The 142,630-nt window shown below is 40.8% G+C and overlaps 7 protein-coding genes and 1 long non-coding RNA gene across 24 annotated transcripts; 3 read left to right on the forward strand and 5 right to left on the reverse strand.

Annotated features, from left to right (window-relative positions):
* Window positions 1-4,005: 4,005 nt before the first annotated feature.
* On the forward strand, window positions 4,006-17,366 carry NUDT13 (nudix hydrolase 13). 5 transcript variants are annotated; one of them, XR_013346666.1, is made up of 9 exons: window positions 4,006-4,038; window positions 6,771-6,878; window positions 7,849-7,988; window positions 8,915-9,022; window positions 9,472-9,578; window positions 10,561-10,686; window positions 10,961-11,072; window positions 11,869-12,350; window positions 12,808-12,880. XR_013346666.1 is itself a non-coding variant. In XM_077822137.1 (9 exons), exons 2-9 carry the CDS (start codon window positions 6,793-6,795, stop codon window positions 13,000-13,002), a joined length of 1,029 nt encoding a protein of 342 aa, XP_077678263.1. In that variant the 5' UTR covers window positions 4,006-4,038; window positions 6,771-6,792; the 3' UTR covers window positions 13,003-17,366. The 5 variants fall into 5 exon arrangements, 4 of the variants coding, with proteins under 4 accessions (XP_077678263.1, XP_077678264.1, XP_077678265.1 ...); XM_077822137.1 differs by having other exon boundaries at window positions 11,869-12,023; window positions 12,808-17,366; XM_077822138.1 differs by having other exon boundaries at window positions 11,869-12,023; window positions 12,238-12,872.
* A 564-nt stretch (window positions 17,367-17,930) lies between these two features.
* On the reverse strand, window positions 17,931-33,797 carry ECD (ecdysoneless cell cycle regulator). The gene is made up of 14 exons (XM_077822128.1): window positions 33,613-33,797; window positions 32,664-32,890; window positions 31,418-31,535; window positions 29,866-29,953; window positions 27,995-28,173; window positions 27,003-27,195; window positions 25,131-25,259; window positions 23,743-23,868; window positions 22,413-22,498; window positions 22,215-22,321; window positions 21,587-21,770; window positions 19,477-19,544; window positions 19,178-19,395; window positions 17,931-18,501 (listed from the first exon to the last, which is right to left on the reverse strand). The coding sequence occupies exons 1-14, from the start codon at window positions 33,702-33,704 to the stop codon at window positions 18,259-18,261; spliced, it is 2,058 nt and encodes a 685-aa protein (XP_077678254.1). The 5' UTR covers window positions 33,705-33,797; the 3' UTR covers window positions 17,931-18,258.
* On the forward strand, window positions 33,669-56,258 carry FAM149B1 (family with sequence similarity 149 member B1). Of its 7 annotated transcripts, XM_077822134.1 has the most exons (15): window positions 33,669-33,806; window positions 36,544-36,648; window positions 38,034-38,166; window positions 39,269-39,411; window positions 40,147-40,266; window positions 40,884-41,054; window positions 43,411-43,604; window positions 44,593-44,726; window positions 45,374-45,427; window positions 45,956-46,068; window positions 47,134-47,358; window positions 49,790-49,916; window positions 50,332-50,457; window positions 51,661-51,742; window positions 54,898-56,258. In XM_077822134.1, exons 1-15 carry the CDS (start codon window positions 33,751-33,753, stop codon window positions 54,972-54,974), a joined length of 1,860 nt encoding a protein of 619 aa, XP_077678260.1. In that variant the 5' UTR covers window positions 33,669-33,750; the 3' UTR covers window positions 54,975-56,258. The 7 variants fall into 7 exon arrangements, with proteins under 7 accessions (XP_077678260.1, XP_077678255.1, XP_077678262.1 ...); XM_077822129.1 differs by having other exon boundaries at window positions 51,661-56,258; XM_077822136.1 differs by lacking the exon at window positions 45,374-45,427.
* LOC144267814 (uncharacterized) lies at window positions 49,911-56,867 on the reverse strand. The gene is made up of 3 exons (XR_013346667.1): window positions 56,801-56,867; window positions 51,649-51,828; window positions 49,911-50,649 (listed from the first exon to the last, which is right to left on the reverse strand). It is a non-coding gene; the product is annotated as an uncharacterized LOC144267814 (long non-coding RNA).
* Window positions 56,868-58,774: 1,907 nt separating this feature from the next.
* DNAJC9 (DnaJ heat shock protein family (Hsp40) member C9) lies at window positions 58,775-70,276 on the reverse strand. 4 transcript variants are annotated; one of them, XR_013346668.1, is made up of 6 exons: window positions 69,159-70,276; window positions 68,812-68,952; window positions 63,012-63,266; window positions 61,833-61,919; window positions 60,325-60,565; window positions 59,327-59,458 (listed from the first exon to the last, which is right to left on the reverse strand). XR_013346668.1 is itself a non-coding variant. In XM_077822145.1 (5 exons), exons 1-5 carry the CDS (start codon window positions 69,336-69,338, stop codon window positions 59,339-59,341), a joined length of 783 nt encoding a protein of 260 aa, XP_077678271.1. In that variant the 5' UTR covers window positions 69,339-70,276; the 3' UTR covers window positions 58,775-59,338. The 4 variants fall into 4 exon arrangements, 2 of the variants coding, with proteins under 2 accessions (XP_077678271.1, XP_077678272.1); XR_013346669.1 differs by having other exon boundaries at window positions 59,354-59,458; window positions 60,370-60,565; XM_077822145.1 differs by lacking the exon at window positions 60,325-60,565 and having other exon boundaries at window positions 58,775-59,458.
* A 150-nt stretch (window positions 70,277-70,426) lies between these two features.
* Window positions 70,427-90,608, reverse strand: TFAM (transcription factor A, mitochondrial). Of its 3 annotated transcripts, none has more exons than XM_077822143.1 (8): window positions 90,467-90,608; window positions 89,747-89,880; window positions 86,721-86,791; window positions 80,184-80,333; window positions 77,281-77,376; window positions 74,933-74,989; window positions 70,916-71,187; window positions 70,427-70,548 (listed from the first exon to the last, which is right to left on the reverse strand). In XM_077822143.1, the coding sequence occupies exons 1-7, from the start codon at window positions 90,526-90,528 to the stop codon at window positions 70,921-70,923; spliced, it is 837 nt and encodes a 278-aa protein (XP_077678269.1). In that variant the 5' UTR covers window positions 90,529-90,608; the 3' UTR covers window positions 70,427-70,548; window positions 70,916-70,920. The 3 variants fall into 3 exon arrangements, with proteins under 3 accessions (XP_077678269.1, XP_077678268.1, XP_077678270.1); XM_077822144.1 differs by lacking the exons at window positions 70,427-70,548; window positions 70,916-71,187 and adding exons at window positions 71,194-73,400; window positions 73,603-73,661; XM_077822142.1 differs by lacking the exon at window positions 70,427-70,548 and having other exon boundaries at window positions 70,897-71,187.
* Window positions 90,609-93,751: 3,143 nt separating this feature from the next.
* UBE2D1 (ubiquitin conjugating enzyme E2 D1) lies at window positions 93,752-121,059 on the reverse strand. 2 transcript variants are annotated; one of them, XM_077822148.1, is made up of 7 exons: window positions 120,872-121,059; window positions 110,623-110,686; window positions 110,493-110,524; window positions 104,978-105,055; window positions 104,373-104,478; window positions 100,958-101,051; window positions 93,752-96,820 (listed from the first exon to the last, which is right to left on the reverse strand). In XM_077822148.1, exons 1-7 carry the CDS (start codon window positions 120,893-120,895, stop codon window positions 96,775-96,777), a joined length of 444 nt encoding a protein of 147 aa, XP_077678274.1. In that variant the 5' UTR covers window positions 120,896-121,059; the 3' UTR covers window positions 93,752-96,774. The 2 variants fall into 2 exon arrangements, with proteins under 2 accessions (XP_077678274.1, XP_077678275.1); XM_077822149.1 differs by lacking the exons at window positions 110,493-110,524; window positions 110,623-110,686; window positions 120,872-121,059 and adding an exon at window positions 105,594-107,301.
* A 9,050-nt stretch (window positions 121,060-130,109) lies between these two features.
* Window positions 130,110-142,296, forward strand: CISD1 (CDGSH iron sulfur domain 1). Its single transcript, XM_077821602.1, has 3 exons — window positions 130,110-130,196; window positions 134,173-134,378; window positions 141,950-142,296. The coding sequence occupies exons 1-3, from the start codon at window positions 130,166-130,168 to the stop codon at window positions 142,037-142,039; spliced, it is 327 nt and encodes a 108-aa protein (XP_077677728.1). The 5' UTR covers window positions 130,110-130,165; the 3' UTR covers window positions 142,040-142,296.
* Window positions 142,297-142,630: the final 334 nt, after the last annotated feature.

Raw genomic sequence — 142,630 nt, forward strand, 5'->3', positions numbered from 1 at the left:
GAGACTTGTGTGGTCAGAACCAGAAGACAAGCAGGGCTAGAACAAGGCAAGCACAATTGTAACTACTAGCATAAACATCAAATACCCAGCAAATTGCTGCTGCTGCTGGGCTTAAGAACATGCCTGCTGGTTCCCCTCAGCCCATCAGGCAGGTTGGTCAATCAGGTGGTTCTGCTGTAGCTTACCTGGGCTCATTAGTTTGCCAGGAGACTCAGCTGGCTAGTCCCATGCTCAGCTGCAGGTCTTTATTCCTGACAGGATGAATAATAAAAAAGCAATTTAATCAGGGACACTGGCTTCTCGGTCTCCCGCCCACCAGGTGGGTGCTCTAACCACCAGGTTACAGAGTAATTCTCACTTTCTCTTGCTCAGCCCAATGACTATTTAAGTATTTATGCACAGTGAAACAGTCAGTGGGTTAGAAAGAAAGAGCAAGAGAATGATCCTATAGTCTGGTGGTGAGGGTACCTACGTAGGAGATTCAGTGCTCCTGCTCCAATTACTCTTTCAGTATTTATCCACAGTGGAACAGCTTCAACAAAAGAGATTGAAGGAGCCCTCCACATCAGAACATCCCATAATTCAGTAGTTAGCACATCCTCATGAAAGTTCAAATCCTTTCTCCCCATCAGGCAGGGGGACAGACAATAGGGGAATTGAACTTGGGTTTGCTATATCCCAGGTGAGTGCTCAATTCATTAGACTAACAATTACAAGCTAGCTGATGGCACCACCACTACTTCCTCATCCAGCTGGTTTGTGTGAGCCAAAGCAGTACCTAATTCTTTCCTGCAAGGAGGGGCATGCACCCCAATAATTAGGGGGGGCCCAGAACTTCTCTGGCCCTGGGGCTGCAGAGGCAGGGAAGATTGAGCTCTTGCCCAGGGCCAGGGCTGGGAGGGAAGATTGAGCTTGGGTTGGGCCAGGGCAGGGTGGAGGGAGGGAAAATTGAGCTCCTCCAGGGGCTGGGAGGGGCAGCAAGCTTCTGAGGCTTCTCCCCGTCCCCCAGAGGGGTTAAATTTAAATTCCTGCACACACCCCTGCCTGTAAGAAACTACTTAGGCACTTAACCCATCTCCTGTAATCAGGTGGCTTCCCATTTATGAATTGCTAAATAGAAATAGGCATGTCTCTGCAGCCAGGATTTAGGCACCTATCTCCAAGAGAGGTGTGGGGCTTAGACCACATCAGTATGTCCCTTTGGCTTGTTTAGGCAGCTCCCTGCCTACCGTGCTGGTTTTTATAGATTGCATTCTAAGGTGCCTACACTGCCCCAATTCATTGCATAGGAACCTAGGTGCCTAAATCAGGTTTTGTGGCTTGCAGTATTGTTCCTGTAATTTTCTAGGCACCTAAAAGTCAGGTGCTGAGCCTGTGATCCAGCACCAAGGTATTCTCAGAGGAAAGCCTAAACCTCTGGAGCTCACTTCCTCTGGAGGCCTGCCAAAGCTCAGATATATCAAGCTTCAGAAATCTGTGTGAAATTTATTTATTTAGACAAGCCTTTACTTAGCTGATGGGATTACCACTGGCACATGGAATGAGGAATTTAATGTAATACATAGGTTAGGCAGGCCATTCATCAGATTTGACACTGGACAGTCCTCTTTTTGGGGTGGTTTGTCCTCCATCAGGTTTTGAAATAAAATTGGACATGGATATGTCTGGTATTGGATGGGGGATGTCATTTTGAAGAGTGTGCCATTCTGCGGGCATTACCTTGCACACACCATGTGTGTGAGGTCACATTGGCATGGCGGGTCATGCTGACAGGGCAAGCCCAGGCCACTCCCTGAAGTACTGGAATGTCTGGTGTTCTAGGAATGCATGAGTAGCCTAATGTAGGTGCAGCCCCTCAGCTGCATTCTGCGTAGCTGCATTGATGGAGCTATGTATAACAGTTTATACCAACTGAGGATCTGCCCCATAACATTTACATGTAATAAAGCATCCACATGCCAAAGCGATTGGCACCACGTATCATCTTTAATGAATTATATGATGAGAATGGCTGCATGATTTTGAAAACCAGCTACCTGGCTATTGTGGTGCAGAAAATAATTTTCCAGGCTATGCAATGCTGCAAATTTCATATATCGGTGCAGATTAGGGTGACCAGATGTCCTGATTTTATTGGGACAGTCCTGATATTTGGAGCTTTTTTTTTACATAAACTCCCCACCCCCGTCCTGATTTTTCACAGTTGCTATCTGGTCACCCTAGTGCAGACATGGTAAAAAAAATATATATATATTAACAGCAGGATAGGCATTTTCCATAAAGATTATACTTCAATCCTTTATCTTGTTAAGAAAAGATTTGTTTGTTTTGTTTTCTAAATTAATCCAGTTAGCCTAGTGGATTAATATGTTGAGGGTTTGCTCTATTTCAGAAAGCACACAAGTAACAACAGTCAAACATAATTAAATGTAACATAATTGTACATCACTCTAGTAACAAGTGTGCTGTTTTCCCTAAGTATCTCATTTGTTGTTTTTATGACCTATGCTCTCTAATTAAATGTCTGGAATTCCTTATTATAGTATCTTAATTCATGACAAAATAAATAAGTGTCTGTCAATATTCTTTTCACTGAATGCATCTGATGAAGTGAGCTGTAGCTCACAAAAGCTTATGCTCAAATAAATTTGTTAGTCTCTAAGGTGCCGCAAGTACGCCTTTTCTTTTTGCGAATACAGACTGACACGGCTGCTACTCTGAAACCTGTCAATATTCTTTGTAAATCACATTTATTGTTATACAGTTATAAAGATACTCTTCATGCTAAATGGAGATCTCAGCCCAGAACTGATGTTTTTCACCACTGGAGAAGAATCACTTTTCTGGTTCAATTATAAATGCAGGAAAAAGATTGTCTCTTTAATTATATTGACATCTCACTTGACAAAGTTCACTTTCTAATCACAGTTGTGTGCTTGCAATTTCAAACATAGTCTTGAGTGCTTTGAAACTATACAGATCTGTCAATCTCCTTTCCTCCCTCCCCCGCACAAAGAGAGAAGGGGCATGAGGTAATATCTTTTATTGGACCAATTTCTTTTGGTAAGAGAGACAAGTTTTCCAGCTTCTTCAGGTCCAGGAAATGTACTCAGAGTGTCACAGCTAAATACAAGGTGGAACAGATTGTTTAGCAGAAGTAATTAAACACATATTTCAAGGGATCACTTCCCCTTGAAAGGTCCCTTGAAATATGTGTTAGCTGTGACACCCTGAATACATTTCCCAGACCTGAAGTGGAGCTCTGTGGAGCCTCCAAAGCTTGTCTGTCTCACCAGCAGAAGTTCGACAAAAGACATTACCTCACCCACCTTGTCGCTCTAATATTCTGGGACCAACACAGTTACACCAACACTGCAAACCACATGAGCTGTAGCTCACCGAAAGCTTATGCTCAAATAAATTTGTTAGTCTCTAAGGTGCCACAAGTACTCCTTTTCTTTTTGCGGACACTGACTAACACGGGCTACTACTCTGAAACCTGTCACATGCATATTGATATTTACACATTTGTCTTTATTAAGGGCATAGGGAGGATTCAGATCCTTAAGCTTACTCATTAAAATAGTTTCCCCACATTTCAGACATAAAAAAAGAGAAAGCTTGCAAAAAATACTACTAGGTTCTATAAAAATAGATCAAAACACAGCACTAGCATCGCTGTTGCCTGTTACATGTTTATTTTGGAGGAATCTAGCGAGTTGGTTCTCTGATTTAATGAACTGTTAGTAGAAAATCAATAATTCACTACAAGAAAGCACCACTAATGCAAAGAGTTAAGAAAAATAAGAGCAAATGTACAGTGACCTGTCAAACACAGCCTCCACAGTGCGAGGGGCTTCTGAAGCAGTCTTTGTGGAACTACACTTCCCAGAGCTCCCTGTGGGGAAAGGCATTCTGAAAAATGTGGAGCCGATTCATAGACACGCTGTATTTCCTTTAACATCCTGTGGGTCAGCGTGTGGCTTTTACGAAGCACTTCCGGCTCTCCGAGGTAGCATTCCTTCTGCACTGACTACAGTAAGTTCCAGAAATGGGTGGACTTTCATTGACTGACACCCACCTACTCAGGGTGCACGCAACATAGACAGGATTGACAGGGTGGCAGCTCTGAATGTGCATGAGAGCGCCTGAATTCATTATTGCGAAATACAAACCGTGCTTCTTGGGGCGCCAAGGAATTAAGGAGTTAAAGGCTTCTCATCTCCCGATTTTGCATGTTATTATTATAAGAAGGAGTTTTTGCCCTCTGCAGGCAGATTCTGAACCCTCTCCCAGCTGCCCGTTCTAGAGCAAAGTACAGAGTTTTCTGTTAACTCCTACACTGATCTGCCCTTAAACTTTATGCTGTGTTTGGGATTTTCACAGACTAGATCAAAGGTGGGCAAACTATGGCAGTATCCCGCCTGGCCCTTGAGCTCCCGGCTGGAGAGGCTAGCCCCGGGCTCCTCCTTTGCTGTCCCCCCTGCCCCGCAGCCTCAGCTCGCTGTGCCGCCAGAGCTCTGGGCGGCGGGGCTGCGAGAGCCGCCGGCCTGTCCCGGTGCTCTGGGCTGCGCAGCAGTGTGGCTGGCTCCCGCCGGGCGGCGCAGCTGCCAGTCCTGGTGCTCTGAGCGGCATGGTAAAGGGGGGGGGGGGGTTGGATAAGGCGCAGGGAGTCTCGGGGGGCAGTCAGGGGACAAGGAGCAGGGGGCAGTTGGATGGGGCGGAGGGTCCGGGGGAGGTGGTCAAGTAACGGGGAGCAGGGGGGGTTGGATAGGCGTGGGAGTCCCGGGAGGCCTGTCAAGGGGTGGGGGTGTGGATAGGGGTTGGGGCAGTCAGGAGACAGGGCGCGGGGGGAGTTGGATAGGGGGTGAGGTCCCGGAGGCGCGGTTAGGGGACAAGAAGGGGGGGGGGTTGGATGGGTCGGGGGCCGTGAGGGGGGCAGTCAGGGGGCAGGAAGTGGAAGGGAGCAGATAGGCGGTGGGGGCCAGGCTGTTTGGGGAGGCACAGCCTTCCCCACCCCTCCCGCCATATTGTTTCGGAACCCTGATGTGGCCCTCATGCCAAAAAGTTTGCCCACCCCTTGACTAGACTATCAAAATGTTCCATTTCATAGAATCCTGCAAGTAATGATACCATGTACAGAGCTCACAGTGCTTCCAAATTAATTTTGTTAAAATAAGGGGAATTATTTTCCATTTAAAAAAACTTCGTTAGTACTGAAAAAAAGTTCTTATATTAGGGCTGGAAGGAAGGTCCTTAAAAAGGATGGCCAAAATTCAACCTTGCTGTGACTCCACTGAAGTCAGTGAAGGTATCCCAGGGATGAAAATTGCCTGGTACTTTGATGAACATACATCTGGTGGTAGAATCAGGAGGAGACAGTGCTGCTCCATAGCATCCAAACCAGGAAAAGGAATAAAACAGAAATGCCTTGCTGGTTGCCAGGATCTATCCAAATTTTTTCCCAACTCTCAGTCTACAATCAGTTCATCCAGTATTACACCAGGGGAAAAAAAAGAATCCCAACTGATCTGGGAGTAGTAGGGATGGAGAAACAAAGATCAAAGACTGGTTCCTGCTAAAGCCACATAATTTTTAACCTGACACCTCAGATCCCATTCAAATCTGATCATTGAGACAATTAAGCTCTTTCAGTAATTTCATGTCATAATCATGTATGCAGTTTTGCAATATTTTTATAAGTTCCCATTTCTGTGGATAAAGTGTCAGGAACAGAGTACTTTCCATAATGGCTAGTGTAGAATTGCATGGAGTACCCACAGAATCTTCTTTTCCTTTGATTAAATTTCTCCATCTGTAAAATGAGGCTGGAGTACTGGAACAATTTTTATAGTGGGGGTGCTGAGAGCCATTGAACCGAACTATAAACTCCTTATATAGTGGAAACCACTTCCAGCCAGGGGATGGCAGCACCCCTAGTTCCAGCACCTATGAATGAGGCTAGTAGTACTTAATTTCCTTTGTAAAATGCTTTGAGATCTATGGTTAGGAAGTGCTGTATAAGAGCCAAATATTAATAATTAATTAAGAATTACTGTTCATCAGTTCATCAGAAAAGATACTATAGATAACATTGCCTTCTGGGTAGTTGTCTTCCTGACATTTTGGAGTTGAGGGCAAAGTAGATTATGTATTTGCCTCAGCTAAAAGCGTTGCAGGTTTCTTTGGTACAAAATCATCAACTTCCTGGAGAGACTGATGCAGCTGCAACTGCTGTCTTCTTTCTAACTTGGAGAGTTCTCTTCTGCACCTGATGTTTTGTCTTTAATTCTTCACTATCATTATTGCATTTCCAGTAGATTTTCTGGTTGTTGTATTCGGATGTTCAGTTTGATGAGCTGGAATAGCTTTCTTTAGAAAACAGACAACATAGTAATTAACTTTATTATCCTTAATCACAGAGACACACATGTTAGGACAGCACAATTTAATCTTTGTTTACAGCAATTTCTACAAGACCTTCTTGACGGACACAAACAATAAATATATATATAAATATATAAAAACTGAGCTATGTTGGAACTTCCTTTGAAAAGTGTATAAAACTGAGTTCGGATAATGAGGTTCCTGGGGAGTGGACGAAGCCCAAGGCCAAATTGAATAATATTTTAGCAAGTGTGCCCTCAACATCCTATGGGCTCTGTAGAAGAGAGATATATTTCTTTCTACATTGGGACATTGTCCCTTTTTAAACAGAACCCATTCATGGAAATTCATTACACTGCATGCTGTGCTTTTGTTTTGGTCAGAGGCAGCTTCTCTCAGGTTCTGATGAGAGCTATGATTTATCAAGGTGTATACAGAAGAACTTCCTCTCTGTGGTGCAGGTTACATTCTACCTATGTTAGAAAAATGCGGTAAGTTCTTATCTTATTTGCGTTACAGAGCAGGAAGACTAGAAGTTGGTGCTCATGTATCCAATGTTCCATATGTGTCCTTGTTAAAATTCTGCATCTGGGGCTAATCCTATAGTCCAGTGATTACACAGTGCACTTCACAGCCCTGACTACACAACAGGTGTCGAAAGGCCCAGCTCCCTTCCAATAGTGCTGAAAACTGCTGAAGTCAGGTAAACTGAAGTCAATCCCTATTGTTGGAAAGCATGCTAGCAGTGAGGTTTCTCAAATATTCCTTGAACTTGATCAACAGCTCAACAACAGTTTTCAGTACCACTTCAAACAGTTTGAGCATAGCAATTTCTGTTACCCGTTATCAACTATGATTCATTTCCCTAGTGTAGATGCAGTCCAACATGGAGTGCCTTTTTTCAAGATTTGAGCTTCATCTTTACTTCCTGAATCAGCAGGACAGGGAGAGTCTCATATTGCTTAATGATCCAGTCATCCAAATTAGGAGCTGTGTTTACTGACTTAAGAGTAGACATACCCAGCCTTCCTTGTTTGTAAAGACAGTCAAACATCACTTAGAGCCTTCAAAAGTGGGGAAATACAATACAAATGACGAGTAGGATCCTCAGGGCTCCAAGCACCTTTGTGAGGTAGAAAGACATCTATTCTATTTCTTCACAGAAATTATTGTGTATATAAAATAGAGGACATATGTTTGGGGCTGGGTTATAGTGTGTTTGAAAATAGTGTCCAACATTCAAGGCTTCTTGTGAGGTGAGTGCATGATTGTTTTGCCTTCACCTGTACAGTCACTACCCACCAACAACTAGCATCTTGCTCTGCAAAGCTTTGGAAATATCTGGAATATGAAAGATACTATACCATGTATTCTGTTCCATTTCTCTGTTCATAATGAGTGTATCATTCCTGATCTAGGCTTGGTCTTGAAATGATCTTCCTGATTCTTTCACAACTGCAGATACTTGTTTGAGCTAAAGGAAGATGATGGCATTTGTAGGAAAGCCCAGAACTCAGGAACATTCTACCTCTTTCACAATCTCTCTCCATTCCTTAAGAAAGTTGGGAGCAAATACTTGGCACCACAGATAAGTGTAGCAGGTAAGCTGATGGTCAGTAGTAAACATCTTCATAGATTTACCAGCCAAAATGATGTACACCCAAGTTTCTTCCACTAACCAGATTTTAGTTGATACAATGTATGTTGTAAAGATCTCAGAGCTTTGTCCTTTTATCTCAGACTGATCATGATGAAGAATCAGGAAATCTATTAAGCCATATGGGAGTATGTTCTCCACTTTATGTTCAGGGTATTATTTATTAACATCAAATAACTGTGTTTAGGATTACCATCTAAAGCCCTGGCACATGGACATGAACTAATTCTTTGTAAGTATAAATGGTATCTACACAGGTCTAATCCATTTACTAATATTTATTTAGAGACAATATTTTTAATCTGGTTTAAATATGTGTGGCCATTTCCTTTGAAGCCATTTCCTTTGTAAGTGAGATATAAAGTTGACAAGGAAGGTGGAGGGTATTTGGTATAACCTGGGAAGGTTTCTCTGTGGGAAATACAATACATTCTGAGACACAAATAATTGTAGGGGAGAGGCACATTGTAGGTCCCCGAGCACTAGACTGTATGCTCTTCTTGCTCTACACAATCATGGTCCAAAAGCTGGTGAATAAACTGGATTCTCAATTTCCACCTGACTCCTTTCATTCTAGAACCACCACATACCTTCCCCACATGTGAGCTTTGTCTTGAGGCTTTTCCCTTGGATGGGAAGGTGTAATGGGTTACTACTCTCCGCACTTCAGGGGATAGTTGTCAACAGCACCGTGAGTCAGCTATTTCAAGGTGTTTGCCCAGTCTCACACCTTTTCCACAAGACATAGGAAATCCCTTCTGTGATGTGGCCTAGTTCCATTGGCCTGGGCTGTAGGAGTCTTAAATATTAAGCTGTTGTTTTTTAGTGTAAGTTTATCACAGCTTTCTCCTCCCTTTTCCTCTCATTTAGAAATGAAAAGCATGCTGGGGAAGTTCAAACAGAATGAACAGATGATAGAGGACTCAGTGCTGATTGGCTGTTCAGATGAATGCATGGCATACTTTGCCCTGGATCTAGGTTAGAATTACGCCTCCATCTATGTCTCAGCCATTGGCTGCTATATTTGTTCACTTAAATCTGCAAGTAAAGGAAGCCCAGGCACACTGATGGAGATGCTGTTTAGGCAGCGCGCTTAGTCCTTGATGGTTGAGAAGTTGCTTCTGAAGGAAGTCCTCACTCATCCTTGATGGGAAGTACTGTGACTTCATGGGAGCCACTTTATGGAATTTTTATATAATGGTATTACTTCTTTCTTTGTTTTTAGTAAAGTTGGTATGTTTGTAGTTCCCAACTTTTGGGGACTGTATTATGGTTGATGTAATGTCATTTCCATACTAACATGATTCTGTCATCAGCAGCTCTATGGAAATGTTCAGAGATTTTATACTCTTAATAGGAACAAAGAGGGGTGTGGGGTAGGGGTGGTAACTGAAATTTCTGATTCCCACAGATATATTCAATTCCAGGATCCTTGGAGAAATCTGTCATTGAATCTGAATTGAAGGGGTCATTTACTGAGTTACGGAAGGCTTTCTTTCAACTAGATGGGAAAGATGCACCCTTGTTGTCCTCGGTATGATATAGGATATTTCACGTATAGAAATTGTGATTGCTTGCACCAGATCTCCCGCTTGCAATCATTAGTTTATTATTTTATATATATTGTGGCAGTACCTAGGAGCCCCACCAGTTTGTGAGACATTGTGCCAGACACTGTACAAACACATATTAAATGGCAGCCTCTGTCTGAAAGACAAGATGTAACAGGTGGATGAAACAGAGAAGTGAGTGGCTGGGGAAAGAGGACAGAATAACAGTAACAATATGCTGATTTAACATGGACTAACTCTCTGCCCACTTTGTAAATGTAACAAACCAGTCAGTAACAATAGTCACAGTAATCACAACTTGTCACCTGCCTCACCACTATCAGAGGGCAGTTTTCTGTATGCATCCCAGCAGAAGTTAATGCAAAGAAGGGGTTTGAAGGAGGAAAAAGTGGTTTTCTCATTGTGTTGTTCTCCTTTTAAAACTGCTCCTTTTTGAGCAATTACTCTGCAGATACCCTAATTTATTTTTGGAAGCCCCGTCAAAAAGCAGGTGTGCTAAAATCAGGACCATTAGCCCATAAATAGAAATAGCTCATCATTCCCCTTTTTGAAAGAGTTGTGGTACATGTGCTATACAGCAAGAAACAGATCTGGTCTCGGCATTACTTCGAGGCATGGTTCAATTCCAGTTATTGTTACTATTCAATCCCAAAACACAGCAACTTCTTTTTCTTCTTCTCTCCTAGACATGCTGAAAGGGATGGGAATTTAAATTCAAAATGAGGAGCTTGAAACATTGTGTGGCTACAGCCACTTTTCAAAGCAGCTCCTTAATTTCATGTGCACTTTCAGGGCTGCCTGACCTGATGAACTGTGATTTGATCCACAAGGATGCATGACTGGAAAAGGATGGCAAAGTATCGCTCAGGGAGAATGGCATGACTGCATTGAATGAGCCCTATGTTCTGATGTTAACTGACGGTATTTATGTTTTGGTGTTTATAGGCTCAGGCCCTTCTTCGTTGGCATGACACCCATCAGTACTGTAGCAAAACTGGGCAGCCTACCCAGAAGAACCTAGCTGGCAGCAAGCGTGTTTGCCGTACCAATGGAATAATTTATTACCCACAGGTTAGCATCTGAATGGTGGGACAACTGACACATGATCACAGCAGTGACTAGCCAAAGTTGTTGGACTTAATAAGAGGGAATTTGTGAAACTCAAGAGCAAGAGCTTGCTATTTAGTTGTGTACTTTTTCTTTATTATTTGTCCAATGTCCCCTGAAATCTTCTAGAAAAAGCAATAGCAATAGTCTGTGTTCTCACTTACTCGAGTTTTCATGTAACAATCAGCTTGTCTGAACTCTGATTCCTAGTTGCTTTGCTGTTTGGTATGTTGTCTAGATGTCCCCAGTGGTTATCACTTTGGTGTCTGATGGGAGCCGGTGCCTTCTTGCCCGACAGGCGTCATTCCCAAAGGGGATGTACAGTGCTCTGGCAGGTTTCTGTGATGTGGGTAAGGAAGCTTCTGACAGACTGTTTTGCACTCAAATGCATAACACTGTGTTTGATAACAGGATTGTGTGCTGCATGGTGGGAGACTTCAGTCTGGGAACCAGTCACAGACCTGTAGCTCCCCCCGTTCAGTGGAGCTCATGCCCAGAGGTGATGTTCTGGAAAAAGGGGAGGGATGTTACTAGAGCAGCTTTGCTCATCCAGCTGAAGTGTGAAATTGCTTGTGTTTATCTGAAAAAGAAAAGGCGCTGTAATGGGTAAAATCATGGGATTCAACAACAGGGCACTGTCTGTGCTCATATCCACGTATGAGATCTTTGAGTTAAATCCAAGAACTCTCCTTCTAACATCTTTTTTCTGGGCTAGTGGAGAGTGGGTGTGTTGGGGAACTTACAAGAAAAAGTGTGGTGCTTTTAGTGAGTGAGAGAGAAAGTGGCTTTAAAAATGAAAGAAGGTCAGAGTAGCTTATTCTTTCTGTCATATACCTATATGGCCCCCACCACCTTACTATTTGAATGTCTTTGGTGCCTAGGAGAGGTATCCAAAAAGCAAATTTGAAGGGGACTAAAGATAGTTGATGGATTTGTTATTGTGGCCTGATGCTAAAGTGATTTCAGAATGACTCATCTTACAGAGACTTATACTACTTGGGAAGTCAAACATAAAATTCCTAAGAATTCCTAAAATCCCACCCATTTTTATGTGGCACAAGGGATACTTTCCTATTCTGGGGAAAACCTGCCAGCATTATCTTACCTGATGGGGAGGCTGTCCCTGACTAACTTGAGTGTTTCCAGGTGAGACTCTGGAGGAGACAGTCCGACGGGAGGTGGCAGAAGAGGTGGGATTGGAGGTGGAGTCTCTGTGGTATTCTGCTTCTCAGCACTGGCCCTTTCCCAACAGCTCCCTAATGATAGCTTGTCATGCCATGGTGCAGCCACAACAGACCAAGGTGAGCAGCCCCCAAGATTTTATTACCTTTCTTGCTTGGTGAATCTCCTTTCCCAGTCCACGTAACTGCTGCATTGTCAAATCCTTTTAAATGCAACTTTCAATGAGTTCTACTGAAGTGAGTGTGGGATCCTTTTAAAAGCTTGAAAATACTCCTTTTCTGTTTCAAAAACACGGTGTATTTTGTGCTGCAATGTGTATGAACCAACATCCAGATCCAAACACCGCTGTACTCTAGATCCACCCTCTGCAGATGAGGCAAGCTCTGATTTGATTTCCTATTGCTAAAGTTCCTTGTTCATCCACCAGCACCACTATTACAAGCAAGGTAATGGAATAGTGTGTACTGGCTAATTGTTACATCAAAGGAAACCAAAGCCCACAAAATATTAGCGGGCAATAGATTCTGTTAGTGGCAATTTTTTAATTTATTGGCAACTAGTGGTCAATGCATTGTCTCATAATAGATATTTAAAGTATAAAAGCTGTCATTGTTTTGGAAGCCTGCTTCGTGGCTGAGTAGTTCAGTCTCCATTTCCATTGAGGCCTTAGCCCCTTTGTGGAGACTGCCACCCCAGGAACAGGTATGATGCGAAGACCTAGTGCTAGCCAAATACTACTAATTCATTTCACATAAGCCACTGAGCAGCCTCACAGAATACATTGGAACCCAGAGTTCATTAGCCTTTTTTGCCAGAAAGTCCTGTAGATACAGGAATTATGAAGTCCTAGGTTGCTGCTTTTAAAGCCATTTAAGTCCTTTGTACATTTTGAATCCTTTCCAGATCAGCGTGAACAAACTGGAGTTGGAAGCAGCCGGCTGGTTCAGCCTGGAGGAGATAATGGAAGCATTCGGACGGGAGCCTAAGCCTTTGAAACAGGAGGATGGCAGCTTTTCACTTTGTCTGCCACCCAAGTGGGCCATAGCCCACCAACTGATTCAGGAGTGGATTAAGCTGCAGGCTTCCACCCCTGCTTAGGCACAGTCTATCAAGCCTTTATTTTAGCAGGAAAAACAAGTGAGGACAAGTTCTCACAGTGGTGACCCAGCCAGAATGGCTCATAAACTATCTTATATTCAGGTACACCTGGGGCACAGACGCATATTTGGATAAGCCCCAGCAACTCTGATACACAAAGAGTCATCAATTAGACACAATACCATAAGTTCCAGTAAATCTAAAAAAACCCCAAAAGCCCAAACCAGCGTGTCATCAAACCAGCTACAAGCCTGCATGATAGACATCAGAATGGTCAAGCCCTACCACGTTTTTCCTCGAGTCCTCTTGGAATAAAGGATTCCACTCATTTTCCTCTGTTTTACCCCTTAGACATCTCTGATGTCACACAATAGAGCCTCACTCTTGTTGACAGAGGACTAGGTAGGATTCCATTTAGGGCCTGTCAGTGTTGGTCCTAGTGCTGCTCTTGCATTTTTTGATGAAGTGTGGGAATAGTGGGAGTGCAAATTTCATTAAGTTCCCTCCTTCCATTGCTCCCCTGCCCCATCAAGTCTCCCATTATGCTCATCTTCATACAAAAATACCCTTGATTTCCTTTGCTGCTACATTTGTTCATATTGGACTTAGCCAGCAAAAAGTATTACAAGGCCCTCCCTCAGTGCCGAGCACATTGCCTCTACAGCGTTTCATCCCCAGGGAGCAAGATTTGATGATAAACAGCAGAGGAACAAAACCTGCATAAAGCTTTAACTTGCTTGATATTCTGGAAGAGCCTCCATGACTCAAGGGTAATAGAAATCATTGAGAGCCTTAGGAACTACATTTCCGTCTCAGTTCACGGGGTATCACTCTTAACTCCATGCATTGCTTAACTACGGAGCATTTCTGTGGAGCAGAGAGTCCAGTCACAAGGTTCACGGGTTTGGCTAGATACGTGCTCCCCTTGTACTGGTGGAATAGCAGGTTATCACCCTCTGGGAGACCCACTGAAGCATAGCCTTGGGCAGGCAGAGACTAATAGCCTAATAATGGAGTTACCTGGATTTCTGATTTGCTGGTAATTAAACTGGAAGAATTCAGGGTGGCTTCACCTTCTGCTTACTTGGTTGAGTTCTTGGGAAAATGCACAGATGCCCACAGTTCCAAGGCTATTAGTATGGACATCTGGAGGGAGAAGTGCATTTTTAATTCTCACCAATTGATCCTGCTCCTGGCCAAACACTGCTAGCTACACATTTTCTATAGTCACGCATTGTTGTGTTGTAACAGTCTGGCATCCAGCTTTTTTTAAAATGTAATTTACTATAGCTCTGCTGGTTTGTTCTCCATTCTTCCCCTGCATGTGTGGTGTCTGGGTTCCCTCTTCCTGGCTCTTACTCTCACCATCCTTTCTTTCCCTTGCTGGAATACAGGGGAATTAGGAATGAGGTAGAGAATGGGTGTAGATCAGTCTTGTCTTCTTATTTCCATTTTCTATTGTTTTCTAGCCTGCCTCTGGAACCTGTTTTTCTCATGTGCACAGAACTCTACTTCGGTGCATCAACTTCTTGATGCCTCCTCCAGCACCTCTCTCTCTCTCCCCCGCGCGCCCCCCCCCCCCCATCCACTCAAACCATGACTACTGATTACGGAGAGGCAGAGGAAAGTGTGAGTAGCTCAGGGCAGCCCTAGGCAACGACAAGAAGAAAAGGAGTGGCTCAGACAGATGAGATGAGAAACTCATAATTGCAGTGTAGTCCACATGTCAAAACTCAAAAGGAAAAACATGTTTTGGTATGTCAAAGAAATGTGGAAGTATTTTGCAACTTCTGCAGCCTGTTGGGATTTATTTTTAGGACAAAACAGGGTGTGTACCTCTTCGCAATCTTTCTCCAAGTTTTATAAATATACAATATATATTTACCATGTATGTTTGTCATTAAGCCCTAGAATGGTCTGCTAGAGACATATGCCTATCTTAAGAGGCCTCACACCCAGTGTACTCTAAAAGTACTGAGAATGCATCTGTGTTGTGCTCTGTTCAGCTTTTACAATACTTCCAAATGAATTTTAATTAGAAGAGCATAAACACACAAAGTCCATTTTTCAAAGTCACTAAAGAATGTTTACATTTACACAAATGCCACAGCAATTTTTAGCTTCCCACAGCTCTACACCTTGCTGCCTCTCAGCCTTTTCAACTTTTGTCTCTTCTACTCTGCTGCCAAGGACTATTGAGTGGGACTTCATTTGGGTGCTGGGTGACCACCAAACACAGCAAGCTAAAAATCAGCACTGCTTCCTCCACCCTTCTGACAAAGGTGAGGGGGGAAGCTGCTACCCTGCCCCATCTCCATAGTGTTTGATGCTAAAGTTGCTCTGTGCTCCCAAGAGTTCAGGATGCTCCTCTCTAGTCAGCTGGCCTTTCAGCTCCAGTTGGGATTCCTGTAGTACAGGCCTCCCCCTCTGAAATCTTGACTTCAGCCACATATTTATCACTCTGAAGGCATTTGACTACCTGGATTTTTTTGCTCTCTGCCAGCCCAAAGCCCAAAGAAAAAAAAAAAAGCTTTCTTGATTTTCAAAAAGGGAGACTCGGGCAAGCCCCACTCCAGCCACAGAGGATTCACACTTGATCTAAAAGTACTGATGATGCAGTGTGACTTGAGAGAAACTGCATGCACAGACAAGTAGATAAAGCCTTAAGAAAGAGAGGCTCATTTTCCCTTCCATTGCTGCAAGAGATCCCACATTTGTTCTCAGTGAGTTAGGTGGTAATTTAATTTCCTAATAGCTGAATCACTTAATTATTATCCAAGATTAGACACCTTCATAGGAATTAGAATACTGTAGGCTGGTTATGATCCTGCTAGAGTGTGTGCTGCATCAAGAGGAATGAAGATACATTTATCTTCCTGCCTAAAATAGCAAGCTTGCAGCTAATTAATCCATTCATGCTAGGCTCTGTCCCAGGCTTCAGGCCACAAGTAGAAAAAAGTTAAATTGTCAGAAGTTCTACATAAACGCTTCCGCAACAGAAGCGGATACTCACCTGAACCAGGGAATTTTATCACATACAAATGCAGGTCTAGTAAAACTAGATTAGGTTTTGCTGGAAACTTTGACAGCAAAAGTTAAGAAACACTGTTCCTACTCCCTTGATTACCATACTGGGATACCATCAGACTTCACTCACTATAAAAACCCTATTATAATTAAAAGCAAAAATGTTTTAGTACATTCTTCAAAACAGTCAAAAAGGCAAGACGGCAATGTTTATTATAGCATGTAACTGTTTTTATATGCTGAATTCTAATGTGGGTATTTGTACAACACCCTGAGATAAGTTGATAAATATAAATGGTTGGAATAAATAAAATTCTTAATAATAGGGATTTAACTAAGACAGATATAATCAAGACAAAAATCAGCAGTAGGAGAGTAGAAGAAATTGCTGCTGTTTTGCTGTTTTACGCATTAATAATTTAGGATATTTTTCACCTTGTACCTATACAGATGGTCAAATTCTGGCACTTGCAGTATCTTATCAGAGATCCATAAAACTTTACAAATGTGAGCAAACTATTCATTTTACAAATGGGGAAACAGACACAGGCCAAGGTGTCTCAGCAAGGTTGTGGCAGAGCCTCAGCCAGTGACTTCCCTGGAAGTACGACAATTTAAACCGTTTAAAGATTTCCCTTCCTAACTTTCAACTCACTTGGTCTGGAAACTGGACAGTGTTTCCTCCCTTATAAAAGATCTAATAAGCCTCCTACTGGTGGTGACTGGAATACTGGTGTGACATTCAACATCAGCAGTACAAGAAACTAGTTGCTAATTTCTTTAGCGTCAAGAAAATGGCAGAATTTTTGTACAAAAATTTTTAAATAAAAATCTAGTTGCAATTTCAAGTGACTAAACCTATGTTCCGATTTTCAGATGTATTTAAGAACAGTACTTAGAAAATCATTTTTGCCTTCACTTGCCTGCTAGGACCAGTATTGAGGCTTCTGCTTCCTTGAGAGTTTGACCGTACTAATCTCCAAAGCAAAATATGGAGCTTTTCCTACACTTAAGGTGCCTGATGTTAATAGGTAAGGAAACTGCACAGAAATCTGAATCAGTCTTGGCAAGTAAGTGAAGGAGGAACCTTTTATATATTTATTTGAAATATTAACTAGAGGAATAAGACAGTCTTCATATGGATAACTTAAATGGTTTGCTAGATAGCTTTAACTGATGTAATTTTAAGTTTTTCAATTCAGTACAGAAATGAAATGTTGAGTATCTTCCAATTAAACTTTTATTAAAGCAAGACAGACTTGTTTAGATTGGGCCCACATACAGATACTGTTGGCACAAAATCATTTTTCAGTCCCTTGAGGTAGTGGGTAGTTCAAACAAAAGCCAAGTTTGGTCATGAGCTTTCTTTCAAATACAGTGATGTTGAGAAATGCTTTTTATTCTGAGGATTTGCAATACTGCCCTGAGAAAAATAAGTGCAACTTCAAAGGAAAAAAAAGTTACAGCAACCAAGTTGTACTTTTCTAGATCTTTATTTAAATAAATTAGAAAAATGCTTATAGAAAAATATATTAAAATACCCAGGCTGATAAATCTACAATTCTCCATTATTTGAAGAAATCTACATAGTTTTCACTACTACTCATCAAAACTGCTTACACTGAAGCTTTTGCATTTTAGAAACTGTGGGTGGGTGGGTGCTTGTTGGGTAGACGGATGTTTGTGGATATCAACAGCAAAAAGACGACGACAGAAGAGGGTACTACTGCTGGTGTGTGATCTCTTTTATATCCTTCTTGACACAGCAGCATTTCAAGAGGGTCTGCATCTCATCCATATTTTAGCCACTAAAACAAAACATTTATTAATGGCTACAAGGGCCAAAAAAAAAATTGTGAGTGGCAAAGAAAAAGCAAGCAAGACTTGGAGTCTTCCCAGAGTGACAGTATCACTTAGATTATGATCTTTATATTGGATATACAGCTTTATAATAGACATAGGAGATTTTCATTCAAATCAGAACCACCTTCACAATTTTTCTAAAATATATTAGCACAAGAGAAAACTCTGCTTTATTCCCAAGGTAACTTTTTGCATTTAAGAGATCAGACAGACTTTATCAGTTAAGTATTTTGCACACACATCTAAAGCCATGTAAAATGTATTGAAGTGTTTAGTACTGAAACCGTTCATAGTGTCTGCTATATCACTGCTACTCTGCAGGATGAGAGTAGAAGCACAAACTGTCCTCTGAACTAGGATAACAGATTAATCTGTTGCTGTGCTGCTAATACATCTACGGTCTGAATTTTCAGGTAAATGCACCCCCATACTCTGTAGGATGTTAGAGGCAGGTCCTGCAAGTCCAGCTTGAGCACTATATGATTCCAGCAGGTTAGTCACTAGGTTCAGGTCTACATCTACAGGTGTCAAATCAGCATCTCCTGCATCAGAATCATCTTCTAAGGCACAGTCAGCATCTCGAGACAGAGGTTCTTTAGCAGAACTAGCCTGTAGCACATACAGAGAGTAAATTTTGAAAACAAATATTTGATTACATGTAGGTTCTTTATGACAATCGCTGGTGGTATATGAAAAGCAACCATAGTGGGAGAAGCTCCTGACTAAGACAGCAGGGAAGGCACAGACTGATCTATGAAACTACCAGAATTACTCTTCACAATCAAGCAGTGGAGGAAAAAAACCCACCACAAGTGAGTTAAGCAGATACTTTAGAAGCCAAGTTAAAGTCCAGTATGTACTACCCAATCATGGAGGATAGGAGTTCATGAACCAAACAATCACACTATCAGAATCATCATGCAGAAGAAGTCACAAGAGAAGGATATGGAAAATTACTGGCCCTGCCTGGGGTTTCACCTGGAAGTCATCTAGGACTTCAATAGCTCCAAGAGATCATGAGACAGCTGCTTGTAGTACTAGTAAAATGCAGAAATGAAGCCAGGACTTGAAGGTACTGTGGAAGTCAAAAGTTTAGTTTTTTATATACGGAATCAGTCTCGTGGTATAGCTACAGCACACATTGTTTGCACATAGGATCTTTCTTTGGAAAGAGCACATGCTCAGAGATCAGGAACATCAGCCATGTATGCTTAGATTATTATTCTACTCCCTACCTCCTCTTTCATGGAAGGAGATAAATTACAAAACCCAAAAACATACATACCACTTTCCTTGGGGTGACGAAGCTTTTACCAACATTGGTGTGTGTCAGTTCACAGTCCATCTCATCCATGTATGATCTGAGACTTCCCATCATTTTATTTGGCGATGCCTTTTCCTCTTGACCATGGGCTTCAGAATCCAAGTCTTCATCGCTGTCCAAGAACTCAAACTGCTCCTCCTCATCCAGATCATCTGAGTCCAGCTCTTCTGAGTCAGCGCCTATAAACAAATCAAGTCAATGCAATGTATATGGATGGCCAGGAACAAGAGTAGAATGTTAATAAAGAAACTAGATCTCACCTAAAATTCTGTCTAAAGCATTTGTAAAAGAGTCAACATCAAAGGTGACACAGGCCTCAGCAGGTGACCTGAAATTTAAGAACAATTACTCCATAAATCCATTCTCTTGTACATCTGGTGTGGTATACTTGGGCAAGAACATTTGGCATCAACCTTGGCAGGCAGAATTAGGAGTGAAAAGTTTGGGGTGTTGGCCTGGTGATCTACTGGCAGTACAATACACTGCTTCTCTGCACGTGTCAGACATCTGCATACGTGATCAAAATCAAGTTCTTACACTTTAAAGTGGGTAAAAATAAGGGGAGTGGGAACTGATAAGGCTCTGAATTTGTTCATAGGTAGGATTATGCTTCTAGTCTCAATATTAATGTAGCTATTAAAAAAATTCACAATAGTCCACTCAAAATAGCCAACTCTCAAGCTCTTAAAAGTAAGGACTTGCTAGACCAGGAGTGGGCAAACTTTTTGGCCTGAGGGCCACCCTGGGTTTCCAAAATTGTATGGAGGGCTGGTTAGGGACGGCTGTGCCTCCCCAAACAGCCAGGCATGGCCCGGCCACCGCCCCCTATCCGACCCCCCCGTTCCCTGTCCCCTGACCGCCCCCTGCCCCACCCACCCCTCCCTCTCCCCTGACCGCCTCCAGACCCCCTGCCCCTGACTGCCCCCTGTCGCCCCATCCAATCCCCCCTCTCCTTCCTGACTGCCCCCCTGGGACCCATGCCCCCATTCAACCCCCGTTCCCTGCCCTCTGACCGCCCCAACCCCTATCCACACCCCCACCCCCTGATCGCCACCCCAAACCTCCCCGATCCCTGCCTCCTTACTGCGCTGCCTGGAGCACCGGTGGCTGGTGGCGCTACAGCCATGCTGCCCAGAGCGCCATGACAGTCAGCCGTGCCGCCTGGCTGGAGCCAGCCACACCACCGCACAGCACAGAGCACTAGGTCTGGCCGCAGCTCTGCAGCTGCGCTGCCCAGCAAGAGCTCACAGCCCCGCTGCCCAGAGCACTGCACCAGTGGTGCAGTGAGCTGAGGCTGCGGGGAAGGGAGAACAGCAGGGGAGGGGCTGGGGGTTAGCCTTCCAGGCCAGGAGCTCAGGGGCCAGGCAGGAGGGTCCCGCAGGCCACATCTAGCCTGCGGGCCGTAGTTTGCCCACCTCTGTACTAGACATTCTCAACACCCATAATGCTGAAACAGAACCACCACTATGCATCCGATGAAGTTCACTGTAGCTCACGAAAGCTTATGCTCAAATAAATTGGTTAGTCTCTAAGGTGCCACAAGTCCTCCTTTTCTTTTTGCGAATACAGACTAATACCGCTGTTACTTGAGAACTACCACTGCAACTTACACTTACTTGTAAGTAAGAGGTGGCTGTTAATGTTTACAGTGAATATCTTGCTCAGTGTAACAAGAAACTTAGCAGATGTGTTACTGTCAAATAAGCAAGTGAGAAAATACTGAAACACCAACAGTGAGGATTTTTTTCACTCTTTGGGCTGTGTTTTGGAATGGGAAGCACTTCCTCATTTTTGTTATATATAAGAAAGCAGGTGTTACACACTGCTGTTCTGCACTGCTTAGTTGGAATGTTTGCCTTTATGAATTCTAAGGTATTATACTAATGCACTGTCTTCATCTTAAGAGGTCTGGCGCTCCCAACATAGCCATAAGTTATAAATTTGCCTACGTGCAGCCTGATTAGAGACATTTTTAGTAATCCTCTGTAGTCAGAAAAGTTCACAATACACAAGAAAACAACCATCCTCAGATGTATACAATCCAAAGAGCCCCAATGTTGTTCAGATACTATGGTGACGGGCATGAGGAACCTAAATTAAGAAAAATGGATTCAAACAAAAAAACGAAGTAAGAGTTTTGGAAAATAAGACAGCTTTCAGATATTTTTACTGGTACCAGCTCAACATGTTATAAAAGTGTATATAAACTAAGAATGTAATTCTGCTTCAGGATTCTAGTGACTTTAACAAATCACTCAAGCTTAACTATGCTGGTTTGAAAAGCTGAATCCTAACCAGAATTGCAGCATTACTAATAGGGTTGCAACATAAAAAGCAATGCACTACATACACCATTATTTAAACAAATACCATGGAGTTTCTGCTCCTTCATGTGTTGAGACTTTAGATATAAAAGCCTTCATGCTTTCAGTAACCTCTGCCAAATCATACTTCTGATCTTCCTCATTTGAGGGAGGAATGGACTCATTTCTATCTGACGCCTCACTCAGGATCTGATCCAGATCATCCGGAGAGATCTCCAACCAACCATCATCTGAAATAACAGAAAGGGAACATATTTGTCAACCTACAAGATCAAATTGGGAATGCTGTAACTTTAAAATGGAGGAAATATTGATCAGCAAGATAAATGTTAACACAATGCCTACTTATTGTAAATCCTGAATACTTTATATGGAAATACTGAAATGTTTGATAATGAGAAAAACTATGAAGGGATTGAAAAGGTTACTTGACAAATACTTCTGACACCATTTTATCACACTGGACCAACAGACCAGCTCATATTTGGTGGCTTACGCAAAACAAACTGGTTGTTCTAACTAGTAGAGAGTTTTCCACTAGGCAAGATCACAAAAAAGCTTGTGGCAGTCTCAGCACAAAGGCTGAAATTGAATATACATGGAGACTGAACTTCTGTAGCCACTTGTCATATAAAGAGAAGTGCCTAATTTCCTACGACACCACCTTCACTCACCATCCTCAGGAGGAAGACTAGCAGCTTCTTTTTCAAGTTCATCCAAATTAAAGGACAACGTCTGTAGCAAGGTCAAGATTTCTTCACCTGGACTCATAGCAACAGCGCTAAAAGAAAAAATCCCCCACATCTGTAAAATCCCATGAAATCTAATTGAACATACATACATTAACAATATCAGTTTACAGTAACTCTTACCTTTTAGGCTTGATAACAGACTGCTGGAAGTAATTCTCTGCCATATGCAGCTGGTCCAGGTACTTAGCAGATCCTTCGAGTTCTCCCTATTTAAAACAGGTCAACACTAGTGTATGAAATCCTCCCTCAACTTCCCTTTCATAGCAGTGCCCAGAGGAACTACCACTAATAGTGAAATGGGGGTGAATATCACAATGCAGTTTCCTTGCTTAGTTATTGGTAGGGCCCTACCAAATTCATGGCCATGAAAAATGCGTTACGGACTGTGAAATCTGGTCTCCCTTCATGAAATCTTATCTTTTGTGTGCTTTTACCCTATATTGTACAGATTTCACAGGGGAGATCAGCGTTTCTCAAACTGTGGGGTCCTGACCAAAAGGGAGTTTCGGGGGTGGGGGGTGTCACAAGGTTATTTTAGGGGGGTGGCAGTATTGCTACCCTTACTTCTGTGCTGCCTTCAGAGCTGGGGGGCTGGAGAGTGGCGGCTGTAAGCAGGCACCCAGCTCTGAAGGCAGTTCGCCTGCACTGCTGCTGGCGAAGTAAGGGTGGCAATGCCATACCATGCCCCCCTTACTGCTGTGCTGCTGCCTCCAGAACTGGGTGGCCGGAGAGTGGCGGCTGCTGAGTGAGGGCCCAGCTCTGTAGGCAGCAGTGCAGAAGGACAGCAATACCATAGCATGCCATTCTTACTTCTGCACTGCTACTAGTGGCTGCTCTGCCTTCAGAGCTGGGCTCCCTAGCCAGCAGCCGCTGCTCTCCAGCTGCTCAGCTCCGAAGGCAGCACTGCCACCAGCAGCAGAGCAGAAATCAGGGTAGCAGTGTCACAACCCCCATACAATAACCTTGTGACCTCCCCCCACAAACTCCTTTATGGGTCAGGACCCCTACAATTACAACACCATGAAATTTCAGATGTAAATAGCTGAAATCATGAAATTAATTATTTTTAAAATTCTATGATGGTGAAATTGACCAAAATGGGCTGTGAGTTTGGTAGGGCCCTAGTTATTGGTTTGCATACATTGGCTCTTTAGGAAAAATCCAACTAAGTGCAGCCTAGAGTAAATAAGAGCAATTAAGCAGTGACCATAACAATGGTGGTTTGTAGTGTTACTGTAGCAGTGTTGGTCCTAGAATACAAGGCAGGGGAGGTAAATCTATTATTGGACCAACTTCTATTGGTGAGAGAGACAAGTTTTTGAGATTACACAGATATTACCTCATGCACCTAGTCTCTCTAGTACAATGATGCTGTAAATTCTGACCGAAATTTGAAAGCTGGTTTTGTTTTTCCTGAGTTATACAAAGAGAGACAGAGACAGTTCCTTACCTTGAAATAATTATTTTTCTTCAGGCTGTTGAGGAAACCAGTCCAAAAGGGGGTGTTTAATACTTGCCTCTTGGAATCAGGAGCAACTGGGTTGCACTTGGAGCATAATATTTCAAAGCCATGAGCCTATATAAGAGATGCAGGAAACATAGGCTCTTAACTATGACATGTTTGTTGAAGTTTGCTTTAAATGACTGCACAAAGAACTCAGTAGTGATAAGCTCCAGATTCTGTCATGAGAGAAATGATTTGATGCCTGCTCTCTGGGACATAACTGCCTGGGAGTACCGCAGAGGCAGAGTTCTCAAATTCCAGAATAGCAAGGGGGTGGGCCCATGATCAGCGATCCTAGAAATCCATTTGCTGCAGGTAAAAAAATGGATTTATTTATTCTTTTAAAAACAGAGAATCTTTAGTTCTTTACATTTTGTGGGGAAACAAATATATACAGTGGAACCCCAATTATCCGATCTAATTGGGACTGGGGCCAGATCGGATAATCAAAAATTCAGATAATCAGGAGAATAGGTAGGGCTTGGACTGTCAGCCGTTTGTGGCAGGTCTTGGGCTGTCACCCTAAAAATTGTAAATATATCAATAAAATATTGTGTTCAATTGATCTTCATATATATTCTGGCTAGAGAAACTAAAGTTCAGCAATTCATTTCAAATCACAGAAAAAGAAGGCTTTTTATGGTTTTTTTTTTTTTTTTTTTTTTTTTAATTTTGAGGTTTTTATCGTGGAAAAAGTAGGATCCCTGCCCACGACACTCAGTAGCAACCCTAACAAGTGATTAAGATGCGTTGACAGGCTTCAAGAGGAGGACCATCTATTTCTCCTGAGCTGCAAGGACAAAGGAGATCTTTCATCTTCACGAAGGTCTCATTTCCATTTTCCTAGAATAAAACTTAGTTTTTCAACAAAGACAACATGGTGGTAAGAATATCTGGATCCTTCTGGTACAACTTCCAGTGGAGGAGATGCACGAGTAACCAGTTATGAGTTTCTATTTTTCTGGGACAGATAAGACTCTTGCAATAAGAGTGGAAAATTTTTTCTTTAATGACTTGGGAGAAGCAAAGCTGGGAACTAGATTCAGATGGGGGGAGGGAAAGAGTAAAGTTTGAGAAAAAGGAATGGATTTGCTTAAAGGGAAAGTACTTGGAAGAAATACCCATGCCCAATCTGTAAAAACAATCCTCTACAGCGGTCTGATACAGCATCCTTTTGGGGACGTAAGCTGCTGTTTGGCTTCAAGTTCTCTCTGTAAGCAAGCCAGGGGAAAATAAAGAGGCACACTTAATGATTCAACCACCCCCAAAAATATGAACTAGAGGGGAAAACAAAAAACAAGCATAAGTGTAGGAGACATGTAAAAAGACATTACCAGTTTCATGCCTAGCTCATGTGCTTTGTATTGATGGTGTACAGGAGAAGGCAATGTATATCCACTGCGTCTGTCTGGAACAAACTTCTGCTGCATTAATTGTGCATATAAACATTTAGTGAATGTGACCTGTAAATATCAAAACAAATAAACATATTGTAGCATGATTTTCTAGAAGACACACCAACTTAAATAAAAAGCCATACTTTTGTCTGAATCTTATTTTACACCTGCAGTTGTTAAAAGTAACACTTACAATGTTACTTAAAGACTGGTGATTTGATTGGTGATCCCCCCCGCCCACATTTTTTATGTCACAATTCCAGTATCCTCCTTCTGTGAGCTGGATGACTTCAGCAAGGCCTTATTGTATACATAAAGTCATCAGGTGGCTGCTGAGAGGCCTTACTCTGGTGAGGAACGGGTTTGGGAGCAATGGCAGGAAGAAAAAGAGTGGCAGAGTACCACCCACCCTGCACAATAAAATTTGAAAAAGGAGTTTCGCCTAGTTATTGGGGCAGAAAGAGAAAGAAAGCGTAGATAAAAGGAATTTAGACTTTTTCTAATTTTAGGGTTGTCTTGGGGAAGGGTGTTAGGGTGCTTTAACCTTCACCCACTTCCCTGGTCCTTCTCGCATGAACAGAAAGCAACAATACCCGAAGTCCAAAGGTGCAAACAATTCGATGTTTATTGGGGTGAACTTCCAGCAAGCATGATTCCAGTTTCCTTCCTTAGTATCCTCCTTCCCAGCTCTGACACCACAGAGCCTTACCCCTGTGTCCCTGTTCCCATTCCTGCCCTTAGCCAAACATGATTCCAGTTTCCCCAGCCCCATTCCCTGTTCCCATTTCCCCTTTTAACAAACCCATGATTCCAATTTCCTTATCCCCATTCCCTGTTCCCATTTCCCCCACCCGCATGCCCACCCCCACCCCCCTACTTCCTGATTGACTGCAGACTATATAATAAAACTTGACTTCCTTCTGCTTTGCTATACCTTAACCAATCATGTTCCTGAAATTTAACTAACCAATCCTAACATATTGTAACATGATTATGTACCCAATTATATCCCACCACCTTAATTAGTTTACACCCAGCAAAATTAATTATACAGCAGACAAGAACAATCACAGAACCAAACAGAGATTATACAGACAAACAATAGCAAAGTAGGAACTATAATGACAAAACAATACAGAAGTGAGGATTTCACATCCCAGCTATTGATAAGTGAGTTCTTGCCAGACAGGATGCTATCAAACTAAGTTTCCTTTTACATTTTCTAGGCACTTCCCTTTCTCTGGAGATGACAGGAATACAATCCTGTCCTGATAGTGCCTAACAGCCCAACAGCACCCTATTCCAAACTAGTCACATTGAAATGTGAGGGTGTGACTGTTCGCTTCCTAGCTTATGGCTGCCTCTGCTGCTTAGCCAAAGGCCTTAGCCTAAGAACAGGGCCTCAAACTGTCACAGTAAGAGAAGGCCCTTACACCAGCAGACAGTGATTTTGATTCTTTCTTTTATACCTCTAGAACTAGCCAAGTGATAAGAATACACCTAAATTCTTAAACTACAGGCCTTTGCAGACAGGCCTGAATATCTAGATCCTAACAAAGGGTGAGACAAAACTTTTTATAGTCTATGATCATCTAGTTCCCGTTACTGTTGGAGTATATAGTAGTAAAACATAAGATTCCTAAAGCAAACAGAAATTCATGACTGTCCTCAAGAAAAATGAATTTGCAAACATACTGTTTTAAAATTGAAAGCCATACATTTCCTAACATGACTACGGAACAAACAGTATATCCATCAATCAAGCAGTCAGTAGAATGGCAATAAGTTACAGGCAGAAAGATCACTTACTGAAGTCATTACACATTTGTTGGGCAAGAAAATTTTGAAAGGGCAACATGCTTGTAAGTCAATGGGATCTCGCAGATAAAAGGCCTGGACTGCTGCAGCAACCAGTGCAGGGCGATGCTTCAACACTACCACAATGCCTGCTGGAAGGTAACAGTGGGCTTGGTGAAGGGAGGCCTGGACTTTCTCAGGATACCTGTGGCAGGCAATAATACAAAAAATACTACAGACATGACCAGCCATTTAATATAGGCCTGTTTCCTCTGTCATTTAATATCAGAATGTACATTATGCCAGATTATTAAAATACTCTGAAATCAAATTAGAATACTAGTCAACAATGTTTCTGCAATGTTTCTACAAGACTTGCATAGCCAAGCTCTTTTGCCAAGATCAATGAAATTCCATTCCCCACCCCGTTTTGGGGAAATGCATGATTGTGAACTAGCCAAACAGGCTAGCTGTATAGCTTCTTGGTAATAAACAGAGGAGTCAAATTACAGTCATTTTGCTCAGCCCCAGGTTGTCAACTTCTGCAAAGGAATTTCTACCACCAATCCAGTGACCCTTGCTGGCCAATCCTGAATGCAAGTTGATGGTCTGAAGGCCACTCTACTTCTGTCTCTCAGCCGAGAGCCCAGGAAGAGATCCAGACATACACTTCTATGGAAAGGCTCAAATTGCGTCCGCCTTCCTGGAAGTCATGAATGAAGAAATAATGTTGTCCTTTTGTAAAAGCCTGGAATTTAGCCCTGAACCACTGAGGTGTCAGTGCTGAGATCAGAATATAGTGTATGGGACTAGCGTTGTTAGGGTCCCCACCATAAGAATGCCACAGAAATTAGCATAGATTTGTCAGGATAGGAGTAACCTCATTGTAGTTAACAGGAAAATGGTTTAGATACCATGGATACTTAGATAAGGGAGGTAAGTTCCCGAGAAGCTCAGGATCAGAACATTCTGGTAAAGAATATCAGAAAAAATAATCCACGTACCCACTGATGCGTTTATATACAGCTGCTCTAATAGATTTTGTGGCCAGGAAGTCCTCTGGGTGTGCATACAATAGCATTAACGCCTGCAGGATTGTTGGATTGGTGACAGGTAGCCAAGGCTCCTCTCCAAGAGTCTTTGGCTGTGGAATGATGCACAATTCTCCTTGGTGGAAAAAAACCTGACAAAATGTAACATGTTCATTAGGCAAAATTTTGCCAGCGTTCCATACAGGTCTTAAATTAATGAATGACTGGTGAATTTATACATACACCTCTACCCTGATATAACGCTGTCCTCGGGAGCCAAAAAATCTTAATGTGTTATATCAAACTTGCTTTGATTCACCAGAGCGTGCAACCCCGCCCCTCCGGAGCACTGCTTTACCAAGTTATATCGGGTTGCATTATATTGGGGTAGAGGTGTAGTTACAAAAGCATTCTCCATGTGAAGGGATGGTTAGAGAGGATCAAAATGGCACATCAGAAGGAACATCCATATTCACATATAGATTAATGAATTTATCTATTAGATGTACTTTTTTGCATTTATCCAAACTTCAGAGAACACATTAGAAATTAGGAGTATGAGAAGAGAATTGATGCAAGAAGCAGAAGTTGAGGAAAGGAGGTAATTATTCAGAGAGCCTCACTGGGTTGCAGCAAAGACTCGGGACTTAATCATTGATTTCAGAACAATTCTGACGGCAACAGGGTCCAGTCAAATGAATTTTTAATTTATTTCAGTTTCTTTAACAGGACAGATAACATGCTTGGTCTTCTATCTGAGGTCCTCCTCACTCAGAGAAAGGAGGCAGGGAGGCTTAGGATCAAATCTCAGTACTGACACTGCCTGCCTGTGTAATCGCTCTGTCTCCAGTTTCCCCATCTGTAGAACAGAGAACACTCCTCTCTCCTTGCTGAACATTTGTAAAGCACTTTTGATCTCCTTGTAAGGGAGTTAAAATAGCGCTATATATCCAAAGAAGGTTGCGTGGGGTTGTGTGTGTGTGTGTGTGGTGGTTTGGGTTTTTTTTTTCCAAATAAAGAGCATTTGGGAGAAGAAACAGCCCTGCCAATAAGTATCATTCTGTCCTGCCATTTAAACTAATTGCTGCCAAGATACTCACTTATATTTACTGATCACATAGTATCAGTAGTGTCACACACAGCCTACACGAGCATTTACACTGGTTTATGTAATATTGGTATTATGTATACAGAAGTTCAGGTAACTTTAAAGGCAAAACAGAAATTTTAAGCATGATTTGTGTGAGAGAACCATTTTGTGAGGAAAAAGCATGCTGGGTAATCACACCTTCTTAACTATTAGAGAATATTTCTAACTAACAAATTTAGATGACATGTATAGGTTATGAATCTGGCTTTCTTCTTATTTGCACCTTCAGATACCCAGACATGCTGATAAACCAAGGGTAGATCAATTACTTCAGAACTATCAGAATTCACAAACATTCCTACAGGAGTTTCCTAGAGAACAACATTCGAACGAATGGGATGTTAGAACACATAGTATGTCCAACTGCACTGGATGTGTTCAACTGGTAAGCCTGTAGTAAGTTTTTGTGGTAAGCATAGCTATTAAAAAACAAAACAGGAGAAAAGAAAACTAGACTGTGGTCAAAGAGATCAAGCAGCTGATCACAAGACTCTGGTTCAGTCCAGAGACTGCCTTTACAAACAATGTGACAAGTGTAGATTTGTGATGGAGGTAGGAGAATAAGACAGGTCAACTAATTTCATTTGTAGCTTAACCTGGGATTTGATTTTAAGTCTGCAGGGGTAAAAGGCTACTGCAATTAACTCAATACATCATTGAATTACCTGCCTGCTTGCATGACAATTTCACCTACCCGATTGGTACTATTTTCAGGTTTTAACCACTTTGGGAGGAAGTCAGCAGCCTCTATCAGCAGGAACTCACCATCATTGTCATCAACCCTAGTCAAATAGAAATCAGTGTCATATTAAACATGGTCCTGTATAGCACAATGATAAGTAATTACTAGTTATTGCTTCAGTGAAAGGGGGCTTCTTCACTTTTTTTTTTTTTTTTTTTTTTAAAACATTCATTGTAAAAGATTTTTTCCCCTCTTAATCCTCTACAACAAGATAGAAACATGGTTAAAGGTTTCAGCTGCCTGGTCCTTTTAGGAAAGGCATTTTCCCTTTTACTTGGTAGCAGCCTTAAATAGGGTTTCCAGGATTATTTTCTGCATGTTCCTATTTGGAAGTCAACTAATGTTTCCTCCACTTGAACGAGTTCTTTTATTGATAATAAATTAACAGGTCTGCAGAATTTTTAGTCACATTTGTATTATGAACAAGAATAGGACTCATTTCTTTGAGCCATGTATTAGGAAAAGATTGGAAACATGCTATATGCTCAAGTACAGTTTATATAGAAACACAATTAAGAACAAGACTGGGGGAATATTATTTCTATACACAGATTTTGCAATGTCAAGCACTAACCATATTTTATTCTGGTCACCCTAAAAGGCACTTTTATTTCATCTATCCTAGAAGAGAGTAAAATTTGAAATCGAGAAGATATTGTTATATAGTAAACCTAAAATTCAAACTACAGAGATTCGTATTCTCCCTCAGGCTCTGGTACACCAAAGCACTTAAGACCATGCTTAACTAAATTCAAAGGGACTATGCATGTGCTTAAAATTAAGCACATGATTACGCACTTTGCTAAATTGGGCCCTCAAGGAACAGTCTACAGAAAGACCAGAAGGAGGGACAAATACTTGTGTACTTTTCTGAACATACTAACAGTGGGCAACTCAACTGTTAAGCTCTTTTCCCTTACTTTCTCCTATATGACAAGAAACCATTAGTACAAAGCCACTACTATGATTTCTATTTTCAATAAATACTTTACAAACTCAGACGTCTGACACAAACACTGTGGCCAGGTCTACGCTATAGACCTATATCGGTATAAGTATGTTGCTCCAGGGTATAAAGAATCCACACCCGAATGACACAGTTATATTGACCTAACTCCCCATGTAGACACTTATGTTGATGAGAGAGTTTCTCCCATTGACATAGCCACTACCTCTCGAGAAGGTGGATTAACTACGCCAACAGGAAAAGCTCTCCAACAGCATAGGAGCGTCTTAACTTGCAGGGTTTTAAGTGTAGACCTGGGATCTAGCCCACATGTACTGAAGTAAACGGTAAGACTCCAGTTAACACTTTCAAGCTGTTTTAGAAGGAAAAGTTATTTGTCTTTCATTTCCCCCCATCTTGACAACAGAAGTGTGTTTTTGAAAAAGCAATTTAATATTATCCTGGTGAGGTTTAGAGTACAACAATAGCTGTCATTGAAGGAGCTTAAAAGGCTTTAATTTACAGTTTCACAAAACGCTGAAAATGTGTTAGAGGTACCTTGCTGCTATTTCTGGAAACTTCTTTGTTATTTGCTGTATGAGGTACACAATAAACCATTCATCTTCAATATTATCCCCAAATTTAGTCACACCACCAATATGTGCAGGGATATCTCCTGGGAGGAAGGATTAAAAAAAGATTCAAGACAGAAGTTAAGCAGTATCACCTCTATTAATGGTCTGTAAAACATGGTCAATCTATTCACTATGTATCAGAGAGGTAGCCGCATTAGTCTGTATCCACAAAAACAACAAGGAGTCCGGTGGCACCTTAAAGACTAATACCCAAATAAACCTGTTAGGCTTTAAGGTGCCACTGGACTCCTCGTTGTTTCAATCTATTCACTATGTCAGCAGTTCTCAAACTTTTGCAACCCGAGGACCCTCATTTTGAAATAAATTTTTTCGGGGATTCCCAAGCTCCCCCCACCCCCTGAAAAGCAACCAGTACATCTCTTTGGCAGCGGTTCCTAGGCAGGGCAGCCACGGGGTCTCCACCTGCTGTCCTTGCCCACAAGCACCATTCCCACAGCTCCCATTGGCCACAGTTCCCAGCCAATGGGAGCTCCGGAGTCTGTGCTTGGGGCAGGGGCAGCACGCAGAAACACACCCCCCCCCCCGTCCGGGGTCACAGGGACGTATTGGCCACTTCTGGGAGCGGCACGGAGCCAGGGCAGGCAGGAGGCCTGCCTTAGCCCCTGCCAGACTTTTAGCACCTAAAATCTCCTGGGTTGGCCTTCAGTAGGCTCTGGGGAGATAGAGGGAGGGGGAGGGAGTTGATTAGCGGGGGCCCCCGGACACCCTGGAGTACTCTCGGGGATCCCAGTTTGAGATAATGCTGCACTATGTAATAAAACTGGAGGTGGGGAGAAATGGGAAGAGAACATGACTCAGCAGTTGAAATGATGAATGTTTTGTGCTAGTAGTTCTGTTAACAGCGATATCAAACAAAGAAAGCAAGATAAGCAGTAGGCAACCTTAGTGAGAACTGCAGTACCAACCCAACAAAATATGGAGAATGATTTGCAACTTTTCACTTGAGGAAAGGGGTTAAACAACAATACTATAAAAAAACCCTGAGTTTTCAGTGAACAAATTCATAACAGTTTTCAGATTTTCCTCTTCTTGGCCCCAAAGATTTACAGACATTCCTCAGTAATATCACCAGCATGTTTTATTTTCATAGTAGTAAGCAGGTAGAAATCCCACCCTATACCAGATTAAAACAAATGCAGTAGTTTTACCTTTAGCAGGTTTATATTTGAGATTAAAAGGTTGATTTTGCCAGATATAAGAAACTAATATTGGTGCAAACTGGACCAATATCCTCTCAATGTACTGCTGAAGAACTTCTCTGCATTGGTCTGGGTCACCTGGTTCACAAGTTACCAGAAAGAGCTGGTACTGCACTGCATCTTCTGCAGTTGCCACTCTCAGCTCCCCTTTCCATTCTGAACTTTTATAAAGTGTCCTTCAAAAAAAAAACACAAAAAAAAAAATAGGTTCAACCATTCAAAACCAGTAAATATTAAGTAACCCACCCTCCAAAATGATATATTCAGCCATGTTATCTATTCAAAACATCCCTGATGCTCTTCTACATTGCCCCAGCCAGTCATATCGGATAAGAAAACCCTTTATTTACTTTACGGAGCAAACCAATTCTACAGCAGAGGGAAACCTTAAAAGTTGTCTCAAAAGAAGTATGAGCTAGAGAGCTCAGCCCTATGTCAGGCAACCTGTAGCCAGAGCCATGGCAACGGGTGCCACAGACACACATCAGGGTCATCCCCGAAAGAAACACTTGGCCTGTCACCCACCTCCACCATCACAGCCACAGAGCGGAGCGGGTCCCGCTGCCCTCCACCGCGCAGGGCTAATGCCTCGCGGCCTCTTCTCCGCAAACTGCACCAGCCGCTTCCGACCCCTCCGCGGCTACTGCGCCCAGCCCGGACACCCTGACGCGGCCAGCGGCTTCCCGGGGAGCTGCGGGGGCAGAGCGCCTGGCGAGGGCCCCGGCGCGCGAGTGCGAGCGTTAGACCGCCCGGCCTCGCGCCCCCAGGGAAGTGCGGGCGGCCTAGGCCAGCCCGCCACACGAGGCCGGAGAACGTGGGAAGCCCGATCGCGGAGGGCCCCGGGGCACTGAGGACTCTGCCCGCGGCACCACGGCCCGTTACAGTCGCCTCAGCTCACCCCTCACCAGCCGGCGCGCTCCCTGCTGCGCCAGTCATCACCGCGCGCCAGCGGCAGCCCCCGCTTCCGCCGGGGGGGTGGGGCGTCGCCATGGCGGCCGGAGGCAGAGCCGGGCGCCCGGAGAAGCCGCGATGAGGGATGAGGATGATCTCGCGATACACGCGGAAGCCGGTGCCCCCCGACGCCCTGGAGATGTGAGTGCCCCCGTCGCTGCAGCCCGGCTAGGGCCAGCCCCGAACCACACGCGGGAGATTTGGCGGTAACGGCCCCAACGGCCGAGACCTCACTGCTCCCCACCCTGACAGCTGCACCCCCCCCACAGGGCCTGCCCCCTGGCGTGCCAGCAACAATCCTCACATAGGGCCCGAGCCCCCCCCCCACAGCCTGATAGCAGCTCCCCCCCATGACCCGCGTCCCCCCCCCCCGCCCCCGATCACGGCACCCCTCCCTCTCCCACAGGGCCTAGCCCTTCCCACCCGGCCTCACTGCAGCACGGGCCCCAAGATCCTCTCCCCCCTCATACGAGTTTGGGTTTTAAGTAAAACATCAAATATTGCGAGAACTGTAATCCAGTTGCCAGAGTTGGCTACATTGAATATGTTTCACAGGAGCTGCCCTAAGAATAGCTAGAGCTATCAGTCTTTGATTCTTTAGGAGTGACAGTAGTTTATTAAACAGAAATCTACCAACAAGAAAAGGAGGACTTGTGGCACCTTAGAGACTAACCAATTTATTTGAGCATGAGCTTTCGTGAGCTACAGCTCACTTCATCGGATGCATTCAGTGGACAATACAGTGGGGAGATTTATATACATAGAGAACATGAAACAGTGGATGTTACCATACACACTGTAACGAGAGTAATCATTTAAGGTGAGCTATTACCAGCAGGAAAGGGGGGTGGGGGAGAGAAACCTTTTGCAGTGATAATCAAGGTGGGCCATTTCCAGCAGTTGACAAGAACGTCTGAGGAACAGTGGAGGGGGGGGAAATAAACATGGGGAAATAGTTTTACTTTGTGTAATGACCCATCCACTCCAAGTCTTTATTCAAACCTAAGTTAATTGTATCCAGTTTGAAAATTAATTCCAATTCAGCAGTCTCTCGTTGGAGTCTAAAGAAAAGGAGTACTTGTGGCACCTTAGAGACTAACCAATTTATTTGAGCATGAGCTTTCGTGAGCTACAGCTCACTTCATCAGATGCATACCGTGGAAACTGCAGCAGACTTTATATATACACAGAGAATATGAAACAATACCTCCTCCCACCCCACTGTCCTGCTGGTAATAGCTTATCTAAAGTAATCGTCAGGTTAGGCCATTTCCAGTAACCTGACGATTACTTTAGATAAGCTATTACCAGCAGGACAGTGGGGTGGGAGGAGGTATTGTTTCATATTCTCTGTGTATATATAAAGTCTGCTGCAGTTTCCACGGTATGCATCTGATGAAGTGAGCTGTAGCTCACGAAAGCTCATGCTCAAATAAATTGGTTAGTCTCTAAGGTGCCACAAGTACTCCTTTTCTTTTTGCGAATACAGACTAACACGGCTGTTACTCTGAAACCTGTCGTTGGAGTCTGTTTTTGAAGTTTATTTGTTGGAGGATAGTCACTTTGAGATCAGAAATCGAGTGACCAGAGAGATTGAAGTGTTCTCCGACTGGTTTTTGAATGTTATAATTCTTGACGTCTGATTTGTGTCCATTTATTCTTTTACGTAGAGACTGTCCAGTTTGACCAATGTACATGGCAGAGGGGCATTGCTGGCACATGATGGCATATATCAGGCATATATCACATTGGTAGATGTGCAGGTGAACGAGCCTCTGATAGCGTGGCTGATGTGATTAGGCCCTATGATGGTGTCCCCTGAATAGATATGTGGACACGGTTATGTGGACTTGGAGTGGATGGGTCATTACACAAAGTAAAACTATTTCCCCATATTTATTCCGCCCCCCCCACCCTCCACTGTTCCTCAGACTTTCTTGTCAACTGCTGGAAATGGCCCACCTTGATTATCACTACAAAAGGTTCCTCTCCTCCCTCCTCCCCCCCGCCCGCGGGTAATAGCTCACCTTAAGTGATTACTCTCGTTACAGTGTGTATGGTGACACCCATTCTTTCATGTTCTCTATGTATATAAATCTCCCCACTGTATTTTCCACTGAATGCATCCGATGAAGTGAACAGTAGCTCATGAAAGCTTATGCTCAAATAAATTTGTTAGTCTCTAAGGTGCCACAAGTACTCCTTTTCTTTTTGCAAATACAGACTAACACGGCTGCTACTCTGAAAGAAATCTACAACATAACTCAGGACCCCATTTGCCCTTGAGATTGTTTTGCAGCCCCATCTTAATCTAAGTCTCTTTGAAGTATAGAAAGTGATAGCCAAAATAAAGTGTGAAGGAACCTGTCTGATCTCTGTGTTTTTTTAAAAGATTTGTTAAAATGTAAATAATATTGTGGAAGCAGTAGTGGTGGACTGGATACAGTATCCAAACAAAATAAAAACAACTATTATTGTAAATAAAATACTTATTGTTTATGATCAGTGTTGTCATGTATTTATGTTATTCTGAAAGCATTAATTTGATGAATTATGGCCAAATAAGTTTAGTTTAAAGGGAGACAGTGGATCCTAAACTAAGATCTTTTATCTCAAACTTCATTCTGGAGTTAATTTTTATGTTTAAATTCTAAGGCTTTGATGACAATAGCGATTTGTAACGGAATACTGGTAGATATTTAATATAGTGGCACTAATCCTCTAGGGATACAAACTCAGTTCAGGTGTGCATGTTACTGTTTCCTTGAAAATCATCAAAAACCTCTAATGCCCTGGAACTCTGCAGAAGTTTTCAGTTGTGGTGTTTATTCTCAGAACTAATGTCAAATTGAGCTTATTTATTTTATGTTTCTTTTAGCCATGGACTTGCAAAAAATGCTTTAGAGCATCATCCCCTGCCAGAGCCACGAGATGACATTTACCCTGCTACACCGGCCACTGAAAGCTATGAAGAAGTCTTGAGGTATCTGGAGTAATAAAATATTTTTGTCAGGAGACCACAGAGAAACAACTTTTGTGTTGTGTCCGCATTATAAAGCTATCACAGTGACACAGTCTATTAAATTAGGTGGTATATATGTTGATTCACAGTGGCATGAATCCACAGTATAACTACGTTACTAATGCTTGATTCCCAGAGATAATACCATATAGACCTCAGAGGTCTGCACTCGCACAAGTTGCCAGTGAAATTAATGGGACTCTGCATGGGCAAAGAGATCCCCAACATAGAACAGCTTCTTGGACTGGGGTCATAATGAGGCTGGAGACAATTGAATCCCAGCACCTGTCCCCGTCCCAGCAGCTTGACCCAGGCTTCTCACTAGGGTAGTGACTCTATGCGAGAGGTGGGCAAACTACGGCCTGTGGGCCACATCTGGCCCATGGGACCGTCCTGCCCAGCTCCTGAGCTCCCGGCCGGGGAGGCTAGCCCCTGGCCCCTTCCCCGCTATCCCCCCTCCCCTGTAGTTACGCCACCGTGCGGGTAGCGCGGCTTGCGCCCGCCCACCTCCCAGGCTTTCCAGTAAGCCTGTCCTGCCGCTCTGAGTGGCATGGTAAAGAGATCTCAGGGGGCATTCAGGGGACAGGGGGTGGTTGGATGGGGCAGAGGTTCGGGGAGGGGGGCAGTCAGGAGACAGGGAGCAGGGGGTGTTGGATAGGGGGTGGGGTCCTGGGGGGGCAGTTAGGGACAGAGGTCTTGGGAGGGGGCGGTCAGGGGACAAGGAGACAGGGGGTGGATGGGTCAGGGGTTCTGAGGAGGGCAGTCAGGGGGCGGGAAGTGGGAGGGGGCACATAGGGGGTGGGGACCAGGCTTCTTTGCAGAGGCACAGCCTTCCCTACCTGGCCCTCCATACCATTTTGCAACCCCGATGTGGCCCTCGGGCCAAAAAATTTGCCAAAAATTTGCTCTATGCCTTGCTGGTTGCCCTCCCTTTCATTTTGGAAAGACAATATGATATACGTTTTCAATCCCTAGTATACATATATGGGAACACATGTAGTGTTTGGGAATAATTTTCAGACTAGTTAAATTCTTTTGATCTGTCACATCTTGTTAATGTTGTGGGTCATCTCATTTTTATGTTAGAAGCAGGAGAGAGGGAGAGTGATTTTCTGAGGTGTGGAGAAGATGAACTGGTAATTCTCTATGTAGTTAAAGGGAGACGGTAGTAAAATAACTCTTGGAAAATGAACATGTGAAGAGCCTAATCCTGCAGCCCTCTACTGGAATCTAAAATGTTATATACATGCCTTTCTATACAGGAAAAATAGTTTACTCATCCACATATTTGTGAATGTATCTCATGAGAATTTTTTCTCCCGCACCCCACAAAATGTGCATTTTAGGGAGTCTGAAATCTTGAAGGAATCAAATTACCCAGATATTACTGCAGCTGACAATGGGAGCTCATGGTCTGCTAGTCAGAGTTACACAGGAACCTCCACTGAAGACAGCTCAGTCTTCTCTTGGGGCTACGATGTGAGTAGAACACAGTCCTCCAGCATAAAATTATCAGAGACAGCTGAAAGGTTGTGCTGACACATTTAAAGTAGCATTTTGAGTAAATTTATTTGCAAAATCCAGGTTAAGATGAGAGCTGTAAATAATGCAATGGTATTTGTTATGGGAAAAGAAATGGAGGGTCTTTCTCTCTTAACCCCTCCCAACCCTCTTTTCTTTATTGTCTAATCAGGACATCTTCTGCTAATACCTGAATATCGTATAGTCTGCATTTTTAGCCTAAAACTTTCGGATCACAGGTGATTTGATGAGTAAAGTTAATGTATACAGCATATATGCCATAATTGTTGAACCTCACACGCCAGTGTGTCGTTTTCATGTGGTTGGATTTACCAAACTGTATGTTGGAAAACCTCTGTGCTTCTCAAAGCATATTAAAGCCACTGATATTTTTTCTCTTTCATATTCTGACATAGGCTCTGATTAACAGGTGCTATTGTTCTCTCCACAGTGGAGACAGAAAAATTTTTTGAATTTTAAATGACTTGAGAAACATCTTCAGTTGTTGTCTGTCTGGAGAAGCATCCTCAGTTGTTTACTGGCTACATAGAGGATTTGGCACCTATCAACTCTTGATTACTGTTCAGTGTCAAATTTGTGGCAACATCTGATACCAGTTAGCATTGTTTTTCCATTCTCTGTCACCATCATGGCATGATTAATTTTCCATTTCACTGAAATTTGGATGAGTCTTATTTTTTCATGTTTCTAGGTAATTAACCTGATTTGCCATGTCTCAACTGACATAATTTTCTCTCTTATTATTGATTTAAAACAAATATTCTAAAACCTTCTGATGTCTTTTCTGTTAAACCATCCAATAGGGACAGTGCTAATCTAAATTTTGTGTGTACTTGGGATCAGCACTTACATCAATCCGTGTTCTCTCCAGTGGAAAGATGACTTAAGGTTAACATGCATGCATGAGAGAGGTCCTTCTGTTTAAATCAATCCTGCGAAAGTTTAAGTAAACTAATGTTTTTTCAATGTAGGTGGCTTAAAAAAATTCTCACCCCAAATCCTCCCTTTTAACATTTTTTTGGATAATTTTCCTTCCTAGGAATTTGATAAAGCTGCCACACGACAAGTTCAGCAGATGTTCAGACACATTGATGAGCTTTTATATGAACAGAAAGAAAGTGTGCATGTTGAGGGTCTGCAAGTAGAGTGCCAACAATGGACATCTAGCTTTCCTCATCTCAGGTATTTTATTGATGGACTAATGCTGTTACTGTCACAGAATTATTAAAGAACCAAATTGCTAGTGGTGAAAATGGCTGTATTTTTAAACATTGTTAGAATTGATGTGAGTGTGTGTGATTATACAATATGTGGAGATAAAATTGTCTGTCGGCTCCCACCCCTCCCCCACTGCTGCAAGGCTCATGTTTAGTTCATTCAGGTGCTTGGAAGACTGATGATATTTTCCACTACATTGGGCCCTAAAATAGCAATTTTTTTCTTAGAAAAAGTTGCAAGGCATTTTTTCATAGAAGTTATGGGTGTTTATTTTTTATAATTAAAAAACACCAAAAATTCATCCTTGCTTTACAAACGAATAGCTTGCCAGTTATGGTGGCTGTTTGGAGACTTAAATCTTAGTCTTACATTTGACAGGTTTGCCAATGCTTAAGGCATTAGTGTTAGAAGAGGAGAAAGCAAAAGAATTCTCTTAACACATATGCATGATGCCATGGAATATGTGTAGAGAAAATACCTCAAACCACATTAAAATATAATCTGCAAAGCAGAAAATTTCTCTCATTTGACAAGTATATTTTCAAAGCTATATGTGTGAGATACAAGCAACCTCACTATTTCTGTGGTGTTCATATGGCTTCCCAATAAACGTTGTTTACTTTCTTGTATAATAAATCATTCAGCCATTTTACGTGTCACATTGTCTAATTTTTTAAAATTTTCTTTTTAATATTATAGGATTTTGGGGAAGCAGGTAGTAATCCCCACAGATGAAGGTTTTGGGTGGTATTCAAGTTCACCTTCTAGCAGCTTAGGTTCACTGGATGTCAGCCCAGTACAAGAAAGAGATTCTAGTGAGTAAGTATCAGTAGATTTCCCAGATTGTATCAGTGTCTGAAGGTGATCTTTCTGCTCAAGGATTGCAACAATCAATTTCTTTTCTTAATTTATGAGTTGTATATGAAGTCAAGCTTCAGCATTCTTTGTTTGGTACATTTTTGGACAAAGCATGGATTAGTAGCCAAAAGAAATGTTACTAGATTCAGGACAGTTAGACCTTCCAGATGAGTTTATTTTTGAGGTGCAGTAGACTACAAATTGACCTAATAAGTTGATAGTTAGCTTTTTGAGGATTTGTATATATAGTAGTTGCCAGTGACATTAATTAACTATTAATGTTGGTACAATGCTTTAAAGATATAAAGCACTTTTTTCTTTACAATTGTTTTATAAACTTATTCTCTGAGACTGTAGACTCTTGTATAAGTATTAAAAATATACAGCATTAAAATACACAATATGTAGGCTTACTGTCCTCTCCAGTAACTAACCCATTAATGTACCCATTTGGTCTTACAACCAAACCATCTATGTCTCTCAGTCAACCATACAGAAAAAGCTAAATTCTGCTATTATAAATAGAATAACAGATTTGTTTTATTTTCTGCTTTTTGAAAAATATTTTGTTTGTTAAGGTTTAGTATTTTGGGCAAGAAGATACCTCTGTGGGTTACTCCCATTCATAAAGATGCTGACTTTTCAAAACCTCCTACTGTTTGCTCTGTGGAGAGTGAAGAAGGTGAAGATGGAGTAATTGTCTCTGAAGGAATAATGGAGGAATATTTAGCATTTGACTGCAGAGATGTGTAGGTATTGAATATTAATCTATAACAATACCTCTAGTACTGGTGGCCTGGAATTTCTGTTGCTAAATGATAATATATTACATTTGTTCTTGACATTGGGATGACAGTTAATATGACAAAACAGTACTTTAACTGAATCTTCTCTCACGTCATCCAATGAGAGAAATTTAAAATGTTTAAGCCTGGAGAGGAGCTTTTAAACCCATGTAGGTCTATCCACCTCCTTGAATTAGTAATTTTGCTATGCTATATTTTTCTCCTCAAAGTATTTGTCTTAATTCTTTTCTATAACTGTTCAAACTAGTTGCTTCTGTTTCTGGCCTGGGGTGGTTTATAACATAATAGCCGAGGGTCTGTTACATGATTCTGAATGTAAAGTTTGTTGTTAGTTGTTAAGTATCAACAATGTGCTTGGTGCTGTGTCCGCATTTCAGTGTCCAGATTGCTAGTGCTTAGGTAGTATTACACCTTTCCACCTCCATAAGAGCAATTTAAGTTGTTCTGGATTCACGATTTATGAGAAAATAGTTTACATTTGTTTCCATCAAAAGAAGGAAATTAAGGGTGTCAGTTGGAAACACCACTTATTTTGTACAACTTGCCTAATGGAAACAAAAGTAAGTAAGAAATCTGTATGACCTGTTGGTTTGTTAGTTGGTCACAAGTTAACTAGTTTGAAAAAACAAAGTCACACTCATCAGATCATGACTTTCTGATTGGTGTATAGCAGTGGTTTTCAAACTTTTTAGGCTGGGTACTCCTTTCCAAATAATGTAGTCTACTGCATATCCCCATCTGAGATAGGTAGAGGTGACATGTAGGGGAGGGTAACGCGCCCTTCCCCCACCCCCTGCCAGATTTCTGCCTTCCATTTAGCAACAGCTTGTAGAGCTTTTCAAACTATGGGGCGCGCCCTCTTGGGGGGTGCAGGGGAACATTCAGGGGGACGGACAGTGACGCCAGGTGGCTCAGGCCAGCCCCATGCCACAGGACTCGGGGAGGGAGCACCATCCCCCCCTGTTGACTCACCTCAGTGGGCCACCCATCCTGTCTGTGTTGAAGGGTGCAACCAAAAATTGTAACTCAAAGGGGGCCCCCTAAACATTCCTGTGTGCCCCCCCAGGGGGGCGTACCCCACAATTTGAGAACATCTGTACAAAGAAATGCAACCTCCGCCATTACATGATTTTTCTCATGTACCCGTAGGGGTACAGCTACTCCAGTTTGAAAACCTGTATGGCACTGTATGGCATATGCTGACCAGGCCAGTAGGAGATGAGTATTGCAGTGAACAAACAGCAGAGAATTCTGTAAGGTATTAAGTAGTTAGTATAGAAAACTCCTTTAATGCTGGCCCTTCCTTATCTTCAAAATGTATAGCTTTTTATGTTAAATATTAAATAGAAGATATTGATGCTGTAAAAAATAGATGCTGAAATATTTTTTATTCTGTGTCAGCATGTGAAATCTTTTGGCTGACCCATCATGTTCTTGAATGCAGCAGATATTTCCTGGGCTTCAGAACTCAGTACACGTCCTGTCTTGTGGAAGATCCTGCAGCTGGGGTCTCTTGCTGCCCCTGAGCTTTCTTTTTATATCTTTTAAATAAAAGAGCTTTATTTCTTTTTAATTCTCTGAAATTAAGTTGGTTCTATATTCTAATATTTGGTGGTTCTATATTTGGTGGCTGTTAGGTCAACAGACAGGAAATGCTACTAAACAACTGCAGTTAGTTGCCAAAATTAGAGACTTTGTAGTGATGTGCCTTGCAAGACTGCTGCCTAGTGGGGAGATGAATAAAGATAATAGTCCCGCTGGAAGCCAAAGTACTCAAATTGTAAATATGAATATATATTTTTATATAGCACTTTTTATTCTTGAATCTCAAAGCGCTTTACAAAGGAGAATAAAAATCATTATACTAATTTTACAGATCAGAAAATCAAGGCACAGAGAGCTAAAGTGATTTACTGAATATCACACAGATCAGTGGCAGACTCTGAAATATATTCTCATGTCAGTGCTGTATCCACAGAAGTGTGCTGCCTCCAATACTAGAGTCAGTGGGTTATCTGCTCTTATTTGTTGAGTGCACTGCCACCCCTCAACAGACAGTAATCTGTGAGAAATACGCCATTTCTGTTGAAGTCATTTCTTGTAATCATGCAGCCAGCTGTCCTGACCTACCCATTTTAACTTAAAAGGAAATCGAACCGAAGTCTAACAGAGGTGCACATATGTAACAGACATATAACCAGCCATTTAAAACATTAAATGATTACAACAAGAATGCAAAGGATAGAGAAAGCAGTTTGTTTAAGTCAAGATAGAAATCTTGCTCACCCTCTCTTTACAGGGAGGAAGAGTTGCATGAAAGGAAAATGGGACTCTCATCTGACAGACAGAAATTAGGTTTCCCTCCTATATCTCCATGTTACTGCATGAAGGATGCTGTGCTCACATATGTGTTTGATGATGTGTGGAGTGAAGTCCTGGGCTCTGTGGAGGGGTTAATCTGCCGGCACTGGGAAGGATCAGTCTCTGGTAAGGGTCAGTGTTGAAACAAAATTTGAAATGGATGTAATACTCCGATGCTCTCTTTAAAAAGGGTTCAGAGTAGCAGCCGTGTTAGTCTGTGTCCGCAAAAAGAAAAGGAGTACTTGTGGCACCTTAGAGACTAACAAATTTATTTGAGCATAGGCTTATAGCTCACGAAAGCTTATGCTCAAATAAATTCGTTAGTCTCTAAGATGCCACAAGTACTTCTTTTCTTTTTAAAAAGGATACTCTTTGGAGTGCTTAAAATTAGTAAGCCTTAGCCTCGTAGGATATACTGTATTTCTGGAGGCAATATTTGTACATTAAATCATACTTTAAAGAGTGGTTGTCAATACTTTTTATTACTTAGTATACTTTTTATACCTTCCATAGTTTCCAATATTATTTTAGAATCCTATAAATAACACTTGTCGCTCTGTTCCATTTGGGAAACACTATTTGTCTTCCCACTACCCAAAAATAATCAGTTCACTAGTGTCTTTGATAACCACACAGGTTTGAGGTACACTTATTTCATCTTTTGGTTAGCTGCTGTCCTGCATGATCAGAGCAGAGATATTGCAGTAATGTATTGGTAGTGTTTTGTTTTTGTTTCTTTAAAGAGCAGTGAATGGGGTAAATTGAAAATTAAAAAATATTTTAGATAGTATTCCCCACCACATTATATTTTCAAGGGATTTTAAAATTTGTAGTTGATATTACTCTTTAAACAACTTATAATCTGCCTGCCTATGAGAAAAATCATGGAATGAAATGAAAGAGAGACATATTTTTGTGATGACCCTTTAAAGACAACACAGTACCTTGATTTTGCAACTTGATGAGACATGAATTTAACAATATTAAGCAGAGTTAAACACCTGAGTGAAGTCTATCAAAAAAGAGCCTAAAATCTTTGGATTCAAAGTATTGCCCATAAAAGTGGCAATGCTGATAATTTGTAATGATGTGGATTCTCCACTCTTCTTGTTTTGCATAGATGATGAGAAAAATGTCATAACTGCAGAAACAATGAGAATGGATCCTGGAAGCCCTTTTCTGCAGTTTGAACCTCTGCCATTGGTGTTACCACGAGTGCCACAAGCTAAAATGCCCTCCATCACCTCAAATTTGGTAAGCTCTACTGGCCAAGTGGTTAAGGTTGAGTTCGAGTAACACTGCCTGGCCAGAGAGGCTAAAGTTTTCTAGAGGGAGATTTGTGTGTTGACCTCTTCTTAAAATTAGACACATGATCACTAACTGCCCTTTCTAAAACTTTAGTTTTGTTATGCCTCACAGTCACAATTGTTTTTTATCCCTGTTTTTCTGTTTTAAATTTTGTTGTTGTTTTTGTAGTATCATTTATAATGTACCAAGGTACGGTGAGTTTTGGATGGTAATGGTGTAAATTCTTTCCATACTTAACATTGCTTGAGTTATATTGTGAGGTTCTGATTACTGTGGACAAGAGATGTCCTAGTCACTGTCAGCCCAGCCATTTCCAAGGTCATTAGAAACTAGAGATTAGAGTCTAGTCTCTGTGAAGTGGTAAGTGACTGTACATTTAAAACATGATTTAAAAAAAAAATTTTTTTTTAGATATTGATTCTGGCCCTGCATGTTCTACTTTAGGATTAGATGTCCCTAAAGTGGCAAGCACCAAAAATGTTATCTATATTCCATCAGTTTTTAATTCCATTCTTTCCTTTTTATTTCTTTCTTCCCACTTTTCCTGTATAATCCTCTACCTCTTCCTCATGTTTGCCTTATTGTATGTGTAGTGCCCACAACCCAGATGTAGCCGCAAAACCAAAAAGAGGAGAAAATCACCTCAAGTATGTATGCTGGAGAGATTAAAGCTCTATTGTTCTTACTTTTGGTGTCATTGTGGTGGGTGGAATTTGCCATTTTTCCAGATCAGCCTGAGTTACAAGGAGAGGATTTTCCAGTTTTGTTCTTGACATAAAAGAAGTGCCCAACACATTGTAAAGTGAGATCATAAAGATTCTCTGACAGTAGTTACTTATATCACACTCATTTGTGCACCATGTCACAAGATTGTTTCCTGCAAATGAAAGCCTCAGTTGTGAAGCTTTAAATACAATATATAGTATAGTACGGTAGTATATATTTTTATTTTAAAATATCTGCTAAGTGCCATCATTTGCAAGACCAAGCTTCAACTGTTATTTATAGGATACTTAGCTAAAACATGAGAATGATGTATATGAATATACTCTGCTTTGGTTGGAAGCATTCAGCTTCTGTTGTTTTCCAGTGATTATTTGGCAAGGGCAAGAACATAGGTGAGTGTATGTATCATCATCATGTCAAAAGTAAATCTATTTTTTTCTGATTTACAGATAAATGTCTCTCAAGGATCAAGTGGTGGCCCTCAACAAAATCTGAATGGTTTGATGGTGATACATGGGATACACTTACAACAAAGGAATCTGCCTCTAATAGACAAAATATTGTAAGAGTAGTAGCTTTTTGTCTTTGTAGTACTGTAGTAAAGTTGAGCTCTTTAATGCTGGGAAAGAAGAATGTATTGAGATTAAACCCAGTGTCAAGGAAATTAATCTCCCATAGTGTAAGCAGCGGTTCTCAATTATTTTCTCACCTATTTATCTGTTCTCAGTGATGCAATATATTTACTACACTTGCACATGACTAATTTTAAGCTCCTGTGTAAACCCACTGGGACTACTCACATGATTAAAGTTAGGCACAGGCTTAAATACCTTGCTGAATCAGGATCTATGATTTCATCAGGGTACCCAATATACCATAGTCTGGATCTGTAACAAGCCTGCTGTTTCATATAATGAGTCTCTATTAAAGAAAGGCCCCTCTTGCCAAATGGCAAATTGTGTGGTGGTTTTGTGACATGCAACAGATGGAACAAGCAAACTCAACACCTTTTTGTTTCTGATTTAAATATGATTTCAACTTGGTCTACAGAGATGAAAGATTAATGCACTAACCCATTAAGACATCTAATCCCAAACTTTTAAAATTTCTTTTTTTAATATGGCTAGTTTATCACTTAGTGAGCTGTGGTCTGAATCACAACCTGGTACTAGCTGGCATAGCTTTTGTCATCCTGAAGAGGACAATGACAGGTTGAATGGAATTGGAAACTAATGTGCCCTCTTATCCCTAGAGATAGACCTGTTTGGTCTGGTCTGAGGCACAAAGCCAAGGATGTGAGGGTTTAGCTTACATTCCCACTCTCTATGTTGTTGCTGCATTTGTTCTGTGAATAATAGTAATTCTTCCATTTCTATTCTCTTCAGTCTGGAACATTTCATGATGATTAAAAATAAAGCCTAACTCCTTTCTTTCTGTTCCTTGCCCTATTCCTTGGTAGCACAGCCCTCCGTGACATCTTATATAATGGTATCAAAAGTGTACCAACTTTATCAGTACATAATGTTGCTATTGTAATTTTCAGACAAGGACTGTGCTAACAGTATGAAATCTGTCATAATGACCATGTTTATGTATGTTTCATTTGGTTCCTTGATTGTGTTGTTAGGGATCTGGATGACAAATCGCTATTGAGGCCAGGCTCCAGTTCCATCCTCTCAACAAGAACGCGACCAAATCGCACTCTAGAGCTGAGTACGTCTTCTCTGTCATATTCTGCTCATTCTGCTAGAAGACGCAACCCACCACCACGCACCCTGCATCCCATCAACACTAACCACTCTCGTTCTGGGACACCAAGATCCATGGATGAAGTCATCAGGGGAACACGACTGTATGTTTAAAAACCAGTTTTTCACTCTACAAATTATTATAACCAATGGTTTATAGAACCGAGTACATGTAAAGTGAAAAAGCTGTCAAATGGAGACAGTATCTATGATTTTTTTATTAAAAAAAATATAATTGCAAATGAAATCACTGTCTCCTGAGAAAGCTGAAACTGCTACATTTCCTAAAACTGACGTAACGTTTTAGCTGCAACCTATGTTTCTGAAAATTGCCTAAGCATGTGATGCTGTGCATTGCTGTATAAGAGAGACTACATCCCTATAAGCTTTCAAGCAACTGGAGAGCAAACTTAATTTTATTAATTGCTGCCTTGGAGAGAGGAGGAGAGTTGCATGAAAAGATGTACAATTTGATAGCTACAGAGGATGCTAATCTTAGTGAGTCTGTTCCAAAGCCCACTGAAGTCAGTGGAAAGACTCCCATTGACCTCAATGGGCTTTGGATCAAATCTAGAATGAAATTATTTTCATTTTCCTCTAGTCTTTTGCCTGCATCCAAAACAGACTTTTATACTTTGAAAGCAGCTGAGTCACCCTGGAGTGCGAGTACCAAGAGCTGGCTCTTCTGGATTTAGAAATGACACACCAAAATGCATCATTCTGGGAAGCCACAAGTACCAAAAGTCTCTAATTGATTTCTGAAGCTTCTGGTACCTGTGACAACCCAGAATGATATATTGTGCAGCATTGGTAGTAAACCCAGAAGAGTCACTGGATTTCACAGACCCTAAAAATGTTTTGTTTAGAAAGGTGAATTAAAGTTTCTTTCTCTGTTGAATGTCCTTTGCAGGCAGGCTAGTGGCGGAATTCTGCATGTGTTTCTGGAACTGACTTGACTTTTCCATCTATATTTAAGAATGGACTCGTGTTCTTTTAACCTCATCCAATCTAGCCTGTCTTCTCTACATCTTTTTTTAGATGTTGTCATTATTACCAACTCAGCTGTAAATTACTTAATAGATGATTCTCCTTTTTTCTTCCAATGTCTTGTAATGTCTCTCTTCGCTATTCTCAGACCCAGAGATTCATTTCACAGTTCTTGAATTACCCCCTTTATTCTTGGCATATATATACTAAATGCATACAGTGGGTTCCAGGGAGAGGTATTAAAAAATTTGGTTATGTTTTCAAGCTCTTGTAACACATAATTCCAGAATGTCCTCCCAATCTGGCAATCTCAGAATGTATGCATATAATACCCAATACTGAATATCTTCAATACTTATCTCATAAATGAACTCTATTCGCATATAAATTGCAGTATTTTCAGAGCAGAATACCTATTTTACAACTTTCTACTTTTGTTTGCACATTTGTAGTTATTCCTTAACCTCTCAGATTATTAATACAAATATTATGTAGATTTAAACATCACAATTTAAAGCAGAATAGTTAAAAATCATTTCCCTTTTTGCTTACTTGTCAAGACTTAAATTTTGTGTCTTCTCTGCAATAGTTGCTAATTAATCATCACTCAGACCTCAGAGAAGCCAAGGAGTGCTGCTCCGTGTCTTGTTTTAGATGTCATTGATTCCATCAACTTTGTAATATAAATACTGAATTTGCCTTTTGTTGGGTAGAAAGCTTCTGAGTTCACCTTCTTAAAAAAAGGATTTGCTCTTAACAAGCCTTTTACAACTTACCTTTTTGTTCCTGTAATGAAGTAAAATTTGTGAGATCACAGTTAGTGATTTCATAGACAAGCAGGATGAGAAACAGAGCTGTGTGGGAGAATCTCTTGCTAAAACACACATTTCAGCAAAAACAACGAGGAGTCCTTGTGGCACCTTAGAGACTAAAATTTATTTGGGCATAAGCTTTCGTGGGCTAGAACCCACTTCATCAGATGCACGTAGCAGGTATATAGACACAGTACATGAAAAGATGGGCGTTACCTTACTGTCTCAATGTCATAGCTAGGTCTGAAACGTATCTGGGAGGGATCTAGCGATAAGTAATTATGCGCTGCTAGAGCTGGGCTCCTGTTACCTTTCCCATGACCTTGCTTAGGGTTGTGAAGATCTGAGATGTAGTGAAACTGCTGAGACGATTGGTATTTTGACCATTGACTGGACCATAGCATACCTCAGGGTCTCTGGAAGGTTTCCCTTCCCAAGGGATACATTGACAAAATGCATGAAGAGCAATCCCAAGCCTACTAACAAGGGAATACAAGAAATTACTGGCTAAAACAATTTTGTAACTTTTAAAAAATAATTTCAAGTTTATTCCAGTGCAGTGCTCGCCCTTGAAGCCCAGTTCTCCTATACTCTCCACACAACAACCCAGCGTCTTAAATTAAAATTCTGCATGTGTTGTCCTGAGTTTTATTGTTTCATTTGCTTTAGCTCACATCAGTCTCATAATCTCTGGTATTAATGTATATTTTTGGTTGTTGGTGTTGGCGGAATCCAGTCCTACTGCACATGACCAGCTGTTCTCACCCTCCTTAATGCCCTTGAGCCGAAATAATCTTCTGCCACCTATTAGTACTGCTGACGTTGTGGAACACTTGAACACCGTGGGATCCCAAAGGCAAACGGTAACCTCCCAATTTGTATGTCATATGAAAACACATTTAATTATATTCTTTGGAAACGAGAGACATGTTAAAGTTGAATTTATCTCACAACAGATTGCATTGGCAAATTCAAGAATTCTTGTATTTTTATTTTTGGTTTATATTTTTGTTGTTATCCAAATTATCCTGATGTTCTTAGACGTTCTTCCTCATAGTTATGATAATAAAATGCTGTAATACAAAAATAAGATCATGAGTTTTGACCAACAAACTGGAACAAAGTTGAGTGCTTTTCAGACCCAGTGAAAGTAGGAACCATTTTCTGTTTCCTGTGAAGATGCTCCTAGATGATTAGACTCTGATTCCAAGATTTTATCTTTAAAGTAGTCACGATCAAAAATAGTCTGATTGTTAATTTTCCTGTACTTTGATGTAGGATCCCCGAGGGAATTCCAGTCGAGCTCAGAGTGCAATGGAAGATGAGATTAACCATCAGCAGCCACAGGAGAGGCTTTTCTTACCTGATCATTTCTCCAGGCCTAATACAACACATGCATTTTGGGTAAAAAGTGGCAAATGTATCCAAATAGTATGTAGATCCAGAGAGATTGTTTGGTAGATTTTGCTTTAGCTGTTAGCATTTATAAATACTTAATGGAGAACTGGATGGCTCAAGTGATTGGTACAGAACCTTTAAATCCTAAATCCCCATTTCAAATCTGCCCAGGTTGGTAGATGTAAAGTTGTTCGGCACCTGTGAAATGACAATGTGACCTCAGTCCAGTTCCTAGAGGTTAAGTGTCCATGCCTCCAAATTTCCCACAACCAGCTCTCTTTATTGTCAGTATTTTCAGCTATTCGAACTACACTCTTCTCCTTAGAGATGATCCTTCCAGAACAAGTTTGAGGTATATTGTGGAGAAGCTTGTACTGCTCTTGATCGAAATTTGACTTTAATCTTCAGAGTTTTTCAAGCCAGTATCTTTCATGAGAATTACACTCATGAAGAAATGGGGAAGAAAAAAATGCTTTGCTTTGTAACTTAAAGGACTTGTTGGGCTATCTACTCAACCTCCTGCATAACTGAAGGATAGTTTTCTTAAGTTTCCTGAACAACCCCATATTATTTGTAAAATCCCTATAGTTCAATTTCATTATCAGATGCTGCTGTATAGCTCTTTATTTTAAAATTTACTGGGGAACAGTCTGGCTGGCTTCTTGTCCCAGCTTTAACTAAACTTTTATATTATATTAAGCTTTGTGAGTATTGAATCCTGCAGCACAGCTCATGATTTTCATGTACAGTTTTGGCATTGCTGAACTACTAATTAGGAGCACTTGGGCTTCCTATCTTGAAACTTAAGTAGTTTCAGAAACTGAAATAATGATAATGAATGGCTAAAGCAGCAAAGAGTCCTGTGGGGCACCTTATAGACTAACAGACGTATTGGAGCATAAGCTTTCGTGAATACCCACTTCAGCAGATGCATGAATGGCTAGTGATGCTTCCAAGTAATATATAGTAGATTGGGGGAGGGAGTGTGGACAGCAGCGTTGTGTCTTCTGTCCAATTTAACCCAAGGGAGAACAACCTCAAGATATTAATCTTTGTATATTAGGCTCATATAGTATACTTATGAGGTCTGGAGTTACTGGGCAACATTAAAAGTGTTCTGTTTTAATAAAATTCTTGGTATTGGGACTTTGCCATTTTTAAAAATCCTGTTACTGCAAGTATTCAAAACTAGTTCACCTTATCTTTCAGCCGGATCCACCGTATCGCCGTTCTTGCACAGTTATTGATTATGCGAATCAAACCCGGACCAGTAGAGGATCAGCAGGCACAGGTACATGCAATATTTTGACTGAAATAATAATAATGGATGTGATGTGGGGTATTTGCTGCTTTCATATCACATCACTTAAGTTATATCTGCAACATGAACAGAAAACCTCTATTAATACATTTATTTTATATTTGATTTATTCTTCTGATCTACTATTATACAAAGTTTCACAGATATGGGGCTTGTGTGGTTTTTCCTCCTGCCATATGTAACAGTTTAAATAATTCAAAGGACTTTTTACACTGTGGACCTTGATCCTTCTCCTATTAAAATACATGGAAATTGACTGAAGTGAAAGAAAGATCAAGTACTATACGTGTGAAATTCAAAGTTATATTTTTCTGTTGGTTCTGGTTCACTACGTGTGTAACTAAGGCCTTGCCTATATTAAAAGCTGTGCTGGTTTAACTGAAAGTCAATGTAGTTGAATCAAGGTGGCAAAATCCCTATAGGGATACTTTCACATCAGTTTAAACCCCATACATCAATTTAGCTTCATTTGACTTGTAACCCAATTAAGCTGAATACACACACACACTCTCTCTCTCAAAATCCACTTTTAGTTAAACCAGTGCAACTTCTAAATGTAGACGAGGTTTTGCATGGGGAGGGGAGGGGATGAATTTAGTGGCAGATAATATGCATTCCCTAGCCTGAACTGCCCTATTGTTCTAGAAATGCTAATGATACAATCTTTAACTTTTACAACAAAGCCATTCTTATATGCTTCAGATACAACTCCCACTACCATTCTGTGACTTAGCAGCAGGGTACATGAAGCGGTGTGTGTGCAACTGTACTTTTGCCATAGAAATCATCTAGGGAGGGAGGCCTCTTGTCTCCATCAACTCTTGCTTCAGAGATCTCAGGATTACTGTAGGGAGGATGTCAGTCATCGTACTATGCAATTACACAGCACTAAAAATCAGTTAACCAAATCTATACAGTATATATTGTTTTCAGGTATGGCTGGGTTGTTTACATTGGAAAATGTTCTGGATTGTAAATCCTTAAGTGGGATAAGCTTTTCACCTCAAACTCAAAACCCATCCTCTGTATCTATTTTAATACTGGAATGTTTATTATTCTACAGATTCTATTAACATAAGAGTGAGGGGAATCACATTAGGGATATCTAGTTCTTCCTGTATTAGTTCTTTTCACCATCATGCTTTGGGTCATTCTTTTGATGAGGAGAGAGATCATTCTCCATTGGGTAAGAAATGAGGCAGGAGACTTGAGAACTGTTAAATGTTCTTGGTGCGTTTGTATTGATAGTTGTTGGTCTGTCAGATTCCTAGTAGATAGGTGTTAGGATGGTATTTATTATCTGAGCTGGTATCAGACATGCCAAACCCATGGAAAAAATGCAGAAACTGGGCTTGTTTTTGGCTTAATTGGCTTGTTGGCTAGTTTTTGGCTTGTTGCTTCTTTTTTTTTTTGGTTGGCTCCTGGTAAGCAGGGGCAAGTGGGGAGAGTGTCAGGGGTGAACAGCGGGCCTACCCCAGTCCCAGAGTGCACGCTGGGAAGATTAGTCACGTAGAGTGTTGGGGTCCTTAGGGATTGGTTTGTTTTGGCCTTGTTTTGAAATGGGATTAGCGTGATTTTTGGCTTATTGTGAAAATCGGAGTGCTTATTTACTGCGTGAAAGGAGGCAACTGGGGCTGGTATCCTTGTCAATGATTGAACAGTCAGAGAGAGCATCTGATGGTTCCTTCACCTCAGTGTTGAAGCACATGGTCAGGGGGGAAAAAGAGGGAGTGGGTGGAGAATTGACCTGTTGCTGTCTGTTGTGGGTACTATTAGAAAGCTCTTAGAGGTTGCCCCTTTCTGGGGGAATTCTTGAGTCCCATGATTTGTGGTGTTAACTCTAATAAGGCATACTTTTCCCTCCTTCAGAATCAGTGGAATGGAGTGCAGTGAAGCAGCCACTCACTCAGCTAGTGAGCACAGCAGAAACCAGCCCAAGAAGGGATAGCAACAGGAAGGGTCTGGCATATAAATTCTCCAGGAACGAAATGCACACCAACTTGCTCCAGCAGCAGCTCCATGTTATCTCCCCTACTCAGTTCTGGACTGGGGTGGAGGGAGGGTATTAAACACTTTAAACAGCACGTTACTGTGCAGCAAGCCAGGTTGTGAAGCTACAGTGCACTAGCTTACCATGCAGTAACACCCTGTGTGGACTTTGATATAGTGCACTTCAAGTAGTAGTGTGCCAAGCCAATGTCCAGGACTTTATGCTCCTTAGCAGGACATTATTGTGTGATATGACAAACTGCTGTGATTTAAAATCTTACCCTAGCTTGCCACACAGTAAACTTGCCATGTAGACAAGCCCTAAGGGCACAAGTATGCATGTGTTTCTCCCTCCCCTCCAAGCCTCCAGGGAATCAGCTCCTTCTCAGGCCAAGCTCCCCACAACTCCTCCTCTCCCATTGCTGCCAGACTTTGTAGAGCGCACAGACTAGGAGCCTAAGTACTTAACCCACCATTATCAGAGTATCTGAATAGGGCTCAGGCTGGAGAGTGCTCAAGGGCATCTCTGAGTGGAACACAGAGGAAGGAACTAGGATGCATGATCTAGCATCAAGAAAGAAAAGAAGGGAAATTGGTGCCTGAATGGTATGTTTTATGTATATTTCACACTGATTTTTCAAGCTGAAACATCCATAGCCAAAGTGAGTATTGCCGACTATGCTTAGAAGACAGACCAAAAGAAGAAACTGTCTTAAGTCATGATGGTTTTTTGTTTTTTTTTTGTCAGTTTTGTGAGTTGGTTTCTCATGATTTTTTAGGATGGTAAATATTAGACTCTCCTGTCCTCATGCTGGTACTTCTCACACGCACTGGAATTTATCAAGTATTCTTAGTACAAAGCTTCTTTGATGGATCATGTCACAGAACATTCCACAATAATACAGCAGCTACTTTCAACCAAGGATTTTCATACCTTTCTTACCTTCAGAAAGTTTCATAAAAGGCATATTTTATTATTGAATATAATCAGCCTTGGTTTTTAAAATGAAGATACTGCCATTGCTAATAAATAAATTAAAGCATATTTTAACATTGAAAAAGTGTATATATATAGTTTTGGTATTTAAGACTTCTAGCAGATACTAAAATTGATGTTTTACCTAATCTTTATGTAGTAGGTCTTCAGCTACAGGGTTCTGTAAGAGCTCACAGCAGAGGTGGATCAGTTACAAGAAGCAGACAAGCATTGTAATGGGTAATGAACAAGGATCCATCCCTCACCATGATGCAGTGAGCACAGCTGGACACTCATGAAAGTGTTGAATCTCAGCAATATTAAACTTGTTTACAGAAGAATTTAAGAACATCTTCATGAAGGATCTTATTTTTGTATGTTATATTTTTAAAAAGTAGCTGCCAAAGACTATAGGGTACTCAGCACATTTCAGTTTTCTTCCTGTAGACCAGGTTTTGCTATTCTGGTGAATACTAAAGCTTGTACCCTAAAAGTCTACCAATTTTTCCGCTAAACCACTGCTAATATTTTTCATATTAAAAAGGACTTTGGCTCAGGACTCTTTGGTTCCTGTTACTGCAGTAGGAGCACTACTGGAACAGTTGCCTAACTTTGTGAAAGACTATTGCACTTTTCACAGTAATCTATTTACTATATAAAAGGATTTTTTTTAAAAAAAAACTTAATTATTACGTTGATATTTCTGGGATGATTTCTCTATTAAAAATGAGTAGACTTATTGCATATAATGCTGCCTGTACAACTGTGGTGTACAGATAATTTGGACAAACTGTGGATCCTATGGTGAGAACACCAGCTACAACAACAGTTGCATAAAATAAGGTAGCAAATAAAGAAATCTTGTGCTTCCACATTTGCTAATTTTAACTTGCAGTCTTAACTGTAGCATGCTACTGTCCCTTCCTGTATTATAAACTAATTCTTCTCCACCAGTGACTCAGGCAAGTGTTCTCAAGGGACAAAAGCAATCTTATTTTGCTGAAAATTTATTCCCACACACTACTCAAAGTAAGAGAATCCTTTAAGTATTCTTCTTGATTAAATATTTTAAGTAATTTCAGCAGATGGATGTCTCCATTTTGAAACAAATTAGGGTGACTAAAGAAATGTTTCTGTGCACCAGCATCATTCACCATTTCAGTCGCCCAGGAGAGCTTTCTTAGGCACAGACATATTCCACTTCTGTAAGACAGACACACTGAGATATTTTAGAAACAGTTACCATTAAGACATAAATGTCGCTTATACATTAAATGCAACAGTTTCACAGTAAAGCAGCTAAACTGTAATTCAGTTTAACTACAAACATTATATTCAGGTCTTACTATTAATAGTAAGTGCTAGACTGCAAATATATGTCATAAATTGAGGGGAACCTGTTATTTTTGAACAAAAGGTATTCTGCTACAATGTGAAGAGAGTTACTTTGAGCAAACTGATTCTTTAATAAAAAAATTGTCACCTTTTATATGCAATTAAAAAGAAGCTTTTTAAACTTCATCTGTTTGTTTGTAATTTGAAAATACTGAGGAACAATAGATGTGTTTTGTCAAATGGCTTCATTGTTGCCTACTGAAAATACATACATGATGCAAGCTTCATGAATCGAGACTGAAATGACTATTCCAGGGCACATTTGTTCTTTAGTGGCCACATAAGTCCCATTACCACTAGAAGTCATCTTGCTCAGACAGAGGAAAAAATATCCTTTACAATCATAGTCTGTTAGCAGATGCAGCGATTTAGCCCTCTCTCTCACCAAAAAACATGTTACTAATTCCACTAACCATTCCTTGTGCTGGAGGTCAGACTAGATGATCATAATGGTCCCTTCTGACCTTAGTATCTATGAATCTATTTATATTCTTGTGGTGCTTAGGAGCCATAGTCAGACCACAACCCCATTGTGCTAGGTGCTGTACAACATGGAACAATCCTTAACAGACATGGGGTTCCCTTCCTTAAGATTTAGTGGTCTTATCTCTTTTAGCAACTTTTTTACTCAGATTTTCCTCCCTCCCCTCCTCATGCAAAGACCTCACCTCAAAAATTCCTGTTAATGGAAAAGCAGTCCAACCCTCTCCTGTCTTCTTCGTTCAACCATTCTCTGTTCAGAAAAATGAAAGAATAGTGTTGGCAAAAGACTTATGATGGGATAACACGATTTTGGTAATTAATTGATCTTTAACTATTCATGGTAAATAGGCCCAATGGCCTGTGATGGGATGTCAGATAGGGTGGGATCTGAGTTACTACAGACAATTCTTTCCTGGGTATCTGGCTGGTGAGTCTTGCCCATATGCTCAGGGTTCAGCTGATCGCCATATTTGGGGTCGGGAAGGAATTTTCCTCCAGGGCAGATTGGAAGAGGCCCTGGAGGTTTTTCGCCTTCCTCTGTAGCACGGGGCACGGGTCACTTGCTGGAGGATTCTCTGCTCCTTGAAGTCTTTAAACCATGATTTGAGGACTTCAATAGCTCAGACATAGGTGGGAGGTTTTTCGCAAGAGTGGGTGGGTGAGATTCTGTGGCCTGTGTTGTGCTGGAGGTCAGACTAGAGGATCATAATGGTCCCTTCTGACCTTAGTATCTATGAATCTATTTATATTCTTGTGGTGCTTAGGAGCCATAGTCAGACCACAACCCCATTGTGCTAGGTGCTGTACAACATGGAACAATCCTTAACAGACATGGGGTTCCCTTCCTTAAGATTTAGTGGTCTTATCTCAGATGGTTACAGACAGAATGATACACAACACACCAAAGCACCACTGAATTAGCTAAAGGCATTAACTTAAACATGATAGTTACAGGCAATCACTGTCTTTTCCAGGGCACTAAGTGGGCTGTACCAGTTGATTGACCAATTATAACCTCTCTCTAACTGAATCCACACAGTCTACTCATCTTGGTCGCTACAAAGGTTCCTTCCTTTAAGGAAATGAAAATTATTTAAATTAAAACAGTCAAAGTAGTTCAAATCAGGTCATATGGCAACACTTGTGTTGGACCAAAATATTTTTCTCCACCACTCCTCTGTTTGTGATACCCTATTTATACACACAAGACAAATGCAGCTTCGGTGGTATTATGGCCCCTAACTAAAGGTACATGTTTGTAGCCTAAGACCAGCAGATACATTACAAAATTGGCCAGAGACCAGCTCCGGAGACTTATTTTTACCAAAATTCAATCATTACAGATACAATTCCTGTGTGTGATAGAAAGGGGCCAACAGATGTCAAAAGTTTGCACTACTGAATGCTTTTATTTGGTAAGATTTGTTTTGCACCAAATCATAGTTACTTAATGATTTAATATAGCTTGTCTGTCAGCTTCAGAACTGTTAAAAGCAATGAGGTAACACATACCATGAAATACTATTCTCCTCCTTAAAAAGTCAATCATTTCAATACAGTTCTAGGCAATCTTAAATTCAGGGGGTGATCTTAGAAACTGATGAGTACCTGTAACTTCCATTACCTTCAAATTGCAAATGTTCAGCACCTGGCTACTAAAGAGGCCTACAAAAATAGGTTTCATTCAGCTAATGCGTTTTTTAAATTAACTGCCCCTCCAATTTAGACCAAGGCATATTACATGAATTTCTGCTGTCTTTAAATTATTCTTACTAAACTTACTACAGAACTATTCCCTCACTTAGATTTTTTTCTTAAGTAATGTAAGCAACTTTGTGTATTTTTACAATAGACCAGTTCTATGAGAACTTTCATACAACTTACAGAAAGAGGGCTTCATTATGGAAATAATGAACTGGTGACAGTTAGGCCTCTTGCAGGACAAGTGTCTACATAATCACATGCCATTGTGGGAATACATGTCCATCATTTTGCTTAAATGATTGGTTTTCTGTCAGATGCTAAAATCATGTAGTATTACTTCATGTTAGGCAATCCAACATCAGGTGTTTGAACAGATAGTCAATTTCATTATTACTGTTCTATTTTAGACATCTATAAAAACACTTGCAAAAACATGGGGTTGAAAAAACGAGTACTGCAGTTTTGCAAAAAACTTTTATTAAAGCTAGGTTTTCAAAAATATCTTTAATAAAACCACAAATATTTGAAAAACTCTTGCCCTGCTTATCAGAAGTGCAAAGACCATAAGAAGAGCAACAGGGTATTACAGAAGAAACTGGTAAGCATGAAAAGAACTAGAAAATAAGATATTCAGGTAACAGGCCACACAGACCAACATTTTAAAGACAATCCTGTTAAGTTACATTGTTTTGCCACCAGCAATCTCACCATATGGGTTTTGATGTGCTTCCACAATTCAAATTTTGAAAGACATAGATCCAAATAGTAAATTTACAACCCTTATCTGGGGCACAATGGTAATCCAATAACCTATTTAATCCTAACTAAAATTTAGGAGGAGAAGATTTAAAATAGTGTCACCAAAAAGTTCATTTTCATCTCACTTGCTATCATATCTTCCCAGCCACAATGCACTGATGCGCATGTGCTCTACACTGGAAGTCAGGAAGGTTGCAGAGATTCACTGGAACTTAGGTGTTCATTTGTGGATTGACAAAGGCTAGAAAGTCAATAGATAATTATTTCTTTGCCTTCTTGGGTGCTGTTTTCTTTCTTCCTTTTTTGGAATTGTTTCCATACTTTGCTTCCATCTGAGCCAGAAAGTCATCTATTTCTTTTTTTCTATCTTTATTTCTGCTCTATAAAATGAATGAGAAATCTGTTTACCAAAAAGTCATTGAGATCCAACTTCATTAGAATACTCTGTATAGTTAAATAAGATGTTGAGAATATGGAAGATGTATTACAATTATGTAAAAAGAACAGGAGTACTTGTGACACCTTAGAGACTAACAAATTTATTAGACCATAAGCTTTCGTGGGCTACAGCCCACTTCAACGGATTCATAGAATGGAACATATAGTAAGATATATATATATATACACATACAGATAAGCTGGAAGTTACCATACAAACTGTGAGAGGCTAATTAGTTAAGATGAGCTATTATCAGCAGGAGAAAAAAACTTCTGTAGTGATGATCAAGATGGCCCATTTAGACAGTTGACAAGAAAGTGTAAGGATACTTAACTTAAGGAAATAGATTCAATATGTGTAATGATTAGTAATGTAATTAGTCTCTAAGGTGCCACAAGTACTCCTGTTCTTTTTGCGGATACAGACTAATATGGCTGCTACTCTGAAACCTATAATTATGTAAAAATCTGTGGTCCACCTTAATCTAATATCTAAAAATAAATGTTAAGCAAGGCTACAAAAGGGCAACAAAAATATTAACTGATTGACAATAAGCACGGGTTCCTAGAAGGATGTAACAGACCAGAACTATATTCTGGAAAGGAAAAATGATCTAGGGATCTAATTTGTTTATACAAATACAGCATAAGAGATTCCCTTGCCATTAACTAAAATAGGTACAATTCAAAAATATAACGTAAACAGCAGCACATTTCCTCCTCCACCCCTACAAACATATCAGCAAGCATAATTCAAATCAGCATCTTCACATCCCCTTCCAAAGCAAACCATCCCTCCCATAGCCACCTCAGTGTTCGCTAAATGCCTATTCAGATGGGCCTTGCTGCATACAGGGAAGATCAGCAGATTCAGGCTATTTCAGATCAAGGCAGGGAGAACAGATGCAGTGAATTCCAAAGTCAAGGGTTCTTCATGCAACACCCTTTGTCAGAAGCGCGCTCACATATACAGAGGGAGCTCAAAGTCGAACTCAGGCACCTCCATCAGCCTCAACAGCGACAGTATGGCACGGGGAGTAACGCAATTCCTCAAACAGAAAAATCTCAGGTCAGTTACAGCTTGCTTTTCAAAGGGGCTGAGCATGCAGTTCTCATTGGACTTCAATGGACTAGTGGGTGCTCAGCACTTCTGAGAAGCAGGCCACTGAACTTTATAGGTAAAAATCAATACCTTAAACTCCACCTGGAAAACATTAAGCAGCCACTAAAGCTCTTGGGAGTACAGATATCATGTGTTCACAGCAAGACCCTTCACTTAACTATCAAGTTACTACATTCTTCATAGCTTCAGATTTTAAATAAATTTAAGGTGTAACCTCATGTAGACTGCACTGTAGCTGTCCTACCTACAGGAGACAGAAGCACAGATCATAGCAGCATGGTCCACCTCAGAAAAAAAAAAAAAAAGAATGCAAGCTCCTGGCCAGACACAGATAGTAAAAAGCCAACTTGGTTGTAGATGCTCTTTTGTCCTTTAAAAACAGCTGAGAATTTAACTACATCCCTCAAGATATGACCTGTGAGGATGTCTGGCCTTCATTTGTAATCGGAGGAAATTATAAAATCTCTGCTAACTACAAGTTGCATCTTTCAAACTTCATAATCGCTAATATTCTCAGGGTTCAAACTTAGCTTTCTTGCCCTTACTCAGAGCCCAAATTTGCCTACTTGACAACATGCTCTGGGATGGACAAGCTACCTATATAAAGGTAGGTGTTATCAACATGAGAACACTTCGACACATCTCACTAGCGAGTGGCCTCACATGCACATTGAATAAGGGATGACAGACTTAGTTCCTTATGGTACCCAACAGGATAGAGACCTCAGGGCAGACTACCACCACATGACCTGTGAAATCTTTCAGGGAGTAAAGAACGAAGCCAATGAAGAACATTCCTGTCTACACCCATCAGGGACTGCAAACACATCAATGGCTCCTTTACTGTAGTATCTATTTAGTATAGCAATTTCTAGGTTCCTAATCTAAACTTTCATGGTTTATTTGGGACCAGAATAAGTATAACTACAGTGAACCAGGTTATCTTAGTGTACGTGAATTTATTAAATAAAATTTTGCATCATATTCAGTGTTAATCAGAGCCTTCTGAAGACTAAATGAAAGGCATAAAATTCAACACTAGGACTCATTCTAATCTCCAGTAGATTTTTTTTTTCCAATATGCAATAATCTGTAAGCATATTAGCCTATTGGCATTTGGGCACCAAAAGGTAACAACTATCTGAAGTCAAAGACATAAAAATGCCTTCTCTACAGAGATCCTCAAATCTTACTTGAATTAGTGCTTTCAAGTCATCTTCCCCATCACCAAGACCGAGTTCCTCCCTGGTCTTTTCTGCCTCTTTAGCTTCTTCTTGAGCCTGAAATAGTAACTAGCTGCTTAGACGAAAACAAACAGCAGGTTATTTGATCAAAGTTTTATTACAACAGTCATTGAATAATTCCTTTTGTGTCTAACTACAAACCAGAGGAGCAAAGTAGCAAAAAACTCTAGTGGAAAAAGATATTTGTTCAAAGTTGTTTGGCCTTAAAGTGTTGTCTGCATTAAACAAATGTCCAATACTGGTTCTGCTATTAGGAAATCCTACCATGTTTTTGCTTCTTCACATCTGAATTTTAACAACTTTTATCATTCAACTATCAATAAAATTGATGCATGAACTGTCTGGTATAAAGAATAAATATATAGTAGGATTCCAGAAGTCAGTTTTTGGCCTAACATTGTCCTGTTAGATTTGGGTCAGTCAAGAGACACTGATCTGCTCCAATTTTTGAACTTTGATAAGCTGTTAGCAAAGTGGGTGTAGTATTCAAACAGATGAAATGTAAATAGAAAGTAATATACAAGTGCCTATTATTGCACTGAAACCCTTAGCAGCAAACAGACTGCAATTAAATGACATGATATTTGAAAAACTAAGGCTGTATCTACACTACAGACCTTACAGCGGCACAGCTGCACTGCACCACTGTAAGGTCGCCTGTGTAGCCACTCTACGCTGGTGGTAGAGAGCTCTCCTGCCAGCATAATTAAACCACCCCCCAATGACTGGCAATAGTTATGTCAGCAAGAGAACATCTCCTGCCAACACAGTGCTGTCCACACTGGCGCTTTTGTTGATGAAACTTATGTCAATCAGGGGTTGGTTTTTTTCCACACCTCTGAGTGACAAAAGTTTTGCAAACAAAAGTGCTAGTGTAGACAAAGCCTTAGTTACTGTTGAAAAGACAAAATAGAAAGTTTCTAGACTCAGATTCAAACTTTAAGTCCAGCAATTCATGATGGTGTCTCAGTTCTGTCTTTATAAAACTCATCCTATGTTTTTCCAATGGGCAGAGAATTTGTAAGTAAAGTGAGGCACAGTTTACATGGATTTGAAAAGAATACTTCCTGCCAAGTGTAAATATTGAATAATTTTCCCCTTTGACCTCTTGCATGTGCAGTAACATACCCTCCTTTTCCTTGCATTCATTTTTTGCTTAGACTCTTTTACAAAGACTTTGTAGGATGGAACTTCTCCAGAGTCAATGGCTTGTTGTATAATCTTCCTTATTCTTGGCTCATCTGTATAATCAACACACAGCACAGATTCCATAATTTTGTCTATGTCTCCCTTGAAATCTTTATATGCTGCTTTAACGTCAGCCAGCTCTTCTTCTGAACCTTTGTACTTCTTTTCAAAGTCTTCAATATCTTTTATGGTGATCTGAAATTTTAAAAATTAAGTAAAACATCATGAATTACAAGATTTATTTACCACAGAAGGCAAATTCTCAAAGTCCGATTAGAAAAGAAATTTAGAGACACGTTCAAGTTTTCCAGCCCAAAATTTGATGTTAAAATTATTCTAAAAAGGGAAATGAAAGTTATTCGCCAGTAATGGGAGTTCTTTAGGAAGGACTCTACCCATTCAAACTCATGGGACAATTTGAAAAGCAGTGCTATCATCTGAAGAAAGTGGGATGTGGAGTTCTGATTAAACAGGGACTGAAATACTGCTCTAATAAACTGAGCATCCTATTGGGATGCTAGGTGTAAAGCATCTTGTTTTGTAAACATATAAATAAAAGGTCCACGTAGCAGCTTTGCAAATTTCTACAATAGGAATACGCTTAAGGCACATAAAGGAGGCCCTCATTACTCTTGTGGAATGCGATCGGCACTGAAGTGCTGCAGCTCTGCTGCTGTAATGTTTTAAGTGTAGACATACCCTAAGGCACTGAGGCTTGGTCTACACTACAGACTTAGGTCCATGTAAGGCAGCTGACATCGACCTAATTATGTCTGTATCTACAATAGAATGCTGCTTCCACTGAAGTAAGTGGCCTGCTACACCGACATAACAACTGCATCTCCACGAGGTTAGGGCAACACAGTGTCCGTGTAGACCTGAGGGCCACATCAGGGAATAGAAATTGTATGCTCACAAAACTGAGGTTGGGGTGAGGGAGGGAGGGCTCTGGTTGGGGGTGCAGGCTCTGGGGTGGGGCTGAGGAGTTTGGGATTAGGAGGATGCTCTGGGCTGGGACCGAGGGGTTTGGAGGGGGATCAGGGCTGGGGTCCGGGAAGAGGTGCAGGTTCCGACTGTGGGTGCGGGCTCTGGGGTGGGGCCGAGGATGAGAGGTTTGGGGTGCAGGAAGGTGCTCCGTGCTGGAATCGAGGGGTTTGAAGAGTGGGAGGGGGATCAGGGCTGGGGCAGGGGCGTGGGGAAAGCCTCAGGGGTGCAGGCTCCAAGCGGTGCTTACCTCAAGTGGCTCCCAGAAGCAGTGGCATGTCCTTTCTCCAGCTCCTAGGCATGGAGCTGACCCTGACCCTCGGAGCGGGGCCATGCCATGGCTTCTGGGAGTCATGTGGTGTGGCCCCCGTCCTGGCTGGCGCACCGAAGTGGGACTGAGCCACGTGGTGTGGCCCCCGACTCAGTGCCCCAGCAGAAGCTCGCGGGCTGGCTTAAAATGGCTCGCAGGCCACATCCGGCCCGCAGGCTGTAGTTTGTCCACCCCGGCATAGACACTGCATTACTTACATCAGCTGTTGGCTGAGATTCTTGTCAGTTTCACGGCTGCCTGGACTCAGAGCAGCAGTGCTGGGGCTCACATCTGGAGCCCTGAAACTGACAAAAATGACAATTGCATTGCTGGTAGGCTCCATACTGTGAAACTGAGCCCAACCTGGGCCCACACCTTCCCTCCTGCCCCAAGCTGTCAGCCAGCCACTGGGCTCACAACGGGAGCCCCCACCTTCCACCCCGGGAAACAGCCTGAGCTGTAAGCCCAGCCTGGTTATTCTTACCAATACATAGTTTATTTTAGTCTGACCTCCTGCACATTGCAGGCCACAGAACCTCACCCACCAATCCTGTAATAGATCCACAACTTCTGGCTGAGTTACTGAATTCCTCAAATCATGGTTTAAAGACAAAGTTACAAAGAATTCACCGTTTACACTAGTTTAAACCTGCAAGTGACCCATGTCCCAAGCTGCAAAGGAAGGTGATAACCCCCAAGGTCTCTGCCAATCTGACCTGGTGTAAAACTCCTTCCTGACCCCAAATATGGGTTTCAGTTAGACCCTGAGCACGTGGGCAAGACGCACCAGGCAGATACCTGGGAAAGAATTATCTGCAGTAACTCAGACACCTCCCCATCTAGCATCCCATCTCTGGCCAATGGGTATTTTTGCTACTGGCAGTCGCCAATGGGCCACATGCCACTGTAGGCTGTCCCATCATACCATCCACTCCATAAACTTATCAAACTGAGTCTTGAAGCCAGTTAGATTTTTTGCCCGCACTGCTCCCCTTAAAATCAACTACACATTCAAGTTGAAGAGAACGAATAAAGAGCATCAGCCTCCAGGCTATCTCCAGAAGGAATTTAACTACAACTGACTTTTGCATCACCAGCATCTCATGATAAAAGCCCATTGAAATAACTAGTATTATCAAGGATGCCTGAGAGAAGACTGTGTTTGCCCTCTCCTTTGACACCACTGTAGTTTTAGATTGATCAGATTTGGGGCAAAGCACACGGTAAGCTCATTGCAGTAAGCCACTGTTGTCTGAGCCTTGGTGAAGGCAATCTAGTGAGCCTATGTAAAGCCAACGGAAAGTTTTCTGCCCACTATCTTCTTCTAAGTCTCTTCTAGAGCCCTAACCATCACTTTGCTCTTGTTTTACACCTGAAGCATTTTACTGAGGTAGATGAACATATACCCAAGTGATCAGTGACATGTTTTAATTCAGCTAGAGCAGGGTGGATTTGATTTAAATCACTAGTCAGGAAGGCTCGATTTAATCATGGATTTCTACATAAAAGTGCATTCTTGTTGGCTGTTAACCTTAATACATATTCTTCACAACTCAGAGATAGATGTAGGTTTCATTTTTATAAGGTACACACTACACATTTTTAAAGTGATTTATTTTGAAGACTTTTCAGATTAGTTTTACAGCTATATCAGAAAATGAATGACTGTTTGGTTATTTCATTTATCAAAGGTGATTGAAGCAGATATTTATGAAGTCATTGGGAGGTGAACTATCTCCAATTCAACAGGTTAGTCACTAATATTTGGAGGGTTTTCTTGCCATGCTGTATTAGGAGGAAATCACCACCAGACAGACATTTAAATTGTTTTAACAACAACATTCTGTATTCTGGATTTTTTTCTTCAACTGCAAATATATAACATTTTAACAAAACAAACAAACATATGAATTTTTGAATTTAGTTCTTTTAAATCAGGTTTGTTTTTGTTAAAATTGTTTTCAACTAAAATAGTTAAATATTTATTAAAAAAATTAAATCGACTATGTCAGCCAGGTCAACACGAGAAACTTAAAATATTGGCTTCTGCAGCTAACTCAGTCATCTTCACCTTCATTTTCCTGTTTGTTCATAATCTGGAAAAGAAAAAACAAGCTTTCCTACTTTTTCAGGTCCCAAACGATTTCTCAATTTGGAATGAATTAGTCCAAAGGAAGAAAATATTCTTTCTACACCAGCAGAAGAAGCCACTGCTGTTGAAAGTGAGATTATCACTTCAACGGTCTCTGAATCCAAGTGCTTAAGTGACTTCCACCAGTTCACTGGTGTGACTTTCTTTAAAACATCATCATCAAACATATATTTCTTGAATGGTTCACCCTTAGCTCTGAAGTTTATTATAGTTGGCATTATGGAGGGATGATTGCTGGATGTCCATGTCATAGCCACCTCCTCTTCTTCAGCCGTTAAGGTTTGACCCTGGTACCGAGTATTGAGAATATTTGCAAGAAAGTGAGCTGGAGATAGTACTTGTCCCATTCTTTTTTTTAATGCTTGTAATTTAACTCTGTCATTGCATATTTCTCTTTTTAAGATCTCACTCAGTTCCTTCCAAATTTCAACAGCATCAGCAATAAAACAGCTATTTCCCTGCATTTTGTTCAAAACTACAGAAATAGGCTTCAGAATACTCAGCATGTCTTCAACATTTCTCTTAAGCCCAATGTTGAGAACTTTGGCTGTAAAATGCCATCTATTTTTTCACTATTTTGTTCACAAACTGTCATCAGATTAGGCCAGTTCTTGATATAGTGCTCAAAACAGTCCACTACTGAGTTCCACCGCACGTCTTGTGGGAGAGTTAGCTTGGTTCCTCCCGCTTTTTTCAGAGCAGCTACTGCAAAGTGGTCGTTACAGAAGTATTCTGCAATTTCAAAAACATTAGCCTTTCTTTCTGGAACACTGAAGTCTTTGGCTAGGAGGTGCATCAAATGAGCACTGCAACCGTATGTTATTAGCTTCCGAATCTCTTCACTCTCTTCTAAATTTCTTCTCATCTTGGATACATTGGCAACATTGTCTGTGACCAAGCTGCATACTAGACATTTGAATTTTTTTTCAGTTTATTATAGATTTTACTGCTACTTCTTGTAAGTATTCTGCTGTTTGTGCATTTCCTGATGTATCAATTGTTTCTGTAAGGAAGACATTCCCTTCTTCTGTTGTCACACAAGCACATACAACAGGATCATTGTGGACATTGCTCCACCCATCAAGACTCAGGTTAACAATTTCACCCTCTAGACCTGTTGCACACTGCTCAATTTCTCTTTCATACACTTTATCCAGCAATTTGCCTGTGACATCTGCTCTGTTGGGTGGACTGTATCTTGGTCTTAATGACTGCACCATGTTAATGAAGTGTGGGTTCTCAATCATACAGAAAGGAGAGTTTGTTGCATAAACAAACCAGGCAATTTTTTCATCAATTAGCTCTTTTTGTATTCTGCTGGTTTTTATCACAAATTTATCTATGGTTGTTTCTGGACGATGGAGGTTTTTTTTTCCTTTTTTACTACAGGTGATATACTGCAGCTATGTGACATACATGATGGAACTGAAACAATATCATTGGCAGATAACTGAAACTATAGAAAATGATGGTGATCTTGAAGGTGGATAGTCTTCAGAATCCTGTATGTTGAGGGTGGATTCTCCTAAACAAAATAAGTCAATGCAGTTATTTATTATTCCATACTGATCACTTAATATTACTCATTGCATTCACTGACACCAAGCACTACTTTAAAGGTGAAATTGTAAAAGGAAGATCTGCCTATTTCAACTATTTATTTTTTATCACAACTGCATCTAAAATGATAGTACCCTCTCAACTAACAACTATATTTTTTTGCTCTAACATGAGAATTCAAGAATAGCCCGGAAGGAAGACAGGCAGCCCTTAAGAAAGGAGTATGAAATAAAAAAGTTTACCAACCTGAAGATCCTGAATGTTCAGACATGTCCCTTTCATCATCTTCAGCACAGCCTCCTCCTGAGAAGGAACACTTCTCATGATGTTGTTTCATTCAGTCAACCAGGCTTTGCATTTGTTTGTTGCACTGTTTGCATTTTGCACATATGCCTGTCTTACCCACAGGTAGAGGAACGTCATTAAAATATTCCCAAACTGTGTCTCTTTTATGGCCTGCTGCCGTTATAGGTTTTCCCTTCTAGTGAGAGAATGGTAGAGCAATAGAATTAGCAACTGCCCAGCGCTTTACAACACTAGGGCAGATACGGTGGGTAGCTAGAAGGAAAACAAGTTCCCCTTAACCAGGGCTGCAGCACTTTTTGAGCATGCACCAGCTGCAGAGACCATTATCTAGCAATTCCCGACACATCCTCCCTCCTAGGAGCACTAGATCTGGGACTCCCCCAGTAGCAGTGCTGAGAATTCCCCTGGCTCACTCCGACAGCCCCTACCTTCTTGAAGAGCAGTCTCCAGTATTCCTCCCAGTTGCGGTCCCGGCTCAGTGCGTCTGACTCCTCATCTACAATCCCCTGCTCGTCGTACAGCGCCCGCTGGTCCTGGTCGCTCAGTACCGCGTACACCTTGCCTAGGAGCTGAGGAAACAACCGTCACCCTCCGCAACAAGTCGCTCCAAGCAGCAGCGCGCTCCCCTTCTCGCGGCTCAGTCTCCCCCTCCCACTCGGCAGCCAACAGAAGCAGCCTTTGCTGCGGGGGATTCAGGACGCCGCTCACAAGCCGCTGCCACCCTGCGGCGCCCCAGGCGCTGCGCCCGCCGAGCTCCGGCTGCGCCGCAGCTCACCTGGAAGCGTCGGGTCGCCTCCTCCTTGCGGTCCGGGGCCGCGCGGTCCGGATGGACCCGCAGCGAGACCCTGTGGTAGCCGCGGCGGATCTCGTCCCCCGCGGCCTCCCGTCTGACGCCCAGCACTTGATAGAGGTCGGCAGCGCCGAACGCCGCCTCGCACTGCTCCAGCAGCCCCATCCCGCCGCTGGCGCCTCCTTCGCGGGCCGAGTTTAGCGCGCGCGCTACGTCTGCGACCCGCGCTGCTTTACGGCCAGGTCTGGAACTGCCGCAAAGACGCGCAGTTGAGGCAGGCAGAGCAACTAAATCCCGCAGCCTTTAGCTGTTGCGGCTACGGCCCCGTCCGCAGGAGGTTTCGCGTTGGAACGGCGGGCTGGCCGCTCGCAGGGACTGGCCGTCCCTGGGACTTCCCCGTAGGAAGCGGGACTGGCCGCTGCCCACGTGTCCCTGCCCTGTGCCTCCTCCCGAGACTCAGCGTGGCGTTGCGGGCCGCAGCACCGGGCCGGTGTGATCCCACATTGGGGCCGCGCTTCCGCTGCCTGACGCACTTTTGTCTCGCGGCTGTTACTGAGCATGCTCGGTCCCATCTGCGGAAGCCAGGCCTCAGACCTAATGACAGCGTCTTCCCCGCTGCTCTGGGGCCGGGGGCTAAAGTGGGGGAGCGATGCGCAGACTCTGTCCAGGGGGAAAGTGATTGCGCACCGGGAGTTAAACAGCTGGAGGCAGGAGCGTAACCACAGGGTGGGCGCTATAGGCTCACAACACCGCGATAAATTGACAACCCCAAGAATTAAAAAAATCTTGAGTTGTGGACCACGTTTGGAAATAAAAAAGAAAATAGTCTGTGTTTTTAATTTGCGTTTTTGTTTCTAAAAGGTAACTTCTCTAGAGGCCTGGAGTGTTGCTGCTGACTTCAGCAAGGGGAGGAGAAGGCTCCAAGAGACACCAATCAGTTCTTGGCAAAACCCACATTTATCAGAAAGCACTGTTTTGTAACAGCTGATAACTTTTTAAAAGTGTATATTGCTTCCCTTGGAAACTACCCCAAAACTGAATGACAAAATGGTGTTTTGCAGATTTGTGAAGTAATGGCATAAAACTCAAGGGAAAATACTTTGTACAAAACTCACTGATTTTTTATTCTATGCAACTTAAATGTATGCATAGATGTGTGATACAGAGGAAGTGGTACACAGATGAATATGGAAGTAATAAAACTAAATGTGTACATAATTCTGAAGTTTACATTTTTGAGAGAAGAACTGAAATTAGCAAAAATACACACCTACACATTTATTTCCAGCTAATGCATGCGCTGTTAACATTAGGGAGGGAACAGAACATACCTCTGTTGTAAATTCAAGCTTCATCTTCTAATTAGTTACAACATCTAGAAGGTAATATTGTAGATTATGGTTGCTTTCATTAAAATATTGTATAAGTTACAAAAACTAACACTTGTCCGCATTATTGTGGGCTCAAGAATGCTCTTCCCCATCATGATCAGTCAGTATGAAAAGTATTCACAGCTTGATTAATGTTGATTGTGTTTATACAGACTATGTTACACCTGCAGAAATAATTTCTCTGGATAATTCTGAGAGAGATTCAAATCCCTCTTACCCAATTTTTTCTTAAATATATCTTATATAAACAATAATTTTTTCCCCAAAAATTCAATGCACTTAGCACTAGCACTAACACTTACAAGCAGAATAAAGTCATGGCAGTCAAGGAATTAAATATAAAACATTTACCAGCTTTATTCTTCAGAACTTTTTGTTTTTAATTTTGCCTTAACTTCTGGCGATGAAGACTCTTTAGTTCTTTGAATCTTTATAGTTTTAACTCTCTTTTTTGAAATAACCTTTTTTACGGTTTTCTTCTCTGTTGCAACTCTTGACTTTTTGAGTCTTCTGTTTTTGTAACGTATCAGATCTTCACGTCCAACATCAACCATTTGCTCCTCCCATGACTTCATTTCATTTTCATACCGAACCTTGTCATCTTCAGCAAGCTGTAGATATGTCTGAGAAATGATTTAAAATGTTTCAATATTTCCTTAAGTAAAATTCTGGCTGTTACTGGAAATGGAAATTCTGCCAAATCCCATGGCATTTTCCCCTTCCCAATGCGCCACAAGAATTTGAAGCATCTGTTTCTTAGAATCAAATTCACTCACAAATGAAAGCAATAATAAGTTGCTGCATAGTAAGTTATTTATCTCTTTAAACAACATAAGAAAGTCTATTTCAAATTCCTCAGTAACCTCTACCTTCACTTTCCTAAGAGCTGTCATTTCTTCTGCTTCTTGAGATCTTCAGGCTCCCTACACCTTCAATTTTCCCTCCATCCTAGGGTCTTATTTTGAGGTAGAATATTCAGGCAATTGCGTATTTAAAATTTGCAAATTTACTCTTCTGGAATGTTTTAAGCAATTTCAGCTAAACCAGATAAAGCATTAGCTGTATGCTCTACTAAACTCATGAGCAGTGAAACCATGTTGAGATTTCAGACTTAATACTTAAATGAAGAAACTGCCTTTTCAATTTTAAAATGTTAGAAAAACTGTTTGTATGGCCTGATGCTTTACCCAGACAGACAAGTACGCATCTTGAGCTTACAATATAATATACTCTGTTTGCATGAAGTCTTCTTATGAGAGTACATGAGAAGTGTTTTACCTTTTTGCACAGACACATTAGACCTCCAGATAAAATCTTTAACTCTCCCTTTTCCCCATTGCTAAGTAAATATTAGCTAAGAAATACTATGTTTAGGGGCAGTTAAGGTTACAACAGGACAAATTACATCCATCCAGAACTTGAGAAGAATGGAAATAAAAAGTTAAGTAGAAAGACTTGTGCATTTCTCTCCATTCAACTATTGATTTGATAATGTACTCCAATACTCCATAAGGCTTTTGTTTCCAACAAAAACCAAAAAGCAATACATGACCTCAACTTCAAATTTGCACTTTAACACAAAACCTTAACAATAAGATCATGTTCTTTTATATCAGTTATGCCAACAGATCAGCACATCTGACTGTCACACTCCATGCATTTGGGAAATGATTCTGCCTTACCATTTCTGAGGTCATTAAGGTTTTGCATTGGAGTACAAGTTTGATGAAGCTGGGGTACATAAGGATTACAGCTGGAAAGAGAAACCAAACAGATATTTCTGCACAACCGATTTCAAACTCAATTCTCTCTCTAGAAAGGAGTACGAAATATAAAATAGCTGTGTGCTCCACTTGCACATTCAAACAAACATTATTTGGACAGAGGAAATTCAGGACAAGGAATACCAGGTTTAAAAGAAAGTCAAGATTAAGAAAGGCTAATTGGGTTTTTATTAGGGCTGTCAAGCGATTAAAAAAATTAATCACACTATTAAACAATAATAGAATACTATTTATTTGTATATTTTTGGATGTTTTCTACGTTTTCAAATATATTGATTTCAATTCCAAAACAGAATATAAAGAGTAAGGTGCCCGCTTTATATTTATTTTTGATTACAAGTATTTGCACTGTAAAAAAACAAAAGAAATAATATTTTTCAAATCACCTAATACAAGTACTGTAATGCAATCGCTTTATCATGAAAGTTGAATTTACAAACATAGAATTAGGTAAAAAAACCTGCATTCAAAAATGAAACAAAGTCCATTCAGTCCTACTTTTTGTTCAGCCAATTGCTCAGACAAACAAGTTACATTTGCAGGAGATAATGCTGCCCGCTTCTTGTTTACCATATCACCTGAAAGTGAGAACAGACCATTCGCATAGCATTTTTGTAACTGGCATTGCAAGATATTTACCTGCCAGATGCACTAAAGATTTATATGTCCCTTCATGCTTCAGCCACCATTCTTGGGGACGTGTCCACGCTGATGATGGGTTCTGCTCAGTAACAATCCAAAACAGTACGGACTGATGCATGTTCATTTTCATTATTTGAGTCAGATGCCACCAGCAGAAGATTGATTTTCTTTTTTGGTGGTTCAGGTTCTGTAGTTTCTGCACTGAAGTGTTGCTCTTTTAAGACTTCTGAAAGCATGCTCCACATCCTGTCTCTCAGATTTTGGAAGGCACTTCAGATTCTTAAACCTTGGGTTGAGTGCCATAGCTCTTTTTAGAAATCTCTCACTGGTACCTTCTTTGTGTTTTGTGAAATCTGGAGTGAAAGTGTTCTTAAAAAGAGCAACATGTCCTGGGTCATCATCTGAGACTGCTATAACATGAAATATATGTCAGAATGCGGGTAAAACAAAACAAGGGACATAGAATTCTCCCCAAAGGAGTACAGTCACAATTAAAGCATTTTTTTTTTTTTTTTAAAACGAGCATCATCATCATGGAAGCATGTCCTCTGGAATGCTGGCTGAAGCATAAAGGGGCATATTAATATTTTGGCATATCTGGCATGTAAATACCTTGCAATACCGGCTACAAAAGTGCCATGTGAATGGCCTGTTCTCACTTTCTGGTGACACTGTAAATAAGAAGAGGGCAGCATTATCTCCTGTAAATGTAAACAAACTTTTTTGTCATAGCAATTGGCTGAACAAGAAGTAGGAATGAGTGGACTTGTAGGCTCTGAAGTTTGACATTGTTTTATTATTGAGTGCAAATATGTAACAAAAAAATCTAAATTTGTAAGCAGCACTTCCACAACAGAGATTGCACTACTCTATTTGTATGAGGTGAACTGAAAAATACTTTATCATTGTTACAGTGCAAATATTTGTAATAAAAAATATACACTTCGATTTCAACTACAACACAGAATACAATATATGTTAAAGTGCAGAAAAACAAAAAATTTAATAAATGTCAACTGGTATTCTATTGTTTAACAGTGCAATTAAAACTGATTAATCATGATTAATTTTTTTAAGTTAATCGCGTGAGTTAACTGTGATTAATCAACAGCCCTAGTTTTTATACTGTTTTAATGTGGAATGCTTCAAATATTATTAAACACAGGTCTGGAGCATCATACCTCAGTGCACCGTTAAAGACAGCAAAAAAAAGACACATGAAGTAAGATTTTTCCCATGCACATAACAGTGTTATTTTAAAATTTCTATTAAAACATAGCAAAAGGACTCATTCCCCATAAGAACCAAATCCATTACTAGTTTGAAGTTTTTTAAAAGATCTCATTTCATTTATGAAAGCAAGAAGTTAATCTGAAAAAAATTTAACTGATTAAGCTTTTTCCTTCCATACTCAGGAATCAATATTCCTCCCCAATGACCACCCATTCCACTGCTTAATGAAAGGTTATCAGTATTTTCTATTACCAGCAGGACAGTGCGGTGGGAGGGGGTATTGTTTCATGGTCTCTGTGTGTATATAATGTCTTCTGCAGTTTCCACGGTATGCATCCGATGAAGTGAGCTGTAGCTCATGAAAGCTCATGCTCAAATAAATTGGTTAGTCTCTAAGGTGCCACAAGTACTCTTTTTCTTTTTGCAAAGACAGACTAACATGGCTGTTACTCTGAAACCTTTTAAAAAGTGGTCACTGTTGTGTTAAGAATCAATATGAGACATTTCAGCTTGAAGTGTAATTGGTTTCAAGAATTTATAAAATAAATGAAAATAAAATCCTTTAGTTAAAGTGCATTTTTTACTATAATAAAAGGTTGGTATAACTAGAATTTACAAGAGTGTCCCGGAGTCAGAATGACTAAACTGTCCTTCTGTAGTTGGATAACACTTAGCTGGACTGGAGCTTCACAAAAAGCTAGACACATACCTGCTTTTGAGAACTGGATAGATCTTGCCATTCTTCAAATAAATTCTTCATCTTTGCCTACAAAATACAAACTCTCTTAAACGCATGTAAAAAGGTTGGATCATGAGATTCTCAAGGGTATAGGCTAAAAGGGACTAAAGTCCTCCTAAAGCAAAATTAGTTGACAGCTAAATACCTTTGATTCCAGTAAAAACCACCATTCTTCCTGCTCTTAAAATGGAAAGTTGTGCACTGCTTGAGATGGAACAGTATGTGCCAGTACAGAATACCAGCACACACTGTAGTTCGTGAATAAGCATCAACACGAAAATGACCAAAATCTCTGAAGTGCTATCTGCACTTTACAAATTAGACACCTTGATAATTTCACTCTGTTTGTAAATATTATTTGAACTTTACAAATACTGTCAAAGTCTTCATGAAACAGGTAAACTGGGACTAGTAATTTTGACTTTTTTACAGATAGAGAAATAGAGGTGAATTGACTTGCTCATGGGCACCCAGAACGTCACAGAAAGGGGACTAGAGCCAGGGGGAGCAAACATGGGAAGAAAGAAGAAAAGGGGTAAATATGAGGAAGCTAACTAGGAATACAATTGGTTATGGGGGAAAGTAAGGATAGAAGATGAAGGTGTTTGCTGAATTGGAAGATAGGTAGATGTTAGAAAACAGATGGAAAATTGAGGGTACAAGGAAGGTAAGCAGAGAGCAAGAAGAGGAGACTAAACAAGGTGGAATGAAGACACCACTCATAAGTGATAGTCTGACTTTTTGGGAGGTGGATACTTCCCCATCGCTAAAAGTCTGCTCCAATACAAAAGTGAAACAAAAACCAATTAACTAAGAAGTTCAAGCATGAATGAGCAGACTTATGGGTAGTCTGCCAAGGGGATCATCTATATATTTCTGTTGTTGTCCATCTAGTTAGTTTTTAAGTGAGGTGAAACTTGGGGGTACGCAAAACAAATCAGACTCCTGAAAGGGATACAGTAGTCTGGAAAGATTGAGAGCCACTGACCTATACCTTCATGAGACATACAGTTTACATTTACTATTCCTGATCATCTTAGTTCTAGGGAATAAGCTGGTTGATTATATGAATGGACCACCTCAAAGAGAAATGCCTTGCATCACTTGCTGACCCCTCCCTCCATATAATCAAATGTAATTGCAGGATATCAAAGAGTTCCTTCCACTCTGCTGGGAAATTAGTGGCTTTGATATTAAGCATGGTTAAACATAGTTTTCTATCCAGTCAGATCAACTTTAATCATGATCTGAATCTATTTTAATTAGGTGTGCATTTGTAGACCCTGCTGGTGTGCTTTCAGGTAGTGCTGTTTGAAACAGTACTACGTTAAAGTGTACTAGGGAACCTTTATGGCACACTAGCAGGGTCTACATAGACCAATCAACACATTAGCATGCTTTAGAAATCGCACCCAGTAGAACGCATTATCCCACTGTATAGACAAGTGCTGATTTGGTTAAACTGGAGCAACCTTCTGTATGGCTTACTTATAGTTTAAATCAATTTGGAATAGGCTGAAGCTAATCCAAAATAAGCCACACTTAAACCAAAGTCATCATGTCCACACAAGGGTTTTTACTGATTTACTCCAATCAGTTTAAATTCACACCTGAAGTTAAATTGGTGCAAATTTCTTGTGCAGACAAGGTCTTCATTAAAGTGATGCAACCTTGTGTTTAGACCTAAGAAAGAGGCAGGGAAAGATGGAATTCTCCAGTTACTGAATAAGAGGGAGTAAGGACATGGCTACACTGGAAACTTCAAAACGCTGTCGCTGGAACACTCCCGCAGCAGCACTTTGAAGAAGCTCTCTCAGCACTCAGCACATCCACCTCCAAGAGGGGATGAGCTTGGAGCCTGTCTACACTAGTGCTTTAAAGCGCTCAGACTTGCCACCTCCACGAGGGGATTAGCTTGGAGCCTGTCTACACTAGCGCTTTAAAGCGCTCAGAATTGCTGTGCTCAGGGGGGTGATTTTTCACACCCATGAGCCAGCAAGTTAGAGTGCTATAAAATGTAAGCGTAGACAAGCCCTAAGTCTTCAGAGTGTATACAGTACTGCAAGACTTTCTGATGTATTAAGTCTATGCATCCATTGAGTGGCTCAGTTTGGATAGCAAGCAATTAACAGCAAGCGTTCAACCATGCCCTAGAAATTCCAACCTCTGCCTAGCAAAGGAAGATCCAGAAATACTCAACTATTTGAATTGTTACCTATAAGAGAAGCTAGAACACATTTTCTGAATGTAACAAATTTTGGAAGATGGTCATTTTAACAATGAAGAAATCTAAAATTAACCAATTTTGTCTTGTTTACCTGAACTGAAACTCCCTTAGCTTCTTGGAAGTGTTCAGACATAAAAATGTTAAAGCCAGTACGAGGTCTTTTAGGCTTTCCAAGCACTGTTAATTCCTAAAAAATTGTAAGAAGGTAGAAGTTATTTTTCTGTGAATGACTGAACCCACTGAATATATTTGTTTCAATTCATTTTAGCAAAGCTGATTATACCATTAGCTTTTTATTGGCCATTTTACACTTACTAAAAAAAAAAAAAAAGAAGCATTTTACAAAAAGATCAATTTCTTATGCAAAATTGCATTGCACTGGGGACAAGAGAGCGTTAAGGTTTACCCTAACACCAAACTAGTCTTCATTTGTGAACCACTCATACTTTAACCCAGATTGAGACAATAAGATAGATTTGAGCCCACTAGAGGAAGGGATCATGACTAGCTACATGAACCAAAGTGTGGAAGGCTGCACTAAACATCTCAGTTTCTTCTGAGGGTTACTTTTATTTGGCTATCAGTGGACTGCTTGAACAAAAATGAGTGGTTAATTTATTAGTAAGGCTGCCACATTTCTCTTCAGCAGGTTAACAATTTGCCTTTGATATTAAACACAGCATACAATTTCTGGTCTTGCCTGGGAACCTCTATTTGTTGGATTGCTCCAGTTGTGATTTTATTATATTTTCAAGCATTGATTAGAGGAAGATAGACAGCTCCTTCTTTAGGACAATGGAGAAGTTGTTTGGTAGTTTCACCTTACTCCTGATCAGGATTTTCCTGCACTCATTGGACAGGCTCTGGACTCATACTGAGAGATAACTACATTGCAAAGCATTATACCAAAACAGTCTGCTTTAAAGAGCTTTTCCTGTTTCTTCCATTACCTGTAGTTTTAAATCCAAAAGTGCCCCTTCTTCAGGGGAAGATGAAGGTGACACATGGCACCCTGTATTCTTTTTAGTAATATTATTATATTATATGATTATAGCATAATTATGATGTATTTTATGCAAGATAAGTCATGTGAGGTGTCATTGGAAAAGTTAGGATTTGCTGAATAGGATTATCCTATTTGTAGGCATGTATCATTTTTGTATCTGAAGTTATGAATATTGAGTGTGTATCTGTATTTCAAATGTAGCTACACCTGGGTGATGACCACTAGACAAGATGCTTTCAGTCTAGATAGGTCATTGGGAAGGGCGTTTTCAGGGCAATGAGCCATTAGGGAAAAAAAAATAGGCCTTCAGAGAAGCTTATCTCCCACCTGGTGAACCTTCCTGAGAACACTCCTAACAGCCTGTAAGTAATGGCTGCTATGACTCTACAAGGACATGTGACCAGGTCACAGGATTCTGGATTCCATCTTGGGATGTCAGTATTTTTCCACAAACTGGTCTGGGAACCAAGTTTTGAAACAAAGGGTTCCCGCCATATGCTAAAGCTATACATGGCAGGGAGTAACATCATCTGTGGTTCTTCACTCCCCACACAAGAAGACTCCTGGAAACACCTGAGGATCAAAGACTGAACTGGGAGAAGTGCTAGACTAAAGGGATTTCTAGCCTGTGTATGAAACAGCTGGGGATTCCAAGCTGTAAAGCAAGTGCATCTTGCCCCTTAAGAATCTGCAGCCTGCTTGTATCATCTCTTAGGGTGAGAATCTGCTAATTCATAACTTATCTAGTATATTAAACTTAGTGTGCATTTTTTGTTTATTTGCTAGGCAATCTGCTTTGATCTGTTTGCTATCCCTTATAATCACTTAAAAATTTAATAACCTAATAAATCTAAACCATTTGTAGTTAATAAAAACTTGTTTTTATTTTAATCTAAACCAGTGAGCTTTCACTGGAGTGCTTAGGGAATATCTCTACTTATGGTAACCAAGCATGCACTGTTCTCTTCATATTGAGGAAGAGGCGGATCAGATATTAAACCCATATACTGGCCAGAATTGACCAGGGCAGGATGGTACTGCTCTGGGGTCCCAGGCTGGGAAGCTGATGGTTAGAGAGCCTGTGTGTAACTGCAGCTGGGTGTGTCCCTTACCTGTATAAATGCTGGTGAAAGTGTAGGCTGGAGGGCTATGCAGCTTGTCACAGCAGTGCAGTGAGAGAGGGAGCCCAGACTGGTGGGTTTGGGGGCTCAGTGGTACTCAAGTTCCAGGTGGCACCCCAGGGTGAACCCATCACAGAAGGAGTGGAAGGAGAATATTTACATTTCTTAATTCTGGATTTCTTATTCTGATACAAAGGACACGTGAAGTGCCAAGCTTACTACCCCTATCTAGTATAGGTGTTGGTGGCTACAATGGTTTTGGGGAGGCTTAATCAACTGGATGACATCCTGGAGCTGCCAAATTCAGGGGCTGGTGGACTGAATGTTCATGGAAAGCTATTTCCAGGACACCTCCGGTGTTGCTGATTCCTCCTGACAGGCCTCCTCCAGGACACCGTCCATATGAGAAATAACTGGAGCAGAGCACTTGCTACCTAGTCACTGTTACTTGTTCTTTTTGCTGGAATTTTCTGCCATCTTCACCCTTGGCAGAGGGGAGACTGTTCCAGGCGATGGCAAATCAGGATTAATATGTGGCTTCGCAGCATCTGCAACCAAATATTGCAGGACTGTGCTGATTCTCATGCATCAGAAGGTGAAACTGGCTGGTCTACTTTCATGGTCTCAGTTAAGTGAAATGGAAAAAAGTATAACATAGTGAGAAGCAAATTAAATAAAGTAATCAATTAATAAACCCAACTATTATGGGAAACATCAGTAATGATTTAAGTACGATTTTTAACCTGACAGCATTCCTTTAAAACATTATTTCTAGCCTTGCATTGTAATCATGGTCCATGTCTAATAACCATTAATACATTTAAGTTACCTTAAAAGTGAAAATGAAATCACATTTTGAGTACTTACCCTCTTTTTCCTCATTGCTTTTCTTTTTGCCCGTTTTTGTCTCCTTTCTTCTTTCAAAGCTACTATCTGGGCTGGACTTAACTGTGCTTTGTATATGGCCAGCTCTTCTTTGTATGCCTGCCTCTCTACCTTTGCAGCTGCTTCATATGTCTATAAGCACAAAAACCATGAAAACAACCAAAGAAAGCAAACATAACTGACAATTTCAGCTAAACATTCTACCTTTAAAACAGTGACTCTCAACCTCTCCAGACAACTGTACCCCTTTCAGGAGTCCTATTTGTTTTGCGTATCCCCAAATTTCACCTCACTTAAAAACTACTTGCTTACAAAATCAGACATAAAAATACAAGTGACCCAGCATACTATTATTGAAAAATTGCTTACTTTCTCATTTTTACCATATAATTATAAAATTAATCAACTGGAATATAAATACTGTACTTACATTTCAGTGTATAGAGCAGTATAAACAAGTCATTGTCTATGAAATTTTAGTTTGTACTGACTTCATTAATGCTTTTTATGTAGTCTGTTATACAAAAACGCAAATATCTAGATGAACTTATATATCCCCTGGAAGACCTCTGCATACCCCCAAGAATATATGAGTACCCCTGGTTGAGAACCACTGCTTTAAAACATTCTAAAGATCAAACAGCCTTCCAAACCATGCAGGCTATAGCAGGATACAGCTGTTGGCCTGCCATGCAGTAAACAGAATCATCAGGCTTCACAGAGTCCCTAGAAATAATTAGTGCAGCAGAGATGCACATCATCTCTAGCAATGAAGAGTTCTTGTAACATAAGCCCTCACCTCCCATGTGTAACAGCCCCATATCTTTGTCCTGCCCCTCCTTTTCCAGGGGGGACATAATCCATGGGAGTTAGTCTTCAGGATGAAGTAACCTCATGATCTACACAAGAGTAATTCGATATAACTAGTCTTTAGACCCTCTGCCATGCATGTATCCTATGTATTCACAGCAACTGTATCAATGGTACATACCATTTACACCATCATTTGGATTGAAAATCTAACTAATGTGTTAACTATCATTATGTCATATTCCATTACTTAAGTGCTAATGCAGCAACTACACCAGTGATGGGCCTCCTAATATCTCTGAATGCTCCTGACTGGCCTTCAGAGACAGGTGTAACAACTCAGAGCACACTAGCTCTGTCACTTGTCAAGCTGGCTGCATGCAAGCTCAAGAACAGCTGAGGAGTTACTCTCCTGATTTCCCCTAAATATCATCCTATTCCCTCCTCTCACATCCCAATTTCAGTATCAAAAGGATACCAAAGTAATGAAAAATTAAAGATTTCACTGAAGTTGTTTGTGAGGATTTCAGTAGTGTGTGCAGCAATACAATCTTCCCGCTAATAATGACCACTTCCCCATTCTCCTGGAGAGGGTGAGAAATTTAACTAGCAGCATCCCCCAGAAGTACATACTTTCAATCAACCTTCAAGCCTGGCGCAGTCGTGTGAGCAATCTATTTTAGGCCAGTTCGTGTTCTGACATTATAGCTTCTCATGGCACAAATACAAACAAATTAGATGTTTGGTAAGTGATGTAACAACTATTACAGCAGCAGCATCTGGAAAAGTCAAGTGCATCTATTCACCATCAAGATGGTAATAGGATAGCACACTGTGCTTTTGAGCTCCACAGGGGCAGGACAAGGAGGTGGAGAAACCCCAGTAGTAAAGATGTAGGTTAAAGTGCCCATGACCACAAGGTATCCTATTGTAACAAAGAAGGATCATATGGTTGTTCTGAGGGCCACGGAGGAGCTGATCAGGAGAGACTAGAGGATGTAGATCTGAGTTGACTATCTGACAAGAAAAGCATCGATACAAAATATAGTCCTACATCATCTGTTGCTCCTGTTCCTTAGAAAGGTTGTGTCTGATGTATTGCCTAAGGCAAACTATTTCAGAAAAGAGGCAGCTTGACTTTAGCTGGCTTTCTTATGTGGTTTTGAGACAAAATTGTGAAGTAAGCTGTCTTGACAGTCAATGTCGCCAGGGCCCTGCCTTCACGCCTAATTGTTGGAAGACCAATGCCAGCCAGGACTGGGAAGTTGGAGGCTGGAGCTGTCAGGGTCACACCGGTGATGATTTGAAGAGCAAAGCTGATCGTTGAGACCAGTGTGACATACTGATGACTGGTGCCCCTTGCTGCCGCACAGTATTTGGCAGGTGCAATAATTAGCACCTTGTGAGCACTAGCGCCCTATGAGCTGCTAGCAAGCCTGTGGAGGAGTGCAAATTTCAACTGAATTTTAGTGTGTCTTCTCAATGTTGTCAAAAGGACACAGAGAACAGTTTAGCTGTAACCCCAAATAAGTAGGGGATGGTTAAAAAAAAAAAAAAAAGAGATCAGCTGATTGTTCAGAAAGGCCTGCGGCTATTGATGAGATAACCAGTAGGCAAGATGGAAATGAGATGACACTATCTTTATTGTGTTTAGTTTAAGTCCCCACTTTGAAAAATACCTGACCAGATGTCAAGGTCAGATAACAGGCAGGACTCCAGTTCCTCAGAGCTCCTTTCTGGCTATTGCCAAGCAGATGTCATCAGCATATGTGAACTTGGTTGCCGAGGTGGGCAGCTGGTCAGCTGTATATATACACTAAGAACATCAGCACAAGTACAGATTTCTGGGGAAGTCTTGTTTATACAATATGGGCCAGTTGATGAAAGGCAAAGCCAACCTATGGGACAAGTGTTTCAAGCCCACATATCTCAATTGAAGCTCTTTAGATTCCTGGAATGATTTCAACAGGGAAAAAAAAAAAAATCAGCGATTTGGACAGCTTTTGTAAAACCTAGGGGAAGGTTAAATCTTCCCCTGTGAGTTGCTGTCATAGCATTCTTCTGTAGTAGGGAATTATTTGGCATCAAGTAAGTACTTCAACCTTCCAAGGGCAAATAGCAGCCTTAATGCAAGATGCAAAGGCCGCTAGAGCCTCTGTGCTGAGAGTTCTGACATTAGAGGTCTGAGTTAGGACACATTAACCTCTGCGCAAAAGCTCTCCAACCATCACAAGAGTTCCTATATCTGCTGCTGCACAGCAAAGGGAACGCCTTGAAGTCAAGATTGCGGGCTTTGAGAAGGACCAAGAATGATTGACTCAGATTAACAAGGACATCACCATCTCCTTTCCACTTCAAGCACATGAGAGTAAAGCAAAAATCTAAACAGGTCTTGACAGAGACCTTCATGGAGCCAGGGTTTCAAAAGAGGTATATCAAGAGGTTATTGGCCCTCTCCTGGCACCTCCAGGCTCAGCCTCTCATAAAGATGCTCTGCTCATTGGGTAAGGCAGAAGTTCGTTACAAAAGTGGAGTACAGAGGTCCAAGAGCACTGAGAAGCTCATGCTCAGTGAAGTCATTGGTTTTGCTTGTGGGGGCATAGAGTGCTTTGGTGGTGAAGCTGCCCTGGTGGGCTTACTGGGGTGGAAGGAAGTTTGCAATTTGCTGAGAGAAGGACAGAACCAAAGAAAATAAACACCACACTGCAAAACAGGTGCATTTGGTGCAGGAATAACAAGGCAGCCTTAACTGTGGCACTGAAACACGAACTCAAGCACTCATGCTCTTAGAACAGCGTTTCTCAAATACAGCCACCAGGGGCTTTTCTTGTGGCCACAGTCTCCAGGGCTGTGATGGTAGGGGGTAGGGGAGAGACTGGCAAAGTAGCTGTCCCTCCTTGTTTCTCTTGGATGCACTGCCTTGGTGTTGGTTGCAGGGCTGCCAACAGGGGTTGGCCACTGCTGCCCTCCAGAGACACCTGGGGCATAACGCTGGAGGAGCAGGCAGACAGTGAGTTCCCCACCTTCCCTGGGGCAGTGGGGCTCAGACTTTGGGCTTCAGCTCTGGGGAGGCAAGGCAGCGGGCTCTGGCAGCGGGGCTTCGGGCTCCACCCCAGAGCTCCAGCTGTGTGGCAGCAGGTTCCAGTTGCACAGATTCAGGCTCCATCCCCAGTCCATGGGGCTTTGGGATCTGGACACAAGGCTTCAGGCTCCAGCCCCCCGCTGCCTCCCCCAGCCATCCACACACCCCATCGTCTCTGACTCCCGCTGCCTCCCCGACACCGCTCCTCCCTGCCAATCCAGTGCTTAATTTGTCCCAAGGCTTGCCAGGGCTGAGTAAGTCTGCCGTGAAAAGTGATACTTGTATGTTTGTTATCATTTTTCACAGCAGACTTACTAGCTATCAAAAATAAATTACAATGATTTGGACATGTATATGTGCATATTTATTTGTTTTTCCTAAAGCTAATCAAGTATTTTAGGGAAAAAAATATGAGAGCGACCACCAGCAAGAGTTGGTGGCCGCACTCTGAGGCCACCAAAAAATGTGTCCTGAGAACCCATCTTAGAACACTGCTAGCACCACAGCAAGGATGGAATGGCCAAGATGACAAGTGCTGGAGTGCCAAAGTAGTGCAGAGTACCAGAAGCGACTTGCACTCAAGAGCCAAAGCAGGTGTCAAAGTGCTGAGTCACCAAAGTACCCAAAGCAAAGGCCTCAAAAATACAGTTAACAGAGCAGATTTGACAGGAAAGCAGAGAGGAAACCTGAAGATAAATACCTAATATGTTACTGGAAACTGGGGCAATGGACAGTCAGGTGCTGCCTCCAAAAGGGAGTTCCTTTGATAACTGTAGTCAAGAAGGAACTGGCTTGGAATGTTCCAAGGGCAGCATTTATATTCTGCAGTGGGTAGCAACTGCACTAGGGACCTAGCTCATACTCTACCTCTCTACTGCTGCCCTCAAGGATCAAAGGGAGAGGTAACGGACAAGTTTCCCAGACTTGCACTGAGAAGTTAAGACCTACAACTGAAAAATCTCACACAGGTAGTACCTTTAGAGAAATTACTTTCAACAGATTAGAGCCTAAACTCCAGGATAATAATCTCATCAGGAGGAAAGACTGTACTACGTGATCTCTTACAAAATGTGAGTCATTTACCATAACAGCACAAAGACAGGAGACCAAGAGAAACAGGAAACATACAGGTTAGTATAATCATGTGGGACCCCTCTGAATAGCTATTTTCTATAATCCATCAAGTTTAGATGCTATATTTGAGCAACAAGATTTATGCAGTTTATTTCACTTGTATATTACAAAGCACATAGATTTAATACTATTACAATTAAAATCAAAATTAGAATCCTTGTAATAGTTCCCCCCCCCCAGAAATACAACCAATAGAAATCTAAACATCTTAAATACTTCAGCTTGCTTCTTCCACGAACACGCAAGGGAAAAAAAAGTGCATTAACAGCAGGCCCCAAAAGTTAAAGCCAGGTTTCTTGTGGAAGAAAAGAAAAAAAAAAAAGAGTTCCAGATCTGAAGTCCCTTTCTTAGAAAATGCCCTACCACAAGCCCACTTCCACACCTCTAGATATCACACAGTGACAGACAAATTTCAAGTTAATCAGATTCCAAACCATTTAGAATTTTATATCTTAAAACCAACACCTTGGACTCCACCCTGAAACAAAACGGCAGTTAATGAAGATCACAGAGCACCGGTGTTATGCATTCCTGGTATGAAATATTAATATGTACTAACACATTCAATACTAACTTAAGTTATGGATGGTAGGAAGATGTAGACATATAGAGAGGACAATAATCTAGCCTAAAGGTGACAGATATGAATAACTGTAGCAAATTATTCATCTGGGAAAAAAAACACTGTTGCACTTGTCTCATCTGGCCAATATAGAAGAGAGTGTTTCAGACCACAATTGCCACCTGAGCATCCATGAGCCATCCAGGATCTATAAAAATCCCTAAATTGTAAATCTACACTACAAACAGCACCATGTACCCTCAGGGGTGTCACTTTGCCAATCCTTCCAACTGCTTAATAACCTACAAGTACTATTTTGGTTTTCTCTGGATTGAACCTCAGCCAGCTCTCATGGAGATACCAAGTAATATGTCCCAATAGGATCAGATGAGGAAAAAAACCAGAGCTTTTTCTCAACACACTGAAAAACAAAATGGCACGTATTTCCTTCCTAACCATCACAAAAACTACATATATTAATTGATCAAAGGGGAATAAAACAGAATTTCTTGTAGAATCCCATGACACTTCTCTCAGGGAAGATGAGCAACTGTCCAAAGTACTATCCTCTGGGAATTCTCATTATGAAAGAAGTTAAGCCATTTGCTAAGGACTGCAAATCAGTCAACACCACTTTATGATCAGGTGTTTAAGGCAACAGTTCAAAAAGAATCAGTACACACTTTATCCTTGTTCATCGTTAGTAGGAGAGATCAATTTCTGCAATACCATGTCCCATATCCAGGTCTAAAACCGGAGTGATGGGGTGGTCCCAAAAATCTGAGAACTCCAGAATACTATAAATTGCCATGCTACAAACTTTTCAACAAATTTTCCTTCGATAAGACACACCAAACCCAGCCAACATAAAGATAAGACTCAATATGCAACTGAAAGAGCATAAAACAAAAGAAAAAAAAATCAAGCTTACTTGTTTCTCTGACACTGGTAACTCTTTCCAAGCATATGCAATTTTTTTTGCTATCTCCAAAATGCTCACATCTGTGAAACAAAAGAAAATTTTAACTTCTTTGTTTACAAGGAAGAGAGTAAGAAAATTGAACTTGTTTTAATGTTTAAAATGTTCTTCGTTTTCCCCAGGAAAGAATTTGCTACTCGTATTTTCCTGCCACAGACATTCTTTTTCCATAAACCTGTCTTAACATGCCAGTACGAGAAACTGAACACCAGGTAAATAAAATAGCTTTTCTTTTATTAAATGTCACTATTTCAGAAACAGGAATTTTTTTTTGTGTGACCTATACAGAAATTTTTAGAAGTTGGGCTTATGTTTCTTTTTTCTTCATTACACTGCATACTGAAAGAGAGTTTTTTGTTTGTTTTTTTAAAGTTTAAAGTTTCTCCTTGCTTTTGTTTTGGTTTCTTACTTAGAAATACCAGGATAGTCAAGTCTCAACTTCCCTCGTTTTGCCAGAGGATCTGCTGAAATACACCAGGTACAGGTTCAGCTTCACACCTTAACTGAATGAGAAGTGGTGTTGAATCTTCAAATGGCAGGTACTTCATTTAAAATGTCAATCATTGAAGTGTTAACCAATCCCCAATTTCCCCCAAACAATGGTTTAGAGAATCTGCCTAAAATGCCCTTCCCTTCTCAATTAGCTTTCACTCCTTACTTCTGTAATATCATCATGTCATGAATCCTTCAATCAGAAAGTTTTTCAGGTCAAACAAGACTTGACCTTGTAAAATAGAAGCAGTTAAAATTTTTGTTGACAAAAATCTTTTAAGGCTTTCTTTAAACATCCTAGTGAGGGAAAGGGCACAGGCTCAATTCTTCCCCGCCAACACACTTTTGCAGGTCACCTTTCCAAAAATGCCAGTTCCGCTTTTCCACTATTGACATGACTGAACCTAAGCATTCAGTAACTAATTCAGGCTCAAAAAGCATAGGCAGACAAGACAGACCTAGAATACATGGGTCAGCCTCTCCTTTCACACTCCACTCAACAATGCCACATTTTGCCATGGATTATTAGCTTTTCGGAGAAAAGAAGGATAACTTTATCAAGATGAGGAAGAATACTACTTTATCGGGTCTACAAAAAACTTTTTGTGCCCCTGGGATGGAATATACTAATTTGCAGACAAAGGGCTTTGTCTACACTACCAAGTTTTGTCGACAAAACTTATGTTGACACCCAAAGGTCGACAAAACAAAATCGCAAAAGGGTGTTCACGCTTGCTTCCTTTGTCGACAGATCACGTCCACATTGTCGGCACCATCATCGACAGCGTGGGTATGTATCCCACAGTGCAGTGTTGTGGGAAGGCAGAGCTGATCGCTGCGCATCTTGGGAGGATTCCCTCCATGTTCTCCCACAGCCTCCTCAGCTGCCGGGAGCGGCATCATGAGTAGCTCTGTGAGCTCTCTGTGCTGAGGAATGTCAAAGCAGGGGCTGCTGTGTTCCTAGTGCAGGGCAGAACAGGAGCATTCCAATGATTTGCTCTTTGTTCCCCAAAGGGAGCAGCACACTCAGAGGTCATATACTTGGCCCTGCAGTTTTGAAAGGGGAGGGGCGCATGGTGCTATTTGTAGCATAGATTTACAATTTAAGGATTTTTATAGATTCTGGATGGCTCATGGATGCTCAGGCAGCAATTGTTGCATCTGGCCAATATAGAAGAGTGTTTCAGACCACAAGTACAACAGTGGTTTTTTCCCAGATAAATAATATGCTACAGTTATTCATATCTGTCACCTTTAGGCTAGACTATTGTCCTTTCTCTACATCTACATCTTCCTACCATCTGTAACTTAAGTTAGCATTAAATGTGTTAGCACATCTTAATATTTCATACCAGGAATGCATAATGCTCTGTGATCTGCATTAACTGCCGTTTAGTTTCAGGGTGGTGCCCAAAGTGGTTTTTGGCCACAAAACTTGGTAGTGTAGACAAAGCCTACGTCACAGAAAGGGATCATGCACTGGGATCTGGGTAGGTAACTGAACGAGAACTTCAAGTATATTTTTATAGGAGAACTTTCTGATTACAACCTCTCTACAGCCAAATGACTTAAGAATTCTCAACTGTTTATAATTTAAAGTGAGTTACCTCAAAACTTGTCCAAGATAATCAAACCATAATTTAGTTTCAGTACTTTAAAATAATAATTTCTATATACAGTAATCCTCAATTAGACCAAGTTTCCCCATTCTCAAATGATTTTTTCCATATCAGAACATTATTCAATTTTGCAGCTCTCACTGGCTACGAATAGGAATAAAAGCCTGATCTGGTGCTCATTAACACATGCATACTTTAGGACAACTAAAAATATTCAAGGGAAAGACACCCACTCTTAAAAATATTTGCTCTTTCCCAATTTAGGTCATGGACAGACCCACCATTTTCAAAGCCCAGCAAATTACTAGATAAAGCATCAGGATAAAAGCTTGTACTGGGCATTGGTACATAATCAAAAGTTACCTTTTTAGTATCCATGAAAATAAATATTCACATGCAATGAGAGAATGCTAATCATTACAACGCAAATATTTAATCGGGTTCTTTTTTGAAGTTCTCATTTTAAGTACCCTATCAATATAACAAATATTTATTCTACTCTGAATGAATTAAAATTCAAAGTTTCTTTTAGAGCTAATATAAAGTATGGGCAGTATGTATATCTAACATCCAATCCTGATATTTAATTTTACTGGATTTTATCACTTTAATATGTTCTTTTAAAGTTAATAAAGTTTAGTTATTCATATAATATTTAGTTTGACTCAAATACTCGTCTAATTTTTTAGCCAAAGAAAACTGAAAAAAGTGCATACACAGCTGAAATAAAACTGGGTTCAATAAACAGAACTGCCAACACATTTTAACTAATTCTTACTAAAATAAAATTATTTTATTTACGTTGCTAATCAGTTTATGAAAAAAATAAGTTATTCTAATACCAAATTTCTTTAGAGAGTTCCTTACCTGGATTTTGTTCCCTAAAAATGGGCTGCTGATCTTTTACAAAACGAAAGTAGGCTGTTAAGGGTCGCTTTGGAGAATTATCGGAACTGATCTGTTTTGAAAACCACTTCTCCACTGAGTATGTAGTGCTGCATCTTTAACACACACAAAGTTATCAGATATTAAAAATACATCAATATGTAAACTTAGCTGTAAATTACACTTCAAAATAACGTGACCATTAGTTTACAATCCAAAAGTAAACAGTATTACCAGACTCCAGAATAAGCCCACAACTAACATTTACAGCCCATCATGTTCCCAGCCAAAAGGCACAGGAGCTCCCCCAGAAACAACTCCGCATTTGTAACCAGGCTTGGGTCAGCCACTTCCAACATGCTGAAAGCGTCTAGCACCCCCACCCAAGGACACGCTCCCTCCTAGGAGCAAAGAGGGCCACAGGGCAGAACGGGAGAAGGGAAGGAAGCGCGGAGGTGCCCGAAGGGGTGCGTCGGACAGGGAGGGGACGATGCGCGGAGGGTGCCCGAAGAGTCCGGCGGCGCGGGACGGAGACAGGGACGCTGCGCGGGGGGCACCCAGGGGTGCTGCCGATAGGGGGAAGGCGGAGCGAGGGGACGAGACGAGCGCGGCTGGGGCGGGATGCAGACAGATGCGCTGGGAGGACCAAACACGCCCGGCTCACTCCAAAGTTTCGCCACTAGCCCCGGGCGGCGCCTTCACCTGAGAATGTGCCGGGGGCTGAGAAAAGCGGCCAGGGCCCGGCCCAGCAGCGCGACCGCCATAGCTCAGGCACACAAAAACAGGACGCGGGTCCCCTCAGAGGCGCGCGCGCTGCTGACGCGGTGCAATGTGGGAAGAAGCAGGCCCCGCCTCTTTGATGGAACAGGGCCTCAAGACAGCTAGTCCCCAAAGCGCATGCTCCGAACCGTCCCCCGGCCGGCGGGGGGAGAGGAGGAGGACGCCGCGTGCAAAGGGCGGGGGGGTGAGCTGGGAGTTCGGCGCGCCCTCTCCTGTAGCGGCTTCCGGGGGCTAGCGGGGGGACCCAGTAGCGGCTGGGCCCCTCCCCCGCGAGGCTCGGGCTCAGGCCAGCACCTCAAGCCCAGCTGGCCCCGTTTAGGTGTTATCCGAGCTGTTCAGTGCCCTATGACGGATCTCGAGCCGGCCCCTCCCCCAAAGATTTGCGAGCTAGAGGAGAAACAGAGGCGGACAAGTGCTTTTCGGAGCCTTTTCCAATGATGTGTGGGCACTGTGCAGCCTTCCAATGCGCCTGCCGTCGCCCACAGCGCGCCCTTTCTTTGACTCGGTTAGCTCAGATTGGAATTGCGCAGGAATAGCTCACGGCTCACATACCAGTTTTTAGGCAGCTATCCCCGCTGAAATCAATATATTCTGCCTTTAAAAGAAAAAGTCGATCCAATACAGATATTTGAAGAAACTCACGCGGGTGATCGTTGCATTCCCTCACTTGAAGCCCTTTTATATGCTGTCAGTAAGCATGCATTAAAGTTACGATTTTTCTCTAAAGATAGTGTCTGTACAGGATTCTCACACTTGAGTTTTAGCCTCTTAGTGTGAGACTGGCAGAGCCTCCCTAGTGTTACTCAGAGACAAGGTGGGTTAATTTATTGGATCAATTTACTTCTGTGACAAGCTCTCAAGCCACACAGCTCTTCTTCATTTGTGGCTTGAAAGCTTGTCGCCCTCTCTCACACACACACACACACGTTGGTCTATTGTAAGATATTACCTCACCCACCATGTCCCTTTAATATCCTATGGGATTCTCACACAGCTATAACTACATTGCATATACAGCTTTGTTTAGGGCAGCAGTAGCTGCAAAGAGTGCAAATCAGACAAGCCTCTATTGGCTGTCATGTGCTATCTGCAGGAGAGTATATGTGCTGTCCTTGACCTTTCAATTTCTTCTTTACTGTAATGAAATAGCTTTCAGGACAAGCCTGCACCTCAGGAGCCACTGTTTCATCTCTTTAGCAGATCCTAACCAACTTTTCTGGGGTATTCTTTTCTTACTAATAGCTTTGTCTTCTAGTCAGTTTCAGTGTGATTTTATAGATTTTTGACACCATTGTATCATTACTTCAGTGTCCACTGTAGTGGGAGATAGCACTAGTCTTTAGGGCTAAGCACTGTTTTTGGTACTCTAGGGCTGTTCTTTCTTTTGACACACTGATATGTTTTTTCTTTATTTTGGTGCCTCTTTTTGGCCAGTGCCACAACGTCACCAGGCTGTTTCTGCTTGTTGGTACAGTTGTGTGACAACATTGTCCTTAGTACTCTGACATGGAAGTTGTTAGGCAGTTTATTACCCAGAATCTAGTTCAATTAGTGCCTGTCTCAAAGCCCAGGGGCTTCTTTTGTCTATTGGTCCAGAAATACCAGTACCGTTTTTCCTACTTTAATGTCCAAAAGGGAAAGGAGACCACTTAGTGTCTTAAAACACCTTGTCATATTTTTAACATTGAAACCACCCAGCAGAGGCACCTGTGTTGCAAGATAAATGGTCCTAATAAAGTTGATGAAGGGTCTTTTAGGACTACTCAACTCCTGTGAAGTTTTTTTTTTTCCACATGTGGAAAGTCATTTCTGGTGGCAGCCACTCTTGCTCACACAGCTGACTGATCCACCTTATACTAGATTTTATAATAATAATTGTATTGTGATTCTACTGAGATTCCTCAGCATGCGTTCAACCTTAGACTATTATTGTAGCAACATTTTCCTCATGCTATACAGGTTTCTCTGTGATAGGCAGGTGCATCACTGTGAAAGACCCATCCAATTTTGTTTCTTTTGACACTAATGTATCAGGCAATATTTTTACTAGGACAATCACAGCTAAATGGATGTCTGATTGCATCGCTGCAGTCTGAAACCAGAAGGCTATGTCAAAACTTACTTATTTTGAGACACAACCATTACATAACAGTCCATCTCAGCTGTTTCCCTAGAAAACCATCTGCCAATCTACTAAGTGGTCCTCTTTCATTAAAAAAATGCTTTAAAATAGCCCCCCAGTAGGAGTATCTGGGCACGTTTTTTAATTTATCCTCTCAACACAGCTGGCACGTAGGGAAGAAATATTCCCATTTAAGAGATGGGCAACTGAGGCACAGAGGCTAAACCCAGGTCCTCAGCAATACATGTTTAACTTCCAATGATTTTGATGGTAGTTAGGTACCTAAATACCTTTGAGGATCTGGTCCCAAGTCTCTCTGTGCTTCAATTCCCCATCTGTCAAGTGGGCCTAAATGATTTACCTAAGGTCACCTATGAAGTTTGGGCCCAAGCAAGGAATGGAACTCAGGGTTCCTAAGATTCAGACCAGTGCCCTTCCCACTGGCCCTCCTTGCTTGGATTTCACCCTCAGAGGTAGGACTTTTCAACTCAGCTTTAGAGCTCAATTCCAGAATAAAAAGCCAAACGCACCCATCACTTTTGTTTTCTTTCAGTGTGTCCCTTATTTTGTTTGCTTATTTAAAAATAAAATTGGTCAAGACTTCAATGTTGCGTTTGGTATTGCTGTTGTGTTAACAGTACAAAGAGGAATAAGTTGATACAAATATAGAACAAGCTCCCTTTTTCCACTAGTAGTAGCTTCACTCTTTTGCAACATCCCCTCCACTTCTTGTGTGAGTGAGAATCTTGCTGATGGTATTTTTAGAGAAGAGTATTTAGCCTACAGTAATTCTTCTCTAATTATGCTGTTTTGCACCTTATCTTTTTTCATTCCATAGAGCATTCTCTTGCCCTTTTCTCCTCTGTTTCCCTCACTGAGGAACAGCAGTTTCCTTCTGAGGGAATGATGCATTCATCAAAACAGTGTCTTCAATATTCTTCCCAGCTGCTTTTTACACCCACTGCAGTCCCCAAACCACTATTCCCCATATACAAAGCTGCTTTTAATAACCCCAATTCATTCCTTAGCAGTTGAACACAATACTGAAAATGTACGATTAGACATATGAGTACTTAAAGAGCAAATTATTCTTTAACAGAGACAGATAAACATTTTTAATTTTTATCTTTTAGGCCTCAGTTGGCATCTTTAGGCAGAAAATACCACACAAACATCAGAAATTTGTTGAACAAGTTATTAGAAAGCAAGCCATCTGTAATATTAGAGTAAGAATAAATAAGAATAAAACTAAGGTTACATTTTCAAGAATTTCCAGAGATACAGAGATCCTTTAGTTGTGGCAATGTCACCGTAGAGAGGACAATCAGATGAAGCATTTTACAGTGAACAGTAGAATATGACTCGATAGAGAGGAGGGAAGCACAGATTACTTATACATTGTTTATTCCATCATATTGAAAGCAGCAGGACTGAGCAACCTTCTGAAGAGAGAAAAGAAAAAGTCTTCATAATGCATCATCTAATAAGTGATGACAGAACATTTACCAGGAAATTCTTAAAATCCTTGCTTATTCAACAATGGCTTAAATGTTGTCCTGGTGGATGAAGTTTGGGATTACCTAAAATGCCAATCAAAGAAATCAAAGTATCAGACTTATAGATAGTAGGTATGATATTTCTTGGACAGAAAGTTTAGACTACTTAAGGTAGATTGATAGGTGAGTCAGAGACCGAATACCACTGAGAAAACTTCTACAAAGAATGTCTTCAAGACACTTATCTTCAAAGAATCCTATAAGGTTAGAGTAAAAACTAGTGCTGCAGTCAGATCATCATTGTCAGTTAATTTGATTTCTATTGCTCATCCCAAAGATCTTGCATTATGATGGGAAGCTATTCCTTTTTGTATGGTGTATACTCAAATATTGCCAATTTACATATAAATATTTTCAAACTAGCCTTGATGTTTTAGTAAAGTAAAAGACAAAGAATAATTAATTCCTTTTAACATGCAAGTCAAGCTTCCAAATTTCACATCGTTAAGCATAAGACACAAAGAACTATTTAAACCATTTGTTCTGGTACAAGCATATAACTAACAAAAATGTAAGAGACAAATGTAAAAGAATTCTGGGAAAGATTCTGTTACTCAGAAGCCTTTTCCACCCACTAGAGATATTACACAAAACAAATGAATGGTGAATAGTTTAGCTTCCTTAGCAGTAATATCCCATTTCAAGTAGAGTGGAATTACTCATTTATTTTTACTATTAAAGACTTTTATTGACCATTTTAAAGATGATATATTCTACAGTGTATAACCGGGACATTCTTTGAAGCAGTGCAAAGAAAAAACTTTAGTGCTTCTCCACTAAGTGTTGATCTCAAAAGTCAACTGTATGTATTAGAAAAAAAAGTGACATTTCACAACTGACCAATTTGTGCTGCTGTTTCATATTCTTGGCAATGGTGAATCAAGGAGTTTTAAACAAGTATTAATTAATAAAAAATTCCAGTGGTAGAAAAAGTTTCTAGCATGCATGCTGTTCTACACATTCCAGTTAGGTGTTTGCTACAGTAAATGGCATTTTTTCCTTGGTGTAAGAGAAAGCACTGGAGTTAGCTTGCACTCAAAGGTTTTGGTTCCTGTGGTGGCAAATTTCCCATTCAATCCAGTTTTGCTTAATGCAGAAAGTTCAAAGCATTTTTTTTTTTAAACACACAATAATTTAATTTAGCATCCTAAGGGGAGGGAGGGGAATCTGTGGTTTGAGATTAAAATGCTTTCATTTTTAGTTTAAAAACAAAATCTGCTTTTCCAATACTATGGATTTTCTACATGCATTGTGAAGTAGACTTAGATGACACAGTTAATGGAAAAGTTAGCTTCACGTGTGAAAAATATTAGACCAAAATATCGTTAGACATAAATGAGGGAAGATTCTTTACCATGACATTCTGATATTGAAAGTATACATTTATATCAATTTATGAGAAGTGTCTGATGCCCAAACATATGTGATTTTTTTCTTGTCAAAAGAGAATTACTTGTATGTGTTTAGTGTAGGATTTCAGCAAAGTTGAATCCCACACAATACAAAGCAATGGGCATAACATGTTAAATAAATTGGGCTACAGCTAACAAAATTAATTGCAACAGTTAGAATTAATATCAGATGCATGGCTTTATTTTCCCCTTTGTCTATAATTCACATGCATAACTTAATATTTTGATCTTTTAATTTTAGAGCAAGCACTTACAAGGTTATGCAAGATTTAAATAATAGCCAAGACAAATAATAGAAAATGCATTTTATTTATATGGAAAAAGCTACAGTAAGATTTGTAAAAGGTCTATGAGAATATTATGTTGCCAACAGAGGGGGAAAAAAATCAGTCATGAATAGCAACAAACAGAACAGTTACATCTTTCTACATAGCAGTGCAATTAGTTCACATTGCAATAAAATTAAGTCAAGTATGCAACAGAATAAAAAAACCAAGTGTTTCTCCATAATCAGCATGTTAAGAATTACAGTGCAAAGATCATTTTAGGTTTTAAGAAATCTGCAATCAGTCTCTATAATAGCCCATAGGGAGCAACACCTCATTGATTTCATTACTAGCAGTTGTATCATGTCAATACTGTGCTAAAGGAAAAAAAGTCTAAATGAATTAATTTGCATGGTAAATAAAATATATTTAGTCTATACAGTAAAAAAATACAAATTATATAACAACTAACAGAATGAAATTTTGAACGGACTCATGAAATTGACAACATATCTTAAAGACACATACAGTATTTCTCATGTAAAGCATCTAGTTTTTCAGCAAAAAATAAGTTGGTTCCTTTACAACTGCATTAGGGATCTTGTAGCTGAAGATGCAGAAGTCCAAGAGTCTTAAAAACCACAATAAATGTCTTTTGCAAAGCATACAAAAAGGATAAATAGTCTCATCACAGTTTTAAGATTATTTTTGGAAGTTTGTTTTTTCTTGCTCCAGAAACACACTTACATGGGTAAAAATTAAAAAGGGCCTCATGGTACATTGAAAACAGTCAACTGTGCTCCATTTACTTCTAATTTTGAAAAACCTAGAATTTACAGTACTCTGTGGTATATATGAAAAAGTCTTCACAAGTTTACATTGCATATTTCTGAGTCCATTCTCTTGCATGTCTGTTGTATCTGTATGTATAGAAAGAAGGCATTTCAATGAAGATAGGTATATATATGATCCACAGCATCTATGTAAGTACTCAAATGATACGTTACTGGCTCTTTACCTTTTGGGATTGATTATAAACTTGTGAAATATAAAGAATGTTTTACATAGTAACTCTCTTTCCTCAAGAAACAAAATACGTAATTCATAGCATATAGATACACATTCTCAGTTTTGGAGCTACCTAAAAAAATAAAGTCTAACCACAGCAGTCTTCGATGATTGCATTAAAATGTAAGAAATCTACAGTTTGTGCATATGTAATCAGTCTTTTGCTAATAGTTCTACAGTGCATTAAACAGTGCCAAAATCAACAACTCTAGCATACTTATGACTATTAGAAACACATTAGCTAATTAATACAGGCAAGTAGTAGGTCATTAAAACAATGCACACCATATACTGAAGCACAAGATTATTTTATTCCACCATCTGTTTCTCAATGTCAACTCTATTTTGGCTGTAGAAATTCACTTTACAGTAAGTTAATTTAAACAAGTTTTTAAAGACTTTTCCTAGAAGAAAGGTAAGAATTGCATTAAAGCTAATTACATATCATTAGACTGAACAAGGTCAAATTATTAATGTCATTATTAGAAAGTTATTTCCAAAATATCATTTAGGTATAAAAGGTCTTATTGAACTAGGTCAAAACCTAGGAAGTTTTTTTTTTGTAATTCTCCTTATAATTGTCAATTAGTGCCACAACTACCATTGTCTGCCAACAACATATGAACTTTGACACTCAAAAGGGAAGTAATCATGCTTCTCCGAAAGTATCATTTGACTGGATTTCTATCCTTGGGCCTTTTCCTTTCTTCCTTTTCTCTTCCTTTCTAAGACTGGCCAGAACTCCCAAATCTAGGAGTTTGGGGACTGCCAACTCTCTCCATGCCTTGGTAGCAGCACTTGGGTATATTAAACACCTGACTGTAGGCTCTGTAGCCTCTTTTGCCCCCACCTGTTAGTTCCTTCTTCAAATAAAAGGTTGAAGCAAGAACTTTTGCAAAACCTAATTGCCTCCCTTTAAGATACCAATATATGTAATTAGTGCACTAACTGCAGTAGTCTCCATAATCTGCAAAACACATGCTAATGGAACATAACTCCTTGGACTTTAAGTTAATATTGGTAGAAGTCAGTGTATAGCATAACCAGAGTTTAGTCAGCCATAACTTTCACAGACCAAATCTGAGAGGAGATAAGTTTAATAGAAAGCCAACCAAAGGATAACTTCAATGAAGCAGAGTTACAGGCAAATTTTCCTCTCTCAAACCATTCCATACCGATTGGATTCTTAGTCCTCACTTTAAAGAGGGAGTCTCCATAAACCAAGAAATTCTCCAAGAAACTGTATGGGAATTTCCACACCACCTTAAGAAATGTGGAGACTTTTCACCACCACTCCCCCACCCCCCAATCAACAACAGGAGGAAGAAATATTGAGTAAATGAACAGGCAAAGGCTGAGCCCTGATTTCTTCATCTTGAGAACAATAGGGTTTGTATTATAAGGTAGATATACAAACAAGTTCAAATATTGGGGCAGGTGCTTGCAAAATGGGTCAGACAATTTGATTACACCAAACATCATAACCGGAAAGAAAAAACATCTTAGCAGTCTGCAAAAATATCCACTGCATGGACAAGGAAGACTGTTTCAGCAGAGGAATATCCTTTAAGACGACCATAACCTCCATCTAACATAAGCAAAGACCCCAACACAACTTGACAAATAGAACAGTTTTCAAATTGAAAACAATCTTCAGTTACCTTCAGAAAACTGTGCCCAGTGAGGAGGAACTACGGCCCATCTGCAGGTGTACCAAAAAGTTCCTGAATGGATGAGTATTAAAAAGCTAAATCGGATTCTATCTGTAATATGTAGATGACAGTCAATGTCACACATTTTCCTGGTAAGTACCTTTCATCTTAGTGCTGCTATTAATGAGTATTATTGCAGCAGGCACACACAAGCTTGTTCACATGTTACAAGCAGTTGTGATCTCTTCCAGATATTCCATACAGGCTCTAGAGATCCTGGAACAATGAGTGTAACTGATTAAGGTAATAAAGAAAAGACCCCCGAGGCTACCAACAATTAGCATAAACACCACGAGTGAAATACTGCCCCACTGAAGTCAATGGCAATACTCCCAATGACTTGAATAGGGCTAGGATTTCAGCCAGAATCAAAGGTAGCCAACATGCATCCCAAACACAACATCCACCAACCTAACAGTGTCTACCAAATACTCGATCCAAAGAGCGAACAATATGAATTTGTGGAATCTGGAAGGGCTTAAGACCATCACTAAGAGCAACACATTGTGTTTACTGCATCTTCACTGATATTATGTATTGTGTTTTCAGGCCCACTAAAATGCTCTTATGTGGTTCAGATGTCACAGGTACTCGAATACTGTTGCAGAACACAGTTTAGGGCATATGCTGCAACAGAGTTTCAATATGTCTGTTTTAGCAAAGAGTCAGACCACATCCTGGACTTGGACTATCCAGACCAAGAAACAGTATGTCCCACAGGACCTCTAGGAAGAAAGTTCAATCCCCCAACTACTTTGAGCACCCTGGTGTGGAAGACTGGTGCACCTCCAAGTTACTCTGTTATCACATCAATTGTTCATTAGAGTAGTCAATCATTCCACCATTTGGAATGACTGTTAAAACACTCAGATTGTGGTTATAGGACCAATGGATCCATATTCCTGCTGAACCTAAGAAAAAGGTTTAGAAACAGGAATTAGAAGAAGGAAGCATATACAGATGTTCCTGTCTCATTGGAAATAAGCAGCTTTACTTGTGGAGGAGATTGTCTCAAGTACAAGCTCTCTGAGATACAGAACTCCTCCTCTGCCTTCTCTCCGCCCCCTGAGCTACCACCACCTGGCTCTTCAAGCCACTCTCACAGTGCTAGTGTCTGATACACCAGGGGAAAGCTCCAGAGATTCAAAGACACTGGCATTCCAAATTTACTCCAGGGAACCTTTTGGAAATTCCCAAATCTGGTCTGCAATATTCTGAGGGCCCAGAGCCTGTAGCCACCCCCATGTGAAGTGCCCCATAGTGTGCCAAGGCATCAACTTCCTGAGATATCCAGAGACAATCCTCTAGAGTCTGAAATGCTCAGAGAATTCACTCTGCACAGCACTGTTCTGGAGATAAGCTTCCACTCTGTGCCAAAGACCTGGAGACTCAGCTGACCACAAAACACTGGTACCAGACGTTCCCGGGGCTACAGCCATGCAATGTACTTGGATCACAGTGCTTCAAGCCACCCCATGGCAGGGATGTGTAACAGAGTGCTGCCCGAAACCATCAAAATTCAGCTTTGGGAGTTCCAGGCGCGCTTTGAGAACAAGACTAAGACCAAAGAGTAGGAATCCAGTCAATATGATACCTTTAGAGATTAAATCCTTTCAATTTAAATCTCTTCTGCACCAGAAGTATGCACTACTGCAGCCACTAGTTGCCTAGGTTGCCATCCAGATACAAGCTATCCCACCAGTTCTAAATTGAGGTCAAGGTGAAGAAAGGTCTATTTTTGCTGTAGGATTTTCTTGTTTGTTAGATGAATGTGGCTATGGAAAAAACTTCTCAATATTTTCTATATTTTAGACAGAAGTTGTATTTGGGAAATCAAATGTCAACATTTAATATCCATGTTCAATATCTTTTAACCTTTTAGCAGAGGCATAAGTCTAACAAGTCTTTCACAACAGGACCAACATCCCATCTCAAATAATATATTCTGTTATTTGTCCTCATGTAATTTAAAACTAATGTAAACATACAAAAGAAGTGTCAAGGTTGTATGTACAGATTTGTGCACTAAAATATTAGGAAATATCAATGTTGATTTGTGTAACCCTACAGTCTACTAAAGTGGTTTAGTTGAAGTTATAAAATTATTACATGGGTTCTTGTTAAAATTCTATTGTTTAAAGGCTTAGCTATGTATATCTTTGGTATACCTAAGTTTTGAGAGCATATATGAAGAGAATGTCTTCGAAGAATGAGAGGGAACGTTTTATGCGTAGCAGATTAAAAGCAAGCCTCTAAATATCAAAAAGTTATACTTACTTTTCCTTGTCTGACTTGTAGATTTGTGCAATATCTGGTACTAAAGGGTCATCAGGATTAGGATCACAAAGTAAGGAGCATATGGACAATAAAACTAAAAAAAGAAAATAGATTAAGGAAGGGATTACTGCTTTGTCTTTTTTTCTATAATACCTTACTATATACAGTGATAAATTTTGGGAAACAAATGCACATCATTAGTATTAAATCTTTATACTACAAGTCTGCCCAGAAACCTCACTCAGGATCATGGTCCCATTCTGCTCAATGCTGTACAGACATACATGAGGATATGGTTCCTGACCCAGAGAGTGTACACTCAAAGAACTTGATGCAAAATACAACAAACCATGCAGACCCATGTGCCTGTGAGGAATTCATTGCAGGACTCAGGCCTTAGAAGTGAAACTGACAATTTTGACTTACACACGTTAAAGAAAACTACATACGGTCATGTGAACATTTTATCAGACTGTAAGCCATTTTGCTTTAAAACCAATACAATTAGTTTCTTATTGAGAGAGACTGACTTTCTGACAGAGGGCTTAGGGCAGGGTCACAGGATCAGCCTGTACTAATTACAAATGCATCTATTTTATGTTCTGTGTCACTATCGTGCAACACCAGATTTTAGTGTATTTTTTCATTTTGTAGCCATCTTAGATTTATTTTCTCCAGTAAGACTGCATATGAAAATTTTCACCCAATTTGAATACACTAGGTATTAGATTTTTAATTCTAAACACTACAAGTTTCGCCACAAACAGATGTCAGTACTAATTTCTTGGCATTCTCAGGCAGATTTAATTTTACCACATTAAAAAGTAGTATTAATTCAAAATGATATTTTGGGCTGTGGCAGTTTCAATCATTTTGTGCTGAAGTTTTTGGCACTTACTAATATCAACATAAGACACTAATATTTGACAACTCAAGTTGCTTGACTGGTCACATTGAGCAGTGACCACTTTAGCAGACATATGGTCACATCAAAGTCCTTTAATCCTGCTCAGCAAGAACATATGTGCAAGTGAAAACAAAAACTTCCATCAACCATTCAGGTGAGGCACCAGTTTGAGATATGCAACATATACGCACATAAATGAAATTAAGACTATAAAAGCATTCTACCTAAAGTGTGAACCAGGGGACAGACCACTCACCACTACTAATAAAAGAGCATTTAAGAAAAACATGGAGTGTAGCCTTTAAATCTGAGACAATGATAAGATGCAAATGGCTGACATCTTTTTTTTCCCTCCCCTTTTCTTTTTTTTTTTTCTTTAATATGTCCTCTGACATTAATAGGGAACAAGACAATGATTGCTCAGTGACAGGACAAGTGGCCAATTTATACAGAAAGCTGCAGATCGAATATACACAAGATGTTCCTTATGCATCTACCCCGCAATCAAAGTAAATTTAGAGACTTTTTATGTAGCTATTGAGTCTGTCCTGCACAGAATTGGGGTGTGTGGGCAGCAGTTGCATTATACAAGAACCTATAATAGCTGCACCTGAATGGAGCAATTTAGATCAGATGAAGACTAACAATTTTGTCTTGTTCCAACTGAAAATGTAATGACACTATTCTAAAAGGAGACATTGTTCAGGGCGTTATTAAGTACCTAAGGAAACATTACATTGTTTAACCCTGTACATTTTTAAAGAAGTTCCATCATTAATAGTCGGATTGTATTTTATATCACTATATACAGAGTGTCAAGGAAAGGAGTGGGTAAGTGTAATGAGTAGTATGGATGAGAAATGAAAAGCAGTTCTGGTGCCTACACTTGAAGAAAGATACACCTTATGTGGAACTCCTACAACCCCAATAATATGAAGAGCTGTGCCAGGCAAAACTATCTAACCTCAGCCTTACTGTTCCAAGAGTAACATGCTTCAAAACTTGAGAAAATCTGAATGCTACACTAGATTGGTTAGATAATTGAGCAGTTTTATTTGCTGAAGATTTGAGGGCCAACAGACTGTGCAATCTCACACAAGAATGTGATATAGTCAGAACAGTTTCCCTTACCCCCACAAAAGCATAATTAAAAGGCTAGATTTACCCCACAAGATGATGATTCAGAGCCAGTCCCGATCACCACCCTAAATTCATCTATTTATGCTAACATGTAGCAAGGATCTCCAAAGCAGTGAGCCATCTGATATTTTAGATCTGCCTCAATACCAAGCCACGGATAAAGGACAGGATGGGTGAAGGATAGGATTTTCCATTTAATTGGAATCTCCTTGCTTTTGTGGGTTTACGATAAATCAGAAAACATACAGTTTACTCTCTCCTTTATATGCGCATGTAGTGAACGTTTTTTTATACACTACATGCGCATATAGAGGAGAGAGTAAACCTATTGTTTTGTGATTTATTTTTTTATATATATATATACACACACACACACACACAACAGAACTCCCCATGATATACCAGCTACCCTCCCTTGGAGCACCCCCTGGAAGCCCTTTGTGCAATCATAGTTATGTCTCTGCCTCAGTTTCCCCTGGTGCGCTTTCGATAAGTTCAATGAGGCTTGTATTCAGTGAACAATGCCCTTACAGGGGTCTGGGTTTATTTAATCAACGGCCACACGTGGTATGCAAACAAGCCTCTCCTTCTGCCAGAAGTCCCCAGGCTTCTCTGCTGCTGGCACCTCTGAAGTCTCTCCCTTGCTAACTCAGGGTCTCTCAGGCCTCCCTTCCTGGGAAGCTTTACTGTCTCTCTCCTCTGGCCCATTCTGGGTGTGGTTCCTCTCCCCTGCTCTGCGAGGAGATTTTACTGGGAATAGTCTCCTACCCAGCCCCATTTAGGAACAATCTCAAGAGCTTTCTCTCTGTATTCTGGGCTCCTACCTGAGCCCTCAATCCTTTATAAGGCTCAAGTGTTCCTTAACTAATTAAACAGCACCCAGCTACTTCTCCAATTAACTATTCACAGACAGATCTGTGTTAGCTTATCCTCCTTAACTGAGCCAGTCACAGGGAGGCAGGGTGCCTGACCACTCAGAGCCAGCGCCCATGACACCTCTTTAATGTTAAAATACTAAATACAATGCCTACATGTAAATTCTTTTTCCATTCCCAGCGTCCCACACTTAAGTGGCACAAATTGAATAATAGTTGCTAGTCATATGTATGACTCACTGTCTAATGTGACATCTGAAGTGTAAAAAAGGTTGCATGATCTGAAAGAGTCAGGAATCTTGTGGAATTTCCCATTTAAATACTATGTAGGATAAAAGTTCTTACTCCCACCCTTTGCTACTGCTGTTTTCCAGCTACTGTCAGTGTAGGAATACACAGTAAGGCTGACCTAAAAATACCATATTATCATCAAAATGTTCACCATCATTACTATTACAGATGCATAAAATCATTAGCACGTCTATGGAGTTACCTTTTGATACAGTCAAAGCTGGTGACCACTGTGACCTCAGGATATCAAGGCAAATACTCCCATTACTGTTTATGTTTGGATGGTATATTTTTGTTGTGAAAGCAATCTGTGAACAACAAACAAAGAGGTTAGCTTCAAGCTCTGCTTATTACAACTGGCACCATAAGTGTTGCCCCTTTAATATCCAGTCATTTATTTTTAGAGTTGCTACTCACAGAAGTAACACAATGTGGACTTTTATCACCACTAATCATAGAACCATAGAATATCAGGGTTGGAAGGGACCTCAGGAGGTCATCTAGTTCAACCCCCTGCTCAAAGCAGGACCAATCCCCAATTTTTGCCCCAGATCCCTAAATGGCCCCCTCCAGGATTGAACTCACAACCCTGGGTTTAGCAGGCCAATGCTCAAACCATAGCCTATTGTACAAATATCTGACCCTATAACCCAGTTTTAACATTTGGTCTGCTATATTAATCAATATGAATAGGTATTTGACTTTGTTGCTTTTAACTCAAAAAATTGGGTTTTAAACAGGTAAGACACAGAAACAAAGCCCCAACCTAGGACTTTTATAACACTTTTAGGACAATTAAGTATTTACCTTTGGTGGTTTGAAAGGATAGTCTGTTGGAAAATGTACTGTGAGAAAAAACACTCCCCCTTGATATGCACTATCAGGCTGTAAAAGACAAAAAACAGGATTTATGCTACTGGGTTTTTTTTAAGGGTCCTTTCTGAATTTAAAGAGCCTTCTCAAAACTAGGGCAACTTTGGCAAAATCTATTCACCAACACACAATCTATTCTATTATGGCAAAATCTATTCACCAACACACAGCCCAAGTATGCGGGCATTGTGCTGGGAAGGCATGCGGCTGACAATGAGGGATGGAATCCTCCCCCAAGGCTGTGGAGCAACAGCGGAGCCATCCCTGACCACTACTGCAGAAACCCACACCCTACTGAACATCACTTTTTGGGAGAAAAAAAGAGAGAAGGAAGAATGTTTGGCTGGTGAATCTACTTACTTGCTGATCCACCAGCTCCAAGCTAGCTCCCCCTGCATGTTTGGGCAGCGAAGTGCTCCTGGAACTCAGTTCCATGGCAGCACAGAACCTCTGAGCAGGCCCTCCTTATCATGCCCTCTGTGCAACAGAACCACAATTGCTCTGCTACAATCAGGGCCTTCCTCCAGCTTTAAGCCACAAATATACTTACCTTCGGAAGGGATTTCTCTTTGCAGGTGCAAAGAGTAGGGTTTTCCAGCATTACTCAGCTGATCATGACGACATCAGGGAGTTTTTAAAACACACAACATCTTTGTGACCTGTACAATCTGTGAACATGCATTTTGTTAGAGAACATGTGCACAGGTTTAAGTCCAGGTTGCACACAGTTAAAAGAGAAATATCTTTCTGTTGCAGTCATCTGTTGAGGAAACCCTTCATTTTCATAATTATGAAGGAAAAAAACCCCAAGATTAGGCGGTTGAGGGCCTCAAAGCTAAAGCATCCCTGTGACTTCTGACTAAGAAAAAATAAAATAGTTTCGAATTTCTTTGGTATCCTTAATGTAATTGCTAAGAATCTGATGCCTGCAACAAAATAGTGCAAGTACACTGGCTTCTCAGATTCCCTATGTAGATCTAAGGTGGCCTGTTGCTCTTTGTTTTGGAGGAGAAGGGGAAAAAAAAAATCTATCTTAAAAATCAACATAAATATCATTTTTACTTATTTAGGAAAGAGTGCCATAGGGAAAGCCATGTGAACACTTCATGTAAAGATTTCAAATGAAGAAATTTTTCAGTAAGAGAAAAGTTTGAAAACAGTACTGCTAAGAAGTCAGTATTACGTAATACCAAACCAAAAGTGGTTGTCACAATACTTCTAGCTAGGAATAAGATGACAATTTGCATGCATACTAAATGGACCTGTCCATCTTAAAAGCTTTTAAGATCAAACAAATTTAACATTGATGAAGAGGAAAAACAAATTTACACTGCGTTTGGCATGTACCACATATAAAAATTCACAATGAAGACAATCCTTTACTTAATCGCTTAACGTTGGAGAACTAGGCTTGGAAGGATTAGATTTTTATTGGTAAGTGTCAATTTCACCAAACACATACAAACCAACAAAAAATATTTCCATCAATTCTAATCAAAATGTACAGATAAACAAGTTGAGAAAACTGCTGCTTAAGAACTTATGAGAGTTTGATTTAAGATATTCTCTTTGTATATTTTGACATGTGATATTGACAATTTGTGTTTTAATGGTTAGAAAGCTTTACCTTAACCAGGTAAGTGAAAGTTTAAATTGATAAAAATAAAAAAAAGATGCTTAAAATAATTATCAGTTAAAATGATAAAAAAAGAATTCTGCCAAATCTACAACTCACATACTGTACCCTGATTTATAACACTACACAAAGGCTCCACTAGTTAGATTATGAACTCTAATGTTTTTTGTAGGGCTGTCAAGTGATTAAAAAAAATTGTGATTAATCACACTGTTAAACAATGGATTACCATTTAAATGTTTTCTACATTTTCAAATATACTGATTTCAATTACTACACAGAATACAAAGTGTACAGTGCTCACTTTATATTTTTATTACAAATATTTGCACTGTAAAAAACAAAAGAAATAGTATATTTTAATTCATCTAATACAAGTACTGAAGTGAAGAGAAAAGGAGTACTTGTAGCACCTTAGAGAACTAACAAATTTATTTGAGCATAAGCTTTCATGAGCTCACTTCATCGGATGCAATCTCTTTATCATGAAAGTTGAACTTACAAATGTAGAATTATGTACAAAAAAAATCTGCAATCAAAAATAAAATAATGTAGAAAACTTTAGAGCCTATAAAGTCCACCCAGTCCTACTTCAGCCATTCGCTCAGACAAACAAGTTCGGTTACATTTGCAGAAGATAATGCTGCCTGCTTTTTGTTTACAATGTCACCTGTCATTCTGTTGTAACCAGCGTCACAAGATATTTACATGCCAGATGTGCTAAAGATTCATATGTCCCTTCATGGTTCAACCACCATTCCAGAGGATGTAGGTCCATGCGGTTGACAGGTTCTGCTCGATAATGACCCAAAGCAGAGTGGACCAACTCATGTTAATTTTCATCATCTGAGTCAGATGCCACCAGCAGAAGATTGATTTTCTTTTTTGGTGGTTCAGGTTCTGTAGTTTCCGCACCAGAGTGTTATTCTTTTAAGAGTTCTGAAAGCATGCTCCACAACTTGTCCCTCTCAGATTTTGGAAGGCACTTCAGATTCTTAAACCTTGGGTCGAGTGCTGTAGCTATTTTTAGAAATCTCACATTGGTGCCTTCTTTGCATTTTGTCAAATCTGCAGTGAAAGTGTTCTTAAAATAAACATGTGCTGGGTCATCATCCAAGACTGCTATAACATGAAATATATGGCAGAACGCGGGTAAAACAGAGCAGGGGAGACAATTCTCCACTAAGCAGTTCAGTCACAAATTTAATTAACAAACTATTTTTTTAACGAGCATCATCAGCATGGAAGCATGTCCTCCAGAATGTTGGCTGAAGCATGAAGAGGCGTACAAATGTTTAGCATAGCTGGCATGTAAATACTTTCCAATGCTGGCTACAAAAGTGCCCTGCGAACGCCTATTCTGACTTACAGGGGACATTGTAAACAAAAAGCGGGCAGCATTATCTCCCGTAAATGTACACAATTTTGTTTCTCTTTGTGATTGGCTGAACAAGAAGTAGGACTGAGTGGACCTGTAGGCTCTAAAGCTTTACATTGTTTTGTTTTTGAGTGCAGTTATGTAACCAAATAAATAAATAAATAAATAAAAATAAAATCTACATTTGCAAGTTACAATTTCACGATAGAGTTTGCAGTACAGTACTTGTATGAGGTGAACTGAAAAATACTTTTATCATTTTTACAGTGCAAATATTTGTAATAAAAATGATATAAAGTGAGCACTGTATACTTTGTATTCTGTGCTGTAACAGAAATCAATATATTTGAAAATGTAGAAAAACATCCAAAAATATTTAATAAATTTCAATTGGTATTCTGTTGCTTAACAGTGTGATTAATCGCGATTAATTTTTTTAAGTTAATTGTATGAGTTCACTGCGATTAATCGACAGCCCTAGTTGTTGTTGTAACTGTACCTGTAAAAGTTAGCTACTGGTTGAAAGTTAGTATCTAGAGAGATACTTTACCCCTCCAGACTTGTCATTTGAAACATAGTCAGTGTGCAATATTTACCTTGGGTGGACGCAAAAGTAGCATACAAGTCATCCTACTTCCAGACATGGGACATTAATTCTGAAAGTGAATTTTAGTCCTGTGCTTTCTACAGTCCAGCAGGAAATTGGAGCATTGAAATATATGTCATTTTTCATATGTCTCTCAATATCAAGTGCACTATGCGAATATCATGGCCTTCCCTAATGCCAGATATGGATGGAAGATGGACTGAAAAGGGATCTGTTCCCATTCTCCACTAGATAAGTATATCTTCATTCTTGTGCAAGTTCAATACATGGAGAGAAAAGAATGTTTCTGCTACAGGATATTAAAGGTGAACTGTAAAGGGCAGGGAGCCGGATGAGGGTGTGTGTTATTCAGGTCATCAAGGTAATTCACTATTGGGACAAATTCTAGCTTTCTTTTAAAAGATTTCCTCCACTTCCTCCATTTTTTGTGCTGAACAAGCCTCACAGCATTGTTAATGGGGACATTCATCACATACATTTCATCGGAACTCTACGTCCCTTCACAGTTTTGCCGTTCACCTTTCAGTAGTGCAAAGGGGGTAGAAGAAAGGAAGCAGTCATTAAACCAGAAGGGTAGCTTCAGCTCATGTGAATATGAATCCGCTATTGATAAAGCAGGCCCAAGTCAATCAGTCACAGAGCTTGTGGGTCAGTGGCAAGTCGGATAAAACCACCAAGAGACAGGGTTCTAATGTTCCATTGGTAGGTTAATACCTAATCCTTTTCCTGAGGAGGCAGGAGTTGTATTTAAATATGCTGAAACAAGTTGTCCCAGAGTAGTCACAACTCCCTTTTTCTCCTTTTCACCCTGTAATGCTGTTGCTCACCTTCTTGTCATCAGATTTGGCTAGGGCCTCAGTTTCCCCTGTTGGCTCGATGGCTTAGCCCTCCAACGGAACCAAAAATCCTCTCTCTGTGGTAACAAAAAGTCCAAAAGGAAAGACATCTGGGCTATGATCCCCTTATCAGGGTCTGGGTAAAACATCTCTTCCCTCAGAGGTTCACTCTTTATGTATTTCTCCCAAATATTCCTTTGCTCAGATCCTCTTCAGGCTTCCTTTTCAGGCTTCTTTCTGTTCTTAAGCACTTTTCCTTTGACAAAGTTAGCACTTTTGCCCTTCCCTAACCACCTACTGGGGAGAGAGCCTTACAGCAAATCCTAACATCTCCCAGACCTCCTTCAGACTGAGGAAAGCAGATCCGTTATGTACAGCAGCCTATGGTTTCCATGATTGCTGTACAACAAGTCAAAACATTGCTCTGTTTTTGGTAGAACCACATCACAGGAATGGGAGGAACTTTAACCCTTTAAAGGCCCAAGCACACCCTGTGCCACGACAATTCTATTTAGAACTACTAAATGAATTACTATAATGGTTTTCCATTTGGACTGATGAAGCTAACATATAACAGTATTTAACTGATCATCCCTGGGGAAAAAGAGAAACAACACACAACAGGCTTTTCATTTAGGAAACAGAATAGTAAATCAAAGGTTCAATGTAGACTGATGTTGTTTACAGTTAAATTGTTTTTAGTTTCAAGAGGAAAAGGAGGGATTTTTTAAGTTTTACTGAAAGTGAAAGTTAAGTGTGACAAAGTAGGTGGAGTATGTAGAATACTTTAAGTACTAAACTACTACAATAGCAAAAAGTTTCCCCCAAATATTTAACCTGAATATCTGATAGTTTAATCCAAGACTATGGTGCTTATAGGTGTGCAAATGCTTGTATGAAATGAATCCTTTCCACAATCAGAAAAGTCAATACCTCAGGCCTACTTTCTAAGGGGTTTAGGATTATTTCAATTATATGAATTACATACTTACAGGTCCCATAATAGTTGCTTGCCAGTGGAACACTGAAAGACAAAACACATTAAATTTTTAGACAATTTTTCTCCTCCCTCAACTGACAAAAATATACTAAGACCTTTGCAGTAAATGATTAAGAGCTTACAGTCATCTCCAACAGGCCCTGCAGAACAGTGGGCAGGTGGGTCACGTTGCAGATCACTTAGTTCCTATGAAAAACATGAAAATATTGTAAATGATTAAAAATATTTACAAGGAAGAATGAGGTAACTAAGAATCAAGCCAAATTCAGTTCTAATCGTACTTAGATTAAAATAAGACATCTAGGACATTTAAAACCAAAAAACAATAGAAATGTAAGTGCCAGTGAAAATGGAAAGTTTTCCCAAATAAATAAACATTCCTTGCAGTGTTTGCAACTCAAGAACTGCAGTACTGTGCTACTGACATGTAAAATAGATCTGCAAATTATAAATAAATCAACTCTACAGTGAAATGTCAAGTGTAAGATGAAAAAAATTAAGATTAAGTGTTATTTTAAGTTCAATTATTTAAAGTATTAAGGAAAAATTTTAAATGCTTAACTGAGTGTTCCTTTAACTTTGCAATGTTTTGCATAACCTAATCTTGGCCCCATCCATCCATGTACATTAACTGATTTAAACTAGTTTGTAAAATGTCTGATTTTCCCAAAAGGTGCTCCACAAATGTATTGTTATTAAGAATACTCATAAATGAGCCTGAAAGCTAACAGAATTTAGCCTCCCGTTGATATTTCTGGATAAACAGCTTCTTTACTTTCGTAAATCTTATTTTTCAGACTTACAAAACAAGAAAGGTTAAAATTGAACAGAAATCTTCATAGAGTATTTTACAAGTATGATATTTTTCATTACGAAAGGGTATAAAGTCAATCTTGGCTAATTTATCCTTCCTTGCTATTCATGTTTTTATTTTAGTCCTTAGATATAGCCTTTCCAAAGGGGAATATTGCATATGTCTTCCTTGTCCCTAGCTACTATCAACAGTCCTCCTTATTGGAGGTTGTGACAACCACCCTCTTTTTTTAAAACACTCCTACTGGGTAACCACCTGCTGTTGCTGAAAGCCACTATCAGTGCCTACTGTATTCATGTTCAGTTAATAAAAATGGAATATAAAATTAAAAAGTGTAGAAACAAACTCAATAGCTGCCAAGGGTGTAAGAGCTCATGAACAAATTTTTGGGATGGAAAATAAAGTTAGTTGTTCCTTAAAATGAGACTATAGTAATTTATTAACAACAAAGGATACCCAAGGGCATGAGCACTGGATTCACACATTTCAGCTGATGGAGGCACTGCCTATTGTATACTGAGCAAGCGATAAGGGGTTTATGAAGCATTGCATTTCTTGTTTGTATTGTAATTAAAATAAATTTATAGTTACTTTCACTTCATGGGAAGAAATTAAATGCAATATTCCCTTCAAATAAGGTGTCACCATCTCCTACTCTAAGGAGTCAGTGTTCAATCAGCATGCTTAATTAGCCAATGGTTGATTACAGAAAGACTGCTGAAACATTTAAGATGAATAGCTCATTTTAAATTGTACTTTCAATATCGGTTATTATAACCAATTGTTCTGATAATGTGGGCACATGCCATAAAATCCTTTAGTTTAGATACTCTAATATGAGATCAGCCCTAGAATTTCTGGATTCAAAGAAGTGTTCTATTTACACAGTCCTATCTTTTTTGCTGAAGAGAAAGACTAACAAAAGACTGAAGTCCATGCCATCAGCCAACATCATTAACAGGATTAGTTTTCAGAATTTTTATACCAAAAGAGATTAGAAATCCCACTTTTCCTCCTCCTTGCCCCAATATTTAAAATCAAAGTGTATGTCCCATGCTTACTATAGTTACACTTTTTATTTTTTTGCTTGAGTGTAATTATATATCACAACCTCACTTTCTATTGATTCCCCCTAGACAGCTACTGGTTTATCTGCTTTTGAAATTAACTTCCCACAAGTGTCTAAATGCATTGCTTATACTCTTAACATGAAAATGTAATGATTCTTAATTCTCCATGAATTTAAGAAGCCTAACACAGACTAAGTAACACTTCATATCATGTTGCTTAAATAAAAAACTTTTTACCTTTTCCCCCAAGATTATTTTTATCATCCAACAAGTGCATCATAATTCAATACAAAGAAAACTATTAATGAGCAAACTTTAGATTATGGTTCTCAACAGACAATATTTTCCCCTACACATGTAGGTTACTGTTAGGTTAAATGTGAAATTCTAAGCCATAACTCTGCTCCAGGTCAATCAGACTATTATATATTTACATTGGCAAATACAATTTTGCTTTCTTTTTATATTTATTTTGCTAGTTTATAGGAACAAATGAAAACACTTTTTGAATTGTAAGATTCAAATTAGTGGATGATGTTTGACCATTTGCATGCACATGTGATTATATATTGAAACACAGATGTGTTATTTCACTGACAGTTAAGTGCATGAATGTCTCTTTACATTTCAATTTAGTGGAAAAAATAAAGTTGTGTACACTACAAGACTACAACACCCTTTATTTTTAAACTTAGTTACTTCAAAAATGTGTCAAAAGCCACTTATTTAAATTTTCAAAAATAATTTTTCTGAAGTAAAATACATCCAAGTTCCTCCACACTCGAAACAAGAACAGCCAAAAAGAATTTTTCAAGTATTTCCAAATAATTAAGTTTGAGCTATGAACAAGCATCAGAAACCGCATTTCCTCTTGATCACTAGAGGTAAGCCCTGGAAAAATAGTAGCTTATAAAGAAAGTGTCTTCTCAACAAACCCTATAATACATGATAGCCAAAGTCCATGAACAGAGATGAAAATGAAGGGTTCTGAGCACCAACCATAGGACAACAGCTCTTCACAGAAGAGCCATGTGAACAAATTCACTGAGCTACCTAACATTAGATACAGCAAGACCTTAGAGCATAGCATGCATATTCATACTTAGCACCAAACAGTGATAGCCTCTCCCCAATTTTCAAAGATTTGCTAATTACAGAAGACTCATCTGCAGAACCCCCAAGTCTAGTTTACACTGCAGCACACTACTATACATTATGAAATCAATTAGAACTTACAAGCATCAAGAGTCTCAGAAGTGAATTTTGTATATATTTTATTTGCTTAGTGCTGACTACGTACATGGTGCTTCACAGTACACAGATAACAGGAGATGCTGTTCCTGTCCCAAGGAGCTTCCAGTGTAGATCAGACATTGTGCAGTCTAAATCTATGATTTTGATGACACAAATCTATCAACTCCCTTGTGTCCTATGGCAAAGCAGATCACTGACCAGAGGCAGTCAAGGGGTCCCTATTAGTGTGAGGCAGATTAAAATGCACTCTAGAGTACAGAGAGGGAAATCTGAGGGACTCAAGACAGGTTTGTCACAGAGTTGGGAGCAACTGGTGAAGTTTAGTCTAGTAGTGAGGACACAATGGACAAGCCTTACTGTTCTGCCTTCACTTATTCGCTAATATGTGAGAATCCTTCATTTACAATTATCTCCTGATCATTAGCTTTTGGCTGGTTTGGCTATAGCTCTCCCATGGTGTAGAATACCTCTTTTCAGGTATTAGTTTGCTCTAGGAGCCTGTGTGCTGTACACCTCTGAAAAGTGCCTTGTCTGGAAACAGTGTTACGGGATAGATCATCGAGAAAAAGATATGGTACAGCAGAAACTATGATGCTGATACTAGCGAGATGTTAGTACCAACACACACTAAAAAAAAAGAAAATATGTTCACTTACTAATGTTCACTATATATTACAGCTCATTTCCTTAGTAGATACTGCCATCTTTAACATAAATGTTATTAGAACTATTAATCTGAGCAGACACTTGATCTCACAGAACTCCCAAGTCCCATAGCTATTTTTAAGATATAAAATTTCTAACTGTCATAAGAACACTCAAGCTTAGCCAGAGACAGTATGTCTATATAGACATGAATTTCTAAGTGACTTCATTGCATTATCTGCCAGCCCTTTGTTCTTCCCAGAGTTCTTTGAGGTACTTGCTAAAGCTATGAAGACCTCACTGTATTCTATCTGCTCAGAGCCCTCTATATACCCCCATAGACTTAAGGCCCCACAACATAACCACCAACATTTACAGTAAACCTGAACAGTCACTGAGTTCTAGTTGTCATCTTCTCAGGTGGGCTAAAAATGCCAACTTAAAACTAAATTTTATAAGATACCTTCATCTAGAGTTAGTCTTTTTAGGTTTTGTAATCATGTAGGAAAACTGTACATCATTTAAGGAGACGATGTCAGGGTATTTCATCTTTTTTTAACTGGTTTTCCCTTAGTTTAATGATCCATTTGAAAGTGAAATCTGTTTCCTTACCATTTTTCTCATCCATGCATGCTAGTTTGTTATTGTAGTACCATTCATGAAGCTTGGCTGATGACAAAATCCTCTCCACCCCCTTTTTTTTTTTAAATTTCCAGAGGGTGAGGTGTTCAGGGGAAAAGGGGGGAGGGGAAGAGGAAAGAGACCTGAGAAAACAAACATCTTCACTTCCCAAACTAGAAGAAAAAGGTGTCTAATTTTGGACCTACCAACTTCAGCTTCCCTTCCATATCTACTTGTAACAGGGTTGGCACCCACCTCTCCTGAGCGCCCCTTCTGGTTGGGTGTGTCCGCAGTCTTTAAACCAGTCCCAGCCCTGCCATCGAGCTGTATCTGCAGGGCTTCCTCCCTGGAGGCAATGGTTTTGCCCGCTTAGTCTGGTTTGGCCCCAGTCTTCAGCTTGGGCATCCTGACAATTCAGTCCCCTTCTGGAGGTTTACTGATGTCCAATTGTAGGCCATTTCTCAATGGCCTAAGGGAGGGAAACAGGGCCCACCCACTACTCTGGGTCCCGGCCCAGGAACCTTCAGAATAGCAGCCATATGCCACTGTGTCCCTTTCGTAAAACTACCTTCAGTTCTCTGGGCCACTTCCCTGCAGCCCCAGCCTTCACCAATGCCTTACCCTTAGCTCAGGGCTCTTCTAAGATCAGGCCCACTAGCCAGTCAGGAGCTCTTCCTTGCTCCCCACTAGCTCTGAACTGTCCATTGTGCTGCAGTTCCCTTTGCCAGCCAGGAGCCCTTCTGCACTCCTCTAGCTCCAGCAAGGAACTGAACTGTCTCTGGAGCTCCTTTTTACAGGGCCCTTCTAGCCTGTTTGGACAGCCTCTCCAACTGCTCCGTATCTGGGACGAGTGTGGCAGGACTCTGAGGCCTCCAGCAGGGGGCCTGTGGGCCACATCCACCCCGTCACACTCCTCCTTTGGCATTTCTTCAGTTATTTCAGATTAAAAACAATTGTGTAGTTAAGATAGTCTTAACTACAGATAAACCAACTGATTCTCATCTCCCCCATTTTGAAATACTAATAAGGTACACAGCACAAGCTCTTAGTGTACAAATTTATTCACAAGTCATTCAAGCACCTAACAGATGCTATTCCTTAAAATATTCTGACCATACAAGTTGTGGTATTCACTCCAACACAAGGAAGATTCAAAAAAGATGGATACATAAGGAATGGGATGCAGATTAATGCAGAAAATATAATTCCTTTATGTAAAATTCAATGTTGCAGTCCGCATTTGGATTACTGCATACGGTACTGATCAACCCATCACAAACAAAAGTGTAGAAATGAGAAGGGGTCCAGAAAAGGCTTGGCAAAACTCATGTATAAAAAAAAAAATTAGAGAAGATTGTGACTGTTTATCTTAGAAAGGAGACATAATAAAAGTATATAAGATAAAGAATGATATAGATCAGTGGTTTTCAAACTTTTTTTCTGGCAACCCAGTTGAAGAAAATTGTTGATGCCCAAAATTCAACAGAGCTGGGGATGAGGGGTTTGGGAAGGGGCTGAGGCAGAGGGTTGGGGTGCAGGGGTGGAGGCCAGGAATGAGGGGTTCAGGGTGCAGGAGGGGGCTCAGGGCTCTGGGGTGGGGGGGGGTCAGGGATGAGGGGGTTGGGGTGCAGGAAGAGGCTCCAGGTTGCGGGGGTGGGGGGGTAGGGTTGGGACAGGGGATTGGGCTACAGGCTTATCTCTAGTGTCTCCTGGTCCCTACCTGTTCTGACACCATGCTGTGCCCCGGAAGCAGCCAGCAAGTCCGGCTCCAAGGCAGAGGTGTGCAAGCAGCTCTGCACGGCTCTTGCCCACAGGCACCACCCCCACAGCTGGTGCAGAGCCTCGTGGCCCCTCCCCCCCCTTACGAGTCAGACCTGCTGCTGGCCGCTTCCGGGGTCCACCATGGTGTCAGAACAGGTAGGGACTACTAGTTTTTACTGGCCGGCCACTAGGGTCCCTGGGTGCTGAGGAAGGCGACCCAGCGCCTTGCATTCTGCAACTCAGTACTGGGTCATGATCCAAACTTTGAAAAACTCAGTGTCTGTTCTCCTTGGCTCATAACACAAGAACAAGGGGTCGTTCACAGAAAGCAAAACATGGCAAATTCGAAATGGATAAAAGGAAATACTTTTTTCACATAACACGTAATTTGACTGTAACATTGCCACAGAAATTCAGGCCAAAAATTTAGCAAGATTCAAAAAGGGATTGTAAATTTATATGGATAAGATGATCAACCAGAATTATCATGACTGATGATGATTTGGGGAGGGATATTAAGCCTCATCCTTCAGGGTTTGAGTCAGTCTCCATATATTAGAGATCAGGATGAGACCTAACATGGGGGGCAAAATATCCCAGATCTGCCCACGGTTGAGTTCCTACATCTTCTTCTGATGCATCTGATACTGGCCACTGTTGGAGACAGGATGCTGAACTAAATGGACCTGATCCAAGATAGCAATTCCGACATTCCCACTTGGGGGCTGGCTATTGTCATTAAAGCAGTCCCAATTTGTAACAACGACAGCAACTGGTTAAAAGAGTACTAGAGCAACACCAAAACAACTTTAAATACACTCATACTTTGCATTTATAAAGCACCTTTCATCCAAGGACCTCAAAGCACTATGCTAACATTTTAGTGAACCTTAAAACCCATGTGAGGTAGGCAGGAATTGTTTTCATTTTACAGAGAGGAAAATGATGCAGAGAGGGTTAAATAACTTGCTCAACAACACAAATACAGTCTGTGGCAGAACAGACTTAGATCTCCCAATTCCCAACCTGTGCTTTAATCTCTTGATTTTACGTTCAGAAGTTGGTACATTTGAAGTCATATCTTCACTAACAGCATGTTAATTGGATACTACAGAACCACCAACCTCCATTTCCACCATCAACCGTAAAGTAATGCAGAAATCAAGCAATTATTCATGTGAACAGAGCAAAATAGTGGGTTAGATGAAAACAACACACTAATTTCACAGCATCAACAATAGCAAGATGAAGTACATATCAGTTTTATAACCTTAGATAAGCTATACGTATAAATATTCCGAGCACCCATGTGTCTTACCTTTCATAACAAACATCTCTTTTGTTGCAATGAAAGACTGATTCTGATAGGGCAAGTAGTATTTGGGAAAGAGAGGTGGGTGGCTTTTTTTAGAAGAAGTTTTCTCATTTAAATCCTTGACATTTACAGATGCCATTTACAAACTCATTTGTGATATGTTCAAGGGCCAAATAGGCTGACAATGTTTCTAATTGTGGATCGGATAGAACATTATTGGAAAGAAAACCAGCATTAGTTAGCTATGTTCTCAAAACGTTAAAGTTGTAAGTATAACATTTCTGCATCAGCATAATAGCCTGATACTTTATATGATGGTACTTTACCTTTGACCTAGTGGCTCACAACTAAGGCTATGATGTAATCATGGGTATTTTTAGTAAAAGTCATGAACAGGTCACGGGCAAGAAACAAAAAAATCACAGCCTGTGACCTGTCCATGATTCATACCATGAATACTCCTGATTGAATTTTAGGTGGGGTGCTGCCACCACTGGGAGCAGCTGCCCCAGGGGGGCCCGCCGGGGGGGGCGGGGGAGGAGAAAAGGGAGGGAGAGGGGAGGCGCCAGCCACAGCTCTGGCCACCGCTGTAAAGGGAGTCCCAAGGAGGCCAGTGGCCACTGCTAGGACCGCTGCTCAGGCAGTCCCCAAGGCCAGCTGCATCGGCTGTTGCTTGGGCCGTCCACGGGGCCAGCTGCCCGGAGCTGCCAGAGCAGAGGCTGGCACCGGAGCCACTCCGGCAGCGGGACCCTGAGTGGCGGGCTGTAGAGCCGCTCCAGCAGTGGCAGGTGTGACTGTCCCTGGAGCCAACTGCTCGGGCAACCCTGGGGTCAGCCATATGGGCCACTGCAGGAGTCACGGAGGTCGCAGGAAGTCACAGAATCCATGACCTCCATGACAAACATGGAGCCCTAGTCATAACAGTATAGCCTTACGCTCAAGATAAGAAATGTGTCAATAGTCAGTTTGATCAATCTCCTGACATTAATGGCAAATTAAAAATGGGATATCCTACACATATGCTGTTTCCTTGATTGTTGGGGCCTAACATATAAATGACTGAAAGAATTCTCCCTCTGCTACACCCTCCCCCTCGTTAAACCACAAAACCCTACATTTATGCTTACTTTGCTTTGACATAACATTACGTGCCTTGACCTGGACTGGTCTTTCCTTGGTGCAGAGTTCCTGCTAGATATCCAGGTTGTATATTTCATGTGATAAAGTTGCCAGATAGAAACATGCTCCTCAGACAGATCAGGACAAGATATCCTGAATGACAGCCATCACAGTGGTTAGTAGCAGCTATGTTTCCACTGCAGTTGTGTCGGACCTAATGTGGCAGCAGCAGGGCACTTAAGTGGCTGATCAGTAATTATTTTTTGTATTATCAAAGTGCCTAGGAGTCTCAATCATGGACCAGGACTCCATTAAGCTAGGCACTGTACAAATAGAGCAAAAGCAAAAAGATTGTAAGCTCTTTGGGGCAGGACTACCTGAGGTCTCGTCTACGCTTAAAAGTTACGTCAACACAATTATAGTGCTCAAGGGTGTGATAAGTTCTGTCACTCACAAAGGTGGTGTTCCTAAGGCGACGGGAAAACCCCTTCCATTGCTCTAGGAAGCATATACACTACAATGCTACCGCAACATAGCTATGGCACTGTAGCCATGCCACTGTAGCACTTGTAACCTAGACATGGCCTAAGTAAGAGAGTCCCCTCTCTTCAAAGTGAGACACTGCTAGCCTTTGCACACAGTATGCAACACCGGGAAGGAAATGATCAACTAAAGTACATAGCAAGCTGCTTTACTGAGCAGGCTCTTATTTACATTTCTATCACATTCAGAGATTTAGGAGAGCAATTCTTACAGAGGGGAACAAGACGAATTAGACCCATACAAAGTCCCTCTGAGATTAATGAAGGATGTATCAGAACTGCTGTGACCCCTCCACCAAAACACTGATCCTGTCTAGAAGCAACATGATCTTCTGCTGAATAAAGGTAAGAGCTGAGAAACAGGAACCCCAAATTCTAGTCTCAGCTCTGCCACTGACCTGCTGAGGAACCTCAGGCCAGTCACTGGCCATACCAGAATTAAAGCAGTTTCTGAAGTGGCATTGAACACAGTTCCCCCTTGTTTACACTTGCAACTAAACTGCATTGTTGACACCTGCCGTCAGCACCACACAATATTTCCTTTGTATAGGCAAGCCTTCAACTGCTTGTTGCCTCAGTTTCCCCAGCTGTAAGATAACTGTAACTGCCCACCTCACCTGGGCCTTGTGAAGGTTAATGTTAAACTGTATCCAGATTGCCATGCAGCTGCGAAGCATCATTACTATACTGTGCTACAAGTAATCCTCCTCCAACCTACAGACTGACATTCCACTTCCATGGGGGAGGAGAAACAAAGAACAGTCTCCCAGAAGCAATAAACTACCGATATCCCCATTGGTATAGCAAAGATATGAAAGCCCCACTACGCCGAGGAGCAGAACTACAGCCAAGATCCAACACCCATTATTCTACCCTTTGACACACGACGTTCTCCTCGGCGCCCATCCAGCCTCCCTTCCCCGATACAATCCTCTCTCTCCCCTACCACCGGCTTCCCTTCTAGTACGATCCTCCCTCTCCCCAGCTCCCCCGCCATGTAGCCCTTTCCCTGCAGTTCTCCCTCTCCCCCATAACCGCTTCCCCGACACTAGAGCCTCCCTCTCCCCTCACCAGCCCCGCTCCCACAATACGATCCTCCCTCGCACCCCCCCCCCGTGGCCCCGCTCTCCCGCGACAGAACCCTCCGCCCGCTCCCACGGAGCCCGGGCTCCCCGCGGCTCAGCCCCAGGCCCGGCGCCCAACTGCAGGGCCCGGCGCGGCCGCACTTACTTTCTGTATCCGCTTCAGCGCCATGGGGGGCGATACTGCGGGCTGGGACGCGCTCCGGCTCGGGGGTCTGGGAGGCGGCGGCGGGCGGCTACTCCCCAGCTGGGCGCGTGCGGTCGCTCCGGACGGAGGCCGGGCTCAGGACGTGAGGGACCGGGACCGGATCCTCTCCGCTCTCACTCGCTGGCTCTTTTGTTTCCGCTTTTACTTATAGACGGAGCCCCGCGCCAGCTGCATTCTGGGGCATGTAGTCCGGAGGCGGGAGGGCGGCGCAGCGCCCCCTACCGTCCCACTGCGGAGCCTGCAGGCCCATGCAGCGGGCAGCAGGAGGGCGGAGGTGGCAATTGCTGCCAGCTGCAGCCCAAGGGGCCTTTACCCTAGGATTAAATTGGAGGAGCAAATTCAAAGCTACAGTTACATCTGCTCCGTGGTTATTTCTCCCACAGAGATGTGAAAGGATGGAAAGTGCACACAACCTTAACCCTGGTCCCACCCCCACCAACCAAACCCCTTGGGCACTCAGGTTGCAGTTTGGCCTTGTCTTCTTCACTATGGAACTTTACTCAAAAATTCCAAATGGTTCTCTCTCCCAGATGTTCCAGTGGGAATATTTCAAAAATGTCCCCTGTGTAGACATAACTAAAGAAGGCTATAGCAATGCAAAGACCAAGCTGCACTGATTTTAATGCTGCCACAATATGCAACCAGCCTATCAAAGTAGCAATGCAAGTTCACTTCTACCCTGTCAAAAACATTAATATGATTAAGATGTTTCCTGTTTGAGGATTATTATTTATAATATATAATTTAAGAAAACCATCTAGTAATTAATCATTGGAACAATTTACCACAGATTGTAGTGGATTCTATATCACTGACCATTTTAAAATCAAAATTGGGTGTTTTTCAAAGTGATATGCTCCAAAAAATACTTTAGACCTGTGTTATACAACTAGATGATCATAATGGTCTCTTCTGGTCTTGAAATTAATGAAAACACAGAGAGAAAGATTTCACAAAGAAATCTTTTCTCCCATCTTTTGACAGTTATTGCAGTTAAATAACTAAATATTAACAAAACCAGAGTTTTTAATAGTCTAGTTGAACATCTCTTAGCTAGCCACACTCTTGGTTCATGTGAGTGTGAGGTAATAATGCTACTTATTCTCCGATCGTCAATAGATTCTCCCAGAAAAAACATGGTAGACTAGATCTGAAATTCTAATGTAAACAACAAACAAAAAATAATACTTTAAATTTTAGCAGGCCTTTATTGCATAATAAAGAAATAAAATTGGGCTCAGACAACGTTATTTTCCTTTGAATGTCAACTTTAAACCTTGGCCAAGCTACCCAAATTTAAACTAGTTTTGTAAACAAGTCAGTTTAATACAGTTCAAAGAATAAATCAGCCTGGGAAGTAGTTACACTGTTTTTACACCAATGTTAAACCATCTGCACTCTCCTTGAGAAAGTCAGGTCTCATATGACTTGCAAAATTCCTGACACTGTTTACCCTCATCTTTGATCTTCCGAAAAGGTTAAAAACGTAAACATTGAAAGATTGCTCTTCCAGATATACACTTATTTTAATAGAATATTCCAAATTTAGGCACCTGTGGTTATTTTAATTGCATGTCTGATTATAAGATTTAGATAGATGCAGATTCATGAAAATGAGTATATAATTATTGGCATCATTTGTCAAGCACACTTCTCACAAGAAATTTCCCATGTTATTTGGGACCACATTTTATTTTTTCCATTATAATTTTATTTGTAAGCCTGCTCCATTCATATTAGACCCTATATTCATATATTGGGTCTAAGCCTGTGACATCTTGTGAGAGTCCACCTTAGAAGGCTCTATACCCACATCAGTTGCAACAGAAAAATAGGAATTTGTTTCTCTACATTGGGTTGGTCATCCAATAAGTTGACAGAGCAATATCTGCTCTCCATCACCAATGACAACCCAAGACCTAGCTAGCCACTTACTGGTCTCACTTGCCTTGCACATACATTGGTTTATACATGAACCTCATGAGATTATGTCTTTGGCAGGAGGAGCCTGAAGCAATAGTCATAATCTAGTTCTGTACTCTGCTGAGGGAACACACAAGCATATCCATATACAGTACTGGAAACCAAGAGAATTCCATTGGCATCTTCTGCATCAGGACAAAGAACCAGCAGTGGAACAGTTTTGGGCTGTATGCAGTCAAGTTATTCTGTAATGCTTGCAGACTCAGACAAAGGCAGCAACTGCTTGCTTTATTCCACATTGTTCTTGGGTGAGATTGATCAGATCTAGTGCAAGCGGGGCAGAAGTCTACCTTTTTTTGATTGAATTTCAGACTTTCTTGGTCTTGTATACAAGGATCTGAAAAGTGCTTAATGAACTCAGAGCTACGACCCTGGGACATCTCATGTGACTCTAGTAAAAGAATCACAAAAGAGGCACGCACTTATTAGAATGACCTTCTTAGAATTCCAAGACAAAAAAACAACAACAACAAAGAATTGAGATGGAGTTATGGTTGCATCAGTCTGGTACGTATCAGTAATTTAAGATAATAAAAATTACACATATGTTTGTAATTATTCCAAAACCAAGCATTATAAGCCTAGGAAATTCAGATTGAAGGTTACATTTAAAAGAAATCTAAATAGATTAAAACTAACAATCTTAACTCTGCCCTGTAGTGGTGTCATCCAATAATTATAGGAATATGATTAAGGCATTTTAATGTTTGTGGTTCAGGATTAGCTTATGCTGATTTTTAGAGACATTAGATTTTTATTGTGTTTCCTTTCCTCTTGTGGTATTACTACAAGACAGAGTTAAGATTGTTTGGATGCCTACTGCATATCTTACCTTATCCTATTTGGATTTCTTTTACGTGTAACCTTAACTCTCAATTTCCTAAGTTTACAATGCTTGGCTTTGGGATAATGACAAGTATCTCTAGTGTTTTTTACCCTTAAATGAGATATGCATTCTCAAACTTAACTCAATCTTAACACTAAGGAAATTCTCAAACAAAATAAAACAAGTTTTTAAAAGAAACAAACATTTCATACTAAACAAAAACCCCAAAGCAAATGCTACCATGCACTATTTATAATGATTGGATTATATGTAGTATCATTCTTAATTTATTTTAACTTTTAAGGGATGATTCAGCAGTACACCAAAACATCAAGTAGCCAGAGCACATCAGCCAAATAAGGTGGATCTACAGCTGCTTTGAATCACTAGAACAACTCAAAGCAGTTAAAGCATATGCAAGATCAGCACTACATAAAGGTAGAAGGCAGGGAGAATCCTATCCCTGAGTCCCAATGTCTGGGTGATTTAAGGACTCTCCTGCTCCGGCCTCAACTATTCCAGCAAAGCAGCCTTAAAAGCACTGGAGCCCAGGCTTGCACGCAACCCAGGGGCACAACAAGAATTTTCCTAAGGAGGGAGTTCATAGCTGTTCCTTTCCTGCTCTGTATCCAGCCCCAAGCTCTCTCTCCCTGCACCCAGACCCCTACTTCCCCACACCGAGCTTTATATTAAATCTCCTCCTGCTGCCCCACACCCAGCCCTGTGGTCTTTCCCCACATTGCCCCAAACCCAACTCTGAGCTCTTCCCCTTGTGATCTCCCAGCCCCAAACTCTTACCCAGAGCAGCAGTCAGGCTGAAGAGCACCATCCCTAGCAGGAGCCAGGCAGTTCTAGGAGTCACAGACCCCATCCTCCTCCTCCTGTGTTTTCACTTCCCCAGGAAGTAACAAAAGTCCAGATCCAATCCTCCCACATTTCTGAGGATTGGGCATTCCTGGAACCTGCTGCTTCATTTCTCCCCAGGGGCTGGGATTACCTAGTTCCCATGGGTGCTGGAAGGCCTGCAGAAGTGTTGAGGGCGGGGGCAAGTAGGTGCACAGGTTTACACCACCTCTCAAATTTGGGCTGGCCACCTCCTATCATGATGGAGAGGCAGTCAGGCCAAACGTGAGTGAGAAGCATTACAACCTGACACCCAGGGTCACTGAGCCACTCAGATTTGGCCTGGCCACCCCTCCATCATGTATTCTCTGGTCAAGGCCCACAGCCCCCCCGTGCAGCACCCCTAATATAAATGACAGAACCTTTGAAGAACAATAACAAATATCCAGTCTCCCTCATGATGTGTTTCCAACTCTTGCAATTTTAGTATGAAGTATCCTGACATTTTGTGTTTTTTGTTTCAGAGTAACAGTTGTGTTAGTCTGTATCCGCAAAAAGAAAAGGAGGACTTGTGGCACTTTAGAGACTAACAAATTTATGTGAGCATAAGCTTTTGTGAGCTGATGTCCCAGCTCATGGACACAAGTGATTACAATAGAATCTCAATTTACTTTACAAAAGTAAGTTCCTAAGCCTCAGAATTGCAGAAGAAAGCTTGAAGTGTGACCCAAATATTCTGAATTCCTAAAAAACAGAAGGCAAAGAAAAAACTCCAAGTTTTATTAATTAAAATATCATGGTTTTTAAAACAATCTCGTAACATTTGAGCACCTGAGATTGGCAATTCTGCTATGCCACTGACCGACTACAATCAATAGCTGCAGTTTATTTGTAGAGGAAGTGGTGATTGGTTGAGTTACCTGTGATGTAATCATGACCCACCCTTAAATTACCTGTGATACCAACAGCCTATATTACCAGAGCAATTAGATACAATTGTTAATACCTTGGTTAATTACAACCAAATTTCACCAAATATAGCCAATACAAAATATTTCAGTTAATTTTACCTGAATGGAAAATTTAAAATGTCTGCATTATTTTGTTAATAAGATCATTCAGAAAAAAGAATAGCCTGAGATCTATATTTCTTCAAGGACCTAGTTGCTAGTTAGTTTGAATCACCAGATTTACTTGTAAATTCTCAGAAGAGTTATTCTATATTCATGGAGCAAGTGCTACCAGTTTGGGGAAAGATATGTTGCATTTTCTATATAACACAAAACAGAACTCAACCTTAACGATGGAACTGCAGTCAACACCTCCATAATAAGGAACATAGAATTGCACTACATGTCAAGTCCCAGGGCAAAACTGTTCCATCAGACCCTTCAGAAGACACTCCAGAGGCAACCTAGCATGACTGGTTTAACATAATCATAGTCTTGAATCACCAAAACATCCAGGCCTTAGCAAGAAGCTTGTCTTTCCCTGTCAAGAGATGTTATTTGTGGGCCTACATCTCATAAGCCCCTTTGTCAATAGTACACCATTCAAATAGAGCAAGGTGAGCTCCTGGGTTGTCCTTACAGCAGCCCAGAATGGATAAAATGGGGTTGAGCTTGACTGCAGGTTAGGCAGGGTTAGTAAACCTCTGGAACAGAAGTTGCTAGAACTGCTGCAACTGCTGAGAGGGTGCACTGTGTTTCTTGATATACACCCATCAACTGCTACTAAGTCTGTTGTTGCCAGGCCATTTGTTTAAGTTGCCCTTCCCCCTTTTGTACAGAAAGGGTTTGTAAACCCCTTTTGATTCTAAGTGTGGCAAAGCCCAGTTCCAAATAATCTTTCATAAAAAAAAATAAATAAACAATAAATAAACAAACAAAGGAAACACTTTAAAAAAAGAAAAGCCTCTTCTTATAAAAAGACCTGCTGACTTGCTTTTGGACAATCAGCAGAATACAAACTCCTTCAAAATTGTTCTTCTTAGAGTAACAATCACCTTTTCCACTGCTGGTTACCTGATCTAAGGTGGCTCTGTTAATTGGATGGAAACTTTCCCCCCCTAAGTGCCTGAGAAGATTCCTCTGGGTTCAAGCTTCCCTCTTTTCCAGATGGATGTCACCTCACTTTATTCGGTGAACAGTAGTGGGGCTGAACTAAGACCTTGAGGGCCTCCTTTTGGGCCAAAAGTGTCTGTATTATCCATGACCATAAGGTTGTGGATCCATTCCTGAGGAAAACAATGAGGAGTCCCATGGCACCCAAAGACTAACAGATTTATTTGGATATAAGCTTTTGTGGGTAAAAAACCCACTTCTTCAGATGTATAGAGTGAAAATTACAGATGTATATTTATGCCTGCATCTGTAATTTTCACTCCATGCATCTGAAGAAGTGGGTTTTTTATCCACAAAAGCTTATGTCCAAATAAATCTATTAGTCTTTAAGGTGCCACAGGACTCCTCGTTGTTTTTGTGGATACAGACTAACACGGCTGCCCCTCTAATACTTGATTCCCGAGGAAGTGCCTCATTCCAAAAGAAAAGAATGTCCTTCAGTGCATATGACTTTGTTGCTTTAAAAATCTTCTCTCAATGTGAATGTTTTGACTAAGTAATCCTTTTCTGAGGGAAGTTTTTTGCTCTTTGGACAGGGCTGAATGAAAGAATAATACTGGAGATGCTTCTTTGGATGGTCTCTTGTACCTCAAGGACAGTTCAGGTCAAATGCATTTTACTCTCTAAAAATCACTCAGAATCACTCTGAGTAATGGGAAAAGTAAGGTTATATCACAAATACTACCATTTGATGGACTGATCACATTTCTTCCATGTGGTGGCTGATCCACAGAATGTAATGGACTTATGATAGTTACTTGAGTTTACACAGAGTTTTACAACTTGTATACATGAACATTAATCACACAAGACAATTGCATAGTAACTTTTAGAATATTGTAGACTGAAGAACTTTGGGTATATAGCCTTAAAATCACTATTAAAGTTTTACCACTCAAATATTTGCTGATGTTCTTGACATCTGGGAAAAGCAGAGACAGTAGGGTAGTATTATATGTACATCAGCCAGCCTCATTCCTCTATAAGTTTATATATCAGAATAGAGGTGTTTTGCAGCATTTTGGAGAGGGCTCATGGAAAGTCAGCTTGCATGGTAATGCGTAGTTATTACATTACAAATGTACATTGTTACTTTTTAGATCATAACTTTAGATTCCAACCTGCAGAGTCTAAGTAGAATGTGAACACTCTTCCAAGGCAAAACTCTTTTGCTTCAGTTGTTTGCTTTGAACACAGCAGTTTGTTTCCCTAAAGTGTGGCTGTACTCTGGAAAGCAGTATTGCCAAATGCAAACATGCAAAAATTATGAGACAGGTCCCGCCAAATCTTGGCATTTTATAAATAAAATATTTTGGGTATGTATTTGTTTTTTTGGTTTTTGAGTCTTTAGGGGTAATATTTTCAAGTTTTCTCTGCAACCATGAAATCGAGAAATGTACTTAAAAAAAAAGCTGAAATTCTCAGTTAATAATGACAGGTTTCAGAGTAGCAACTCTAGGAATGGGGATTTAAATATAGTGAGATACATGAAAAAATTGTGAGGGTTGGCAACACTGGAAAAGTGACTGTACAACTGTCACCATTTTACTAAACAGATCTGCTCCCTGCTCAGTATTATCTGATTGCTTTAGTTGAAAAAGTATGTTTTTAATGTTTTACTCCTGTTAGCCCTGCAGAGCCACCACAGCTAAGAGAGAATAAGATGGATTCTCTTTCTTTTTATGCATTGTCAATAGAATTCTTTACTTAGTTCCAATCAGTTACATTTGTGCAAACCCATTGACAACAAGGGGGCTACATAAACATCACTGAAGCATAGTTTGAAGACACTGGATTGCACAAGTGACTAATTTGGCTTACAGCTCCCTTATTACTGATGATGATGTGTGAGAAAGAATGAATCTGCTTGATTCTCAGATCCCAGGCTGAATGTACGGAACTAGCAATTAGAAAAAAACTTTTTAAACTTGTAAACTGAAGGCATTTGATATGGGAATCATTTCACAGGTGCCACTTTTCAAATGGAATTCTACTGCCACAACACAATGAATACAAAATTGTTACAGAAAATATCCAATTGCAAGTGAAAATTCAATGCTACATTTTACAATGGTGGATGTGGGATGATTAGTTAAAGTTTGTCCAGCACTTACTGCAGTGCTAAGTATTATTATCATCATTATTATTGATAATACCCATTAACTGCAAGGCCCCACCACTGCATTTTTTCTTTACAGGAGCTCCTTATGAATTTGTGCTCCCCACCCATGATGTTTGCAAGGAGCCTTCATAGATATTACAGCCCATCTCAGTATTTGGGAGGGGGCCTGCATGAAAGCAAGGGTCTCTGTCTTGATCTGTGGCTGACACATCATGATTGTGTAGAGATAATGTTCCCAGGGGACCAATATGGGTGCGAGGGCCCTTGTCCCACTACTTACAAGCAGTGTTGCTAAAACTCGTGGGATTTTATTGCAAGTCTCAGGGTATTTGGTTTCAGAGTAACAGCCGTGTTAGTCTGTATTCGCAAAAAGGAAAGGAGTACTTGTGGCACTTTAGAGACTAACCAATTTATTTGAGCATGAGCTTTCGTGAGCTACAGCTCACTTCATCGGATGCATACTGTGGAAACTGCAGAAGACATTATATACACAGAGACCATGAAACAATACCACCTCCCACCCCACTCTCCTGCTGGTAATAGCTTATCTAAAGTGATCATCAAGTTGGGCCATTTCCAGCACAAATCCAGGTTTTCTCACCCTCCACCCCCCCCGCCAAACTCACTCTCCTGCTGGTAATAGCCCATCCAAAGTGACCACTCTCTTTACAATGTGTATGATAATCAAGGTGGACCATTCCAGCACAAATCCAGGTTTTCTCACCCCCCCACCCCTCTCCAAAAACCACACATACAAACTCACTCTCCTGCTGGTAATAGCTTATCCAAAGTGACCACTCTCCTCACAATGTGTATGAAAATCAAGGTGGTCCATGCCCCAGCTCCTGGAGTCAGGTGAGTATCTCAGATATAATTTTCAGTTTCTAGGCGGTGGGGAAAAGTCTGAAAACCGGACCCCATACAATGGACCAACGTGTTACTTTAGTCTCATGCTTTCCAGACCCCTGGCTCATGCTAACAGAGCACTTGGGTAGGGAGGCTGCACAAGAGCCCACCGAGGCCTCAGGTCCCCCAGGCTTGAGGGGCAGGGGTGCAGGGCTTCGCCTAAAATCCTGACGTTTGCAGGCGCGGGGCCCGGGAGCCCGTTTCAGTATCCATGCGCAGGTGGGAAGCAGCAGGATCCCGCTCCCTAGCGGCGGTGACACGCGCAAGTCGCGCCCCCGCCTCCGCGGCCCAGCGGCACTGCCCCTTTAAGACCAAGGCCCGCCGCTGCTATCGTGTGAGTTCCTGCACGCACGCGCAATTGCGTCTGAGCAGCGTTTGTGCCCTCTAGGTGTTCGGGAGGTCGGCGGCGAGGAGCGCTGGGTGCGGGAGCAATGGGGCTCGGATCGAACTCCTCCGTGCGGGGTAGGCGGGCGGGCGGGCGAGCAGCGGGATAGTGCGCTCCGCTCCGCTGGGGGTTGTCTCCTGTGTGCTCGCCGCCTTCACAAGTCACTTCCAATTGCACTGCTTGGGGTGCCCCCTCCCCCCTTATTCTCACCTTGGGGCCCTTCCTGCTCGGGCAAGGGGTGTATCTGAACGCGGAAGGTTGCGATTCCACCCCTGTTTTGCAGGAGGGGGCCTAGCTAGAATTCCTTATTCCTCTATCTTGCAGGTCATTGTAATAGGTGTGCAATAGCTGGGTGGCTGTGTCGTGGTGGTGCAGTATCACGATGCAGAGGAAGCATTGACTGATCCACAGGAAAGGGACCCACTTGCAGAAGGGTCCCGATTGCTTTGCAGAGGATGGAGCTTCCCAGGGAAATGCAGTGACCTTCATCGCCTCTCTTATGCGGCTGACCCCTTCCTGCAAGAGTTTATCCAAGGGATAGCTCAGTGGTTTGAGCATAGACCTGCTAAACCCAGGGTTGTGAGTTCAATCCTTGAGGGGGTCATTTAGGGATCTGGGTCAAAAATTGGGGATTGATCCTGCTTCAAGCAGGAGGTTGGACTAGATGACCTCCTGAGGTCCCTTCCAACCCTAACCTTCTATGATTTCTATGATAACCACTAGTCGTAAATCATTAATCCAGCAAAATGGTTACATCCACTGAGGTCTGGTATGTTGTGTTTTGTAATAGTATCTAGAAGCCCCAGGATTGGCCATCCATGGTTGTAGGTGCTGTGGAAGCATAGCAAACGCCCCTTCTTTTACACACCCATTTTTGCTTCGGAGCAGCCCTTTGATAGGTGTTCTCTTACTAAAGAATCCTTTGAGTGCATTTTTCCCCCCTGACCATGTGCCTTGTAGTGGATGCTTGGCTTCTCTGCTGAAAATGAAGAAAGTAGTGGCTGATTGATCTTCTCTTGAAAATCGCAGACTGTCTGGTTTTTAAATTTAATTTTAAATTAAAAATGTCGGCATTTCTCTAGCTTGTAGGATTTAAGAGCAGCATTTCTGTTAGTGGCTATTAACCTCACAATGTTGCTACCTACCTAGTATCATATTCTAGAAGAGTAACTCAGCAAAAAGGTGAGGGAACTTTCTTATAGCTACAAATGTAGGCAGTAAACGGTGCTTACTGTTGTGAGTTGTTGACTCGTACTGCAAAATACAAAGAACCCTTCCCCAAAGTGAATAACTCAATAGTAAACCTGTAGTAAAATACAATTCTTGTACAATCTTGGCCGTAGGGGATCATGTGACTGGGTAGTGTTGGTGAGCGGCCAGGTGCAGGTACTTCACTGTGAGATATAAGTAAGTTACATAATAGGTCTAAAATTTGGGATTAACATGAAAAGCTTTTGGAAATCCTTGAAAACTACTGCATAGTCTAGTCTATGCATCTGATGAAGTGAGCTGTAGCTCACGAAAGCTTATGCTCAAATAAATTGGTTAGTCTCTAAGGTGCCACAAGTACTCCTTTTCTTTTTATAGTCTAGTCTGTGATTTAGAACAGTTTTAAAATAATTACATAGGTGTCTACAGGCATTTAATATTAAATGTGATGCAGTGTTCTTGTGTTCTTCTGGTCTTTGTAATCCTGGTTGAGTCTTTCTTCTGTGTAATACAGTTAAATTAAAAACTTTTCTTTCAGTAGTCTGACTTGTTTCTTAAAGTAGCTTTCACAAGTAGGCTTTGTTCTTATTCAACCATCATATGTCTAGGTTGGTGCAAACTCTTAAAATGAATAAATCTGTCTACTCAGTTTGATTCTTCTCCCCCCCCCCCCCCCAATACCCATGAAAACAAACTAGTAGGTAGTAATGGTGATGAGAACTGGTATAATGATTCTAATCATGAAGTGGTGAAGTTCATGGGAGCTTAATTAGTTTTAAATGCTGCCAACCAAGAATGCTGTTTTTGGTGTGGAGAATAGCTTGGGGGGTGGGAGGAGTATATTGAGACTAAACTCTTTTTTCATTTGGAAAGAGGAATAGTGCTAAATGTGACTAAGGTGTCTAATCTCAGTGTTGGTAACTTACATTTGCCTGGTCTTTAAGGGGCTTTAATTAGTTAAACTTCTTGGATACATATCTTGTTCAGAGGATGTAGCTAAAAAATTCATCTGTGATGAAGATAACAGTGACAAGTTGCAGAATCTATTCTTGATTTAATTCTTTGTTGTAATGAGTATCATAAGCAATTACACTTTATGAACATTGTGTGGGATGCAGTGTGTCTGTGTAAAAAGTACATTTAATGATGTTAACATGAGGTCCTAATCTACTTCAGGAACGTCCAATTTGGCTCTTGAGGGCAAATATGGATTTGATTACACTAGCACTTTTTTGGGTAAAACTTTCGTTGGTTGGGGTGTAAGAAAACAACAACACCCTCCGACTGACAAAAGAACCAGTGTGGACAGCCATGTATGTGCTGGTGGGAGATGCTGTCTTGCCAACTTAGCTACCGTTGCTCACTAGGGGTGATTTAATTATGCCTGCAGGAGAGCTTTTTTAAGAAGAAAAGTTGTCCTTGTAAAAGCTCTCTTCCTCCCCTGTTCCCCATGCTGGGGAAGTGCAGAGTTGTTTCTGAGCTGCTGCTCCTTCTAACAGGGACCAGATATTGCAGAAGCAAAGGCCTAGGTCCATGTAGCCTTTAGAGAAGTGAGTGGGAAAAGGGAGAGAGCAGGCTGTCCAAAGCAAATGGTGCAAGAGGAACTGGGCTCTTTGGCAAGAGCACTAGGAAGAGGGTAAGTAAAAGTCCCAGAATAGAGGTAGGGATGGAATATGTTAATAGAGGCAGAGGAGGAATATGTTAAGTGTTAACATGTTTTATTCTCTAGGGTTAGAATGAGGGACTCCTACTGTATCATGTGATTGACATCTCTTCTAAACCATAAACAATACAGGCTAAGCAAGACTGAAATTCCTAGTCTGAGATGGCTTTGCTGGTTATAGCATCGCCACAGGAGTGTCTTTTAAATATGTGGAAAGAACCTTGTAGACCTCAGATGCCCATCTGATTTATGGATGAGCAGTTGAGAGTCAGACAGTGTTTACATACTTAGTAGGAGAACATCTGAGTGGGACTGATCCCTTAAATTGTCCTGCTGCTGACTTTTTGTCTGGAGGGAGTGACTCCTGCCACTTCTAGAGCTGGGTGTTACGGCAACCAGGCAGGAGAATTCTGTGACAGTTGGGCAGAAACTCAAGGTACTTTCAAGTGGAGGACACAAGGCAAAAACCTGAAAGCAGGACTTTAAAAAAAGTGGATTAATTGCAGAGAAGGAAAATGATATCAAGTGAGACAAAGAAGAGTGCAAAGATGTAGAGTTGCAGAGATGAGCATAAGATGATAAAAGAAAAATGAGAAATGGGGAGAAAAACATTTGTTTATATAAACAGCATCTTTGAGACACTCAAGACTTTAGTACAGATAAGACAGGTAGAACTTGTTCTCTTACGGCCTGTGAGAAATGCAGGTTCACACTGGTGATGTTTACATGGGGATTTAATCTTTTAGCTTTATATCAGATCCCTTTAAAAAAGTAAATAATTACAAGTATCACAATTTTGTATTTATAATGTAAAATCAGTTCCTCTTGTGCCCAGTGCCTAGCATTCACTATCTTTAATTAAATCTGTTATGAACAAAATGTGGCTGATTTTGTTTGTAGAGCTGTGCTGACCTCATCAGTGATGCAGATGCCTGAGCAAAAAATAAATGGAAAGCCACATTAGTTCTCTTTTTCCCCATAGGTTTCTACTGTTCCTCCTGTTCAATAGAAAGGGACAAATTAATTGGATGGGTGTAGGAAGAAAGTGGTTTTTATTTTCAGAACACTGTCAAAGTAGTAGAACTGTCCTTTAAGCACAAATATGACTTTGGGAGCTAAATTGAATGAAAAATTCCATTTAAGGTTTTGCCAATCTTTCTTTTTTTTATCTCTTGCTCTAGTTGAATGGGTTGCTGCAATCTCTTTAGCTGCAGGAGCAGCTGCTGTTGGATATCTAGCATACACAAGATTCCTCTCTAAAGACAAATGCTGCAAGGCAATGGTAAATCTCCATATACAGAAAGACAACCCCAAGGTAGTCCATGCATTTGATATGGAAGATCTTGGAGACAAAGCTGTGTACTGTCGTTGCTGGAGATCTAAGAAGGTGAGAGGGGAAAATTGTAAATAATTGTAAATGTGCAAGAATCCTCTTAAGCTCGTCTCAGTTGTATTATTTGATACTTGGTCTGTTGAAGAAAACAAGCTATTGCTACATTTCACTCCTACACTATTTCTAAATTAATAATTATGTAATGTACAAAACTAAAATGTAAAATGCATGCAGTTGTAAAGCTTCAGATTTTCTTATACTGCATAAATGGTTTTAATAATAAAGGAGGGTGTTCAAGCCATGGATTCTGCAAAATGGCCATGTAATTCTAGAGAGCCTCATAGCTGGCAGGATCTAGTAATCGCTCTATTAGCACAGGAACCCAACACTTACTGGTTGACAAATCCACTGTCTGTGAATCAGTGAGATCTGTCTTTAGGCCTAAATTATTGTCAGTATCTCCTGTAGATAACATTGGAATAAGTGGGAACTCCAGGTTTTTGTTGTTGGGGGTCAAGCTATGCATATAGCTCTTTAATTGCATGTTATACTGAAGGGATTCATTCTTCTCTTGTGTTAGAGAAAGAAGTGGGGATGGGGAACGGGAGGAATTATAAGTGCATAGAGACACAATTTCATTATTAATGTAGCATGCTGGGGAATATAAAGACTAAGGAAGTTTCTGATTTGGCTTGCTCTGCTACTGGTTCTCCTACAGTTTAACAATCCATAATGAGTGGCAGAACAAGGAACCAGGGAGAAACTACCAAAATCAAGTCACATAGACCAGGGGTGGCCAACCTGTCTGGAGCCACGTGTAGCTCTTCAGAAGTTAATATGTGGCTCCTTGTATAGGCACCAACTCCAGGGCTGGAACTACAGGAGCCAACTTTCCAGTGTGCCAAGGGGTGCTCACCGCTCAACTCCTGGCTCTGCCAAAGGCCCTGCCACCACTCCACCCCTTCCCATGCCCTCTTCTGAGCCTGCAGTTCCCTCGCTCGCTCCCCCCCTACCCCCCGAGCTTCCTGTATGCCACAACAGCTGATCGAGAGGTGCGGGGAGGGACGGGGAGCTGCTGCAGAGGGGTGCTGGTGAGTGGTAGGTGCTGGGGGAGCTGATTTTGGTGCGGGGGGGGAGGGAGCTGCTGATATGTTGCTGTGGCTCTTTGACAGTGTACATTGGTAAATTCTTGCTCCTTTCCAGGCTCAGGTTGACCACCCCTGACATAGACCATCAAACCATTATTGAATAATAATTTTTAGTCACTGCCAATCTGGGAAGGAAGCATGACTGGTATTCTACCGCTAGTGCCCCAGTTTTCTCTCAAATAGCTGTCTCCCTCTGAGTCTGTATAAACTTTAAGAACTTCAGTGTATCCATGCATTGAATCAAATCTTCCGAGTTGTAAAATGAGCTCATTCTTACTCTTCATTAAGGTTGAACAGTTCTAATGTGCATTCCTCACAAGTCTTAAAATTTACCTGAGATGTAACACATCTTTTTAATGTAATGTTGACATTATTCTTAGAGTAAAACCGACATAACGCTGTTTAGATGGGAATTAATTCAGTTTTACCCAGCTGTTTTCTCTTAACATTTAAGAGAATGTATAGCAAAAAAAAGTGCCAGGTTCTCAAAGTCCTCTGTCGTGTGTGTGAATAATGAAGAAACAGCATTATTTCTGCCCCACCATTGTTTTTTATTTTATTTTTAGTTTTTTAAAGAAATACTCAGATTAAAAACAGCTTGTACCTAAATTCTTAGGAGCACTGTCTGTTTAAACAGAACACAATGAACATTGCTAAACAGCTCAAATGTGAAGACGCCTTTTGCTACTCCTGGGGGAATTATGCACTACTGCATGTGTGCGTAAGTAATGAGCCATGCATATTTTTAATTTTTGTGCAGAAAAATTCTGCTGAAATGTTGCTGAAGTTCTGCCTTTTGCCCATCAGAGGGCGCTGTGGCACAAGAACAGCAGTAGCTCCCAGCAGAAAATAACTTCTGCAGTTCTGCCTTTTGCCCACCAGAGGGCGCTATGGTGACAGAACACAGCAGCTCCCAGCCAGGTAGAGAAGAGAGAGAGCCTGCCTTCTTCACAGCGCTGGCCAGGTCAGGAGACAGAGGCTATGGGGAGACATACAGAGTGGGGTCTGGGGGTGGGGGTCAAACGGGCTCATATGAGCTAGTAGGGGAGGACAGACTGGGACAGGAGCTGAATGGGATTGGGGCCACAGGGGGAGAGAGGTGCAGGGCCACATGGGGACAGGGCAGATGTGCCTGACTGAGTGGGAGAGGCTAGGGGTCAGCCCAGGTCTGCATGGGGGAAGCTCCTGAACAATCCCTCCCTGCCCCGCAAACCCCCTCGGCCCCCAACCTGTTCCATACTTTCCCACCCATACCCAACAAGTTCACACCCCGGCTCCTTCTCAGATATTTACTTCCCTCTTCATCAGCTCCTCCGTTACCACTGGCTCCCCCCAAGCCTTTGCACTGCTTCTGAAGGGTGTGAGGAATATGGTTCTGTATTGTAGCTTAAATGAATTATTACTCCGAGTTCTGTATTAGTATGCCTAGTAAGGAATCTATTTGTCAAAAAACGTTTCCTGAATCTTTTTTGCCTATATTGTTAGAGACATACTTGCTGACATTTATTTTGAAATAAATGACCAAAAAATAATTGAAACTGGTGTGATTCTATTGTTTTGACAAATAAAATATGCAGAATTTTAAAATAGCGTGTGCAGAATTTTATATTTTTGTTGCGGAATTTTTAATTTTTTGGCGCAAAATTCCCCAAGGAGTATTTTTTTGCATGTATTTTGCCTTGGACTAATCTGCTACTTCAGTTTGAGTCATGAGCAAGTGAAAGTGAAGCTGTATTAGCATGGTGCTTTGATGCTTGCAAACACTATAGGACAATGTTATGTTCACAAACATATTTCTGTGGACTTAAGATTTGCAAAAGGCTATCTTTACAAAATCTAAACTTGTGCCAAACTTGGACAAAGCAAGAGGGACAGTCTGTTCTATAGACTCAACTACTAGTGTCACTGGATAATTGTCTCCTTGCCTGTTCAATCCTTGCCTTTTCTGCTGAGGTCAGTTAGCAAAGATGACAACTGTGATGGTGGATTTTGTGATATGGACACTCCTCTGCTGGATGTGGTACTAAGATAACAAAACCAAGGTCACTGAACAACCATCAAATGGCAACAACTTCCAATAACAGCCAATTTGAGCCAGATTAAAAGCAATGACCTACAAGTAAAAGGCCTGTTCCTTTATCAATCTTCTGAAACCATCTGGTCTCCATCTAACCGTTCTGCTTTAGGAGATAGTCAAGATGAACAGTTCTGGGGATAGGGGATTTAAGTTTCACTGTTCCTGCCTGTCAGTTTTGTCCTTAATTGGTTATTTTCCTAAGCACAAGATAACACAGAGGAAAGGTCATAAAAGACTGACAGGAGGAGGGAGTAAGATCCATCCGTGTCTATTTCTAGTTCTATTATTGACACCAAGTCTTGGACCCAGTTTTAAAACCTACAAATCTCTGTCCGCAAAGCTTATCTTTGCATCATGGTACTACAGTCTGAAGTCCATTACTGTTAGTCAACTTAATAATTCTTTGCAATCTAAAGTGTCAGTTATTTTGCTAGAGGATGTGAAGTCTGTGTCTTGGTTAGCTTACTCATTCTTTCTTTTTGCTAGGGTGGAAATGAAGGAACATTAATCTGTGGTACGGTCAAGCCGCATATCAAAGTTTGGGGAGGGGGGATTCAAATTTATATAACAGGGAATTCTTGGGTCTCTGGTGCAGGTTGAAAAAGTCATGCTATTTTTCCTCATATGGTTAGATACATACCTCATTCAGGCTAATTTGACAATGTCAAATTACTCGGAGTATCTAATGTTATTTCTTAACTTCTGAATGCAAACGTCATGTTTGTCAACAGTTGTATTAAAGTTGTCTGAATTTTAACAGTCTGTATTTTTTTCATTTTATTTTCAATTGAATGTGCCGCCCTCCCCCCACTAATTCTTTTCCTTTGATCAAGGTGAAGAGGATACATCAGGTTGAAATGGAGTTAGTTTTTAAAAATGAGTTGGGAGAAGTTCCTGGAACTGGTCCTACCCTCTTGTCCCAGAATGATGGGATTGTGACTTTCCACAGCAAGCATGCAGGAAAGGGGGCAAGTTAAGGACAGTATCCCTCAGTTATGCAGAGGGAGACTTGAAGGGAATAAAGATGGGTGGAAACAGTCTCCAGGAGAAGGGGAAGCCTGAACCCTCAAGCGACTTAACACAGGGAGAACTTGTGGCCCTGGGAGAATCTGATGGAGGGGGGGAGGGAATTCCCCCTCCCCCGCCCCCTCCAGATGACAGAAGTTCTTGGTGGCCTTAAAGGACTCCACAGACATTTTCTTAAATCAACTTCAGCCTTGCACATTTTTTTCCCTTAAATATATTTGGTCTCTCAAATATGCTATTATAGAGAACATTTTAATTCAAAAAATTACCCTCTGTTATAAATCAATCTCAATAACAAAATACTAAATCTTCTCAACTAGTAATGGTAGATTATTTATATTGTTCTTTTGGATGATAAATTAGATAACCAGTGAAAGTATATTGGAATATATTTATCCTTCATAATTGATTTTTCTTGGCCCCAAAATATTTTGGGTTAGTATATCTTTTCACATACTTCATATGAAATTTCTACACTTGGGTTAGATCCCATGAAAGGGCTCTTTAAATTGAGGCTATTTGTACCTTTCCATGATCGAAAGGTGCAAAGTAACAGCAAGTATCCAGTTGTGTAAGGATTTCTCATCTAATGTTAGGGTTTGGTTTGGGTGACAAGCTATGAGGCTCACAATACGTAGTTAGGGGTTTGGCATTGGCTTCATTTGGGCTCAAACTGAAAATACAACTTTCGTTCAATAAATAAATGAAGCATAACTTCTATAAAGCATAGCACATACCCTTCCGGTAATCTAATATTTTCTACTTTTTTGTTCAAGTATTTGATGATTTTTATATATAATATATATCTTAAAACTAAGAACTCCAAAAGGACTAAACTAACATTTGGTATTCACTCTAGAATTTAGTGTTATATCATTACAGCTTGAAATCTTTTTTTGACCTTCTGCCTTCCTCCTTTGTTTTCACTTTTTCCTCTTTGCCAGCCTGCGCCCGCAAACATCAGACACTTTTGTTTGCATTCCTCTTCTGATGTGGATGATGCTTCTGACTCCAGATTAGTCAAGTGGTGAAAGTTCCTTAGCTGTTGTGCACTCTCTCTATTGAAGACTTCTTCTCACCCCCTCTCTTTTGCTGCTGTACTCATAGTGTATGTCACTAATGTTCTCCCGTCAGCCATCCCAAACTTCAGAGTTAATACAACAGATTCAGTGGGAAAGAGCATCTCAGCACTGAACAATACTTATTGCCCCCCCCCCCCCCCATCCATACATTGGATCCTAAAAACTCTAATATGGTCTGCCTAATTCACAAGGCATAGGACAAGTGCTGTGTGGTATAGGGGTTTACTATCTACAGTATTTGATAAGATCAGTGGGGATAGAGAATGAAGAGGGAATTTTTTGGGGTTTTTTTTTTTTTGCTTTTTGTTTTTCTTCTTCCTCTCTTGGGTCTCTTAGTGAATCTGCTCTTCACTACCAAATGACTGTGAGGGAAAACCTTAAGACATGTTAAACTATATACTGTAATCAAGCTTTATGGTTGAAAGCATTTCTATGCTGCACATGTCGGTGACAGATTTATTTAAGCTAGTATGTCATGTTGTCATGATATAGTATAATGTTCCAGTGCTTAAATATCCTTATGGCTTACTAAGGGGATGTTTACATTAGCCTCTTCTCCCCCCCCCCCCTTTAAAGTACCCTGTCACTGGTGCAGTTTGATCAGCGGTATAACTTTCTGAGCACTGGTGCTGCTGGTGTCTTCACCACCATCTTAACTAATGCATGTCTAGAGGATATGTTATCTGAAATGTCAGTGGCTGCCAATATCTTGTTCAAACTGGGGCTCTACTGATAGCTTTTTCCCCCCTTAAGTCAGAGCCTTTACATTGATAACACTTAAAACTAAAAGCAATTCTTTGATGCATCAAGAAACAAGTTAATCAGGATGCTGTCAAACACCAGTGTTTCTTATAACATAATCCTCTAGCTTCTAAGAACATTATTCTGCCAAAAGTGTCTTGTGTAACTTGCAGATACTTCCTTGGTTATGATTTCAAAAATAGGAATGATAACATGCAGATCTGGAGTTCTTCCCTGTGTTTTGCTGTTAAATCTAGGTTTCTAATCCTTTTGGTTGAGTCAGAGGTGGGGCAGGAATTCTTACGTAAGACATATCATTGCGTTAGATGAAATTTGGTTTTTCATTTCATCAGTAGCTTTGAGTGAATTAATCAGTGTTTCATCAAACACTCTGGTTGCCTTGAAGTTTTGCTGAGTATTACTCAAGTCAGTCAAAGTGACTGACTGATTTGGTGGTAAAGAAATCTCTGATGCAGGAATATTAGTATTCTGTAAAACTTTTCTGTTTACTTGGAAAATTCCATTTGCCACTTGCAGCACTGATAAGGAAATAGTTGCAGAATGACAATAACCAGCTATGTTTAACAGCCTCTACAAACCATCCTGGAGCAGTTAGAAGGTCTGGCCTAACTTCCATTGACTTCGATGGATGTTGTCTCGGGCACAGGAGACAGTTGTTGAGAGATGATTAAACAGCCAAGTTGCTACACCTAGCTAACAGAGCTCTGCTGTGGGTTTTGCTTTAGGTGAAGTGTCTGTCTTATTTCCCCAATATAGCAAGAAAGACTTTAAAGATCGCTTCTTTACAGAAGTGGGGTTCTAAAGGTTTTTACCAGATCTACACTAGAAACTGTTGCCAGTATGGCAATGTCAGCGATCTCTTAAACAACCAAACACTCCATGGTAGGTACACTCTTAGGTACACTCTTAGTGTAGATGCAGTTATACCAACAAAAGGACTTTTTTGGGGGTGGGGAGAGGGAAATGGTGTGGCTTACTTCATTTGGGGAACTGACTAGCTATATGGCAAAAGAACTTCTGTCAGTATAAGCTGTTTCCCCATTAGCAGGGTTTTCTGGTAGCTATACTGACAAACCTCTTCTAGTGTATGCAAGGACCTACTTTCCTCTTAAAGGAGAGGATCCAGAAACTGAGACTCTTGTGCAAATCTTAAGTAATCTTCACTGCACTCCAGAGCCCTCCCGAGGAAATAGGGAGTGATGTGGGGGAGGTGAAAAGGAAGTTTGAGGCCAGCCTAGGCTGCTTGTTTTTGACAAGAGTCTGAGATTGGAGCACCAAAGTGCGTTGTGAGTTTGGGTTCTTTCCCTAGTTACAGTGCTCTTGTACATTACACTCAGGTAATATTAATGAACACTTAAACATGTCTAGCAAATATTTAAGTTCTTGTAATAACACATTTTGAGGTATCACTTGCATTGTAAATGTATCTTTACCATGTGAAGCCATTTTCATAACTTTAGGGTTATATTTCCTTCTCACTTAGTTTTAAATGCACCCATTCTTTTATATTGTACTGGTTTTCTTTTTCAGTTTCCATTATGTGACGGTTCTCACACGAAGCACAACGATGAAACTGGGGACAACGTTGGGCCTCTGATCATCAAGAGAAAGGAAGCATAAACGGGATGGTTTGAGGCCATGATTTGTCACATTATCTGCTTATTTGTAATTGGAGTAAAGAAGTTCTGTCTTAGTCATGTCACTGAAGATTTTTGGGTGTGGTACAAAGTAGGCTCCAACATGTGTATTTCATGGTGCTTGCCTTGTTTTAAACACTAAATGTAAAATATTAATGGCTTAAGGCTATTTGTCTCCTGAACTGTGTATACATTTTCATTAAGTATGAAATTAAAGTGACAATTGTACTCAGAACTGTATGAAGATAATATATTAAATTATTCTCAAATACTTGTGTTCTACTGGAAAACTATCTTTAAGTAGAACAACAAATTCCTTACTAAGTAATCTGAAACTACAGAAAAGATGGCTGATACTCAGATGCAAATGAGATTCTGTTGAAAAGGCATTAATGGCAGAAAAATCATGGTGCCAAGTGCACGAAATGTAACTTACTACATCCACAAAGTGTAGTGCATACAGTGATTAAGAATAACTGTTTTATTCTTTTAAAACAGTTGTACATTATAGCTTCAATAAAAATCCAAGTTAAAACACTAATAAGAATAAACAAAAAGGCTTACTGTAAGAATG

This window comes from Eretmochelys imbricata, chromosome 7 (genome assembly GCF_965152235.1).
Source record: "Eretmochelys imbricata isolate rEreImb1 chromosome 7, rEreImb1.hap1, whole genome shotgun sequence".
Taxonomy (NCBI): domain Eukaryota; kingdom Metazoa; phylum Chordata; order Testudines; family Cheloniidae; genus Eretmochelys; species Eretmochelys imbricata.

Coding starts and splice junctions, on each gene's coding strand:
- FAM149B1 (XM_077822129.1), top strand. CDS start 33,751: ATGAGGATGATCTCGCGATACACGCGGAAGCCGGTGCCCCCCGACGCC. Junction 40,267..40,883: donor CAAGAAAGAGATTCTAGTGA/GTAAGTATCAGT, acceptor TTGTTTGTTAAG/GTTTAGTATTTTGGGCAAGA. Junction 44,727..45,373: donor CCTCCATCACCTCAAATTTG/GTAAGCTCTACT, acceptor TTGTATGTGTAG/TGCCCACAACCCAGATGTAG.
- CISD1 (XM_077821602.1), top strand. CDS start 130,166: ATGGGGCTCGGATCGAACTCCTCCGTGCGGG. Junction 130,197..134,172: donor ATCGAACTCCTCCGTGCGGG/GTAGGCGGGCGG, acceptor CTCTTGCTCTAG/TTGAATGGGTTGCTGCAATC. Junction 134,379..141,949: donor GTTGCTGGAGATCTAAGAAG/GTGAGAGGGGAA, acceptor TTTCTTTTTCAG/TTTCCATTATGTGACGGTTC.
- UBE2D1 (XM_077822148.1), bottom strand. CDS start 120,895: ATGGCGCTGAAGCGGATACAGAAA. Junction 105,056..110,492: donor AAGCAACTATTATGGGACCT/GTAAGTATGTAA, acceptor TGTCTTTTACAG/CCTGATAGTGCATATCAAGG. Junction 104,479..104,977: donor ATCCTTTCAAACCACCAAAG/GTAAATACTTAA, acceptor TGTTGTTCACAG/ATTGCTTTCACAACAAAAAT.
- ECD (XM_077822128.1), bottom strand. CDS start 33,704: ATGGCGACGCCCCACCCCCCCGGCGGAAGCGGGGGCTGCCGCTGGCGC. Junction 22,499..23,742: donor AGAAAAATAATTATTTCAAG/GTAAGGAACTGT, acceptor TGTTTTAAATAG/GGAGAACTCGAAGGATCTGC. Junction 19,396..19,476: donor TGCTTTAGACAGAATTTTAG/GTGAGATCTAGT, acceptor ATTTGTTTATAG/GCGCTGACTCAGAAGAGCTG.
- NUDT13 (XM_077822137.1), top strand. CDS start 6,793: ATGAGAGCTATGATTTATCAAGGTGTATACAGAAGAACTTCCTCTCTG. Junction 6,879..7,848: donor ACCTATGTTAGAAAAATGCG/GTAAGTTCTTAT, acceptor TCACAACTGCAG/ATACTTGTTTGAGCTAAAGG. Junction 10,687..10,960: donor GAATAATTTATTACCCACAG/GTTAGCATCTGA, acceptor TATGTTGTCTAG/ATGTCCCCAGTGGTTATCAC.
- DNAJC9 (XM_077822145.1), bottom strand. CDS start 69,338: ATGGGGCTGCTGGAGCAGTGCGAGGCGGCGTTCGGCGCTGCCGACCTC. Junction 63,267..68,811: donor GGAGACTGCTCTTCAAGAAG/GTAGGGGCTGTC, acceptor TTAAAATTTCAG/ATCACCATAAAAGATATTGA. Junction 59,459..61,832: donor ACTTGAAAGCACTAATTCAA/GTAAGATTTGAG, acceptor TTCATTTTATAG/AGCAGAAATAAAGATAGAAA.
- TFAM (XM_077822143.1), bottom strand. CDS start 90,528: ATGGCGGTCGCGCTGCTGGGCCGGGCCCTGGCCGCTTTTCTCAGCCCC. Junction 86,792..89,746: donor TTTTAGGGAACAAAATCCAG/GTAAGGAACTCT, acceptor TTTGTTTCACAG/ATGTGAGCATTTTGGAGATA. Junction 80,334..86,720: donor TACCAGTGTCAGAGAAACAA/GTAAGCTTGATT, acceptor TTGTGCTTATAG/ACATATGAAGCAGCTGCAAA.